General features: G+C 40.8%; 2 protein-coding genes across 4 annotated transcripts; one reads left to right on the forward strand and one right to left on the reverse strand.

Annotated features, from left to right (window-relative positions):
* Positions 1-3,311: 3,311 nt before the first annotated feature.
* On the reverse strand, positions 3,312-52,488 carry LOC131462898 (cGMP-inhibited 3',5'-cyclic phosphodiesterase 3A-like). Of its 2 annotated transcripts, XM_058634461.1 has the most exons (16): positions 51,110-52,488; positions 28,375-28,425; positions 22,497-22,742; positions 17,635-17,780; positions 17,431-17,546; positions 17,097-17,340; positions 16,915-16,991; positions 16,459-16,655; positions 15,438-15,578; positions 15,216-15,327; positions 13,971-14,078; positions 13,562-13,761; positions 12,731-12,934; positions 12,436-12,597; positions 9,205-9,484; positions 3,312-8,462 (listed from the first exon to the last, which is right to left on the reverse strand). In XM_058634461.1, exons 1-16 carry the CDS (start codon positions 52,037-52,039, stop codon positions 8,146-8,148), a joined length of 3,531 nt encoding a protein of 1,176 aa, XP_058490444.1. In that variant the 5' UTR covers positions 52,040-52,488; the 3' UTR covers positions 3,312-8,145. The 2 variants fall into 2 exon arrangements, with proteins under 2 accessions (XP_058490444.1, XP_058490445.1); XM_058634462.1 differs by lacking the exon at positions 28,375-28,425 and having other exon boundaries at positions 51,110-52,487.
* Positions 52,489-89,829: 37,341 nt separating this feature from the next.
* On the forward strand, positions 89,830-98,251 carry abhd15a (abhydrolase domain containing 15a). Of its 2 annotated transcripts, none has more exons than XM_058635047.1 (3): positions 89,830-90,792; positions 95,436-95,788; positions 96,871-98,251. In XM_058635047.1, exons 1-3 carry the CDS (start codon positions 90,247-90,249, stop codon positions 97,481-97,483), a joined length of 1,512 nt encoding a protein of 503 aa, XP_058491030.1. In that variant the 5' UTR covers positions 89,830-90,246; the 3' UTR covers positions 97,484-98,251. The 2 variants fall into 2 exon arrangements, with proteins under 2 accessions (XP_058491030.1, XP_058491029.1); XM_058635046.1 differs by having other exon boundaries at positions 89,832-90,792; positions 96,820-98,251.
* Positions 98,252-144,179: the final 45,928 nt, after the last annotated feature.

The raw sequence follows: 144,179 nt of genomic DNA on the forward strand, positions 1-144,179 counted from the left end.
TAAGTTGTTTTACTTTTCCCTGACCTTTATAAGCATTCTGCTTAGTCTGCACCATCAACAATGTTGGTTGTCCTGGAAATAATTGGATTGTTGTGGTTTTTATTGCTGGATATACAGTAAGAGCCTCCTGTTATGTCTGTAGCTTGTCTTTTGTCTTGGCAGGTATGGTTCCATATATTAGTAAATTTATATTTGTTGTTGTTTTAAAGCTCTGTAGCTTTTTTTTTTTATTATTATTTTTTGGGCTGATTTTGATTCCATGTCATACGTGGCTGCTGTAAAGTGTGTCTCCCAAAGGATGATGGTCATTTTTGTTTAAATCTTCTGTGTTGTGACCATGTGACTTTGGCCTGTAAATAACAACACCATGTGAGAATAAACATGGATTACAGGTTGTAATATGACAAGCTGACTACATTCATGTGTAGGTAGTCAATGTCCTCTCTGCTGTAGAAGTAATGACTACGTTCACTGTTATTTATTCAGGGGAAGCTGACTGAACACTGAGCTTTTTGGGGGCTAATTGGATATGCAAGGCAATCACAATATTAGTAGTAACAGTGACAGTGACAAAAAGGCAAAAACTGTAAAATAAAAAAAAAATTACAAATGAGTCTGCATAGCAAAATAAAATAGGATCAACTGTAAAACATTAAAAGTGAGTAAGTAAGTACACAGGTGTGTTTTGGATTACTATGTATATATTAGAATATATTAGAGTATTTTCAGCCCCAGTTTTGCTTTAGTGCTAGCAGCAAAAGGCTGCGAGGAGACTTGACACCAAATCCCTGGCTTTATTTTTAGCCGTGATAACAGCATGGCTCTATATTGGCATGGTAACATAGAGATTGTTAACATTATTAATGTGAGCGTAGTACCTGGTCATAGTAGCTCAAAGAGCCATTGTGCCTACATCCCCACAGAGCTGCATGGCTTTTTCAATAGTATACTTATCGTGTGTTTTTTAGATTTAGATTGTCTGTATGTTGTATTTTCATGTATGCATTTTACCTTCACATCTCGCCGCGCCTCCGTTGCCATGATACACAGGACTCACTGTGAATAGGAAGACCAATCAAAGTGCCTGTTTTCTGTTGGATATTAATGAATGACAGACAGATGGAGAGGAGGGCCTGACAGCAGGAGGAGGATTTTTACCTTATTTCCCCCTCATACAAATCGAGCAATCTTCATTAGTGGACTAATCAGTCGTTTCTCTGTCACGGCTTTGCACTGACTTGATGATAAAAATAAGGACGTCAAAATTAAAAGACGCGTTCCGTATTGAACAGAAATTGATACGTTTTTATTCACCAATTTCTAGGTGGTGAGTGGAGATCACGCATTCTTATTTTCCTCACAGGTCACAAGGTTAGGCCTAAGAAGGCAACAGGTTACTGAGAGAGAGAGAGAGGGAGGGAAGGCAATAAATAAAGGGGAAACAGTGGAGAGTGAAATAGGTGAAAGATGAGAGGAAGAGAACTTTAACAGTATGAACATTGTAAATATTCTACACCCATGGTTTTCAAACTGTGAGCTTCCTCTGGTGGTACGTGGAGAAGAATCCAAAATACTGTTCTGCTGTGTATACCAGGGTATGTGATCAGTGTGTTTAGAAAAATGAAACAAACATATTAAATAATAATTAGAGTCACCGTATCTCTCGCTCCACCTTAATCTAAATTCCCTATACCAGTGTGTGAAGTATGTGAGGAAGAGGAGGATGACGAGAGATAAAATGATCTTATTGGGGAACAAATCTGCCTCCTGTGAAAGTCTGTAGCTGACTTTGCTCGGCCTATTTACATCACTGTATTTTAACGTCGATAACGATAATAGTGTTACTTTGAGAGCTCAATATTTCCTTCCTATAAAAGGTTCGGGAACCACTCGTTTACACCGTGTCATAAAAAGGCACTGTTGTAAAGATTAAAAATGTTGATTTGTTCTTCTTTCCACTTGCCTTGTCCCCCAGCTGTCAACACATACTTGGCATTTACACAGTACACAGGAGAAAGGGACATCATCTCTTGATATGTAGCACAACCACTGGTGAAATCCATAGGCAGACGCACAATTGATTGCAAAGGATTTTCAAAGGAAAAGCGGTGAGAACAAGATTAGCAAGGGGATTACTGTGGATCTATAGTCGCTATAACATAGTTCCTTTTTTCAAAATCCTCTACAGATGAATTAAAAACACTTCAAATAATTATGTCAGAGCATGGATTGACTTTATCAATCCAAGTTTTAAAACATTGGCCACACTCACAAAACCTTTAGTGATATTATACATTTATGATATTCTAACATCCGCATTGTATCTACATGAAATGTGATGAAAAAGAACATTTTCAGTGTAGAAAACATGACCATGACCAATTATTATGTCATGTTATTTACTCACATGCACGCCCTCAGGCATGACAACACATCACTATATACAGTTTAAATCGAAATGATTGTTTGTCTGTTCTTTCAAAGCGAAGCTAGAAAGAAGTGCGGTTGTCTTGTGTGTAATGATGATGTAGTCACAGATTGAAAGGCAAACTGCACATCTGATATTTTTTAAGTACAATAAAAATACATGCAGTACTTTGTATCAGTGAAGATAATTTCTGAATGACGCTTATGACTTGTGTCCTTATCAAGTTATGGGGTTGCAGGGAGGAAAGAACTGACCAGTCATATGTTCTTTCTGTATTCTTCTTGCTTTACGCTGATATTATTAGTATCTGAAATGCTGGGTGACATAATGAGTTACCCATAATTTGCACCCACTGAGGATGTGTTTAAAAAGGTAGTGGATGCTGCTTTTTATTGACACTCACTGCTTTGGTGACACTGTGCAAAACAGCGTTGTCTTGCTGTGAGCTCGTTTTAATTAATTTTAACCACAATTAAAGCTGTATTTTAAAATATAAACAGCACAATTATTTTTTTTTAATTATTATTTGGGCTAGGGCTGCACGATAAATTGTTAAAAAAAAATCAAGATCTCCATTCACAACTACACGTGATCTCATTTTTTAAATGACAACGATTCTTCTGCATTTTATTAGGGGTTAGGGTTAGTGCGGGACAGAACATAGGAGAACGTGTGTGCTAAGGAGAAATAAATACAAAATGGATGGTGATGAAAACACAAGCCCAAGCTTGTGCCGAAAAAAGATTTACATTCCACTTTAAACAGTGATATGGAATTACAAAGAGTTTTCAGTTTTCCAGTGATTTTAAAATTGGTTGCAAATTACTAGTCAAATAATCCCTTTCTTGTTCGTGAAATGCCGAAATAAGACAAACACATGTGCAGCATTTATAAATCTTATTATTATTCAACAATATTCACATTACAACATAAACACTGCTCTTCTAGTGACAGGTTCTAATAGTCCCAATATATTGTATAGTTAGGTTGTAATACATTGTCAAGAGGCACTTCCAGTAAGTCTGGCAATAGAGGAGCTACAGTATTGTGTCTAAATTACAAAACAGTAAAAATAAATATTTTCTAAAAGTTTTTTGTTATAATATACTTTTGAATCTGTACAGTATATATTTTTTTTTTATACAAAGTCAAACAATATGCGGAAATAGAATGTCATATTCCACTTAAACAAAATACTGGTGAAACACAATTTCCCCATCCTGTAGGTATTGCTACATGTGTTAAGTGCAAGATACTGAAGAGATTAAAAGAAATGAGTCTGTAACGTGCCTGCTATAGTAGATAAAAACATACAAGCCTTGGAAAGAAATGTTTTTTTCTTTTTTTTTCTTTTTTCTCTTTTGGTTTTTCTTCATGAAAAACAAGAAAAGCGGATGAATATCGCATTCAAACAATGTATACATACATACACGTGTGTGTGTAAATGTTATGGCACTGACGCATAGCTCCCTTTTGAAGAATGGACGAAACAATAAACAATACAAAAAGAAAAGCAAATATTTTTGGTTTAAACCATCAAAAATGAATCTACAGGGACTTTTTAGTCTGAGAGCAGAGAGTTTGGTCAGTTTCGTTGTAGTGCTACTGCGGACTACTGACGCGACAGTGGAACAACAGAACGTGCAGATGTGGGAAAATCCATGAGCTCTGGTCTGTTGGATAAAAGTGTATTCATGTCCAGAACCTCTTTTGTGCAAATCACAAAAAAGTCAATCAAGCCGAGCAGCAACCCCGCTCGGTACAAGAAAACACTGATATTGACTCTAGATCCTGAACTTTTGTCGTTGTTTTTTTTGTGTGTGTGTGAAAGGAATGAAAAAGCATGCTCTGCAATCCAATGGCCAAAGTACCGATGATGACTAAGATAGAAAAGCAAACATGAAAGCATGACCCTCATGCCATGGTGTTTAACAATCGTGATCTCATTTACATTATAAGATGCATGTGTGTGGAATTAACAATATCTAATGAGTGAAGCTGTTGCAGCTGAATAACTCTCTCTTTACCTCACGTTTTCCTTCCAAGCACATAGGAGAGCCAACTATATGGTCACCTTCAGTTGTCATTATGTAAATATAAATTAATATAAACATTCTGGGGTAATAATAATAATAATAAATCATATATTCAGGAGATTGAGGAGATTATACTCAAAAACATCAGTATTTATTATTATACTCTATTTCTGCCAAATGGAAATATTTCCCCTGGTCCTTTTAAAATCTAATTGTATGGTCTTGTCTGCTAAATTATTGATGGAATACTTGAAATCTTTTGAATTTAAAACAAGCACATGGTAGAAGCTTTTCATACTCTACACTGCAATGTTATGATTGGTATTATTTCATCGTAAAAAGACCTGAAACCTGGACTAAAAGATCACGTTTCATACAACCAACTCAACGGTCCCTAAATAACTACACATGCAAGCTCTAATATTTTAGATTGTTTGTAAAAAAAAAAGAAAAGAAAAAGAAAAGTAGCAACCCAGAAGTTCTATCACAGCTTTGATTAGTCTCTTAATTTGCTGCACTGTGGAGTGCAAACGCGTCGTCACGAGGCAGAGCTGCGAACGGAGACCTTTGGCCAAACTCGACAACCCTTCAGCCCGAGCTTTGATTTCGCCAAGCTCGTATTAACGCAGGTAAAATAGAGCAGAATGGAATCTTTAAACATACAGGGACAGTCCACTTCATCCAGCTCAATAGTCTGCACATTAGTTTGCAGTTGAGGCGTCTTTATGCCGTATTTACAGTGCGTGAAGCTATTGGTTAAGCTATAAGTTATTTTTTCGAGTAACTGAAGTTCGGAAGATGTGTTTCTGTACAGAGCTCAATGAAATCCACTGACAATGACTGAAACTCCCAAGTTTACAGATCATTTTTCGCTGCTACATGTATGTCATGATAATGCAAAAAGGGGGGAGGCGACTGGAAGACATTTGGTCCAGGGAGAAACTTGTAAACTCACTGCTAATGCAACAAACACACTGTTGCCTTTTGTATTGGCAGGTAAGACATGTATTTTATCCGGGGGTCAGACATCACTTTGTGTTTTTCCTCTTTCCTGTTGCCTGGCAACGAGGCGTTTTTTTTTTTTATTATGGACTATGTTGCCCAAGGTTTTCCTGTCTAAATGGCATCAACACTGGAGGTAATTTAGCTTTTTAATAGCGTGTTAAGATGGATAACAATAAAGTTCCTTTGTCTGCAATAGCTCCCCGCAAAGTAAAACTAAATAAATAGACGACTTTCGACACCTCTTAAGAGGTCTCAAATTTAGCTGAAACATGAACAATGAGCTTGGGCTTTACACAGGCTTTCCTTTTCCTCAACACCCTGCAGCACCCTGTTGTACAGAGAATAAGCAGTCAAGGGCATTATGTTGCACAGTTTAGCCCTTCTTTGTACAATGGGCATTTTGATAATTGTGCAATGAATATAGCTGAGAATTTAGACCTTATTAAGAAAGCAAAGTTAAGAAATTGGGTCACAGTAAAACTTCAGCCAGTAAAAACACTATCAGCAAACAAGCTTGTTTAGATTTCGTGGTTGGTTTCTTTTACTATTCTGTGAGATGACGTTTCAGTCATCTTTCTTTTTGTTTACCGTTTCCCTTCCTGTTGATGCTGCTGCTGCTGCTGCTGTTTTCACTTCACTTTCTCAAGTGTTCATCCCTTCATCCAGGACCTTGCCTGACACTTTTGACTCATCTGGCTTCACACTCTCTGTCTCTGCTATTTTGTCTGAGGATGTTAACGAATGATTGGAAACCTCTCCGTGCACCTCAGACGCATCATTTGTCATCTCAGGAGAAATTCCTGAAAAGTTTTTGCGAAAATCCAGACCAGCTACAGTGCAAAAGCAAAAAATCTACGATTACAGCTACTTAAGTAAACGCGTCAAACAACTGCAGCCGCAGATACAGTACGACCACACTCTGCTCCGCCTTATTCACCTCCTCCATATTCTGCTCAACGTGCTGTGGAAAAAGACCAAGAGAACCTATGAGTCCACCTGTTGCCTTTCCCGATGTCAAATCAAATATAAGCTACTGTGCGGCATATCCATGCGGTACAACTTACCGACCGGAAAACAGAAAGCATCGCATTAACTTTAAAGTGTCGCATCAACACACACACACACAAACACAGTCTCACTCTTTTCCTCCCGTCACCACACATCCAGAGGTGCCACAAGTCTGCTGGCCTAAAGAAACTGTGTACAGTGTGGACGTCTCAATTTCTGCCTTTTTATAACTTGCTCTTGTTGAGGAGTGATTACACACGGCATACAACACATCACCGATTTTCAGGAGCATTTAAGGCTGTTTTTAGACGAGGCAGAGTCTATTGTTTTCGTGACGTCGTGGATGTCGGCGCAGTTTTCACCTGTGTGTGCACAGGGGCAGTTTCGATTGATTGTATCTGCGGACAGATTTTTGCCACCAGACGCAGCCACAGCGCGTACAGGAGAGGGGTGCGGTGTGACGCACGACCTGTGAGGTTTTTTGTCTTGAAGTAAATCCCCTCGGGGTGATTTGGAGCCGTGAGTCAGCTCCAGCCTGGGCCACTACGGCTTACTGGATTACTCACTCTCCGAAGCATTTGGCCTACATACCAGGTTAGAAATTATAAGGAATCCATTACAGTAAAGATCAGGTAAAACGTCCCAGGAAGTGACGTCAAATATGGACTCATACTCTGGGTCAATAACTCTGTGTATCTTGCAGTTACTTTTGTCACTCGCAAAGGGAACAACGTGTCTCGGGATGTCAAGTAAATCAACGGCGTCTCCAACTGCATACAAAGAACTAGAAGAAGGACAAGGACACTGTGGGTCCTATTTCCCCTTGCTGTGGGCGACTTGCCTCCTGAGTTGTGTACCTTGGAAACAGCATGTAGGTGTACTGGTCTGACTAAGTAACAAAAGCCAGGGAGAAATCATGCAACTTAGAACAAGCATTGTCTGACTGTTTTGATTGTTTTGAATGTTTTTTCCTTGAGCAAGAATAAAGGGGTTCTTTGTTTTGCTTCCCATCAATTCTGTGCATGGAATATTGTCTAGTGCAGCATTGTGTGTGTGTGTGTGTGTGTGTGTGTGTGTCTGCATACACAATGTATTTCAACTGGCTCTTTTTTTTTTTTTCCCTGTCTACCTTCTGAAGCTTTTCCCTGTGGCTTTCATCCCATTGTCCTTGAGGAGAAGGAGCTTGTTGCACATCCTCATCCTGATGGCTAAAGGCATGGGCTCCAATGAGCAGGGTAGGGGGCTCGTGACAGTGTATTACTAACGGTGGGCGTGAACGAGTGTATCAGCATGGTTGGCTCATAGTGCAGGATGAGCGGGCCTGGGTGAGGGCAACGCACCAGACCCCGACTAAAACAAACACTACACAACGAAAACAAAATCAGTCTCAATCACCCTCTTTCTTTTCAGACTCTTAGGCAATTCCTCTTTTGCTCAAATCACATCTTTGCTCTTGTCAGATGCACCAGACAGGCATACACCATCCCTGTTCTCAAACCCTGTTTTTTTTTTTTTTTTTTTTTTTAGGCACATGTTACCCATAACATCTTCTACAGTGTTGTGTCAAAGTGATGTGCTGGCTACCATATCGTCATAGTTACGTAAGAAACACACATTTTTAGACAATGTTCAGATTCCTGGTTTAAGAGGAGGCAAAAGTCCATAATATCACTCTGGCTCTTTTTCTCCTGGAGTCTCTAATTGTGGTAGGATTTCCTCTTCCTCAAGAGCTGGCACCTCTTTCCTTTCATCGAGGCCGTCGGTCAGCTCTTCCTCTTTGCTTGCTTGCTCCTCCTCCTCCTCGTGAATGGCTGTGATGGGAACAGTGGGGCTGCTGATGCACTTTGGGTCATCTTTCTGGACCTCCTCCTCCTCCTCCTCCTCCTCGGAAATCACTTTTTTCCACATCTCGTGGTTTTCCAAAAGATGCTGCATGATCTGGCAAAACACTTTCCTCCGTCTCACCTTTTCGTTTTCTTGTTGCTCTGTTAGACACAAAACCAACAGTTAGACAAAGCTCCTAATAAAGTCAATCACTTTGAAAGAATAGGAGGACTATTTCCATCTTTTTTTGCGCTAAAGTGTTAACAGTGGGTGTTTTTTTATATATCGGTTCATTTTTACTTCCCCTTCAAGTCTTCCAGTCTTAATGTGAATCAAAATAAACCATCTCTGGCCACGGCTGCATACTGTATATAAGGATATAAGCAATCGTGTAATTCTCAGGTAGAAAAGGAATAGAAAACATTTCCCAAAAGGTCAAACAGTTTCTTCAAAAGCCAATTCTGTATGTTGACATCCCTTCCAAATATTTCACAGCAGTAGATCCATTAATGTAAAATTGAAATTATGTCTAATAAAAGTGAGCGGAGACGTATGCCTGTAAGAGTAAAAACTATTGTAAACAACAGCAGAAAACTAGCAATACACAATTTGCTGCATTGGTCCTGTTGGCGTAACTGTTTGCAAAGATGGCGCACACCGTTTACATTCTGGGAATGAGGACCCGCCCCCTACAAGTGGGTCTATAAAGTGCAGATTTAGTGTTGCAGTTTCAAGCCCCATGTTGGTGCACATGGTGAATAAGGCAGAGGTGAAACAGGACATTATATGGTACACTACTTTGCCATGGCTTCACATGGGCTTGCACTGACTGACACATGCAAGTCAATATGATCTTGTGATATTATATTTTGTGCAACTTAAATAATTAAAAGGGTAACATACGGGAGGTGTCAGAACTTGTTGATACATCTTCATCTGCTGTATCTTCCCCTTCCTCTTCCTCTTCCTCTTCTATATCTTGTTCTTCCTTTGACTCTTCTGGCTTCATCTGTGTCTCTGGCGGCTCAACCCAGCGCCCCGGCATGAGGGCAGCAGAGTCGTAGGAGGAGCACAGGGGTCCTACTATGTGAGTGATGAATGACTCCTGGAGTTTGGCGAGCTGAGGAGCGGACCGGTCCATAAATGGGCTGATGGGAAGACCCAGGCTTGCTTCTTCATCACCCTGGAAGGAGCACAACAAAATGACTAAAATATAAAGGACCTGGAAAATAGGACATTTATATTACAGTGTTAAGAGAGAGATATTTTCCCCATATACTGCCCCGTATATTTGTCAAGGAAATAAGACGTACTATTGGTTTGAAGTGAAATCTGTAATTGACAAATGTTTTTCCTGGTGATAATAGCTGTCAACGTCATCAGTGACCGATAATAGATTTACTCACTGCACACATGATAAGTGCAAAATAGGTCAAACGCTGATCAGTCTTTTTCTTTGTCTTTTGTTGCTTGTTAAAAATGCAAAGTTACAAAAAGAACAAAACAACACACGGGCAGCTTCATTATTTACTGAATTGTTTGTCACGGTTACACAGCCTTTGCACTTGTGCATAGGATTTGGAACTCTTGACAACATGACGTGAGTAACAGTTTTCTCACGCAGAGACTGTCTGTATCACTGAGGATGTTCAGACTGAGATATACAGTGTGCCACCCCTCTCCCTCCCTCCCTCCCTCCCTTCAATGGCAAGCACAAAAAGTCCCAGACACACCGACTCTGAATACAGCCTCCTGAAAGTAGGTCAAGAAGACTACAAATAGAGAAAAACATCAATGGCCGATCTGCAGATATCAACCACACAAATAAGACGTTCCTGCAAGGATCTGCTACGGTGCTGTGCTTTGAGTCTGAGACTTTGTAACCACAAGGCCACTATTAACAAATTCTGGCAAAAGTTCTGACGTATTATTATCTTTTGTCAACAAAATGGACATTGGCTGTGTGTCACAACTGCAGGGATTGCACTCTGTACACGGGGTTTGTAATCATAAACCGTGCTGTTCCTTCCAAGTATCTTGCTATGATGATCCCATGTTTTAAACAGTCATTTATATTCTTTCTGGTATCATCTTCTTAGTGTCATAGTGTGCTTAAAAACGCACCCACTTGAAAACAGTGATATTATTTTTGTGTCGTTTTAGTTAGGTCATGTTTTTTCATTGTACTATGATGTCAGTGGCAGAACAGAGGTGCAACGGCTTCAATTGCTATGGCAACCATATAGCTAGACGCCGTCACCACACTGTGTGTGTGCGTGCGTTGACATTCCAAAGTTCTATCCTTGTGATTTTTCCTCTCCGTGACTGTACATCATTGTGTCAGCGTGTCATCAAGGACAACATATGATCTGTTTGGCTACAGAAAACATATTATACACCCACTCTCCCTCGTCAAAAACCCACCCACCCACCCACCCCCAACACTGCTTCTAGGACATACACATGTCAGCCTATAATTCTATGTTTCTGTGATTTGACACAGATCATAGAGAGAGGCCATCAGTGGCCTACATTTCACATGTTTTTTGTTGTTTTTTTTTTTGAAGAAACACTGGTCTGATTTTGAATGGTTACGGATGCACCTGCACTATGGTTTAAAAGTCTCAAATGTGTGCTAGTCAACGTGCATGTCGTGGTCATATCTATCTGGCTGATCAGATTCTATATTTATCAAGTGGAACTGACCAATTAGAGCCATTGTTGGTTAAGAGGAGGATTTGTTGCCAGGCATCTGTCAACAGTAGTTCCTGACAAATTCATGAGCTCGTCGGTAAGTGGTTTGTCTGATTCTGATTCTGTGTCTGACCTGCTGGAGGGTCATTGGTCTAGAAGCTACAGTCCTTCCTGTTCAGGAAGGTGAGCCAAAGAAAACTTTAAAAGGACATTTCTAATTTAGAATCAAATGTATGGTTTTGATGGAATATCTCTTTAAGTGCAAACACTTTCCAAAGTCTGTGCAAGTATCTGTGTTGCTTGTATATCATGAGCATCTCACCTGGTTTTGTAAGGCGTGTACCATCCATCTTTAACTTCTGTACAGTATTAGATGACGCTCTACTTGCTATTTTGCTGTTTTCATATTTCTGATCTATACTGTATGTCTGGCCATAAATTGCCCTTAATCCTTTCTGTGGTGAGGGTGTGCTTATTTGAGAGTGGCAAGCAGCTTGGAGGTCGGTGCTCTTTCATGTTGTTGTTGTTGAAGAAGCCTCGTTTTGTCTTCTGTTTCAGTTTGTTTTGCTCCCCTTTTCTTTTTCTTTGCACTTGCATATGAAATAATAGGGCTACGCAAGTATGCCCTGGCACTGTCCCACAAAATAAAAAGGAGTTCTGGGTCTATAGCCGCTATGGCCCATGAAAAAGGAACACATGCATGATCAGAGACAGTAATTGGTGATGTTTTTATGTCCACTATTTGCATTTGCTTCTGTGTTAAAACGGTAGAAATGAGAGTCAAGTATGTAGCGAGGCCGTGTGATCCATCTTTACACTTTCCTCTCCATTCCTCCATGAGGAAGGAGGTCTGTTACAGTGGTTTGCACACACGCACCACCTCCTTCCACCATGTTGACAGTCCCTCTTCCATGTTTTTAACCGTAGCTTTTACCTGGTCAGTTTCTACACGGATCGCGCTGTTCGTTATTTCAGTTGTCACTGCCTGTATTTCTTACTTAAGTGATTCAAAAGTGTCTCAGTGGCATCCGCATGTTTTTAGTCTTTATCTTCATTATGACTAATGTTTATTATATACTGTATGTGTGGATCAAATTATAGGCAAACTACACACATGCTTACTGGGCAATCGTTTTAGTTGTACATATAAATCTGACGTTTATGTGGGCTTTAAATTTACACATTTGCCATTTTCTTTTGAGTGGGTTTTTTCCACTCAAATACTATTTTGTCTACCTTTTTTATAGAAATTCATGTAGAAATACAGCTGAATTAGCACTTACTACAGGACTACTTGTATTAGACTGCATATGGTTTAGCCCGGTGGGTTTTAATCAATAGTTTATTGATTAAATTCTCATTGTGAGAACACTCCCACAGTTCGGATAAACTTAACCCTCATGAATGAAGCCCACATGCAAAAGACTTAGAAGGACGTACTTGTTCGTAGAACTCATTGACGATCCCTTCTGTCCACTGCAGGTGCAGCTCCTTGCACTTCAGCGGCCCGTTGACGTCAGCCAGCTTGATGCACATCTGACACACCAGCAAGCGGTCGTTCTCGTTGGTCCAATCAATTCCATTCACTCCTTCATCGCCCACCTGGAAGGACGCACACAGTCCGGTATGTATCACTCATTGCATAGAACATCCGACGGGGCGGGCTAGCAGAAAAGACCATAGCTGTGTGGTGGAGGCGTGAACACTAGGACGACGAGTGTGTGTGATACTTTACCTTTGCATTAAACTCTGTGAGGAAGTCAAAGTGCTTTTTGAGGTCGGTGGCCAGGATGGCTTCGATGACCAGAAAGCGGAAGCGCTTGAACTCCACGTGTTCAAGGTTTGTGAGGAAGTTGTACTCGGGCCGAGACATGAAGAGGTTCCAAGCTGCAGCTGCATGATGGTTTTCCAAGACCGAGCGATCATTGTATAGGAGAGCCTACGGTGGCAGAGGAGTGACTGAGGTTAACCTGCATGAATGTTGTTTTCCTGGAGAAGCCACAGGAGTTTAACAGGGCCTGAGCACGATGCTATTATTATTTATTGCATTTACATTCCAAATGCATAAAATATTGTCGTCTTTATTACTATTATTATTATATTATTACAATTGTACATCATAATACTATGCTATATAATCCATACATTTCAGTTTTCGCAAAGGATTGTAGAATAGTTTCATTGATAGTGAACAGATCTGAAATTCAGTTGTGCTGCTACTGTAGTTTGAGCTTATATCAGAGAACAAATGGGGTTTATTAACACGACAAATCATTTCATAACCAACATCAAGCTTGCTGCCTTGGTCAGTTAATGAACACCAAGCAGATTTCAAAGACGAGGTGAATACCTGGTCAGTTCATTAGATGACTTTGCATTAGGTTGGAGGGTCTTTTTTGGGGAAATCAGATGATAGCTTAGTTCGGTCATTTATTAGCACAGTGGAATAAAGTCTAAGCTTGCCTATTTACTCTTTGGTTGGTTGACTGGAGTTACAGTAGTGTCAAAAGTTTTGAATCGAATTTGATAACAAACAATCGGGTCAATCAGCGCTGTGTTTATTTACCTGTGGTGCACTGGTAGCTACTAAAAAGGCATTCGTCCGTCCAGGATGGTCGTAGTCGTGCATGGCAGCAGCTACATACAGAGCCATGAGCTCCAGGGCTGGGATGAGGCCACACAGGAAGCCATAGCCTTCTTCCTCCACTGGGTTCAACTTGGACACCAAGAAGCCTGTGGCACCGGGTCTAATGCCGTTCTCTGTGTCTGCAAGGAGAGAAGGAACACAAACTAATCCTGAGCCAAGGAAAAGATGCGGTTGGGTTTTATGGATTTGGTTTTGTGTCAAAACATTTTTGATGGAATCTAACAAATCAAAGGAAAGGTAGAGATTTAACTGCGCAAACTTAAGGCTCAGGTGTTTGATGTTGAAGTTTGGTCATGATTAAACTACTGTGTGTAGTAAAACTCCTCACCAGTGTGTATCCCGTTCTCAGTCAGCAGGGTTGGCAGGCCTGGCACAGGCTGAGTGGTGAGGAACCAGACAGCATGCAGCACGTCAGTGGCATGGATCCGATTGTGATCTGGAGAGTGTAAAATATGTATATGGTAATTCACAACACTGCAAGGCAGCATCAGGAGTAGTAAAACCCAGTGATATCTCATGGCGAGACTGCAGAGTGCAACAGACTGAAGACTCCTCTGCTCATCTCTCCCATCTATCTACCATGTGCATCAGGGTCCATCCATTTGTCTACATAGTAAGATCCCAATAAAAAACGAAACAAAAAGCATGTCCATTTGCTGCTGAAGAGACACGTCCGTTTAAAATGGTGGCCTCTGAATAACAAGCCCATTATCTTATATAAAAACACTTAATATAAGTCTATGGAACCCAAATAGTTTTTATGTCAAAGCTATTATCTATTATACAAACATATGCAAGGGTGATTTATTGACTTTATGTTATTAAACCCTTCAAATTGTGACGCACTGGACCTTTAAGGAGTTTAGACACTGATATTGACGCCAGTCCTGAAATTGCAATAATGATGTAAGAGAAGGATTTATTAGTTCAACTGAACAAGTGATATAAAGTTATTAATGTAAGGAAAAAACATTAGGAAACATAAAAACAAGAAGATAATAATAGCATGTATAAAATGTAAACAAGAGAATGTGAATCGGGAAAATCCACATATGATGCAGAAATAGCACATTGAGCAGGGACCGTTGTTCCTGTTTTCTTAGGAAGTCAACATGGCATGCTATGAAAAACTACACAACAAAGTGATTCATATTTTGAAAGTGGTTACTACAGCTGTAGTTAAAAAAAAAGAAAGAAGTAATTTTACGTATAATTTACAGATTTTGTCATTTAAAAAAAAACAAAAAAAAAACTACTACCAATAGTTCATGCCATGTTTAAATTCCTTTAATAAGTAACACCAGGCTTTTAAAGTGAAAACATATTAATAACACCTCAAACTACCTCTCATCTGGTCATGGAGATTATTTTCATATAAAAATACTAACATTTAAGCTTCAGGAAACTAGATATATCTGTAAAGCAGAGAGTGGACCTGTAAAGGAAAAGGTAGTGGTGCTGTGTTTCACTGATTGAGCAATACACCCACCTTGTGGCCGATAAAGGTAATGCTGAATATCGACGACTATGACTATTTCAAACAATTGAATAAACCTGGGAGTGTTCTACTCACAGGGGATGTCCCTATATCCGTTCTCCAAAGCATGGAAGTAGTTCATGAACTCCTGCACTGGAATCCTGAAGATCCCAAACAGACCTGTGTCCTCAAAGAGCCTATAAGAAACCTGGAACACATGAGGATATACAGTATTCATCATCATGAGGTTTATATTACATACACCTTATGTGTCAATAATTGAAAACACTCTATGGCAGTCTTGGTTTTACTGATTACCTGACTGAGGATGCAGCCTGTCTTGCTGTGAGTTTTCTCCGCTAGACTGAAAATGGGAAAGTTCCAGTTGTTGACTTGACTCATCAGAGGCTCCAGCCCTGGTATCGCTGTATTGTCTTGGGCCAAGACCGGCGGCTTGTCCTATCAGGAAGAATCAGGATTTACAGAGGAGTGGTCAGATAAAATAATGGCAAATGTGCAGCTTAAATGAAATAAATGTCATAATTTTAGCTTCTGACATCATTCCACAATGTGATTAAATGTGAATACACAGCAGCAGCCTCCCCAATTTCGTTGTGTTTTTACCCTGCATGACAAATAAAGGCTATTCTACACCACAGGTATTAATCTGACTGCCATACTATTGTCCTAATGTGATGAATAGTCAAATAGTGCTGTCCATGTGTCAGTGTACACTCATTAAATTGGAATTTTAATGTGTTTACAAGCACATAAAAAAAAAAAAACAACCTGTTAAAATGTTCTGATTTGCCCTAGATAACTGAAAAATGTCTTGTGATGCCGCGTTAAAGCCAGTTTTTATCTATTTAACCGTTTAACACCTAAGCCTCAAAATGTCCCTCTGGACTTTCATCTTTTTAACCATAAAAGCACCAGAAAATGTCCTGTGACTAAGTGCTTTTGCCCATTTTTCCAGAATTGCTTTCAATATCTGACAGTTACTTACAATTTACTGCCTGTTAAAATAGTATATTAACAATTTAAAATGAAGAAAAATGTTTTTATTGAGAAAAAAACACTATAGTTCATGTAGTACATGAACACCAGATTAAATTTGAGCAGTATAAAACATATTTAAAGTAACAACTCTCTCCTCTCTGGTGACAAAGATGCTGATTCGTCGGCTTCCTGCAACAGCGAGAGCGAAATGACCGTAATAACCACACGTTGGCTTTGACTTGACTATTGCGTAATGACGGTAATGCAAATTGCGCTTGTGCAAACGTGTCGTCTGTGATACGCTCGGTGTTAAAGAGTTAAATACTGTATATAAGTATACCTCTGGTGATGGCAGGAGCGGATGGAGAACCACGCCCTCTGCTGGATACTCCCTGCTCCCTTCCCTGGCTTCAGACAACTTCTTGCCACTTTCTCCCTCCTCTTCGTTCTGTGCAAAGTCACTGCTGTCACTGTGGTTGGTCTCGTAGGTGCTGTCGTAGGTGCTGTCATAGTCTGACGACGCCACCACGCGCTCATCTGTGGAAACGTTACACATTTTCGATTTGTGGATCTCACTGACATCAGCAACGGTCAGAATGGGTCAATCAGATTCATGTCTGGGAGCAAAATACAGTCGGTGGCAATTTTAAATCTCATAACTGACTGTATTTGTCAGGGACAGACGAACAGACAGTATGGCAGATGACATACATGATGTAGTACTGGAATGGCTGGTGTGTTTTACAGCTGAGGCAGATAGGAATAATATCCTGAGTACTAGTTCAGAATGGTTTACCTGGATGAGGTATTCTGTCTCCTTTGTCAACAGTCTCCACTCCGAGTTTTAGGCGGTTGTTGAACGGCCTGCCACAGCTGAGGGAGACACAGCAGAGAAACATTGACATGTACCAAACCCCTGACTCTCAGCAGGTTGACGTGAGAAAGCGGTGTTTTGTAGAGTGTGCCTGGATGTGTTACCTGCCACAGAGTGACGGAGGCTGCCAATGAGGCGTGGTGGAGCTTGGGGCGCTCTGGCTGTGAGTTAAGGCTCTGTGATGATTCTTGGGGGCCACAGAGACAGGGGCCTGCTCTGTTAGTGGCCCCGCTGGCTCAGGAATCTGCACTGAACACGTCTTTACTGTGGGACTGGAGACAGGTGTTCCCTGGACTGGAGGAGATGGGCACGGAGAGCCTGGAGGTGAAACGTTGGAAGGGGGGAAACCTGGAAAAAAGCATTTTTCCAGTTTTTAAATTTTTTTTAAAAACAAACTAAAACTTGAAAAACTTGATTGAGAATTGGCTTTGCACACACCTGGCCTTCCCAGTGGTTTGCTGTAGAGGTGGTTGAAGGTGACGGAGGCAGCACAGGAGGCGGACATGGAGCGGCTCTTTGAGATGGTCATCATCACTGAGTTGTTCCAGCATTCACTGTTTTCATGTAAGGAAACAGCCAGATGAATGAATCACTGTCATGCTGCTCTGTCACAGTTACTGAGGGTAATGACTCAAACATTACCTGTCTGGGGTGTGTTTGATGCTGGCTGTACGGTCTCGGCGTAAAGGACCTGGTTCAATGGTGGGCAGGCCTGTAGCTGAGGTGGTTGTCGTCCATGTTGATGAAATTCTCCTCAGCAACCCTGGAGGCAGACTCCGCCTTATACGCTGTAATGCAGATGCAAAAACCAGTGTTGTAATGTACTTTAGTACAACATTCACATATCTGTACTTCACTTCATTTATTATTTCTAGCAACTTTTACTTTAACTCCACTACACTTCCTCTAGCTATCTTTGTTACTCGTTACTACCGAATAAAATCAGAAGAAGAAGAGTTGGTAATGGTCTGTATTTATATAGAGCTGCTTTACCATTCACATGGGGTTAAGTGCCTTGCTCAAGGACACATATAGTGTAGCTGAGCCAGAAATTGAACCCACAACCTTCCAGCTGAAAGGCAACTCACCCTACCAGTGAGCCACCATGGCTTGATCCTAACAATTTTTTAATACTTTTACTTTTACGTCACACAATTTGACACTTAAGTACAGTAAAGGTCATATACTTTAAGACTTTAACTTAAGTAATATTATACAAAAGTGACTTCAAGTCAAGTAATTATAATAATGAAAGAAGAAATTAAATTGAAGGTTAATGGATAATATTATATATGATATTTAGATAAAGCCCTAGAGTCATTGTACAATTGACAGAACCGCAGGCTGAAGAATTAGAGATGTGTATTGTATGTACAGTATGTTATAAAGAACACAAATAGTCCAACCATTGATGTTTGCTTTCTTTGCATGTCTACATGGCTTTATATAGCCTGTGATGCAACGGAACAAACGTCATTGACATTTAATTGACAGTTCATGTGCAGATTTTTAAATGAATCCATCTCCACTCCCATTTAATCGTCGTTTCTCTTGATGATCCAAAGAAGACGCGATGTCATACTTGAGCAGTAGTATGTACATCTGACTCTTAGACATTTGAGATTTAGGTCTAAGTGAACAAATAGACTTTTTTTCTGAAGCAATGGCTGTGGCTCCATCAAAAAAAATAAAACCACTGAAATGAAAGGATTCCATATTTGTTGTTGTTTTTCTATAGCATAATGGAAGACAGAATGTTAAACAGAAAGGAGAAATGTTCACTTCCCCTTGGGTGTCTTGCAGTGGAGTAAAGTTTGTTGTAACGCGGCACTCTAAACTAATTTGTCAGCTTGAATCTCCATAAACTTGGTATGATTTTTCTCTCACTCTCTCTCTCTTACACACACACACACACACACTCTGGTTTGCATGACTTCAGAGGACATTGCATTGACTTACATTAATTTTCTGGAGACTTACTCTAACTTTAACCATAATTACTACTGGCCTAAACCTGACTCTAACCTTAGCCTAACCTTGAACTCAGCCTAATTTACGTTACGGGGACTAAATTTTTGTCCCCATAATATGACGGTGTAAACAGATTTCGGTCCCTACAACATAAGGAATATCAGGTACACACACACACACACACACACACACACAAACGGACATTTAACAAAGTAGAAGTAGAACACACAGAGCAGTGGAGGATCTAATTTCAGATACAGCAGAAAAAAAGTCCATCTTTCTTCATCTGTTTACAATACAGTCGAGCATTGCTGCTATGCAATGCTTTGTGGTTTGCGTCTCCTACAGTGAAGGAAATCAAATCTCAGAACACAGAGAGAGATGGAGAGAGAGAGGTGGTAATCAATCACTGTGAAGATCATGTCTGCTGAATCGGATTATTTTGTGCTAATGCAGTTTTAAGTGCAGACCTGAAACACTGTGCGGCATTATTATGCAACAATAAACTAGCTCACAAAAATAGAAATAGTCATGATGTTCACCGTGATGGATGACTGCACATTATGTCTGTTACTTTATTTCTATACTATAATGAATGGGATGAAACTGGTAATCGGCCCATGCCTAATCCAATCACTGAACGTACAGTAGAAGTAGTTCCGGCAGTAATATGAAATAAAATACTGTTAATCCATGCATCTGAAAGTGGTGGAATGTCTGGATGCTGCAATAAACTGGACAAATAGCCAGAGCAGCTTGATTTGAAAACGAGTAAGAGACACAAAAAGGAACCTCGCAAGAAATGACTGCTATTTCTGTCCTTGCTTCAAAGCCACACAACAGAACTGAAGAGTTTGAGCTGCTTCACCAGGTTTAACCCGTCGCCTCATGCGGACTCACAAATTGCCAATGAGCTGAGCTGCAGCGGCGTCTCATTGAGCTCCACTACATCTACATGGGCTGAGCGTTCAGGCAGCGTTAAGGCTGCTAGTCACTTTCCTGCTCTGCTGTTCTGCATTGCATCACACGCTTTATTTAGTTTCCTTGCCACCTTAAGTGCCTGCATGCATTTTGAAGCACCGGCCTTGTAAAACATTAAAAGCCCTCGGGAAGACTGTGTGTCATTGTTAGCCACATTAAAGCCTCATGCTATGCCAGCAGTAAAGGAAGGAATGAGGGTGATGCATGCAGGCAAGCAGAGTTGTACCTGTGTGTGTACTGTGTACTGTGTACAGTCTACAGTGTGTATATATACATATATATTTGAACACACACTGCACACACACACACGCACACAAAAACCGGAAAGTGTATTTGCGTACCACCTGGAGGTGGAGGAAAAAAAGGAAAAAAGAAAACCCTGTGTAGTTTATAATTATATCTTGTGAAGGGCAGATTCCATACTTGTTTAACGAAAGAGAATGGGATTATACCTTTATACCTAACTGTCATCTCAAATAAATGTATTTTATTTGTGTTCATTACCAAAGTTTTTATTTACAATAATCTCTTGAAATCTACGGGACCCCCTAGAGTCTGGGTTTAGAGCAGTGGTCTCAAAGTTGCGGCCCGTGGGCCACATGTGGCCCTCCAATCGATTTCATGTGGCCCTCCAAACAATATCAAGTTGTAACGAGTTAATTTTGCATCATAAATATGTTTTTTTTTTATATTATAATGAGCACTTTTATTTTGAAATGATCCAATCCAATCCAACTTTATTTGTGAAGCACTTCAAAACAAACAAACAGTGGACCAAAGTGATGTAGGGAATAATGAATTGAATAATGAATGAAAGTATAAAGACAGAAAAGCTCACACAAGGCAATGGAGTACATATAAAAACAGAATCAATACGGCATATTGATATATCATTTTGAGCTCTTATCGTCCACCACGACTGTTTTTTTTTACTTGACTGGCCCCCGACTGACCAGACGAGACACTCAGTGGCCCACAGGTCATTTGAGTTTGAGACCTCTGGTTTACAGCGAAACTTTTGCATTTGTTCGTTGTCTTTCCTTGCTGGCTTTGTCTGCGAAACAGAGCGTGATAATTTGTTAAAAAAACCTTAAAGCACATTTTAAAGAAAAACACTGGGATGCATTGGAATATGCTGAGTGCTTCATTCGGAGGGAACTCCAAGGCTCTGGAGGCCTGCATGGCTACAGATTTATGTATGCCAGATGCGTGGAGAAGGTCCACGCTGCACCCAGAGGGCACCAAAAGAAATTCTAGGTTATCCATGGCTACTCCATGCCCTTGTAATGTCAGTCAGTCAGTCAGTCATCATCTACCGCTTTATCCTCTGCCAGAGGGTCGCGGGGGGTGCTGTGCCAATCTCAGCTACATCGGGCGATAGGCGGGGTACACCCTGGACAGTTCGCCAGTCCATCGCAGGGCCACACACAGATAGAGACAAACAACCATTCACTCTCACACTCACTCCTATGGTCAATTTGGAGTGTCCAATTTACCTATCCCCACATTGCATGTTTTTGGACTGTGGGAGGAAGCCGGAGTACCCGGAGAGAACCCACGCACACACGGGGAGAACATGCAAACTCCATGCAGAAAGGCCCTTGTTCCAACCGGGGCTCGAACCCGGGTCTTCTCGCTGCAAGGCGAGAGTGCTAACCACTACACCACCGTGTGGCCCCCCCTTGTAATGTAGGCTAATGAAATAAGCTGCACTGCAAGGGAACGCAAAAAACACATAAGTTCGCTCTAGATGTTTCCCACCCTAACCCTAGAAGGGTTCTGTAGAAATCAACAGGGAAGAGTTGAGAGCTCTCTCTCCATCTCTCTCTCTCTCTCAGACTGAAGACTTCACTGGCTTTTTCTTTCTCTCTATAATTCAGCACAAACCTAGTAGAAGACAGAAGGACGAGCTGTGCTGGCACACACACAGGTGGCAGCAGAGCGTTTTGTGAACATACAGTCATAAACATATTGGTATTGTGAAGAGAAAGTCGAGCCAAATGCAACAGAGACGTAGCCGCGATGCACTTGCGACACATTCAGTGTTGATCAGGCCTTCAGAGCATCAAATCGCACTGGAATATTTTGAAGTCACAATGCTTGCCTGGTACACAAAAGGACCGCAGCACAAACGTGTGTGTGTGTGTGTGTGTGAAAAGCCTAACTTCTCTAATTTATGAAAACATTTTACTTCTGCTGATTGCGATGTTTGTGTCCTACTGTTAAGAGTCACTTAGTCACTTTTACACTTTAAAACATGTTGAGTTACGAAGCCCTTTGGACTCCAGAGGAGGCTCTGTGGAGCCTGACAGATTGTGTTGCTTGTGCGCTAAGACAACGGTCTCTCACGTTAGACAAAAAGTGGGTTTAGATGAGACCCTGCAGCTCTGTACGCTTAGTTTAAATAGCTAATAGTAAACTTAAAGTACTTCCAAACCTGTGACAATCAGGCCGGCTTTATAAGGCAGGAAAGGATGCATAACTCACATGGATAACTCTATGGATAACTCTAATCCGAAAAATAAGCGTCCTCCAGAAAGACAAACGTTTACCTTTGGGATGGCCACTCTCTCTGTCTTCTCAGGTCCCTCCTCAGAATCGGAGCAGGTGTGTGTGTCCGCAGGGACGCGAGGCCGATGGAGAGGCTGGAGGTTGATCTGCGTGCTGAGCAGGTTGTGGACGGCTTTCAGGGAGCTGCAGGTGTTGGGCGGCAGTGACGTGTCCGCCAGCAGGTCTGAGATCAAACCGTGGGCCTCGCCCATCACCGCGATGTCTACCACCACGCTGGTGCCCGAAGACTAGACGGGAGAAGGTAAGAGAAGGAGTTCATATGGGTTCATTATAAGTGACATCTCGGTGAGCAACTGTCACGTTATACTGAGGCGTGAATGAAGATGACGTGGTTGTCTTGTCTTTATGACAAATGAAATGAAACATCTTACGGTTGAAAATAAACCTCCACATCCACACATTGTGTTTACAAATGTGATCCCTTCCAAAAATAATACAGTCTCCTTGGTCTCACATAATTAAAGTTTTAGAGTCAGCAATTGCATTTTGTGAAAAAGTGAATGAATGAATGAATGAAAACTTAGTTTTTTTCACAACTAGGCGACTCATTGTTTGGACACTCTTTTAACTTTTGGGTTTGTATGTGAAATATATCAGAATCGGCATATTTCCTTATAATAGGTCTGGCAAATAAGTAAAAGTGTTTTAATATGCTGCAATCCGTGGCAGTTTATCTGTAACTAATGTAGGTTAATGAGGCTACCAGGAAGTGTGAATTTAGAGATAACATGCAGGGTTTTGTTTTTTTTTTAATCCTGTGACCGAGGGATTTGTTGAAGAGAAGGCACAATATCAGTTAAAAGAGTATTTTCCTTGGAATACTACAGGCCTGTTAACAAAAATAAGGTATTGGAAACTGGATAACTGGCATTTACAACACACAGCACATGGATAGTGAACTATGACCACAAACGAATAGTTTCAATGTGAAAAAAAAAAGGATATCGCTGTTGTCCCACTCTTGTCTATGACTGTAGTCTCAGTCATAAAAGACGAGCATGTTTAAAAGAATTTCAATGACAGTGACTGCTCCCTTAAAACTTAAAGCTTGACACATTTAAACACCAAACTGTCCGATTATTATTTGCTCTGGATTTTCTTGCTAGATATTGTTTGTTTGTTGATAGTAAAGCTGATGCAAAACACATGTCTCTGTAGAAATACAGAAACTATTTTTATAGCAGTGTTGACACTGGTGGGTATTTAATAGCAAAAAATAGCTACAATCATTTACAAAAACAACACAAGTAAGGCATTCAGGAAAGGAAAGATTAAACCATAACACAGTTGTTCTTCTCTCGGTTGTCTCCCTACTTCTACTTTCAGTTAGTTATCATGTTTTTCTCTACGTCACACACAGTTTGCCACTTTGACTGTGAGTTAGAAAAAAAAAGATACAGATGAGGGGGGCGACATAAAAGGTGACACGATGAGCAGGCCCTCTCTTCTGTATTCAAACAAAGTGACAGATGATTCTCATAATTTTCTTCCTCAAACAGATTGTACTATCTCTTCAAACATGTCAGGGCTCAGCGCTGTGATGTGATGAGTAAATGCATCAAGCTCATACAGGACGACAGTTTCCTGGAAGAGTGTACATGTGCACAAGAGCGAGTGTGCATGTGTCACCTCAACCTGAACAAAACCCATTAGACCACTCCAGAGCTTTATGACATCCTGCTATTGTGACATTTACCCATTACCTGGCAGTAATGGACTCTGTTCAGCTAATGTCAGGGAGAGACTGAGATAGAGGGAGCTTGTGTGTGTGTGTGTGTGTGTGTGTGTCCGTTGACTTTTCTCTGTTATAATGCTTTGCAGGTTTATTTTACTAAAAAAAAAATCAAAAAAAAAAATAAATCAATGGGTCTATGTTGTGTGTGTGCGTGCAACATACATAAGCATTTGAGCTGATGAAGTGCTACACAGTGACGTTGTATGGAGACACAGTGAAGAGAGGCGAGGGGAGGGAGAAGGTTATCGATTCCTCCCGGCGTAAAGGCCCACAGGAGACAGCAGGGGGAGCGACGGTCAATGAGTGAATCAACAGTGGGTACATGCAGATATGTGTACACACACACACACAAACACACACACAGGCAGGTAATCAGAATTGCCCCTTGGGACAAGTCTGTCAGGCTTTCAGGATAATACAGTACATGTTGCACACAGAACAATGACTCATAATAATGCAATGCACTGTAATAGAAGACAGTATTATACTGCGACAACACACACACACACACAGATAAGTCAAATAAGATCTGAAGCCATCAGTCAAGGTGCTTAGAATAGAACTACTGATCATGATCCCGATCCAGGCCACATTATCATCCGTGTTAAAAGGTAAACTGATATCCATTCAGACCAGGGCTAGGCATGCAAATGTGGAAAACAATATGAAATTTGACGTATCTACAGTAATGAACTGGAGTCAGTTCTGCGTCAACAAACAGAGACTTCCATGCTATTCATTCATGATTTGGTTTATGGTTTAAAAGTTGTAATGTCCAAGTCCACACACAAAAACTGGTCATTGCACCCGAGATGTATGTGAAGAAAGGCTGATTTCTGTCTCCATGTCTGAACTGTGCATCAGTGGGACTATTTATTCCCCTCGGCATACGTGTATGTTTACATTATCATCATGGGAATATACATGAATACAAAGCTCAAGTTCAAATCTAATGAACAAGTAAAAAAAACCCAACATTTGACTGCTCAAGTAGCGCTGAAGTGTAATGACATCGCCTTAAACCCCAAACACCTTTCTTTTTTCCCCCTTTTTCTTTTCTTATTTCCTCTCGCATTTCTGCCATTTCCTACTATTTCAATTCCCCCCCCTCCCCCCCAGCACTCTCCTGAGAGGCAGTTAGGAGATATGTAGGCAGATCAGGCAGAAAGGCAGATGGTGAAAGCAGAGAGAGAGAGAGATAAAGAGAGAGAGGGAGAGGGAGAGAGAGAGAGGGGGAGATGAAGCAAGAGAAAGCAAATGATAGATACTGTGTAAAAGAAGAGCCGCGTCCACAGGCAGGCCATGACCAGTCAAGTGAAAAAGCGAACCGCTCACTCAAGTAGGCCAGCTGAGCTTCTCCACAGTTTGCTCTGTGATGACTGTCAATGCACAGTATTCAGTGCTTATTATGTCTGTTCTGCAACACTGAGACTACAGTGGGAGGCTCTGATATGAAGAATGCCTTTACACCTCTCTCTCTTTCTCTCTCTCTCTCTCTCTCCCTCCCTCTCGCTGCTTTAAGAATTAATGCTGAAGCAGGAGTATCAAACCAAGCATGCCAGAAGCCAAGTTCATGTTCTGGATACAGGAGGATGACCGTAGAATTGCAAACAGTTGCGGGATAGCTTAGCAGAGTTCTCAAGCAATTAATCCTTAACAAAGGCATATATATTGATTTGTAAATAACATTTGGTAAAGTAGGTTTGCAGGCAGCATGAGCCGACAGTCCGTGTTTTCTGAGGCGGCCAGAATAACCACACGTGTTTGTTATCATGCAGTAAATCTCCTAAGTTGTTCGAGGTGATCCAAAATCAATGGGTAATGACGTTTAAGTTGTCCACACGCTGTTGACAGATGACAGATCTGTCTCTCTGCAGCGCTCGGCCCTGCAGACTCACAATGATGATGATGATGATGGTAGCAAATGTTTGAGCGGTGACTTCACGCCACCAATCTCTCCCATGTGAAAACTGACCTAGAAACTTTCATGTAGCGAGAGGCTTAATTTAGACATTGCATCACGTTGTCCTAATTAAACCGTCTCATCAGTACTGATTAAATGGCTTTTCCTCGTTTTCTGCACACACACACACACACACACACACACACAAGCGCAGCACATTTAACAGCATACACAAACTCAAAAGGAGAGAGACTCCAATTACACCAATACTGAACCTGATTACGAGGATATGTGTTGTCCTGATGGTGCCCCATGATACTTGCCGAGTGCCTCCTATGCATCATTCGTGTTTAGTTTGACCAGTCAAACCCCCCCCCCCCCCGATCTAAGAATCCTTTAAAAAACGGAAGCTTCAAGATCTCCCTTATCCTTCAAATGCCCAGTTCAAATGTCACAGTTCTCGGAGACTTAGTCCAAAGCAGCTGACATTTAAGTGACATATCCCACAAACACTTCCTCGCACTCTCCTCTCCTCTGCTGCTTCATGAACCTCCCTCTGTCCTTTCACCCGCCCCTGCCTCTGCATCAGCCGAGTGCAAATGTTCGCCGGTGGTTCAAGGATGAGGCGACCTGCGGCGCGGACAAATCGGTTGTATTGAAAATACCTGGTTGCCAGGATACCTTGGAACAAAGATCAAAGTGACTCGTCTATGGGCCATAAAATAGTTGTTTGGGGCTCTGTTAGACACAGTTATACTACACCCACTACTTGTCGAGTGTTTCCTGTGATAGCAGGTGATGCATGACAACCAAGCAGCGAGACCTGTGCGTTATCAGGAGAGGGCTTTGCACATCAGGAAACCCGAGGAAATCATATTGATTCATTAAATGTCCATTTGAAAATGGCAGGTTTGTTGTTGAAAATGGACGATTTAAATATTAAAGCTACAAAAAGAAAACGTGGACGAGAGTAAGTCAAAGACGGTCTGTAAAAGTAACAGTGACGTGAAGATTAACATTGAACATTTAAAGACAATGTCTTACATTCAAATCGTTTAAGCCCGTCAGCTCCACACAACCCTTTCTTTTTATTTTTGTTTTCCACGTCGTGACATTCCCACACTGCACACAGGAAGTGATTTGTTTACGTCAAAACAGACGACAGCAACATTGATAACACAACAGATGGCACTTCAGAATGATGCAGCATACAAATAAAGTCCAGTTGTTTCTGTTCACGAGGACCAAATAGAAGCAGAATAATGACATTGACGTAGAAAGAGGCACCGGAAATAACACATTGCAGCTTAAAGCCAAATAATTGCATGCTGTCTGATTAATTACTTTAATTACTCTAAAATAATCACATCAGCATTGACTGCTGACATAAATACTGCATCAAATCATACATTTACAGGGATTAAACACACGTTAACTATGCAAAACTGTCATTTTTCTTAAATTCATTCATATACATGAGCAAATTAGTTTGACACTACTCATATTAACATTTAATCAACTTACTCAATGGCAACCCATGGCCAAGTGGAAGGGAATTGTGCTTCTAACTGAAGGGTCACCAGTTTAAATTCCGGGACAGGTCAGGGGCGGGCAAGGTAGCCAACCACCATTGCTTCCAAGGCACAGATAAGAGCTTCCCACTGCTCCTTTACCCAGTGTGTGTGTGTGTTGTTCACTACTGGTGTGTAAAATGCAGAGGTCAGTTTCACTATCAGTAATCAAATTACACTAATCCTAATTCAAAGTTGCCTGACACTTTTGTTGTTGATGCAAACACCCAACATTAATACATTAGTGTATCAGAGATCACGACAAGCATCAAAACAGTACTGCACTAGTGTCACACTGACCCACAACGAAATGGCACGAGACAAAATCATAAGCAATGAGTACATTTATCAGCCAAACGGAGCAGAATGAATTCCTTATCAGTTAAAAAAAAAGGGGAAAATAAAATAAAACTGAATGAGTGAATGATGATTCCAACACATTGGCTCCAATAGTTAGACCTGTAAACGCATATGATTGTAACATGTGCGGTGAAGAAAAGACACCACACATAAACTCACAGTGTCATTTTTTTTGTAGTAATGTAAAGTTAAAAAAGCAGCTACAACATCCACACATGTATATGATTAATAAACATTACTTAAACAACAACCAATATTAAAATCCCCTTTTCCCTGCTGTCCACACTGACCTGGAATCTGCTCAGAATTCTCTTGTAGTTCCATTCTGGCTGGCACATTTTCTGAAAATAAGAACAAAAGCTACAGTCAGGGAATCTTCCCACTGTGCAACGATGTTGAGTTCTTTCTGAGGACAGAACCCTCTTCTCTCTCCTTCTGTCTCTCTTTTACGCTCCCCTCCCTGCATCCCTCGCTCCTTCAGCCCATCTAAAAATGAAATAAGAGCAGGTGCTGCTGATGAGGAAAAAAAACATCACCATAACTGCTGGAGGGCTGATCCACATATGGCTGCCCGCACCCTGCACCCACCGCCGTCCTCGAGCTCTCCACTTGCTGCAATGGTTTTTCCATCCATTTTTCTTCAATATGAGAAAAATATAATCCAGTTTCACGGCCAAACAATGGCATTCCATAAATATGGATGCTTTGTTTTAGGACGTTTTGTGACATATGCCGAAAGTAAAAATGTGAAGTTGTTTTTGTGTCATCACGATGCAGACCCGACATCCAGTGGACCATCACAGTCTTTGATTATCAAAAGACATGACGTGAAGGTCAAAATCCTACATTGTGTTGCTATTTTTTTGACTTAACTTAAGTTAATAATGGTGAATTCATTGTGATTGAAGAAAAACATCCATATTTCACGTGAGCGACTTGAAAATCCTGTCTCACTCACCCACCAGCATACAGTGCTTCTGATCTATTTCATAACGTGCCTATAGGGAGCTGAGTCTTTCCTCATGGCTTATTATTCATTCATTCATCATCTATGATTGTATTACATTATTTTTCACTAAAAATACAGTGCATGTATTCCGTGAGTATCTCTGAACACAGACCTAAGGCTACACCTGTTTAAAATGATGAGAGCACATTTTTTTCCAGTAATATTTTGCTGTAATATCGTGACAATAATTACAAGATAATCATGACGTAAACTTTTAAAATCCATCCCACGCCTACATGCGATCCCATGGACCTATTGCAATGATTTCAGTCAGTAACATTAATTGAGCAGGATGTTTTGTGTGCGAAATGAAATGGGTAGTTTAAGTAATGAATCGCTTAGTCTCGATTATTATTATTAATTACTAGTCCCGGAACCAGTGTGTATGTGGTTGTGAGTGCTGCGCCTGTGTGCTGCCCTCGCTGCCATAGTTCAAGGGCTGATGTCATAAAACGAGATGACCTGACAGCGCAACTGGAGATGACTTTGCATCTTGAATGGCAGTCGGAATAATCTGCCTAATACAGTGAGTTCCTGTTTAATGAGAGCCCCTTCAGAGTGGATGCCGAGGTTGTTTGGAAGAGTTGCTGTTGAATCACGCCGAGATCCTCCATCGCATAAATCATATATTGTATGTACTTCATTTTTAAAAATACATTGTTTTTGCCCGCAACGGTCGTGTCACAGTCGCTTCAATAAACAGTGAGGTCGCGGGGCTGCACACACACACACAGCTGCGGAAACCAGAGTTGAGAAAACCAAACGAGGCCCTTTTCTCTCTCCATCACTGTCGACGCACACTTTTCAGCTTCTCTCATTGCTGTCGTCCTCTGAGCTCCGCCGTCTCTTGATGACCTCCATTACGCTTCAAATGCACTTCTCATGTCAACTTTAAAGGACGCTGGGAAATCACAGAGGCCTAATGCACTTCTGAACCACATAATCTCTGATGGCGCCATCATTCACTGTTAAGTTGAGAGCTATTTATTTCACTCATGCAAATAGAGTATGAGGCAAGACACTGAGAGGTGAAATACAGTATCATTATAATGTGATCCTTTGGTAGACAAAGTTTTGAGCTTAAATATGCAAAGCAGAACTTGTGTGTCTGTGTGTGTGTGCGTGTGTGTGTGTGTGTGTATATATATATACTGTACATATATAAACATATGTGTATATATATATACATATGTGTGTATATATATATTTATGTATGTATATATATATTTATAAATGTATATTTTATGTATATATATATATATTTATAAATGTATATTTTATGTACATATATATATATTTATATATATACATATATATAAATTGTGTTTTGGATGCTTTCACCATCCCGTGCTAAAAAAAGGGTTCATTTTCATTTCCCTGCACACCTCTGCTTTTCACATGCATGCATAAACCCACTGCACACTGCAGGGGGAGCCCTTTTTGCTTACATGAACACTGCAAGTGTCAACGGTGTTATTGTGCAGTGCAGAACTTAAATTTGTTCACAGGGACAAGCCTCCGTGTGCAAAAGCAACACATTTAACAGGAGCACAGAAGTCAGCAGATAAATAAAATCCAGAGAAAAAAAAACTTTTATTCAAATTTACTGTGGGTATAAATGTAATTGTACAGAACGCTCACTTGTCTATTAACTTAGGAGACACCTTTAGTTACACCTGTTTCTCAGATGTTATTTCTAAAGATCTGCATCATCCATAGAAGAGCCCATATTGGTCGAGTGTAGCATGTCATTAGCGAGGATGCCGTTGTATTACTGTAAGCATTAGGCACATCCTGGGCATCATGCTGCATGCTCACAGTCTACATTGTGGTTCAACCACGGAAAGGAAAGTGGAGAGATGAAGAAATGTGGTGGCAGATGTACACGTGTTTACTTGACAGTACATGCAAAACCTTTTCTTGCAACTCCACAGCAACACACACACACACACACACACACACACACACGTGACACAAAAGAAAGATACAAGGGCAATGATGAAAATAATGTCACTGTAGAATATTTTCTGTCAGCTTCAGCTCATTTTACTTTGTATGTTTTGTCGTTTTGCCTTTGTTGTGTATTGACAAAATCCATTCCTACACATTACATCACGTCCTTTTAGGGCTGTCACCTTTTTTTCAAACATAAAGTTCGGACAAATGTATAATGCACCCGTAATTTGTTCAAATACATTCGAACATACACTCGTGCTGCACCGCTCCCCTAATACGCCACAAACGTCATAGTTTCCATTACTTTCATTTCTTTATTAGGTCTTTCTGCATGGAGTTTGCATGTTCTCCCCATGTGTGTGTGTGGGTATTCTCTGGGTTCTACGGTTTCCTCCCACACTCCAAAAACATGCAATATGGGGATTAGGTCAATTGGACACATAGGTGTGAGTGTGTGAGTGGGTGGTTTGTCTCTTTGTGTCCCTGTGATGGACTGGCAAACTGTCCAGGATGTGACCCCGCCTTCCACCCTATGTCAGCTAATTGGCACAGCATCTCCTCGCTACCCTCAGGTGGAGGATATGGATGGATGGTACTTTATTGAAGGTGCTGCTACTGATGTATTCATACAGCATAACATACATAACATTCATAACATACGGCAGTCAGTAGAGTAGGAAGGAAGAAACACTCCCTGAGTGGGAAGTCACTGACAACAGGAGGAAGAGCCAACAGCTAAAAAACACAAGTCTATCAACCTGATCGGGATCGAGTGTGAATTACTTTTTATTTACAATACTAACCGTGGATGAGAACACGCACTCAGAATGCACAGATCTCCCTGAAACACATGCATATTTCTGTGGCAGCTTACTGAGATTATTAGTTTATTACAGGGTATGTAGTGCACTTTGTCTTTCTGCATGAAAGCTGGGGGTGCTATCTACAGAGAGAAGAGTCTCCTTTATGTACTGTGGGCTATGTTGTCATTGTTACGCCCGCAGCTGACACTGTCATACGATATAGTACTAAGCAACCTTATGTGCGCCCTCTGCTGGATTCTAAGGGGTACTACTTAAATTGGCGCTCATGACATGCAGCCTACACTTCAAGCTTGAACTTTACATCCCACGATTCAAGTCATATAGAGTTTTGAATAAAAAGTGACAGTCCTACATCCTTTAGATGTTTGACTTGACACCATTTCATATAGGTCAGTCTACAGCGGAGGAAGCTGAGGAAGGTCTCATTTTTTTTAATGTCATAATATGATCTTTTCATTCATTGGCATTAAAACAAATTATTACTGCATGAATAATATAAAAATATATATATATATATACCCTTTTGTGTGTCACTGAGTTGTAATCGGGAGAATGGAGCCTCTTTTTCTTTGTCACTCTGCAGATGAGCATCTGTCCTTGCATTTGTGAGCAAGCAGAAACACTGTAACCTTATAATCACTCCAAGCAGAATGTTGGAGAGCAATGTTGAACTGAGGCTCAGTTACAAAGACTTAGAAGTAATCCAAAAAAAATCTACTTTCCTCATGACATTGTGACAGTACCTCGCGTTAGTTAAGGTTACACCATGTTGCTTAACGACACACAAAAAAAAAGGTTTGTTGGCTTAGGTGAAGAGACCTGATGGATTTGTGAGTCAGCACCTCACACACACACACACACACACACTCACAAATAACTGAGTGATGTGAGCGTGTAATAGGATCAATATGCAATCACTTGTGTGGTCTGGTTTCACAGTGCATTGACAGGAGCCCTGATATGCTGATTGGGAACAATTAGTGTCCATGAGCAGAGCTAACATGGTTTCGACTGATGATGACTTTATGTCTAAATGCATGTGTGAGTGTGTGTGTGTGTGTGTGTGTGTGTGTGTGTGTGTGTGTGTGTGTGTGTGTGTGTGTGTGTGTGTGTGTGTGTGTGTGTGTGTGTGTGTGTGTGTGTGTGTGTGGTGGGTGAGTCATCATCACTGTCAGGCCAAGGCGTTCCATATCTCTCTGTATCACACACACACACACATGCACACACGACTTGCCTAATCCATTTGGCATACCTGCTGTGCTGAGTGTGTAAATGTGTGCGAGACTCTTAGGGTCACAATTTGTTAGGTGTAGTAGTGTAGTGTAGCACTTTCAAATGACCACCTTTAACTGCCATACGATCACATCGAGTTCACCATTTTACAATTTGGTATTTCTAATGAGGTCTGCAGAGTATATTGAAAATGTGTAATCACTGTAATAGAAGCATGGATATTGGTTATTCTTATCAATCAGTTAATGTGACTATTTGTGAGTATATTAAAAAAGACACATGATTAAGAGACTGATGATCTCTTTATCCTCCTGGTCACATGGTGTAGCTGTACAACAGGATGTGCAAGTCATTGTAGGTTTACATTTGTATTCACTTTTAAACCTGTGGTGTTGTGCTGCAGGGTCACGATGCTTTCACTCAGCTCAGGTCAAAGTAAAGTTTCCATCAAAACACAACAGCAGTGTTTCAGATAATACCCAGTGGCTGTCGACTGGTGTCTTTTTGTCACTAAAACATTTTTAACATAAAAACATAAAAAAATTTTGTCTATTACAACCATATTACAAATTACAAATATTGTTTAGCCCTGTTTCCAATAAATGATTCCAAGCTTACTCTAAGGAAAAAAAGCTTCTCAGTTTGTGGAACCCATTTTTTAATATTCAGTCATTTTGCACACATGTGCGACATTACTGATCTGTGAAAAACATTTATATTGATATCCTGATGCGTATCCTCCGAGCAGCAGCGGACCACACTGAGCAATTATAGCTTATTCAAATATTTATCATTTTCATCCATAAATAAACGACCGTAGAGCAGCAATACCTGACATCACAAATATCACACGTATCCCAACTATCTCTGTATCTGCGTGCATTTGTCACGTCTCTCCGCCCACCCCCACTCTCTTCTGCCTCAGCTGGGATTTTGCAAGAACAGTTGCTGGTCAGTGGGGGATTGGGTCCATCAAAGGCTGAGTCGTGACAAGAGTATGCGAGTGTGTGTTTCACTGCACTTGTGTGTGCTTGTGCCTTAACATGTTTGTGTGTATGTGTATCATCATTTATTCATAACAGTAGCTTTTTCGCCTAAATGCAAAAAAATATATAAATCACAAGATGATTTTCCAGCTGTTATTCTTTTTTATCTTAGATTGCATACGTACTGTAGGCCACCATAGTAAGAGATTTCATTCATAATGACCCAACAATAAAAATCATTCCATGATGTATTTTGAGTTGGACATTCATATACAGTTGTAGGATATACACTAAGTTATAGAAGTTAAACAAGCTACTAAGAAAATACTATACAGTAGTGCAATGATAGACCAACACCAAAATAAGTAAATAACCTAGAGCCATTTCTCCCTTACTGAAAATCTACTGTGAGCAAAAGTGGTAAATATAGATTTCGACTGCTATTGTGTACACAAGGTACAGTTAGTCCCAAGATTAGATGCATTTTATGCAGGAAGAATGCAGCGAGACGGCACAGACGGACAAGACTTTCTCCCAAAAGCATTATTTTCAAGCAAGCCTCCTATTGTCATCCTGACACACTAGGTAAATGACACAGTTTGTGTGTGTGTGTGCAGGGTGGGGAACTTTATTATTATTATGACATTATTTTTCTCACTTTCCCAAGAAATTGAGGCAGTATGGAAAACAACAACAGCATAAACTTTTTTTTTTTCTTTTACAAAGTTCAAAATATGGTAAAAACTTATTTTTTTTATATAATTGCGGGCCTTAAGGCATGACAAAGTAACAGGAAAGATTTATTTTGGGGCTAATGCTGAAGTGAAGTGTTGAGATTGTGGTATAACTGCAGGATTCTTACACTGCCTCATTTACTGCAGGGCTTCTTACGCTCAAAATATTTCCACCAAGGTGCCATTGCTCTCTAGAGGAGACGGTAATTAATCATCAGCGATGTAAATGCATGGAGGTCACTTAATGCTTCATGTTAAAACCTGTACATAGTGAGATACATCACTTTGTGATCTGTGCCAAATTAAAAACAAACACATATTTACATTTTTACCTTTTTTAAACTAATCGAATTATTCGCGTGTGTGTGTTCCTATTGTTGTACCGTCTGAAAAGCTGTAGGAGATACAGCTTTTCATCCTGGTTCTCCCATCCCATCCCCTCAAAGGCTCCAAGGCTAAGTGGAGTGCTTTTCCCTCATGTTGTACCCATGTTAGGCCACTGACGCCAGCTTGTCATTCTCTACTCGTATTACTGCAAGAGAGCGTAGTGCGTCACAGCTCCCGCAACCCACTTCTCTCTGTCAGCCCTCTGCTCTGGCTGATTGACACTGACGTTGCCAGGCATTAGTATTTCTGGCGGAGTCCCATGGGGACAATGTGAGCGTCCAGACACTGGTCTTCCATTTGGAGACGCATGCATAATGACTTCCATCCCATTATTTTTTTTTGTCTCTCTCTTGCTTCTTCCATTTTTGCTCTTTCATGTTTTTTCCTCTGAAATCTTCCAGATGACACTTCTCCAACATTTCTCTTCAAGCAGCACTTTTAGCTGCACTTTTTGTTTATTTTGGTTTGAATTTCGTTTGTTTCATCCTCTCACAACGGAAGACAGAACAGCACCAAAAAAAAAGAAAGAAAAGGAAAATGCATCAAAGACAATTGCAACAAAAGGGCAGTCCAAACAAAACTTTATATGGAAAAAAACGAATAAATAAACGAAAAAAAATATGTCCGATTTTCAGGTGCCTCGCCTGGCAATAATGAATTATTAATGAATTAACTAATTATGAGATCCGGACCAGTTTTAAGAACCCGGTTCAGTGAGAGAGGGCTGTCAATATTATTAGGAGAGGTTATTGTCTAACCTTTATATCGACTCTATATAATAAATGTGAGTACTTTTTGTGGAAATACTGCACTGTGTGAACTTTAACAAGTACAAGTACGATCTTACCACGGCTTTAGTGATTCACACTCTGGCCCGATGTTTGTGTTCAAAGTTCCAAACTATTTACACCAGAATTCTTTGCAAGAAGAAAACTTGTATTATTTTTAGATTCAAGGGCAAAAATAAATATGGTTGTTTATCAGAGCAATTTCTCCACAGGGACTTCAGCCCAGACCTTCTAGTAGAGGCCTGTAAACACAGAGTATTTCTCTCCATTATTTAGTTTAACATATGACATCTGAGAGACCAGCGACTAAAAGAAAAGTAAATCTATAGAAAGAAAGTGGCTCTTCAGGGTAGACTTGTCTTCGGGCTAAACCAAAGACACTCAGCTTCATCCAATAATGTCTTTCTCATTGAATTCCATGTTGAATGAGATTGAAGCGAGAGAGAGAGACAGAGACAGAGACGGAGACAGAGAGACGGGGGTGATGGAAAAAAGTGGGAGGAGAACAGAGTCAGAGAAAGCAAATGAAAGAATCACAATGACATTAGCACAAGCTGCATCAAGCCTAAGAGAACGAAACGTGTGTGTGTGTGTGTGTGTGTCCGATCATGAGTAAGCGATCAAGAAAGGCAGAGATGGAAAGGGAGAGAGAGAGGCAGAGAGCAAGAGAGAGAGAGAGAGGGAGCAGTGCACACAGTGCTGCACACACAGCACAGCCTTGGGCTAACTCCTTCGTCTGCTCATCTTTGTGATGCTTTACCACTGCAGCTCACAGAGAAAACAGGCTGCCATTTATAGCATGGATCCAATTATCTCTGAATATTAAAACTTGACCTGAAATGGACTCGTTACCTGGTTCAACATGCCCCCCCCCCCCCCCCCCCCCCCCCCAAAAAAAAGAAGTCTTTGATACACATCAAGCACTGAAGCAAATGAATGTACGATGCAGTTAAATGCCACATTCATGTTCCCATTTTGTTAAATCTCGGACCAATTGACAATCTAAGTCATTTCAATGCGGCAACCGCGCCGCTGTGCATGTTTGTAAATGCAATGTAATCAGGCAAATTAGGCCACCGCGGTACACTACACAAGGCACGCTTGAGAGCAAAATGAGAAGTGGTTAAATTTTATTTTTCATGACTAATCTCATTACAAGCATCTGATCACGGTTGACTCGCACTCTACCTGCCTGGTGAATAAGGAGTTGTCGTAGCTGACATGATTAGCATCATAAAAAAAAAGAAAGAAGAAAACATGTTTGAACGAATGTCAAATGAAAGTCTTATAATTTGTGACAAGCTCTCTATGTGCGCTCTAATGATCCGTTCATTGTCATAGGGCAAAAGGCAGGGTACACCTTAAACAGGTCGCCAGTCCATGCCTCTGACCAGGTGGTCACTATCCATAGCACTGTGGAGAGCATTAACACACATTCAGCGGGTTTACATGCACGTTAAAAGTAAGTCTAGTAAGACAATCATTTGGTTTTTACTGTCATGCAAACACGTCAGTCCAACTAAAAGCGAGCTAGACTTAATCGGACTAACATACCTGGATACGCGATACATAGTCCGATTACTCCAGCATTATTACACTTAGTTGGAATAGAGTGGAACTTGGCGTTCTGTGCATGCACCAAAATGTCCTCCCCAGTCTTTGACTCGGAAGTAGAAGGAGACGATGTATAAACTGCAGTACTGTTGCCGGAAAAGAACAAACGACAAGATGGCGTCGGCGAGAGCAAAAGCTACCGAGAAGACCTGCAACATTTATGCGTCTTGTTCGCCGTTTGTTTTTCCGTGACGTACAGGTCAACAAGAAACTGATTCCACATGCACTAGCTTACAGAGAGATACAGCGCCACCTACAGAGGCGGAGTCAGACGTACCCGGCCAATAAATCCTTTTTCTCCTCCGCATGTATACTCAAACTTGGCAAGTTGTCCAATTGTCTGTCTTAGTCAGACTACGGCCTTAGCTCAACTAAGCTGTGCATGTAAACGTACTGACTGACCACTAGGGGAGGGGATTTTGTGTTATTTTTGTGTCACCTTGAGTCATATCATATTTGGCCTGATGTCAATATTCAAAACAATATTTTATTTTCATGTCCAAGGGGATGAAACACAGAGTTTTGATGAGTTGTGTTTTTGTGTTGCATTTCTTTTAATGATCTGACTCACGGAAAAGTAGATTGGACTGAGTCTTTGCCAAATAAGGACGTGAACCTGGAATATTCATATAAACGTGGTTCTCTTTAGTCCGTCCACTACGTCGCTGCCAAATCCGTGTATACTGCAGATTTTGAAAGTGAAATGGGCCACACATTTGTAGAGCTGAACCTGGTCTGGTTTCAGCGTGGCTGTGCTGGGATGATTGAGAATTCAGAGAAGGCAAATCAGGACTGGAGCCAGGCAGAGACACCAGCGCGCATGCACACACACACACACATCAGCAGTGTCTTACATAACACAGTGAGTGATGGCAGCTGAGGACATAATAAAACTGCCTTTGGCGTTTGTCCTGTGAAAGTTGGACAGGAAGGAAATCGGGTAAGTAGGGGAGAAAGGAGAGAAAGACAAGCAGATAAAAGTGACAAAAAAAGAGAGGGAAAGAAAGAGACGGTTTTTTGACAGCAGATGCCAGTAACCTGAAAATATTACACCAAATTAAAGCTGCACTCCAGTAAATTTCAACTAATATTGCAGCTTATATTTGAAAGACTATGATGCATTAAAGATGAAAAAAAAATCTACTTAAATACTTGAATGTGGCCTTTTCTACAGCCTATTTTGTCAATTCAATAAAAGGAAATCTAAAAAAAAAAGAAACACATGTAGCCTCACAGTATCTCTTCAAAGACAAATTGACATTTTTTAATCGTAAAAACAAACAAAGAAATGCTGATCAGAAACATTTCTTACATTTCTGCTGAGGTTAAAACAAGACATACTGGAGATAAGGAACAAAAACAGAAACCACCTTTCAAACGTTCCATCATAGTCACTTTCTCTTTGAATAAGCACTCGCTTGTTTTAACCGTGAGATATTGGATACATTAGATAAATATGACTTCATACCACGGGGATTTGATGTGAACTTCTCTATAAAAGGTTTAGCGATGTCCCAATTTCAGATATATTACTTTCCAATTTCTTACATCCCCAAATTTTGAGTTTTGGAGCAACACACGGTAGGAAAGGATTTTAGGCAATGAATTCTACAGTTGTACAAATAAATATCGCAGCGTACTGATGTAATGGCACCAAAACAATCAAACACACATTTAATATTGTGGGTCTGATCTTTTCTTTTAGGTTGTTGTTTTATTCTCGAAGATGAAAACATTTGGTCAAATTATACTAAAAATAAAATGAAAATGAAATTAAACTTTCAAGCTAATGTCAATCAAAAATGGCATCATATTTGAAAATTAGTTATTGATGTGTGATGAGATAAAATATTGTTATCCTCGGATACCGATACTGATACTGATACTGCTAAAATGGTTTTGCTGATTTCTATTTACATTTTTACAGTCTGTGCATCGTTAAATTACCTTTTTTTTTATTTTAAACTGAAATAATTTTAGCTCTCAGTGAAGCTGAGCAGAACAAAGCCTTAAAAAAAAACTAAACAACAAAAAAACAAAACAAAGCACAATGCATTTTTCTCTTCCAGATGAGACCACAAGTGAATTTATTGTCTCTTCACACAGACAACCCTTGGCAATTAACTGCTCGATGTACGTCATCAAAGTGTGTCTGCAGTGTGTGTGTGTGTGTGTGTGTCAGAGGGAGAGTGTGTGATGGGTATGTGTGCATTATGAGGGATAATGGAAGGGAAAAACACTCCCAGATGCATGTGATGCAATTATACCCTTGATTATCTGATTGGGTAATCTACAGGCAGGCTGGAAGCGTCCAAAAACAAACACACTATCGGCAGACTGTTGACCGAGTGTAAACCACTAACAAGGACACACACACACACACACACACCTGTATTTGAGCATGTGCTCAACGGTGCATGGAGACAGTGAACGCCAAACAATAAGACTGCGAGGAAAGCAGTGGTGCGTTTCCATTCATCACAAAAAAATGATTTATGTCTGATACACATAGTCATGCAACATGTCTCCACTGCTAGATTATAGAGCGACCGCTGCTGTGTCACATGATCATTACTGTAATATCAGTGTGCCGCTAATCATTATCAAGTTACAAGACGCCAAAAAAAAAAAAAAAAAAAACCTACAAACTATTGTGACTTGAACGCGTGCGGGCCACGTCGTCGTGACGTCACCGTGGACAACGGTGCACCAGCAGCGACGCTGATGCATTTGTGTGTGTTTGTGATGGAGAGAGAGAAGAGGGAGAACAAGAGAGAGTCATTGCTTGAGTGGGTCAGTGATCTAACCCACAATGACACTTCCACCCAGTCTGAATAGAGGTCCCACTTTATGAGGACACAGCACGTCTGGGAGCCTCACCAAGGTCAGGCTCTTTGTCTGTGTGTCTGTGTGTGTGTGTGTGTGTGTGTGTGTGTGTGTGTGTGTGTGTGTGTGTGGCCACACGTGTCTTTCTGTAATGCTTGTTATGCACACATAATTAATTTTAAAGAATACCCACCAAAGACATAGAAGGAGGAAATTAGTTTTGCCATGGCGACATTTGAGGGACAGCAACGCTAGATAGATAGATAGATAGATAGACAGATAGACAGATAGATAGACAGATAGATAGATATATAGATATATAGATAGATAGATAGATAGACAGACAGACAGACAGACAGATAGATAGATAGATAGATAGATTTTTACAGTATTTTATACAATGTTCTTCATGTTCTCAGTACAACACAAGAATATTTATGGATTTAAACACGACCATTTCCATCACCGTCCTGGAATAAACTGCTGTTCTTCATATTTATTTAAAATGCGTATTTTGTATATTCTTTTAAACTACCAGATTACCACATATGTTAGACTGTTCCATAATATCACCCCCAAAAGTTTTTATTTTAAAGTTGTCCTGACACAAACCTTTTAAAAAATTTCAAATTTTAGTGTCCCTCTTAAATGATATCCCCCCTTTGTCTCTCTGAAAACAACGTCTTTATTTTATTTGGAAGTAAATTATTTCTTGCTGTGAATATTATTTGCACTCTTTTAAACCGAATCAGATCCGGAGATTTCAGAGCTTGTATTGTTAAGACGAGTTCATTTGTGTGGTCTCTATAAATGAAGTCAGAATGAATGGTAATGATAATAATAATAATGGCAGTTACACTGTAGTGTTGTTTGGCAGTGTGTCAAATGGGGTATGTAAAGCTGCATGTCCACCAAGCACCACCAGCGCGGTTGATTTCAAAACAGTAATGCTTAGAGCAGTGAATCCTGATCCAGCTTTCATTTCCACCGCAGGGTGTGTAGGCCAGATGGTGATCGCGGCATCAGCTTGGTGAATAGCGTGACATCATACTACTACAGTATAGCCCGCCGATAGATTCATGTGGCACAGAACACACTGCTGTGTGCAGAAATTGTTCACACACAGTAAATACCATGACCTTGAATCGCTTCTGCATATATTTAAAACTTGAATCTGTCATTTATAAACACTAACAAATGTCTGTTACATTCAAACCATGAGTTTTGAGACTCTGCGATTCTCAGCGTAGGAGTGTTTAGATTTCATGTCTTCTAACCCTTCACCCGCCCCAGCGCCGCTGCTGTATACACACAAACGTTCCCTCAGTCAGGTCTGATTGTATTTTTGTCAGGATGCAGCATATAATTAATGTTATTAATATCATTTATGTTCCTGAGCATCAAATACACTGCAGCCTTAAATATTGTGTATTTTGAGTTTATTCCCCCCCCCCATTCCATTCCTGCGGTCGTCCGGAAGTAATGATTCTCTTCCAGCCAGTCACCAGCAGCCTGCCGTGTGTCTCTCTCCACCCCTAAGGTGCCAGACCACTGTGCTAGGTACCCTTCACAACTTGGCAACTGGAAGCAGGGCTTAAGTACTGTTTATAAATATTGCCTCTTGTCCTCTCTGAGTGAGTTCAGTGTTCAGTGAGACGGGACATTTTACACTTTGTGAAACGCGGGACCTACGCTGTTTGAGTTTCTTCGAAGCTAAAAGTGGCAACTGTCATGGCAATAAAATCAAGTTTTCATTTACTGATGAGACAGACAGACAGACAGACTGACTGACAGACGGATCGGCATATGGACAGGTCTAGACTGTGCTTGTCGATGCTGCCCAGGTTAACCACCCGCCCTTCCCCCCCCCGCCTCTCACCAGGCATATTTTGGAGCTAAAACACACCATTGAATCAAGTAACAAGGCAATCCTTGTCCAAGGCCACCAAACCTCATGTGGACAGCTCGCAGAGAAGTATGTGTGTGTGTTCTTGTATGGGTATCTTTGTGAGGACCAAAAAACTAGAACACTTTGGCTGGTCCTCACTTCCTGTCACCCCTTAAAGAGGTTTTTTGAAGGTTAAGACTTGGTTTTAGCCTTAGGGTTAGGCATTTAGTTGTGGTAGTGTGGTAGGGCTTATGTTTATCAGGGTCCTCACTTCGAATTCTGCGCGAACCTGTGTGTGTATGTGTGTGTCGTCTAGGTATTACTTATCTTGTGGGGCCCTAAGTCACTTTAAAGAGTCACATTATGGCGACCTTACTTTATGAAAATGGATAATAACTCATTACCTTTTAAGATGAAGACGATATGGTCTCCAGGAAATGAATGTGTGCTCAGTGAATGGCCTCTGAAGTCGTGGAGAAGTGTGTAGTTGTGTGTGTGTGTGCACAGTCGTGTCCAGCCCGGGTTAAGTTATTAGCTGCTGCCTTTTAGTAGGAAGCCATGGAGATCACACTCTCAGGCCTCTCTCTTCTCTTTTCTGTGGGAACATATGGCATAGAGCCACGTTCACATTATGTGGAGACAGACACACGCGGTCACACAAACCATATGCGATGTACACAAACGTTTGCGTCGACAGTGGGAGTCTGTGCGAGGCCTCGGACTCAGAGCTTCCGTGTGTTTAGATCAGCAGCAGAGCGCCCGAACACAGGGACCAGATAGTTGTCCTTTTACCATCAACACTTCTGCTGTGCTTGGCAGCAAATCTCCTCTCACTCCCCGTCTTATCCTCACCCTCCCCAGCCAATCTTTCAACACTCGCTGCCTCCCCTCCTCTCCCCTCCTCTCCCTCTCCTCTATGCCATGCAGTAGCTCCTTCATTAGGTCCCCTCTAGCTAGATTGCCCCTCCGTCTCTTTGGCTCTCACACACACTCACTCAGTCAACCGCATTTTAGCCGTCTGACTGCTGCTTGAGGCTGGGTGCAGCCTCCGCTCATGCAGCGATGGCGCTTTCTTCGCAGCTGCACCTCAGGCGACACAAACCTGGTTACTTAAACGTTCCGTGGTCAGTAGCACTGGACAAAAAGGGCGAAACTGTTGATCACTATAAAAAGTGTTCAGTCAATATTGGTATTTTTTTGCAATAAATGTCAGATAAGAAGATGAGTGAAACCAGTTAATTGTGGTTTGTAGACTTCTCCGTGGTCAGAAAACAACAAACACTTGCCAGACAGAGTAACATTTCACATATTTGAGGAAACATTCCCGGCAATTGTGTGTCATTGCAAAGTGCATAAATATTATATTGATGCACACTGAACCTTTGTTTTATTGATATTGGGGAAATGCATATCACCATTGCTTTGAGTTGCATACCGAGGTCATAAATGTCATATAAAGTCATAAAACATATGAAATTATAAAAAAGATTATTTTTTTTTTTTTTAAATGAGGTGTTATGTCATGTAAAATCCTGCAATATTCTCTGCTCTGAGACGCTGAGGGTGTGTGGGAGCCAAACACACTGGACTAGTGGACTGAAAACGTCAATTGAATTTTTTTATGGCACATCCGTTAAAAAACAATATATGCTCTCTCTCTCTCTCTTTCTCTTTCTCTTTCTGTAGCAGTGTTACCGTCAGCCTCACAGCAGGAGTCTGTTCTTCTTTCTCTTCTTCTTCTGTACTTCATTTCCTCGCCTTTAGGAATTTTAAATAAAGTGTCAGAGCCTTTCTGTGTAGTTGCATCGAGGTAACACACATTTTCAGGACAATGACATCTCCAAGAGCTAGTCAACCGAAGGCAGTCGTGTAGGAGCAGGTGCAGTTACTCACAAGTGAACAACAAACTGCTGTTTGAGGAGGAGCTAACTATGCTCACTATGGCTCCAGTGCATCATCGAGCCACGTTTTAGACACACCTCAAAATCCTCAACAGAAGACTGGAAAGAAACAGTTTTCATTCATTACTGCGCTATTGTTTACCTCACTGTTAATTTGTTCACATGTTCTCAGCCAACTGTTTCCACACATACATAATGTGTGAAGAGGACAAACTGTATTTGCTTTGCAGGGACTGAAACAAATACACACACACACACACACACACAGTACAGTAGCTCTCTTTGTAATTTGTTTGTGTGATGTGTGCAACAGTGAGGACTGTCTCTTGTGTTGCATGATATTTGCTTAAATTTAACACAACAAAAAACCAACGTGTTGATTGTACAGTTTTCTGTACAACATCAAGTAGTGACAACTTGAAGATGACTTACGGCGCTTTTCCACTACACAGTTCTAGCATGACTCGGCAGTGATGACGCTCCCTGCCAATCAGTGGCCAGCAATCTAACGCAGGTACTAAAAAAAGTATTAGGTACCAGGTACTCTCCCTAATGGAGAAGCAAAACAAAAAGAACTGTAGAACTGTAGAACTGTAAAGGGGAAATGTGCCATTAGTCCAGTAAAAAAAAAAAAAAACAGTAAAACAAACTGCATAAATAGATGTACACAAAAACTTAATGTGCTTTTAATGTGGCGGACTACGCTGTTGGTGTGGGGCCTTTGACCTAAAACTTCCTTTGAGCTCTGCTCATAATTAGTTTCCTCCTGTCACTCACTGCAGACCACAAAAACAAGGAAGTGGAAAGAAGTATCTCGGGGCAATCTCGTAAGTGTACAGTCATGCTTAACTTTAAAATATATATACAAATTTCTTACATTCTAACCACTGCACACATTGGCAATAAACGTGCAAATATAATGTGTGAATCTAAAACGTTAATTTACATGACTAAAAATGCATAAACTATCTGATTTGTAGGGATGCACGATATTATCAGCACAATATCAGTATCGGTCGATACTTTAAAGTGTACTTTAAAGTGTATTATTGGATATCGGCAAATACACTAAGATCCCCTGATATGATTTATGACTAAAACAGTAGGCTGACAAGGCTGCTACCACCTTGATTTATATTCTTGCTCCCTCTCCAACTATTACTTATTCTGCACAATGAGGAAAATGTATATCTTATTTCACAAATAATAAAAAAAAAATGTAATCCCAGGTTTTATATTGCATGTCAGCATATATTTTCCCCTTCCAATCGTTGTTAAAACCTCATCTGCTGACATATAAAACTGTATTCTCCAAAGGAGGCTATAATAAGCCTGATGCCACACGGAGTCAGATACTGTAACTCCGGCAAAGGGAACAGGTTGTGTGTCTCTCTGGGAATGAATGTGCGTCAATGAAAGAATGTGGGCCTTCCCTCAAATAGATTTCCGAGCACATGTTTCTGCTTTAAAATCTGCCTCCCTCCCTCCCTCCGTCCCTCCCCTCTGTCCCCAAACTCCCGCCCGACACTGATACTGTATATGATGATGAGATGGTGAATATGTTATGCAACACAATATTGCTTTATTCAAGCGTGACCTCTATTTCCAAATGACCACTTACATGAAAACTAGGTTACTTCACACAGCCACGGCTTTCTACTTTTACTTTCATAGACACGGTGAAACAAAGCAGCAGTGTGTGCACGACATGAATAATGTTGCTAACTTCTTCAACACGTTTTATTTATGGCCGTTGTTATCGTAGAGCGAATGCTCCCCTTTTTTTTTTTTTCAAAATTTCACACGTGACCCAGAAACCACCAGCAGAGGCCCGTTCCTCCAAAATCTCCATCCCACCGAGACCTTCACTGAAAAACAAACATCCTCCAACCAAGTCAAATTGACGTCAAAATCTCAGGCACTTTTATTACAGAGCATATTTTTAATTCTCGCTGTGTTTATTTATTTATTTATATATTAAAGTGTGGCAACATTTTACATTTCCGTGTTTCAGCCACATTCATGTTTGGTTTTTTTAGTGCATGAATTATTTTAGCAACATTTTTTATTTTTTTCGTAAAGCACTTGTTTTAGTAAGGTACAACATAAATAAAGTGCTTGGACTTGATGGTGAGGAAAACAACGCTAAAGAAATGTCTCGTATCTGCAATATGGTTCAAAATGATTACCTTAAAAATAATAAAGCAAAAACATACTGTATATAACAAAAATAAAGAATCATGGAGCCGAGCCAGCGATATTTTCCAGCCTCCAGTTGAGCAGAGTGTCTGTCTTGCCTCTGGCTTGGCAGACTGCACCAGCCTGCTTCATAAATACTGCACAACTGACGCTTGATGAAAAACCCCCACTTCGCTCAGGTACAACTGCACTCCAGAGAGCTTCTGTATCTACAGTCAGGATCATCTCTACATGCAAAACCCGGTGTGTTTGTGTCAGGGAAAGACTTTGGGAGAGAAAGACAATGTCATTAATGAGTTTGACTCTTTTGGTAAATGTCTTGTGATACATCATGCAAAAAGGGCACACATGTATAGTAAGTGTAAGTATTACAGTTATCGTTTTAAACAAACTAATAATTAATATGACTATAGTAGGGGCTGAACTATATATCGTAACTCTATCGCCATCGCAGGATCAATGTGCGTGATATACAGGTCGCAAAAACAACCGCAGCTTTCTTCGTTTCTGCCCAGTTCAGATATTTATGTTCGCATATTACAATATCGACATTTTAGTCATTTGTGGTAAATGTGGAGTTTATCATTAACAAGAACACATTGGAAAGTTATTGGGAAGTTACTACACTATCACAATCTAGTTTAAATGATACTCCTCTTAACTATCATCAATTCCTTTCACCCTGGCCTTTAAAATAAGAGCCACTGGCTTCGGCCACAACAACTTCCTGTATGAATCTTGTTCATTTAATTCTAGTTCATTTGTGTCTGTTTTTGTTATATGTATAATTTATCTTCATCTTATTCTGTACGTCACAAATGTGCAGCAATTTCATTTCTCCATGCTACTGTCTGATAGTGTTTTTACTTCTAATATAATAATCTCATTGTATTATACCATCACCAGTCAAAACTTCCAGTTTCACCAAGAAAGCATGAAAAATACAATGACCAACAAAATGTGATCTGCATCACAAGATGTGCTTCTTGCTCTTACATTTAGTTTAAAGCAGCAGCTGCAGCAGCTAACTGTTTTAGCACATGGGTTCTGACAAAGAATGGTATGTTTTTCAACCAATGTGACCCATGGGTTTCATTTTGGAGCCTCAAGTTTAGTATTTTGGCCAGTTTTGAAAACCAGAAGTAACTTAATAAATGATTTGAAAAGAGAGTTGAAGCCTGATTGAGAGCTCAACGACTGCCTGTCCACCTACACCAACAGTCATGGTGTACCTGCCCCAAAAATGTCATTTTATGTTACTAGAAATGGGGCCATAATGATGTTATAGACGTATAACAGACCATAACCCACTAAGGACTATGTTATCTTGTTTACTAATTATGTATTAGTTTATTAAAGTATGCTGTATACATTGTATATGTACTTACAAGCCCATGTTAAAAAAGCACAATAGATCCTGATCTCTGAAAACTCCTAAAGTATGTTGTTGGCACCTAAAGTACAATACTGTTTCTCCCATTTCTACGTTCTACTGACCGGGCCCACACATTACAACAGCAGTGCCACACGAGGACACACATCATTTTCTGTTCCAGACATGACAGGGTAGAAAGGCTAATGGAGCTGTTCTAATGGTTCAGATAGTCCAGTAACTCAGTGTTCCCTAGATACCGGTTAGCAATGAACAACCAGGCACTGAGAGTGTGACAGCTGATGTGAGATCAGCTTCACTTTCAAATCATTTGTGAGATGGAATGAAGTGTGATTCCAGATCAGGGCACTCAAACACCGAGATGTGCTCTGCTCCAATGGGGCCTTGCATTTCTCACTTTAACCCACACAGAATGAACACACAACATGCTTCAAATGGAAACAATCATTTCAGGCTTCTTCGTCATAAAAAGCTAAATCAGGAGAGAGGTTTACCAGGATTAGAAACACCCCTACACCACTACTTGTTACTGCTAGATGAAAGTTTAATTAGTTGTTTAATACATAGAAAATACACATTTCTAAAGCTAAAATGTGATATGTGGGTGCACACAAGGTAACCAACAGACGCATCACCCCACTGGGCAAGTCACTGCTGTGTAGCTGTACATACGTCTGAGATTTCACCCTTTCAACTAAAATTACACCACAAATCAAATGCAAATTTGAATGCGAATTGGCTGCCTCTTTAATTACTGCTACTACAATTCCCTTTTTCGGATAGATGTGACACAAACTCACCGTCTCACTGAGAATCCCCTCTCTACTGTACACTGCACATACAGTCGGCCTTGACACAATTGACGTCGCCAGACTGCCGGACACTGATTGGTCAGAGTGTCGTCACAGGAAGAGATGTCCGAGACAAGAATCAAGCCAAACAAAGCCCAACTGTAGATCACTTAACGATCCTAAAAACGTGGGTTAATCAACAACAGTTTGCAGGGAAATGTCTAAAATCTCAATATTTAACAGGGGAGTCTGGTGTATTTAGCGACAGCACTGCTGAAAGCCTGCAATCGCAGCCGTGCAGTGATGACTCCGCCCACATAGAGGAGGTACTATATTGTAATGGAAACACAACCTAAACCGTGCCCAGGTGGGGCAAGGCGAGACGAGCTGGGACCATAGGTGGAAAAGGGGCTTCACTTTCAGCAGAGGAGACATTCATTGATGGGATGATCAGTTTAACATACCACCTTATTTCAGTGGTCGGCCTCCTGGATCTACATAACAACGTATCCAAATAAGTTCATTGGGACATATTTGCTTTAAATTATCCTTGAAAAACATAGTTATAAAACATAGATAGTGTCCAGAATCGGCCTGGATTCCCTAGCGCAGAATTGAATGTGGATTTGTTTCACTTCAGTGAAAACATGGTGGAGAGCAGTGACAGCGCTTTGGAGGTTTTTAAGCCTGAGGTTTTTCAGGACTAAGTCTGCAGTGTGGTTTAAATTTTTTACTAAGAACAAAGAAAGTACCGCGGTTTGTCTGTTTAACTTGTTGATAACTTTAGCAACACAGTGAAAGCTTGACGCGACGTGAATCATTACACCTGCACATTTGTCCACACAAGGCTAAGATGATGACATGTGGACTCCATAATAATCCTGAACATTGTCACGCTTATCATTAATACATTTCAACGCGAGACCGTGTGTTCAGAAGCTGAAATCAATGCTATTCTGTAACGCCTGACTGATATATACAGTGGGTCATTATAAGCCGATATTTACATTGATATTTATGTGTATGTTAAGGAATATGAAGAAAACACTATAGGTATCAGTATTTTTTGACCGGTATCAACATCGCCCAAAAAAAAAAACAAGTAGCTATGACTGGGCTCTACTATTTTTGGATGTGTGTGAGTAATTAAAAAAAAAAAAAATGATGTGCTTCAAGCTCATTGAGCCAGTTTCCAGCCGAGAGCACATCCACTCCATTCATGGATTTATGGCCACATCCAGCTAATTATCGCAAGTCAGATTAAACGTCCCCAACACCCAATCAGAGCCAACAGTGTCCACCATGGACCTCACTGGGCCACATCGGAGGAAGGACAGAGAGACATACACTCACTGGTCACTTTATTAGGCACACTGGACACCCAACGCTTCTACTTCAGTGACATAAACATTACACACGTTTTAAATGTGTTTTAATGTCCTTTTTTCCTGGCTTCCTTGATTGTATCTAGGAGTTGTCGTCTTAAACTATTCTGGCCATTGTCCCCTGATCTCTGGCATTAACGAGGCATTTTCACAAAGAGATTTGCTGCTCACTGGATATTTTCCATATAGGTTTTTTTGGACTTTTTTCTGTAAACCCTAGATACGGTTGTACATGAACAACAAATACTCTGACCAGCCCTTCTGGCATCAACAACCATGTCACATTCAAAGTGTCTTAAATCACCTTTCTGGTCATGTGAATGTCATGTGAATGGCTGATGAGACATTTGCCTGAACAAACAGTTGAAATGTAAGGTATTACATTACATTACATGTCATTTAGCAGACGCTTTTATCCAAAGCGACTTACAATAAGTGCATTTAAACATTTGGGTATACCTAATAAAGTGGCCAACGGGTGTTTATACAATTCAGCCATGCTTCCCTTTCCATCGACTTTGCTGCAAAATGTTAATGTGATAACACACAACACAAGTTGAGGTTATTACAGGACACAGTTGTATCAAAGTTGCAGAACACGTGCTCCACACCACTGGCCAGCACCCTGATAAACAGGCTTTCAAAATATTTAGACGCGACATCACACCCCTGCACACTCAAAACACACGACTGCAAGCACACAACAACTCGGCATGCTAAGTGCACCTTCCATTTGCTTATCAGCAGCACAAACATAGCGGACAGCACGGCGGTGATGGCCAAATTAACAGCAGTGCAGAGTGATGGAAAACATCAGCGTTTGCGCGATAACAAAAAATAAAACAAAAAACACGTTGCATTACAGACCATTGTTGGGTCATAAGCTGTAGACACGGGCCTATAGCGCAAAACAACCCAAAGTGTAATTCTATAAAAAATGGAATAGCCACAGAGTCCCTATAACACCAACCGGCCCGTGCGTAAAACTGTCTCGCATGCCATCAGAGAAAAGGAGAGAAAAGCAAACGTGGTGCGGGCCTACAGTAGATGAAAGGTCAAAAACAAAACAGCCACTGTGCTCCACACACGTCTGAAGTTAGAAATGTCTTACCTGGTCCCGCGGAATGCACGGCAGCGAAGTCCTGCGGTGGGACTTGCTGTTGTTGTGACCAAGAGCCATCATCTCCGAGGCCGCTATGGAGCTGGACCTCCGTCTCCTTTTGAAGACAGGGATGTCCTCCTCCTTCGCCCCGGTCACAGAGCCACAGCACCCCGTCCCGCTGATCCCTGAGGCCGGCAGGAGCCGGTCAGCATACCGCGCAAGTAAAACCCCCAGCAGCCCCAGCAGGTAGGCCAGGTAGGGTCTCCAGCTGGCCCGGACTCTGCTCAGAGAGACGAGGGAGACGGACCTGATGACACTAATGAGGACCAGGATCGACACTCCCTGGCTCGGCCGGACGACCAGCAGAGCCCCGCTGCCCAGGCAGCCGAGGACTACCAGGGTTGCGGGGAGGGAGAGCAGCTGCTGCTCCTCGGCGCCGCGCAGGAGCGACTGCGCTGCGGTTTCGCCCAAGTTGCACACCGCCAAGAGGAAAAACGCGGTGCGGATGAGGATCCCGCAGCGAATCAGATACAGTCCGACCCAGAAGAAGGCACATACGAGAGTAAAAACTGGCGGGACGCAGTGACACGCAGTCAACAGCAGCTCCACAGCGCAGCCCGCTGCGAAATGAAGACGAGAGCCGGAGCCGCTGCTATTTCCGCTGCTGCTGCTGCTGCTGCTGTTGCTGCCTGCATCCCAGTCGACCAATCTGAGCAGCAGAGCGAGAATAACGGGGACGGAGGCAACGCAGAACGCAGACGACACTCTTCGGCAAGTCCATGTCACGGCGACTCTCTGCCACGACTGGCTGCTCCCTGCGTCCTGGTGCAACGGGCTGACACATGTCCTCACGTAGCCGTTGCGCTCCAATGCTGCCCGCGGATATTTTTCATGAGCGCTTCTTGATGAACCTCTGTTGCTGACTGACTCCAAGGCCATCGCCGTACCAGTCAGGCGGAAAACGAGCGCGGACCGTCCGGCAAAAAATAAGAAACTCTTGTGTGAGAGTCTATACCTGGTCACCTGGGGCAATAATACACGGTGTCATGTGCGCAGCTGACATATGAGGCTTGTCTGTCTACCAATCCAAACAACCAGAAGGCATGAGTATACTTTTTTTTTTTTTTTTTAAAAAAGTGGCGAGTTGTGTCCACAACTTTTCTTCTTTGTTTTGCTGCTCAGAACTTCCCCATCACAGTTGGTCCAATATTGATTGTCAACAAAATAACCAAAAACACATCTAGGTCACTACCTCGACTTGTCCACAAAGTCACTCACTCACGATCTCCCCTCCCACCAGACACTATCCCCCCCTTTTCTGTGCCGCTCCGGTGATTAAACTCCGTCACGTTTTAGCTCTGCCCGGTGCTTCAGTTCACTCTGCCCTGGATGTGGATGGATGCCATGTTTACACGAAGATTTCCTGCCTTGTGCTGGAAGATGGAGCAGCCGTGTTCACTGTTGTGCAACCTGCGATACATTTAACAGACACGCATGCTCTGTGTAAATATGACACATGCACCAAAATGTGATATGATCCTTGTACCGCACAACTTTAAACACTATCAGTCATCAGCCTGTAAGGTCACACAAAGGGGATGTGAATGGATTTGTTTCTAAGGCTTTTAAAGTTGCTTTCCTCTATCCAGGTGATATGCAACCATATGTCCATGGATGTACTGAAAATCATCCCCAAAACAAGTATTACAAATGAAAAGTGCACGCCATCAAATACAAAAAACAGGCAGAATTAAGCTCTTGTAATCACCTTGCCATCGTTTTTTCTGGATTAAAACCTCAAAAAATGACATCATCCCCTTCCTCTTGTGAGGCAGATTACATGGTAGAGGACAAGTAATCAGCGTTCACCTGTTTGTCCTACATTTCAGAGAGGATTTTAATGGAGGTGACAGTCGCACAGAGCCATTTTAACTCTTTCCTTCTGTCATGTTCAGTTAGTCAAATAGATCATTGAAAGTAAGAGTCAAAATTTCTGAAAAAAAAGGCTACATCTGCCAAAACATCTGTCTGATAGATTGGGTCCATTTTTTTTTTCTGTGCATCAGAAATGTATCACGTGTCATCATCATTCCACCCATTAGTAGTTTGAGTTATGATGTAACGCAACAACCATGTTTTATTACAGCTGGTGTTATACAACATGGGTCAGTGCAATCAGGACATCATTCTCATGTTACAGTCAATGCATCATAATAGACATGTGCCCAAGCCTTTATGGGGCCCTAAGCTGAATTTGATTTGGGGCCCCCCCCTCGGAGAAGCAGGCGCTTGACTATTATTGATATAAATGTAACACTATAAATTGCATAAAATGTATTGTTACGGTTTTAACACCGTACCAGTGTCACTCTTGTTGTTGGTTTGTTTTTTTTATCCTCGGAGGGTCATAAAATCCCAAAAGTGGCCTTGTATTCATTTGCACTAACATGTGTGGTGATAGTGGACTTTAATTACACAAGTAAACCAGTTTAATGGCTTTGGTTTTTAAAGACTTAGAACAAATGTGTGAACAAAAGCAGTCTCCATCCATCTAATTCCACTTTATCTTCCACCAGAGGGTCGCCAGGGGGTACTGTGCCAATCTCAGCTGACGTAGGCGATAGGCGGGGTACGCCCTGGACACATCACCAGCCCATTGCAGGGCCACATATAAAGACAAACAACCATTCACTCTCACATATGGTCAATATAGAGTGTCCAATTGACATAATCCCCATATTGCATGTTTTAGGACTGTTAGAAGAAGCGGAGAAAACCCACACACACTCGGGGAGAACATGCAAACTCCATGCAGAAAAACCCCTGTTCTGACGGGATCTCGAACCTGGGTCTTCTTGCTGCAAAGGCGAGAGTGCTAACCACTACACCAACTGTGCTGTGGCCCTCTACTGAAACATATCAATGTCGATTACGTCTTGAATGTTTGAATGTCAGTCAGCAACTCTGGAGCAAATCTGTGATGTGGTTCAGTATAGTGTATGTCAACCCACAGGTGCACTCAGATTTCCTGCCTGCGCTGTTTCCACCTTAGCATGGAGTCCCGTCATTGCTGTACATCACACTATGAACACAATATAAATCATATTGTGGCAAAGGTGGCCGTGATAATAGCATTCTATGCCCTTTGCCCTCAGAGACGTTGTCCAGACACACGCCTCCAGTTGTAATGAGGAGTGTGTGTGTGTGAGTGAGTGAGTGAGAGACTCTCATGGTTGTCCCTCATCAGGTTATCTATGGCTGCTTACACAAGCGCACTTGTACATCCTGACAGTGTACACTCGCTGTCATCATGTTTTATGTCCATGACGACTTAACTTCACAAAATGTTCCCACAGGCTCGTGTATGTAATGTGTCTGGAATATAAGAGGCTGTGTTAGATGTGCTGCACATGAGCGCTGTTGCTGTACAGTCTGAACCAGTGGTACACATTTTGTGATGTAGAACTGTCACCCACAGTGGGTCAGAACAAAGTTTTGAAGTTTTGAACTGTAGAGGCTAAAGAAGGGTTGCTCCTTGGCCCCGTATTAAAGCTGCAGCATGTGACTGTTGGTGATTGTATTGTTGTCGCTGTTATTATTCTGCCTGTTCCTCTTCTGTTTGGTCATCGTGAACAATACTGAGGTGGAAAGTTCATAGGCTGACCATGCTGCAATGGTTGAATTTGAACAAATTTGGTGTATTTTTCAACATCGTCTCCCCTGTAGTCCACATAGTTCATCCGTCATGTTGCATTAGGAAACATTCAAGAAAACCAGCTGGATATTATAGTAAATTTATTAGAGCTGATTGACATGATCATACAGATGCACATATAGGCATGGGTTTATCTTGTATATCCATACAGAGTATATGCAGTTGGGTCACAATATGTTCTGTTTTATTTATACAAAATAAAACTCACTAAGGAGCTTTCCCTAGTTTTTAGATAAACAATAAAAAGAAAGAAAAAAAACACTAGACGAAATGTCTCTAATACTCATTTTCAAAGTCTATATTATCTGTAAGGAAACAATGCAGTTAGTATCACGAAAGGAGGAATTTAATGCATGCCAAGTTTCATTGCTCTGGCATTGCTCCTTCTTAGTCAGCATGAACCCTCATAACTATCATGCTGCAACTCTAATCTGAATACTGGCTCAGTCAAGCATAACTATCAGACCTGACTGAGGGAACGTTTGTGTTCTCTGTTTGCTATCCTGCCAAGCAGAGAGAGTAATGTGGAGCTGATAGGCTGCCTCAGTGTCATATGAAGTAAATTTGACTATGGTTTGCACTGACATTTGTTAATATTTAAAAAGTTTGTCTGTTAGTCTGCATTCATGAGGTTTGCACAGAGACTCTCTTCTCTTCTCTTCTCTTCTCTTCTCTTCTCTTCTCTTCTCTTCTCTTCTCTTCTCTTCTCTTCTCTTCTCTTCTCTTCAGCTGTAGTCAACAAACGCACACACGCTCAAACGTATGCATGCACGTTACCGTATTGCAGCGTTTCACTGACACATCGCTGCGTTTTTTTATTTTGTGGCTGCAAGATTGTAAACCAACCCCCGAGCATGTCACTGCCTTTGGTTTCTGGCCAACTTATACACATAACACATGTGTACAGTTTTACAGCCTTGTGCTGCGGTATTTGTTCTTGAGCACACTTCTGCTTTTTAGACACCGCTGGATATATTTCTGTTGTCATAACCTTTTTGGATAATGGCACATAAAACTATCCATCATGTTCTGACACACGGAGAGACGTCATTGGCTATTTGTTTATGAGACCACAGACTGACTGTACTGTTAAAGGAGAACACAGGCTCTGCTGCCCTGTGTGTGCGCACGTACACACACTGTATGCACATATGTACGTGTGCCTCTGTGAATATGGGGTGCTGTGTCCCACGTCTGTGCAGCAACGACACGGGCGCTCTCCCCTCTGCCCTGCCGTGTTTTGCTAACCACCAGAAATGTAATTTGTACGTGCTGCTTTGACCCCTTCCATCTCAGAGGAGGAAACTCTCTTTGTGCGCCTACGGCACTTCACTGTTTCGGGTGCAGCAGGCACATGCCAACGTTGAGCGACGGGAGCCTTGTATTCCAAGGACAAATGACTCACTGCTGTAAACAATGCACACCAAATTGGTGATTCCCCACAGATGTCACTGAAAAACATGTGGACATATGAGCTCACAAGACTTGTGCTGCACCTTGAACAGGGAGTTTGTTTTTGCATGTGGGGGTAGGAAAATGGGAAAAAAAAATACACGCTGATCCTTAAGTGTATCTTCTGGTGCAAATTCCTCAGCTTTCTCAAAACAATTTAGTGGTTTTTATGAAAGGCAAAGGGCAGAAACAGTGATATCATAAGAAATAAGTCACAATTTGTATTTATTTATTTAAATATATTTTTTTTCAAGATCATTCATCTCGACTATTGTACTTAATAGTAATATTTTTCAATAAGCAGTAACATTTGTATTTATATTTTATACAACCCAACATCACAACACACAGTTATCTATCGTTAGACCCTCGCATCCAGTGAGGACGGAGAGAAGTGTCACATGTACAGAAAACGTCAAATTTTACAGACTGTAGTAAATCACAGAAACGTGAAACGTAGAAAATAGCCGGAATTGTAACAGAAGCTAAGAGAAGAGAGGTAGAATCCGCTAGTATTAATATTGATACCAATATCAATATTAATGAAGATGGCAAGAGCACAAGGCTGTGGGTGGCTCACATGCAGTCCGTCCCGGGGAAATGGAAAACAATGGCGCACGTTTTGCCAGATTGTGGTCTCATCGGAAGAGTTTGGCAACACAAGACGCCACCAGGCAGAACAAAACCACTGGCCACTCTGCAGGAGTGGAAGAGGACGGACCACAAAGAAAAAGAGTCAAGTAGAATTTAGAAATTGTAATCGTAATAGTCGGAGGAGTCTGAAACTGCATGGTTTTCTTTTCTTCTTTTCATGTGTGTGTGTGCAGTCTCATTATCTTTCCTTTACACCAGTCAGTCCCTGCTGGTCAAATTAGAAAGAGTCTCTTTACTGGGCACCACGATGTATTTGCGTCAGCAGAGTGATAAGCTGTCTGCTTACCCTTCAGGAATCCAGGGATAAAAAACAAAAAAAACAAAAAAAAAACAAAACCCTCTACTTCAAGACTGTGATAGTGGCCTGTGTGTGAGAGTGTGACGTGTGTGTTTACGTCACTTTTGAGCCGGTAGAAAGGCCTGGGAACGGGAAAAAGAAGTGACAGTCTTTGTAAAAGATAGACCACTTTTATTTTTGCTATTGCAAATATGGTACATTATATTTTTTACATGCATGTACAGTATGTAGGTTGAACATATGTACAGCGTGTGTGTGTGCCCGCAGTTCTTTTAGGATTACTGGTGAAAAAGAGAAGCAGGCTTAACTACGAGGCTTAACGCTCCCTTATCTGTATGTGTTGTACAGTGAGAAAAAGACAGAAGCCACTTTATTTGCAGATGTTTTCTTGTTCCTTTCACATCTGCCACCTCTGACTGACCCCCCCCCCCCCCCCCCCTCTCACTGTTTGTTTGTCCGGCGATCTACAAACCTCACACGTACACAAAGAGGGACTATTCATCCCACTGTGCTCTACAAATCCCAGCACAGACCTGGTGTTACTGCATCAGTGCTTTGAGATGAAGACATCCAAGGTGTGACTGCCTGTGGAAAATATCAATGCATTCAACAGAAACACCTGAATATTTGATATTTACATCATGTTTTTCTTTTATTTACCTTGTGTTTTATCCGCAAGACCAGAAAGCCAATTCAACACAATGACATTGGTGAACTGGTTTTAATTCAATTCATTCTGCTACAGGTGTCTTTAAAGGTTCAGTGCGTGCATTTGTTGTGTGTGCTCATGTGTACAAACGTATGACAGCTGTTTGAATTCTGCTCACAGAGAACAGAACGATTTGAGAGGAACCAAGTTCCTTGTGTTCCATGTAATTGGATGGAGCAGGACAGCGTCTGAGAGCGGGGTTGTCATTGCAAATAGAGTTGTTCTGATTCCGATACCAGTATCGGAAAAGCCTCCGATACTGCCAAAAATGCTGGTATCGGTATCGGCGAGTGCTGGAGTCCAGGCACCGATCCGATACCACGATACTGCACTATTTAAAGATTTAAATGCCTTTTTATTTTAGTACATAATGGCTGCACTTTAATTTGTATTTTAAAATTATTCCTATATTTATTTAAGTTGCTGTTGCACTACTGTTTTTTATACTGTTCTATTTAAAAATAAATATAAAAATAAATGGCTTCCATTTGCTGTATTCATTCATGTTTTACAAAGGGTTTAACCAGAGCAAGGCCTTACCACAATGATAATCATATCATAGTATCACACGCAGGCATAGTATGAATTTTTTTTTAAAACATTGGTATCGGTATCGGTACTCGGTATCGGCCGATACCGACAGCAGTATCGTATCGGAACATCTCAAATTGCAAACTGGATGAAACACACATTTACACACACACAAACACACAAATTGGCATCATAATAAGGAGCAATATGCGAGCGGCTGCTCATCGAGTTCCATTCATAACTTAATTAATAACGCATATTCACACAAGAGCAATACACCGCACCTAGTCTTCCATTAATATGTAAATGAAAGTTTTGCATTTGTGTGGTGCGTGTTCCTGAGAGGCCAAACAAACAAACAAAAAAAAATCTCAAATTTAGATAACGTGAGCACAAACCAGGCAAGAGAGGAGGAGGGACTTGGAAGTAGAACAGAACAGTATAATTCACGGGGGTTAATTTGTGTTTGTATGTCCTCCAGACAACAAGAGGCCCATCCAGTGTGAGTTGTTTGTTTGCTGTTGAACCCTATGCTAATGCACTATTTATGCCTATTTGCTTTTTAGAATAAATAATGCTTTTGTTGTTTGTCCTATTGTATAATATTTCACTGTCTGTCAGAAGCTGATAGAATAATTGTCAATATTCACCTTATTGTGAGTGTTTTTGTTTCGCAATAGTGTGTATATGTTGTAAATGACTGCAAAGCGTGCGTTTCTTTTATCAGTAACATGTCTTGGAAAGATCAAGTTCATTGATATTTGTATTTACGTGCCTCATTTCCACAGTCAAGGCCTATAACCTCTTTGATTTCCAGTGAGTTGCAAAGCTCCTCTCTTTCTGTATTGTGGTGTGGGATTTGCCTCCATAGATATTCTCGGGGGATAAAAACTAAAATCAGCCAAAAAGTTGTTCATCATCAAACTATGATTGTATGATTATATATATACTTTTTTCCAAATATCTTCTTAATTTCAATGGTCTGTCGTCTGATGCTGGTCATTCCTCTTCAGGAAATGTTTTTGTACGAGCATCAAACCTGAGGTCATTTCAAGCGCTGTGATCCTGATCGTGGATCGGCCAGCAGTGCGCAGAAATCAGTGGCGACGTGAAAAACGACATTACGGCATCAGCGGTCAAATGAAAGGCTTAAAAAGGTCACTGATTATGAATCATGTAACGAGATGATTCTGTACTGGGTATTTGACAGATGACCGGCTCTTGTGGATGTGTGATACTTTGCTATCACTGACATTATGGATCTGTCTATTTATAGTGAGCCGTCTGTGTCGCCAGCACAGTTTAAGACTTGGTAGGAGCTCATTTTGTTTCATAAAAGCCAAAAGAGCCATGCAAACCTTTGACCTGTCAGTATAAAGCTTCCAGTAGACTATGGCCTTGTCAGTATATTGACGTAAAAATGGTGAAGGGAACAAGTGCAAAGAGAAAGAGCCTGTGCATGGGTCCAGGGAAGTTAATGTAATTGTGCCAGGCTTGATTTGAATCAAACTCGCCTCGTCGTCTTGACCACCTTCTTTACACTAAGCCCAAGCACTAACACACACACACTTGGATCATTTGTGCCATTGTTCAACTCCTCTTAAATCCAATGCCCAATCCCCTCTGCACCACTGTGTTTTTGACCTAATAAGTGAATCAAGATGATGGTAATAATATATTCTTTAAAATGATGCTATCAACGAAGAAGACGTTTTAATAGAACTCATAAATACGTCTTCCGAGGACAATAAATCACATGCCTGCGGGCATTTCTCTGAAGCAACCCCCTGTCAGAGACCTTCAATGAAGATGTGCTTCCACAGACGTGGGGAGACACATGACACATGTGCAGCGTTGCATCTGCTTGAGCAACACCAGCACAGTAAATACGCAGCCAGTAACACACATGGAAGCGAACGCATGAGCAGTGAGAGAGAAATGAAGATGCGGCGTCGTTACAAAAAAACGCTCCTGCTCTGAGATCAGAAACAGCCGAGGGCACTGATGCTTAACGTCTGGCTCTCCATAATAATTATCTTTCCATAGAGCGACAGCGTGCCTCTGTCATTGTGAATGCATATGGTGTGAAGGAGGCTGTGTTTTTATGCCCAGACCTCACATCCACACAGAACCACTCCATTTCAAACAGCCCTGCCATACTGTGTGCTGCCCCTGGTTGAACTGTGGTCAGCGTGGACCAGTGGTCCGAGCCACTATCCATCTTTATTCATTATGATGCGGACCCTTTTCCTGAAATCCCCGTATGGCTGCACACAATGCTGCCTCAAAGTTATCTCTATGTATGCAGGGACTGCCTTTTTTTATTTTCTGCGACCATGTTTCTGGTGAAATAGCACTTAAATAACCGTACTTCTCTTATGACCTCCTATAACAACAAGGCATTTTTCTTTTCTCTTTTTCGGACCATTCTATGTAAACTCGAGAGATTCCCAGTAGATCAGCGTTTTTTGAAATTTTGAGACCAGCATGTTCGGCACATACCAGGCCAACCATTGAAAGTATCTTAAATAATTTTGGAATTTGAAGCCATTTGAAATGAAGGGGATGAACATTTCAATCTGGAAATGTACGGATAACATGCATTTTATTTCTAAAACTTGAACTATTACAATTACAAAACCATAAAGCTCAGCGGCCAGAAGGACTGACCAAACAGTCTTTCCAGGTTGGAATATTCTGGTCTCTTACTGCCGAATCATCACCACCAATGGTCACCACCACCATCCACTGATGGACAGTAGACTGACGTTGAAACAGAAACCATTCCTATTGCTCTAAGTGCAATGGTTAAAGTTCTTTATAATGATCTGCACTGGACAGTGACAATAACACTGCTGTCTGAATGCTGGATGTTTTTGTTCATTTAGTTTCCAGATAACAGAGTAAAAGTGGAAAAACAGACTTTTTTTCATGTCATCGTCCATGTTTGATGATGTCATTAGCCTTTTTCTGGAAACAAGCACTTACAGTATGTGTTATCCTAGTGCACGGGGATGCTGTCGCATTGATGAAAGTAAAGGCCAATAGCAAGTGTCATTACGGCTGTAAACATGCAACTAAACTGCATGAGTTGCCGCAGAGTTTTACAGTGAGTCAGCGAATGTGTAAGAAGTTCAAACCTCCCACAGTTGGAGAAAGTCTGAAAAGTATAGTAGCATGTGACCACTGCAAAGCCGCTCGCACCAAGTAAAAGCAAACATCTTTTGTAACAGCCCAATATGCCTGCGGGTTTCTTAAGCTCTGTCGCGGCGTTCTGTGAAGGTTTGTGGACATAAGCAGTAAACAAAAGGAGCTGTTGAGCCACTTAATGTGAAACAAGCTGCCTGACAACCTACGACACAAATGAACCAAGCGGTAACGCAACAACAAGCTCAACACTACTCCCGACAACCCCACTTGGCTCTTATAGTTCCACGTCCTTTTCTGCACCATGAGAAATAGCAGACATCTGACATCAGACGTCTCATGAGAAAGGAAAGCAGTCTCATCGTCTTTGCATTAGAGAAGTCAACGTAGTGTAAGTGTTCAATTATTTACTATGGCCCTAAAAGGATGGAGTGACCCTTGATATGAAGAAAAAAAAAAGTCTGAGACAAATACATTCACTAAATGAAGACAGGGAAAAAGCAAGAAAGTGGTGGAGGGTCATTAGGGAAATGCTGGCTCCATTTAGTCATCATCCTTATGGGCTTATAGCCCAGCGAGAGAGCCATTAATGGCCCATTGTACCAGTGTCACACTGGCTCACAGTGTGCACATGTACCCAGAAACACATGTAATTGGCCTTATTTATAAAGTCATAAACCCAGCAGTGGTCACCCAGTGAGGTGAGGAGAGAGATGTAATGGAAGGGAAGTATATATATATATATAAATATATATACACACACACAAAACAACAATACATCAATGTGTATTATAGTGAGTTTCCTTTGCTGTGGATGTGAACCATAAGGAAGCAGGGTCCTTTCTGTTTCTCCTCTCTCTGAGAGAATGTGGTAAAAACATACACACTGAGCAGTAAAGAAGTTGGTAACACAGCATGTTTTTTTTTTATTTTAATGTATAATTATGATTTATCAGCATTTTATGGTGAATATAGTGGCATGGCATGAAAAGACAATACTATATTTACAGTGTGCCTGTTTGGTGCGGCAGGTGGTGTACATTCTACACAACATAATAACAGTTGACACCATAACTAGGCGGTAAGAAAGAAAAATGACAGTGAACAAGAATACTGCAGCATCCAGTTCTCTCTCTCTCTCTCTCACACACACACACACACACACACACACACACACACACACACACATACAAACGCACAGGGCAACTCTACAATTTGGAAAGTAGGAGGTGAAGGTAGACACAAGGTTAAACATTGGGCTTGTGTCCAGAAAGTTGCTGCGCTGAATCCTCACAACAGCAGCAACAACAAAAAAAAAAAAACTACAGAAGACAAAGTAGATGAGCAACACTCCCCACTGGCACGATGGCACAGCACTGACTAAATGCTTAAAGAATGTGCCTTTCAATGAAAGTACAAAAGTGCACTCTCTGACCTCGGACAAATAAAGGTATTACATGTGAGGTCATTACCTCATATGTCTCTCCCTGTTTTTCCTTGCATACTTGCGTGCTTAAATTTTGCAATAATGCACAGAATTTGAAAGATGACACACAAGGAGGGAAAAATGTCAAGCCCTCTTACAATTATATGCACATTCTCAGCCTAACTGCCTAAAACTGAAAGTTGCTGCCACTGAAACTGGAAAAAAGCAATGCCCTAAACTTAAAGGAATACTTCACCGATTTGCATGTGGGTAAAGCATTGATTTTATTGTATTTTGTATGGGTTTGGTTTGCGTGTGTGCAGTTCTGACAAAACAGGGCTGTAGTTTCAGGACATGTATTTGTGCATTAGTGAAAAACTGTATTTTTTTTTTTTTTAATTTTCGCTTTTATTCCCTTCGGTCCCTCAGCTCTACACTATAATGCAACCAACCTAAAACACAATGGCTAGATGCTATATACGTTTACAGTAAGACGAGCTTAACTGGTAAACAAGTTACTGATCTGTGCATTATGCAACCTCGAGTATACTTTTGCACGTGTGCTGCACCAAACCATGTTTTGCTGTACAAACATCTGGGAATCAAAAATAGAGAGAATAGCACGAGACACAGCTGTAAAGGCTTTACTCCCCCACTCCTTTCCTGCCTCTCCCTGCTTTCTAGACTGTGTGTTTCTTATCGTCCCAACACCTTCCCATAGGAACTGCGGGCTCGCAACAACACCGAGTGGAAGGGATGGCGAGAAGGAAAGAAAGGAAGTAGATTAATGTATAGCGCAATCCCAGGGGTCGACTCATTTTTCTGTTACAATCACATCAGCTTGTGTAAATACATGCCCATGGAAAATGTTCTCATTTCCCAAACGCTTAAAAATAAAAAAAAAACGTTTCTTTTTTTAAGGACAATATCGAATGTGATGAGGCCTCTTCCTCGTTCACAGTGTACACAGATCAAACAAGTTTAGGCTGTTTCGTGTGTTTGCATTTGCATTTTGTTTTTTTAAAGTGAAAGCTGCAGTCATTTGTACAGCACACCAACAATGTGGGAATTTAGCTGGGCGGGTCAGACGGCCCCTCTGATTAGCCACATCCCGGCCTCACAAGTGTCCTTTGAGGGGAACGACTGGTTCACAGCAGTCGATCATGACATCGTAAATTTCCCACAATTCCCAGAGGTTGTGCTATTTTGTATTTATTCTCACTGCTGAGTCACACTGAGCCTATGGTGGTTTGTTGATCCCTTCCCATGAACGCTCGCCGCAAACACAACAACTGATAATGTTGTTATGGAACCTTGGATTTTTCCCCCCAAAAAGATGATCATTTGTAACATTGTTGCGGTCATGTAGATTTGTAACGGGTATGCTCAAATGCAGGCATTTCTGTCCAGCACCGCATTCAGATTAAATCACTTTTACTTTATTTATTTATTTTATTTTTATTTTATTTTATTTTATTTTATTTTATTTTATTTTATTTTATTTTATTTTATTTTATTTTATTTTATTTTATTTTATTTTATTTTATTTTACCTTTATTTAATCAGACAAGTCCATAAGAACAATTTCTTATTTACAATGGCGGCCTGTCAAAAGGGAAGGGAATGGAGGGCTGAAAACAAACAACATTTACCACACATTCACCACTGATATACAATCAAAGACATATTGAAGGCAACATATGACAACAAATATTAGCAGCTGACAATCAGTGGTGAAGGTATCTAGTGTGTCAGGAAACAGTTGCATGTGTCAGTCAAAATGTATAATGTATAATTGAGGTCCTAAAAAGGTGACTTGGGGATACATTTGTCCATGAATTTGAGTGTTATTTGGAGATTGTTAGACCAAGTGCAATATTTGTTTTGGCTACTTCCAACAGAAGTGAGAAGAACAGGTGTTGTAGACAACAACAATTGACAGACCAAGAAGATTTTTTGAATCAGTGGATATTATGGCGGGTGTAATTATGCAGTTGACAGAGGAATATAGAGGGCAGGGTTGTGTCTTGGAAAAGGCTTTTCTAACGAAACAGATCGCAGAGTGATGGAGAATATCAAGTTTATGAAGTGCACAGTTACATGCCGACCAGTTCATAACATCAGGTCCTGAATATCATGGGGAGTGTTGGTACATGCTCGTCATGTAGGAACACAGTAAACAACCATGTTTGAACGGAGCACGTGTAAACACAGGGTCTGGCATTTGCTGCGGTATTCAAATGCAACTGTTTTAGACTGGCAACCAAAACAGAGGCCCCAATAATAACAACACACGGGGAAGGATGTCAAGATATGGTTCACTCACTTCGTTTCCTGATATTTGTGTTCCTGACTCTTACTGTAAGAATATCACTAATAAATGATGATAAATGATTTAACGCTTTAACACCTAACCTGTTTATTTTATCATAAGTCATGCTAAAATGCTGTTTAAACAATTTAAAATAAAGAAATACACAAAGGTTTATTTAGAAAAACGCTGAAAAGGGCTACATTTGAAATTTAAACAGTATAAAACATATACTCTCAATGTTTCTTTGTCTCTCAATGTCCAAAAACAGACCAAAAAATGGAAACTATGTACAGGTGTTCTTCCCACTCCCACTACCGTAATAACCAGATGTTGTGTGCTAGTGCCAGTGTGTCGTCAGTGTGTGTTTGGATATCTGTACACAAAGATATCCAGTGCAGCATTTATATCTGAGTTTACTCACTGACAGTAGGGATTAACACACGAGTGGTTCCTGCATAATGACTTTAAAGTCATTACACATTGTCAGTAATGGAAACACGTCTCCATACGCGCCTCAGTCTGGGATCAATAAACTTTTACCATCACCAACTATTGATTCATCTCCGCCAGAAGTGTGTGGACACGTGCATTCATATTCATGACTCTTGTATGTAAACACGTTCATGCGTGCAGATTTGCATTGCATACAGGCTCGCATATGTACCAGGGGATCAGAGGTCATGAAGGTGAAACTGAACTCGTGTTAACAAACTGAATCTAATAATGCGTCGAATATAAGAGATTGTGTTGTACTTTCATAACTCAGCAGAGTCAAAATCTTCAATTCTGTTCCGCTCTATATCTAGATTTGTATAGTGGTATATCTGATATTATACTCTTCTTGAATAATGTGTTAATTGTTAAACACGTACACATAATGTGTGGGATTCTCATAAATATACAGTGAGAATAACAATTGGTTCCCTTTGATTTCATGTACTGTACTTACAATTATTATTTGACAATGACATAATGATTCTACGTACATTACACAATCGATGTATTTAGCATTATTAATAACACACGTATTAGTGTAAAAGTAGGTACGTGGTAAGTGCAGTATTAAATAGGATTTGATGTCAACGATGACATTTAAATATGAAGATTATAGATTCATTGACCATTAAAATTGTAGTATTCATTATAGTGTTTTTTTGTTGTTGTTAATTGACTATTCATGTGTATTTTCCCCTCGTTTGGATATCAGAAGCGTTCAAAGGGGAAAATGCACAATGTAAATATTCCTTTGTAAAACAAAGGACAGTCCTTTGCACAATATGCAAAAATAATTCCCTATGAATTTGAATATTATGGATCCGGGTACAGAGAAGACATTTTATGACCACACAGACTCTCATGCTGAGCAGCATCTGCTGTGGATGATTTTGTGTTTGTGAGAAATTAAACAAAAGCCTAAAGGTGGATTATAAAACAGAATGCGTACAGGGTGTATTACTGTATGCCGCCTCACACCGTCTGTCTATAGTCCACAGTGGAGAGCACCCTCATGCAGGCAATTCTCATCTCGTGCCAGCAATGATGTCAGAGGTGGCCCCATTTCTCTGCCTCTTATTGGTCCAGCGCGCAGTGACACAGCTCTCCTCTTTGACGTACAGTTAACAAATTCACGTCACTGTAGTAAGTGGTCTGATCCTCATCCACCTTCCCCCCCCATCACCCTCAACCCTCAACACACACACACACACACTTATTTTTCCTTTTTAGTCATTTGTTTGTGCCCTCTTATTCTTCTCTCCCACTGCAGCAAAATGAACAGCCATGTGCTGATTGGCTCAGAGAAAAGCAGCCAATAATGCATGAAGCTGTCGGACACAGGAATAGACTTCAGTACAACTGAATCCGTGTGCGTGCATGCGTGCGTGTGTGCATGCGTGTGTGTAGTGTGCATACGTCATACCTCATACCTCATTATCTGAGTGTATGCATGTGTGATTAAAGGATCTTTTTTTGGATCACACACATTTTTGGTTCAGAGTTGGATTTCTGCCTCTAGCAGGACATTCATTATTTACTTCACTGCAAAGGCAAAGCAGATCTTTATATTCATCCATATCTCATTCATTGTAATATACATATTATTATTATTATTTTAAAGGCAAATTGGGCAATGTAAAGCAAATATTATATATATATATATATATATATATATATATATATAAAATCTGTTGTAAGGATGCAATAATCCTCATATCATTTCATAAAAAAATGAATGAGACATGATCTCGTTGATTGTCCAGTGATTCCATGTCTGTATTTTTCAAGCTTAGTATATTGAAATCACCACCAGTGAGGTTAAGTTAACATATATGGTAAAAAAAAAAAAAAGTGTTTTATTTATTCTCCTTCAATATGCATTTTCTATAAAAAACAGTCACTGATCGGGTCTTGGTAGAAGCTACATTATACATGGTGTTGATTGGACAAGTTAAATCTTCTCTGGTCAGTAACACTGAACAGATAAACAGGTTATAAAGGCACATGGACAGAACTGGTAAGAATAGACTGTAACTGTGCACATTTGAAATGGAATACAAGCATGTAGGTCCTTAGAGAGGGACATGGTAGTGGTAGATGCTGGTTGTTTATGTTAAACTCCAAGAACTCCACTTCAGTCTTTCCTTGTGTCTCAAGAATGGATAAATTGTTCGGCTGACAAGCAGCTGGGGAGTCATGCTCTAATGCCACAGGACGTCCTAACAGTGTTGCCAATCAAATGAAGTTTTTTTTAAAAGGTCCAATGTATAAGAATTGGTGACATCTAATGGTGAGACCGAAGACTTGTTATTTAGTTATTTTGTGCATTGGAAACAATGCACAAGATGGTGGACTTTCTTAAAACATAACCCTTGCTTAAAATACATATAAAAATCAAATCCTAGGGCATAGAAAAACAAGCAAGTTTTATTTTGAAGCAATGATACACTTCTTGTGGGTAGTATGTGTATTTCTGCCAAAAAAAAAACCCTCATAAGCATTATAAACTGGTCATTTGTACCAAGCTGCTGAATTTTAGTGACCGATACTATCCAGTGATGCGTATATATATATATATATGTATATATATATATATATATATATAGATATATAGATAGATAGATATATATATACACACATTAATATATATATATATATATATATACTAATAATACTGGATAGTTGAAAAGTTGAAAAAAAATGACTTTAATGGAGATGCTGGTGCAGCGCGTGTGTTTGTGTGTATTCCTTATGTTGTGAGGACCTACATCTGTGCACACAGTCACATTATGGGGACATGTCTTCCTTATGGGGACACAAATGAAGTCCCCGTAATGTAAATTATTACATTTGAAGTTAGGTCAAGGTTAAGGTCAAGGTTAAGGTCAAGGTTAAGGTCAGGGTAATAATTAGGCCTCTAGAAAATGAATGTAAGTCAATGCAATGTCCTCTGAAGTCATGGAAACCAGTGTGCATGTGTGTGTGTGTGTGAATGTTGGGGCTTATACACAAGAGGAGCATTGCATGTTAGTCTGTTTTAGCAGTCATGCACGAGTACATATTTGCATGAGTGAATACACTAGGCTGCTGTCTATCCATGCAAATCCCTTATGGTGACATGTTTTGTATCGCTATTATTATTTGTTATTGAGACCAAATACTCTCATAATGTTCCGAGTTCACTCACAGTGGACGTGTTCCCATGTGGAGAAAATATAGACGTGGCACCTGCATGGTTTAACTGAACTGAAAGATGACCGAGTTTATTGCTTGAACTCTGTGCAGCAGCCGGCATCCAATTACGTACAGTATGTGTTTGAATGAAAGTTAGAGCTTGGTATCTTTTAAATGTGTTTCATAAGTGCTGTCTTTACAATGGTCTTCGGTGTTAATTAAAATCAGAGTCAAAGGCAAGGAGATAACACATTTACCACAAAGGCAGTAGTGAGTTCTACGTTTTGAGTCTCCCAGGATATTAGAAACAAAACTATAAAGTGCTTGAGACCGTATCTATGATGGTACCACTGGTGTAACTGGGTCATATTTCCTTTAACGGTCATATTTTTTGAATTTTGATTAAAAGCTAGATGTTTAAGAAATGGACGCGGATAATTGTTAAATAGGAATAATCAGTGGAAAATAGTAAAGAAGAATTAGAGGAAGAAAAAGGTGGAAAGAAGAGTGTACCCTGTGTGGGGGGAACATCGGTTGAATTACACGTGTGCTGCAATAAATCAGCATCATTCTGATGTCTGTTTGCTCCTTGTTAGTTGCTGTGTCAGCTTCATTAACAGTAATGAAAGACCCAGAGCTACTCACTGCTGGGAAATAAACAGATTATGCCCTCTAATGGCAAAAAGGTGTATCACTCACTAATAGCATTATAAAAAACGTAGTGTTAAGTACAATACAATTTAGAAAAAAAAAAGAAGATAAGGTCCTTGAGAATAGAAATTTAAGACGGGAAGTGTCTGTCTTATCAGATTTAGGGCTGTCTTTTAAATCTCTGGCTTCAGTCTGTGTGTCACCCAAGCATGCAGTGATATTTTCCCCGGGTCAGAGTACGGCTGACCTTAGAGAATGTCACTGCATTAATCTTTCACGATTCTCAAAGCACAAAGCCACTAAAATGACCACTTCAGCCTTTACGGCCGTTTCATTTGGAGGTATTTAACCGTGTCAAAAAGATCCTTGCATGTGTCCTTTTATGTTTTCTATTTCAATCATTGGCATACAAAATTATGTCGTATCTGTTTCATGCAGCTTACACATACCATGAAAGCATATAGCTGCAATGACAACATGCATCCACTAGATGGTAGTACAAGGCAAAACACATTGAACCATGTTTAGGACACTGTCCCTCTTAAAAATGTAAATAGTCACATAATGATGCACTGATCCTTCAGAACTGAAGAGTCTCCGTTTAATACTGCCTTTTTTTTTTACTATCACAAGTTCTTACAAATTGATCATATGATTATACTTAATCCTTTCATGATAACACCCAGCAGCTAACAGTAGAAAACCAGATCTGTTTATCTTGTATTTAAAAAGTAAACAAATTCAAAATAGACTGTGTACATGATTGTACAACTTGATAGAAAAGTGTGATTGTTGCGTTTGTTTTTTTGAATGTGGGTCTTTGTGTGTGTTCAGGATACCTTGTGATGGAATCGGTATCAGGCAATAGTTCCCAGGAGCTGATGAGTTTCTTTAGTCAACGAAAATGGTGAAAACAATACATTTATTATACTATTGCTATAATATATAAGGTATAATCCACATATAATCATGTAAATCTTGACAATGTAACTAGAATGTAATTACACATAATCTCAGCTGTAAACTGGGCTGAGTACTGAGTTGGGACCCAACCCTGTCTATTTACATCTCAACCCCTTACTTTCACGCGTTACTTTTTTTTTACATTTCTTAGACTAAACATATTTCACGGGTTCTTTTCTTCAGTGCTAAGCCAGAACTATTGTTCCAGAGCTAATGAGATGTGTTCCGTGACCTTTATACACTTCAGCCTATGCTGAATAGTAAATGAAACAACTGAGAGAGAAAAAGCGAGTGAGCGTTGATATTTGCAGTCACGTACTAATGGATATTGATGTTTTAAGGAGCCTCTTTGAGCAGCAAGACCTTAAAGAAACTGTTACACTGTTGTTATGGCAACAAATAGGCACTTGTTCAGTTTTTCCATTTCACGTAGTTAACTCAGTCTGTGTGCGTGTGTGTGTGTGTACTCACAGATCAATGTCGTAGACCTCAGTCTTACCCAAACCATACACAGCTGTTCAATGTCCAACACTAATACACAAATGGAAGTATTACAATCTCCTCAGTCACTCGCTCACACACACGCACACACACAGACACACACACTCTCTCTCACACACACACACACACACATTTTTGCTTCATTCATCCATTGTAAGGACCCTCATAGACGTACTGCATTCCCTAGCCCAGAGGTCTCAAATTTGCGGCCCATGGGCCATATGCGGCCCCCCCGATCAATTTAATGCGGCCCCCCACTTAATATCAAGTTTTCTTTCTTTATTTCTTTTTTTTGGCTGTTTTTTATTTAACTAATAGATTAGTTTGGCATTATAATATGCTTATTTTATGGATTATTTATCTATTTTACCATATCAAAAATAACACGTTTATTTTGAAATTCCGTGAAATATCATCATCAGTATTTTAATTTCAATATATTTTTCTCAAAACGTTGGACTTTTTTTTGTCACTTTCTGTCCCCATACTGACCAAACTAGACACTCAGTGGCCCCCCTGCCCTCGCCCCTTACCTTAACCATAACCATAGTCACTAAGTGCCTAACCTTTACCCTAACCCAGGTCTCTTTAAAGATGTGAGGCCAAAATGTCCTCACTCCATATGGTTTATAAGCCACAAATACATGGACACACAGGGTTTAGCACAGCTATGTTTTTAAGGAGACTGTGTTGACCTTCCATTTTGGTTGGACAGCCTAAACAAAGCCTTATCCCAAGCCTTAACCATCTCAACTGAATAAATAAACAAGCAAATAAAGTCAAATCTAGAATTAGCTTTTTTTATCGTAAAACAAATCCTCATTTACACACTCAGCTAAACAGCTTCTGGTTAAAATGATGTCATTCACAGATCAGTCTTTATTCCCTGGTCGACTGACGCTGTGGGAAATAACTGGTTTTCTTCTTGCGTCCTGTAATGTTCTAAAGACAACAACTAACAGTCAAGCTGTGAATGGAGGCTCGGGAAAGTGTATGATAAGGAAGGGTCAACTTAGGGTTTCAACAAATGGCATCTGTTATTCGTCGTAAACATTAGGTGACATCTCAGGGGGTCATAAACGTTGTTTCTTGTGTCTGTTGTTGTTTTACTTTGATGTTTCTGTATAAGTGGTGAAGCTTTTTGGAGGAAGGGGAGAGACCATTTTAGACCGTCCTTGGTGACAGTGTCTCTCCTCCATGCAGAAATCCATGCATGCAGTAAAGATATGATTTACTCAACACTGATGACTCAAGAATTTCTTTCACATTTTGGCGACGAGGATGGGATGGACGCTCCAATGCTCAGGGCCTGGGTTCTGACTGAAGGTTATTACTGGTAAGGAAAAATTCCGCTCCACAAAGGAGGACAGGAATTTGCTTGATGTCAGAAACGGGTGCTGACCAGCGGACGCTCCATCTATTTAAAAAGTGAGTACGGTGTTTTTTAAATCATTTTCAGGTAGACAGTTATAATTCCTTTGTGGTAGACTGTCGAGATATTCTATAATTCCTGTGTGGTTGAATATCGAGGTCCGGTGTAATTCCTTTGTGGTAACCGAGACCGTCTTCATATAATTCCTGTGTGGTTTTGAAGACTAGACACCTAGGTAGACAGTTGTAATTCCTCTGTGGTAGACTGTTGAGATATTCTATAATTCCTGTGTGGTTGAATATCGAGGTCCGGTGTAATTCCTTTGTGTTAACCGTGACCGTCTCCATATAATTCCTGTGTGGTTTGGAGACCGTCTTCATATAATTCCTGTGTGGTTTTGAAGACTAGACACCTAGGTAGATAGTTGTAATTCCTGTGTGGTAGGCTATCAAGATATTCTATAATTCCTGTGTGGTTGAATATCGAGGTCTGGTGTAATTCCTTTGTGGTAACCGAGACCGTCTCCATATAATTCCTGTGTGATTTGGAGACTAGCTTCATTTAATTCCTGTGTGGAATTGAAGCTCTGAATTAAAATAAAAAAAATAAATAAAAAAATAAATTCAGCCAATAAGTAACAACAGTAAGTTGAATATACGGTGCCAGATTTCGAAAGAAACTGTAAGACATGGTATTCTTCTAAGTGAAAATTGAGCATAGAAATTATAAAAAAGTTAAAGAGAAGAAGAGCAAATGTTAAAAAAAAAGGGAAAAGTGTTAAATTTAAGTTTCTTTTAAAGTCTACATATATTTTTACAATTGGGACTTAGTAAAATTTAAATTTGGACTATGTGTTGTCTTGTATTGTTTTGTGTTGTTCTGTGAGAAGAAGAGGACATTTTTTTTTAAGAAAAAAGGTGTTAAACCTAGGATTTATTTTAAAGTCAACATAAATTTAAAATTGGGACTGAGTAAAATTTTGAAATTTGGTTTATGTGTTGTCTTGTATTGTTTTGTGTTGTTTTATGTATGTGTGGACATAAGATCAGTTTTTAGAGCTTGTGTTGAAGAGGAAAAGCTATTTTTGACATGGGGTCATTGCAGGCTGTGAAGTTTGTTTGAGTTTTTTATTTCTTAGTTGAAGTTATTATAGCATGAGCGTTAGGCTATTAACATATTAAGTAAATAAAAAAGAGAAATGGGGTAAAAGTGTTGTTGGAGATGTTCCACTCTGGCACCATTTGACCGAGGAAGTGTTTCTTATAATCGGCACATTAAGTACTGATTGTTTGAAAAGGTGTAGGGTATTGTTAGAAGAGAGAAAGGAAAAGAAAGTAAAGAAGAAGGTGGCAAAAAGGAGGAAAGACAGAGACGTAGGGCCAGAGAAGTGAATCTGCCTCCTCCATATGTTCCCCCCCGTGTCTGCACCCCCACCTCCCTCAAAGTCAAACAGCAGGACAATCACCTACAGCTGAATCCCAAAAAGGACTCTGAAGGCGAGAAGGAGAAGAAGCCAAAGCTGTACCCTGATCTGTAAACCCTTCCAACATCTATGAGAAAAAACAAAGGGACTGATATTACGACTCAACCAGCTAACATTGCTTTTCCCAGACATGTCTCCTCTCCATTAGCAGCTTCTTTTGACTACTGGCTCTGGAGTCAAGGGGACAAAGGAAACGTGCACCAGATGCCTATGTTGACATTCCCAAATCCACAGCCACGGCCAACAGATGAAGACGAGGTAGAAGCTGTGTGTCGGAGGTGTTTTAACCTCAGATGGGCCAACATCCGACCGGCCAACTGGTCGACATCCCCAGCCATTGAATCAGTGCGGTTCAACGACATGATGGTCAACCTGGCTGAAACTGTGCGTGCTGCTTTCCCCTTAAGAGTGTGTTGGTCAGAGATCCACAACACAAAACAAAAGGAGGGTGAGTTAGCAGCTGACTACCGCACTCGTATGGAAACTGTTTTTGCAGCTCACTCTGGCATCGACGCAGAAAATGAGGCCTACGATCATCTTAGCCTCAAGGATTGTGTCATGACTACATGTGGTGGATGGGAAACTGGACAATAGCGAATATCTGGACACACGTTCTGCACGCTGAACGAAATAAGGTTTTACTTTCAACAGATCGTTAAATAAACAATTTGGTCCCTGGGATGAAATGATTGTTCATGTGTGTATCCCTGTGCTAATTGTGTTTTGTATAACTTTTTGTTGTTGTATTTTTTTGTGTGCACTCACTTGTATGCAAGCTTCTGTGTATAGGTGTATAGGGGGAGTACTTGGAGGTGACAGAACACCATTGTATGTGAAAGTACCTTGTGAACAAAGTAAGGATTGTGAATTGAATGTGTGTCACATTTCAGAATAGGCCTCAGGGAACCCATATAGTGAGATAATTCAGATGAAGAGATAGTATGAATAGAATTGTTTTGTTTTGATGTTTTGTTTTGTTTTGGGTTTTTTTTGGTGTTGTTTTATTTTTTTCTTGTTACGTACTGAGAATTAATAGTTAACCTATACTAATATGTTTGCCATGTGTAGTCATAGAAAGAGTTAGTTGATGAGACCATGTGATTTCCCAAATATATGTTGACACTTTGTGTCAAAAGGGAGGAATGTGGGAAATAACTGGTTTTCTTCTTGCGTCCTGTAATGTTCTAAAGACAACAACTAACAGTCAAGCTGTGAATGGAGGCTCGGGAAAGTGTATGATAAGGAAGGGTCAACTTAGGGTTTCAACAAATGGCATCTGTTATTCGTCGTAAACATTAGGTGACATCTCAGGGGGTCATAAACGTTGTTTCTTGTGTCTGTTGTTGTTTTACTTTGATGTTTCTGTATAAGTGGTGAAGCTTTTTGGAGGAAGGGGAGAGACCATTTTAGACCGTCCTTGGTGACAGTGTCTCTCCTCCATGCAGAAATCCATGCATGCAGTAAAGATATGATCTACTCAACACTGATGACTCAAGAATTTCTTTCACAACGCGCTCTCTTCATTCTCACACACCAAACACATTGTTTTCAAAACCATAATTGGTAAAACTCCATCTTATCTTCGCTCATTACTCAGAATCCATAACGCCAGTCGTATGAACTTCCTCTCACCCAAAGTCCGCACTACGTTTGGTCGCTCATCGTTTCCGTTTTCTGCTGCATATGACACTAAAACTCAGTTCATTCATTCCGCTTTCTTGTAATTCCGGGACTCTCTCACCTGTTCAACCATTTTTATTCGACATGTGACATGTGTGTTATGAAGTGTTTAATATTGTTTGTTTGTTGTTGATGTGTCTCTTCTTGTTGTTCATGTGCCCCCTCGCTGTGCTGCCTCTTGCCCAAGTCGTTGTTGTAGATGAAAATTGGTTCTCAACTGACCTGATTCAATAAAGGTAAAATAAATGAATAAATAAAACTCAATACCTAACACCGACCCTTAACCTAACGATGACGTGATCCTAATTCTAAACCTAACTCTTTAACTTTTAACACAAACAGCCCTGTGTTGTGTACCAGAATGTTAGCACCAGTCAAAATGTCCTCACACACACACACACACACAGACAAACACAGACACACCTACATCGATGGCAGTCTTCAGCCTTTTATTCGTCATAGCTGAAGCAGATGGCAAAGACTCTGGGAGTCAAATTGCATGTTTGGCTCCAGATGGGATCTTCCCTCCTCCCTTAAGTCCTTCAGTGCTGCGAACCTTGTCACACGGCTGCCTAGGGACTCTAATGAAGTTACACCCCCCCCCCCCCCCCCATTCAGGCTTTTACTGTAAAAGCTCCAGCAGCCACCTGATGGCAGGCCAAAGTGCTCCCTTATGCTCTTCCTCTGCCGTCTCCTGCCTCACTCATCAGCCTGTCATTTCACATCAGTCAGCAGATTCACTGTGTAAACAGCTTTTTGTCTTCGTTTTTAATCTTCTACCTTTTTGTTCTTCTACTTTGATTGTCCCTCTCTTCTTTACTTTTTGATCATGTTACTTAGACGTTCAGACTTTAGCTTTCAGAGGATGCATTAGGCTTTAATAGGCTGCTTTTTGTTCTTACCAGTGTCTAAATGGAAATGGAAACGTTTCCCATAAAAACCTGTCGAGCTGTTCTTGCATCTGTTTTTGTGGTGTTGGTTACGAGAGAATGTTTTATCTCTTCTTCTTTTTTTTTTTTATACATATTCGTCTTTCCTCTGCCATTATGTGGAGCGAGTGGAGCGCGTCTTTTGAAATGTTGATATACCGCAATGTCTTTTAGAACACGGCGCCATTACACCACATTTAAGTGCAATAGATATGTCTTTCACATTATTCTTCAACTCGGTGAACCCACACACACACACACACCTCAGCACAGAGTTGTTAATTCACAGCAGACACTTCAGACACTGTTAAATAAATTTCACCTATTCGAGCCTAGTCGCGAATATATTTAACATGGAAATGTGACAGAATTATCACGAGGAGCGAGATAAAATATGTATTTATTCATTCATTGGCAGCTTTCTCCTCAGCACCTAGTCTTTGGAAATAATGACTATGCAGCAATTCTTCAGTGTGCAAACATGTTGGAAATCTTTTATCTGCTGTGCTGTTGTGGCATTATGGATCACTTCATTTGTCGTAAAACAACAGTGTCTCCAAGTTGTCCCGTGTTGACGAGTCTAATGAGCCCTTCACGACCCCACCTGGAGAATTCGCTTCTAATATCGTTCTTTTGGAAGCTTTTCACAACTGTATATGTTTTATTTTCCATAATGAGCTCAGAAGACATTTCGTGAATACTCGTGTAAAGGAAAAGCCTGACGTCAGTGATGTGAGTCCATCACTTTTTCTTTTTCTTTTTTTTTTCTGCCTAATTACGGCACCCTTATCGTGTTGTTCAGAGATGCTGCAGCAGAGAGGATGTCTGGACCATTGACCACGGTGAATAGAGCTCTTAGTCAACTGCAGTCTCTTTCCCCTTCATTACCCTGAACTCTGTGACTCGAACAAACCCGAGGTTTGATTTCGCAGCATCGGACACTGAGTCTTGTCTTTGAATCACGCGAAAGACTAAATATTGGCCTTTTGTTAAAAAAAAATCAATCATTCAATTAATATATTATTGACTGATTGAGATAAAGAGCAACAGGAAACGTTTTCTTATCGTAGATCCCAGCCTGCCTTTGTGTCACTCTCACTTAGATCAGTGTGTGTCCCACTGAATGGTTAACAGAGCATAGCAATAATAATAATATTAATGGTATGTATGCAGGCTTTCAAGGTTAACCACTGCAACACGGTTGAATGAGAGGTATTTTTTGATGAAGATATATTACTTATTTGATACAAATACAGTAAACTCTGTGGGTGAAAGTGTGTTTGGATTCAAATTTGACAGTGGTAAAGAGTCCACCACTTTTACACACACACACACACACACGGAAGCGTGGGTGTACTGATTCATTTCCATATGTTGAGAAACAGGATCTCATTTGGCAACAGCAGTGCAGCACACAGCCGTTCCAAACAGTGTGAGAGGTGAAAGGAGGGAGAGTGTGTTATATTCTGGAAGAGCAATGATGGTGAACGTGTGAGCAAATGTGTGCATATGGAGTGTCCTGATCCATTACGCAAGCACATTCCACATTATTGTCACATACAGTCAGATGCACCATATGCACCCACCAAAAAAAAAAGGCTCATATATCAGAGGTTATTAGCACAGCTTATTAGCTATACCAGGAAAAAGTGTAAGTTTCAGTATTATTTTTATTCTTATTCTTATTAATGAACACCTGTTTCTGTCCTGCCTGCTTCCACATATTTGGAACAGAAGTGCATGAATATGAATATTTTTAGGAGGTGTCATTGTTGTGGTAATATGAGGTTTTTCCCAGGTATACATGTTTTAATTTGGATGAATGTTTTCTCTGTTTCCCCTGAGCTCTAGGTTTTTCTCTGGCTCTGTGTGTGTGTGTGTGTGTGTGTGTGTGTGTGTGTGTGTGTGTGTGTGTGTGTGTGTGTGTGTGTGTGTGTGTGTGTGTGAGAGAGAGAGAGAGACTGTTCCTGGCTTCATTGTCTAATTTGGATTCATTTGATCAAATGTCAGTCATTATGGAACATTGATGGATTTATAAAGAGGCGTAGTGCTATAAAATAAAATAATAATAAAAAAAAGAATTAATTATAGTATAGCTGTGGCTAAATTAAGATTGCCTTATGTGAAGCTGAAATTAGGACGTGCATTTGAATGTTATGGTTGTATTCATAATGTAATGTGTACTGTTATGCCTTCATTGTTATATATTTTGACTGGTTCTGTGGATATCCTATTAAAATAGATATGAATATTCACTCCATTCATCTCCATGGACCACTTCTTTCATATTTACTGCCTTATCTTAACTTCAAACTGTTGTAATGTTAAACAATGTAAAATAACCCGTATTCACTGGTCGATCAAAACACAATGTTAAATACACCTGAGCACCAAACCTGTTTTTACAGCGCGAGTGCCGTCCTTGTGTTGATGATATTTTCTTTTCATATGCAGAACACTTCAGTGTTCATAGCGTTGACCTTGATTTGCTTCCCTTTATGTTAGATCAAACTCTATCTAGAGTATTTGCTGTTTCACTGCGCTTCTGTTGAAGTCCTAATCGTGCCGCAGTGTAATTCATGATCTCTCTGTTTCAGTTTCCAGGTCAGAGGACTTAACATTGTTAATGTGTGAGGACTTTAACCTCAGTCCTTTTTCCACTCACATAAAAAACCCTGCTGTCATACTGTGTCCATCTCTCCATCTTTCTTTCCCGCTTTTCACACAATAAACCTTGTGTCATTTTCCATGCCAGCAAAGTGCAGGACTGCAGGACTGCTACTTTTGTGTGTTTACATCAGTGGTCTAAAACCCGTGGCCCGCGGGCCACATGTGGCATTTGTTATATGGGATCTATTTGTGTATGTTTTTTGTTTTTTTTGAGTGATAGATTCATTTTGAAGCATAAATACATTTTTATTGCGAACTCTATCATTTTTGTTTATTTATTAATTCATGAACCCTTTAACATGGAGTGTATCGCAGGCCAAAGATTTGCACAAGCGCACTTTGCTGTCGGAGAGATTCCAAAGGTTTCTGAAAGCTGAGAAGTTGCATTCAAAGCCTACATGTGGTTATTACGGTAATTTCGCTCAAACTGTTGCAGGAAGCTGGAGAATCAGGGTCTTTGTCACCAGAGAGGAGAGAGTTGGTAAACCTCTGTAAATAAGTTTCCATTTGTTTTGCACATTGAGAATGATTTATGCTGTTTCAAATTTCAAATCTTTGTTCATATACAACTACAGTGTTTTTTTTACTTGCAGTAAATTGTAAATAACTGCCAGATATTATTGTTATTCTGGAAATGTGGGCAAAAGCACTTACTCACAGGACATTTTCTGGCCTTTTCTGATTAAAATAAGCAACAAAAAGGACATGTTGAGGCTCAGGCATGAAAGGGTTGATGTTTATTTGCATGGGACGGTGCATAATAATGAACATACAATAAATTGTAGTAAATAAGTCTGATTTGGCATCATGCTAATCTCCATCCTTAGTCCCAGACATAGAACATAACAAACTAAAATAAAAACATGGAAATAAAAAACAGTGGAATACAATAAACAGTTAATGTTTAGGGCTCATGTTGCCCACCCTCACTGACTAAATGACTTTTTTTTTCCACTTGACCGCCCCCTACTGGCCAGACTCGATGCTCAGTGGCCCCAAAGTTATTTAAGTTTGAGACCCTTGCTCTACATTGTTTTATTGTGTTGTATAAGAAAGTAACTTGATCTCATCTCATGCACCCACATTTCTCAGTGCATGGGTTTGACAGTTTTTGTGCTGTGTTTACATACGGAAAGTGCGGTGCATGAGGTTCATATCTCTACTTCTCAGAAAGCGACAGTATTTACCCTCAGGAGTAAAATAAAACGTCTGGTTATCAGAATAAACTTTGAGCCACGCTGATATGTGTGATATCTGTGTTTATGCGTCGACAACGGGCAGAAGTTGTAATAGGCACCATGTGACCAAGTGATATAAACATTGCATCTGAGCTGTGTGTGTGTGTGTGTGTGTGTGTGTGTGAAATGGAGCAGAAGAGACACTTTCTGCATTGTACGAAATGTTCTTTCGCTGAGTCGACTTCGCTGAGTCGTTTCACACAAATCCCTGTGGGGAACTCTGACAGATGCTGCAATTTGCTGGCATGGATATTTTAAAAAAATCAGAGAGCTCGCTCACTTGTAACTGAAAGATTTGTTGGATGTGTCCTCGTTAATAAATCCCAAATCACGAAGCCGAATTCCACTGGGAAGATTCAGAGTGCTCTCAATTAATGTCTTCAGTGCCCCCTCATATTTATATTTATTCTCTCCACTGTCGGTGTGAATGCAGACAAAGCATTAGCAGACTGTTACTTTAAATGAGTCAGTAAGTGTTCACTCAGAAACACTCTCTTTATAATTAAATCATTTATTGCACCAAATGGAAATACGGTTAGACTTGGCGCTGATGGCTCTGCTCTTTAAATGCTCCTTGGCTATGCCAAGCAGCATGCTAAGCCAAACAGGGAGTGCAATGCTGGAACCCCCCCCATAGAAGACTGAGCCCAAGCAAGATATTGACTAATATATTCAACTTTTTAGCCTCTTTTTAGACTCTGATCTAGGTGGAGGCAGCAAAGCTTGCAGCAGCGGTGTGAGGCATCATTGGTGTAGCAAGAAATGTGTGAGGATGGTATCTTTTTTTAAATGGACTGCCTCTGTGTGAGAATGGCTCTGAGTGGAGCATGATCATAAGACTGCAGTGACCTAGTTTTCTAGTTCTAAGTCTTGTACTTACTTGTAATAAAAAGCATTGTTCTGGACAGTCAGCAAGGTACAACGACATTCATGAATGAGATACATCCCAGAGAGAGTTGCAGTCACAATTCTAGAAACAAGATGCAGAGCAGGAGTTGAAGGCTCCAATACCTGAGAGCACTAAAGCCATCATAGAATTTTTTTAAAATGAAGATATGGGGTCCAGATGTTCATGAACTGTCCCCTCTGAAGAATGAAGCAGACAGGTCTGGTATTCAAAGCGGAAACATTCCATGATTATCTTCTGCCAGTTTGTGTTAGTGGGGGGGGTTTGTCATGTATCCAGGACCAAAAGATGTTTTCCTTGCAGCGAAGAATATCATAGACTGTGGTGGATCTAGAAGCCGCAACAGCATCCACGCATATGCAAAGCAATACCAACAATTTTTCCTCATAGCTTACAAAATGTCAAGACAAAGACCAGATACAGTGAGTATAAGTACCTACTGAGAGTTTACTTTTACATATACTGTAGATATTTTCTTTTGCTTCCATATCCTGGTCCATTAATCCTCTTCAGTATTTATACCAAGTTCACTTTGGCATGTCTGCATTACATCCTGTGCATTTATCACATCAGTCTGGTTTAAAGCATCATAGTATGGATTTCCAGTAATGGGCCCAGGAGGAGGATTTCTTCCACTGTAGATGTTCAGTTTTATCAGTATTGAGAGTCTCGGACCTGAATACCTGGGGAGATCATATTTTTCTTGTGTGTTGTTGTGAGAATGACAAAAGGGATGTACCCTGAAGTAAGTCACACAACCTCTTTATCCTAGATGTTAATTCACACCTCCCTTCAAGCTTCAATTAATGAACCACACTTTTAATGTATTGCACAATTATAGGACTATTACTGCAATTGTTCCTAGATGATTTAAGATTCTTGGATGAGAAAAGGCCTAACAGAGAGTCTGAGGTCTGTGACTTTTCTATACTTAGCATCACAGAATTAGGATTCTCCTTGACCAGTTCTGCTATAAATCTTGAAAAGGATGCTCGCTGATGCCATCTGATGTTGGGGCGAGTCCGACTGCCCTTCAAGCAAGGAAGATGTAATTTTAGCCCAAGCTTTGTTTTTTTTCCGAATGAAGTCACTCAGCCAACCACCAAGCAGCTTCTGTACCTTCCTTGATAAGAGCAACAGGATCATCTGTTAGTGGTATTGTTTTTTGTGGTCAGATGCCGTGAGGCCATGTACATAATTATCCCTTTCAAAATGTTCTCCAACAAAGAAAAGCCTTTTTTTTTTCTTGCTCTGAATCTCCAGCCATAAATCAGGTCAACACTACAGGGTTTTTGTTTGCTCTTCCTTTGGCTGCAAAGTGGCCGTGGGCTTTTATTGTTGTTTTTCTTTATCACATCAGTGTTGGCATGGGATGGGCTCGTGCGGCTCCATTGTTGTCTGTAAAAGTCAATTTTGGACGTGCGTTTAGCCCTTCGTGCTGGGACTTCCTTCCTGCCATTCACTAGTGATGTCAATTGTGCTATTTCAAGAGTGCATCGTGGACGGTCACAAAATGAGCGTTTGGTGATGTACATTGCACTGGTGAAAGCTCTATCCAGACTGGATGTGCAGATGTTATAAAGCTCACAGAAAGGGAGGGAAAAAAACAAGACACAATTATACAAAAACATGACCCACTTTTCCCCATATAGCTTTTGGAAAATGTTTGAATAAAAGAGTGAAGTATCAGATCACAAATAACTACTATGAACCTCTTTGTTCCCGGCTCATACAGTATGTGGAACACATATACTGTTATCATGCCTTTTATTCACCTTCAGAGTCTGCCAACATGCTCTTATCTGGGCCCTGGGTTTGTTCAGGCTGCCATGATTAAGAAAGGACAAAAGGGGATTCATTGGTGTGACAGTCACAAGACAAATGTCATTTTCGAATTAGATTTTGGCGTCTTTATGTGGAACTCCAGGAGTGAAAGTCAAACATTATTAACAATCCATCCATCATAATTAGCGAGAGCAGAACCCACCGTAAAGAAGTTGCAGCATTTCGCTTGTTACCTACATCCTTTCATTTTGTAAATTGAATTTTTAAGTGTCCAATGACGTACAAATGTGGGATCCACACGAGCAGCTGTAACTAATCATTTCATTTCTGTCAAGGTTGTTCAGTGTGGACTTGAACACTGATCATTTCTATCTTAAAATAAAGCTGTAATTAAATGCACTGTCAGGGCCTGGAGCACTGGGGAGTGTTTGTTTTGTCCTGTGGGCAAACGTCTCCAGTTTTGAATTGATTAAGATGCAGATTCTCTGACTTGAATATTCAAACCACTGACATTAATTGTCGTCTGGCACTGCTAAGTTTAAGCAATATTTAACCAAAGTGACTGACTTTACATTGTGGTTTCATTCAACCGGCGCTGCTTTATGTTTTTGTTATTTTTGTATAAACGGCACACGGCACCATCAAAATCTGCAATTGGCTCAGCTCTGTAGCAAAAAGAGCGACCGTCCATGAGAAAGACAAACAAAGCAGCGTGGATTTTGTTAAGCGCCTGCACTATGACTGGATGTGATCCAATATAAACATATGGCATTGGTGTTCATCTCGTTAATTGCATTATGCTGCAGTGGCAAAGCTATGGTACTGTTTACTACTGTGAATATCATTCACTCAATGATATTCACTCAACCTTTGATTGTGTATTATTCAGCCCTGCATTATTGGAAATAACGATATTCAAAACATTTCACACCTGGGGAGGAAATGCAAATACGACGGTGTGCTGTGAATTTCCCCGTGCAAGATAGTGACACATCTCCATGGTAACCTACATATCTGGATGCCGAAATTTAAATTGCGTCTTCACAAATCCATACTCGGTATGAATGGTGCCACTGTCAGAGGTTCATATGAGCTTGATCACAGTAACATTAGAGAGTGTGATATGATCGATTGAAAAAACAAAACGTGCAAAGGGGAACCAACAGATGTGTAGCCTATGTGGACATCAGAATATTTATACAGTGTCAGTGTCATGGCGGTATTATATGATTAAACCAGCAGTTCTGTTTCCACTGACCAACATGTAAAAGTGAATGATGGCTGTATAGCTGATGAGGCTGTCCTCCGGGTCCATCAGAGAGCTACAGTATAGAGTCAGAAACTCAAAAAGAGAAAAAAAAACCCATGAGAAAGCAAAAAGTCTAAGAATCAGCCTCTGTAATCTCGTCCTCTCCCGACAAGGCACATTTAGTTATAATTGCTTGAACACTTGATGGATGAGTGTACACTGCAAACAGTTTTCTCTGTACTTTGTATTCGCAGCCAATCCCACTGCAGACTAATCCCACTGTCAACTGTTGAAGCAAAAAATAAACTTAAAAGTTTGCAGTATACTGTACACTCCAATAGGTGACAACATCCTGACCACAGTTCCCTGATAGATGACGATGACGAAATGAATTACAAGTTAGATATGTGCAGCTGAATGGAGGTCATAACAAATGAAATAGTGTTAATATTGAACCACCACCCGGTCAGAACAAGAGCCTTTCTGCATGGACTTTAAATGTCCCCCCCCATTTGCCTAATCCCCGTGCAGATTTGGGGATTAGGTAAATTGACTCTCTAAAATGGTTGTTTGTCTCTGTGTGGCCCTGTGATGGACTGGCGATCTGTGCAGGGTGAACCCTACGCTTCCCCCTATGTCAGCTGGGATTGGCACCAGCGACCCTGATGTGGAGGATGAAGTGGTAGAAGACGGATGTTTGGAGGATGTACCACATGTTTGTAAAATCATGTCATCAGTTTGTGTGATTGGCTAAGAATATGTGTCCAATACTTTGCTCTGCTTCTAAACTGGAACCCAACGTACATTGACTTGTTCTCCACTCACTGAAATAATGCTGAGCCAGGAGCCCCGGGAGATATTTGAAATGTTTCCACATCTGTGTTTCCACTTGTAGTCCCTGCCAAACAATAAAAAATAATATCAACACTAATATCAACACAATGAATATCTAATATATTTTTATTTAAATCGATGTAGACGGAGCATCGTCTTCGGTTATCTGATCCCCAGAAAAATAGGTTGCAGGTTGAAAAAGATCATTTCGAGCATTCAACCAAATCCAGATTCAAGAGTTAATTTCTGTTACACCCAATTTTTCTTTGACTTTCTGCCAAACAAGCAGTTGATTCCTAATCATTCATCCAAAGCCTGGATTCCACCTGAGAAATGATGCTTTTCTTTAGGGAGAACATTTAGCCACTCACAGGAAGTAAATGAAGAATCCGTGAAAATAAACAGCACACTGTTAACTGGATGGAAACACTGAATTAATGTATGACCAAGAAAGATGTGGATAATGTCGCAAGCTATAATTTCAGCTCCTGACTGGACAGTTATGACAGAGAATGCATTTATATTTATCAATATGGAGCTCAGATCATCATTAGATCTGTTGCTTTGACAGCATCTACATGATTGATGTTTTCTACGCTAAAGGAGAAAAGTTTGTTAAACCATTGAGGCTCCTTTCCTTACAATTTTGAAAAGTTGCCCCGCTCTTATAGCCGCCACTAAGACATTCATTTCACTCACTTCAGTAAAGCAGACAATACCGACGATGCCCACTGCTCAGCCTTTACCTTGATTGCTTAGCTTGATGTGTCCCTTCACACCTCACTGGGTTAAAAGTGAGCTGCACGTTTATACCTCTGCAGAAATGCAAATGTTATTGTCACAGGATGTAGAAATGGGACAGGAAGAGTGCTACTAAGGATGTGGTCAAGCACTGATGCGTACAGGAGAGTGAGATACGTCTTCATGTGACTTTAAAGGCGAAGGTGCAGTTCACTGGATTTTTTTTTTTATTTATTTATGTGGAGGAGAGTATTTATGCTTTATATATTCACATCCTCGCAGACTTAAGTGGACACATCTGTTTGATCATGGCTGTTGTGACACAGTCAACAATGGACCCACGTCATAGTCGAGGTTCAGAGGGAGGGCATGCAGTGCAACGCCACATGAAGAGTCGCTGATGTTTCGAAAAAACTAAAACCAGAGTAAACACGGATTCTGCACATGGTTTCGGTTACAGCGGTTGCTGGCGAGGTGGCTTGCTGTGACATTACATCCTCCTGTTATAAACTAGGTGGGATGTTGGGGGTGTTCCTTCACAGCAAGCTCCACGCAGACATCGGGTCTGAGATGTCGCTAAAGATGAATTATACAGTCGTCTGTGTGACGCAGCCGCGCACTCACTGTTTGGATGTTCGAGGTTGCAGCTGTGCCGTGGTGACGGGGCAGAAGGAGCTGAGGTCAAAGAGGAGGGGGAGGAAAGAAGGAGGGACAAATTAAGAAGTGCAATTGTGGTAACTGGTGAAAAGGTGAACGTTTTCGGTCTCCTTTTTCCTTTACAGAAAATCGTCCCGATTGACCATGGCTGGTTTGCATCCCAACAGAGGAGTCAATGAGAATAAGATTTAAAATGCTGAAATTAGATCTGCACATATAAACTATGAGTCATGAGACTGCACCAAATGCTCCCTGTCCTCCTCTGCCTGGATTCATAGCCATCCCTCTTCCACTCCTCTTTTCTCCTGTTTGCTCCTGTGCTGTTCCAGTAACTTAACTCTGGGATAAACTTTACTGAATTGTGATGATGGACACTTTAAACTGTTGTTTACTCTGAGGTTGGCAGCCAGGCTTCTTCATGCTAGTTGTGATAAAAAACAAATACAGTCATGAAACATTTTGGGGAATGTGGTTATTTCGCTGTCTTGTTTTGCTGTAGCACAAAAAAAAAATAACCTACGAATAATTTGACTAATGAGTGAAAACAAGTGAAAGTATGCTGCGTCTTTGTTGCAAAAGTAGATCAAGGTCCAGAACCGTCTGTCAAAAGAAGGGCACTTCATAAACAGTAAATGCCACAACAACATCATCAGGTTCAGATGTGCTGTGTTATAGCCGCGCTTTGAACAGCTCAGCTTTCTCCTGCTTGTAGCTTCTTATTGATCACACAGACATGAAATAGGGTATCATTGTTTTCATAACTCTTTCACAAAAAAAAATGACAAAATGTGTTTTTTTTCTGTTTCTTCTTTTATTCTGATAGTTACTCATTTCACCCCAGTACATTTCCTATTGTGTCAGCACGCCCAGTGAAACACTCCGGGCTGTGTGTCAAGTATAATTGTTTGTTTTGCAGATGGGTGTGTGTGTGTGTGTGTGTGTGTCTTAGTTTGTCATCTGGTCAATTAAATGGGTTAGGCCTTTATTCTTAGTCTTAGTCTTGCATATGTGGATGAATATAAACAAACCTGAATTGTGTCTTTTTCATTTAATACTGACACGGCATCATTCCTCCAAAACTCAGCTCTGTACAGATTTGATGTTGCATCTGTAAAAAAGAAATCCAGTGTGTAAGAATTGGTGACATCTGAAGAATTAGTGACGGCTTATTGCAACAAACAGCCAGAGGTGGAAGGTAATGAATTGCATTTACTCGCGTTACTGTTACTTTGTAATTTTACTTTTACTACATTTTACGCTACATTTTGAGTAAAAAAAAAAGTGTTATTTAAAAAGTAATACATTCATGCACCGGAAACTTTGGCAGTGAATGATGAGGACAGGTGAGTTGGTGTTCATTGAGGTCCCTGAGTGAGTGAGAAAGTTAAAGTGTTTATGCTCTTAGACAGATTTTGACTGATGCATAATGTGCTTACATATTTTATTTTGTCAGCACTTTAATCTGTAAAGTTTGCCTTTAATTAAAAACAATTCCTGTGAGATTTGTGTCCCCTTCACCTTTTTGCACGACACACGAAAAAATCCCAACCTTTGTTAAAAAAAGTAACTCAGTAACTTTTCCTCTAAGTACATTTTAAACAAGCAACTTTTCTACTTTAACTTGAGTACATTTTCAGACCAGTACTTTTACTTGTACTTAAGTAAAAATGTACTCAAAAATAGAGGTACTTTTACTTGAGTTGAATATTTCAATATACTCTTTCCACCTCTGCAAACAGCAACCTCCCCTTCCCAAGATGTGCAAGATGTCAGATGTCATGAGTACTATAAAAGTCTACTCTAAGGCTACAAAAATAAAAGAAAATAAAAAAGGTTTTGCACTCATACAAGAATACATATTGGTTACTTGGTCAATTCCTGCCAATGAACCCTCCTAAATCTCACACACTGGACCTTTAAATGAAATACTGATATTTGAGAAACCAACATTTTAGCCCCCCCACCCCCATCCTCTGCATGCCTTTTACAGTTGTCAATAAACACAGAGCATGAGGGTCAAGGTTCTTTGAGTGCATGTTTGGACAAAAACTGTGACATTTTGCTGTGGCCTTTCACACACTGGTTGCCTGGATCGTGGCCTCCTGAGATGCTGTAACAGCCTCAGCTCTGCTCTCTGCTCCCACACTTCAAGTTGATTTGTTGACATGTTTTTTTCCCCGTCCTCCTCTCATCAATGCAAAATGTGTTGCATGCTAAATTGTTTCTCGATAGTCTCATCTAACCATAACTCCAACAGTGTGTTGTTATGAGTTCTCGCAGACTTTCCCCCTCCAGTGAAGTGCAGATATTGTTATTGTTTCTCTCTCTCGAATGTCTCTCATTATCAATGTTTGGAACAGCATCTGAGTAAATTAACATAAAGCAACATGTGTCTCTCCAGTCTCCGCTGCACCAGCTGTAAGCGGTTCTGAAGTGTCTTTGAGATGATACCACACATCCTTCAAGCCTTTCATCTGTCTTGAGTCTACTTGTTGGCTTGGCATCTTCCATTTTTGCCATTCTTGTTATATGTTCCACTGACGGCTGCTCAGGAATGGTGTGAAATGAAATATTGGAACAAAACACAGTGATCTACTGTCTTGTCGTCTTCCATTTGGGCTTGTTGTCTCACATGTAGTGCACACATTTCCAGCGGGATGTGGTGCTTTGTTATCCTGCCATCTGTTCAGAGACTGTCTAAAACAATATGCCTCTGAAATACAGCTGGCAGAGCTCTCGTTGCAGGGAATTCACGTCCTTGCACGTGGAGTGGCTCTGGACAGCTGTGGACTGCTGAATCTCTGAATAAAGTATAGAATAATGGAATGCAAAACTTTTAATTTTTTAATAAAAAAAACAATTTATTTAGTAGAAATGTTCTTCTTTGGTGTTTTATGGCATTTGGGAGCCATCATTTTACATCACTGCATTATTTATTGCAAGGAAAGGAATGTTCACTTCTATGTTAATGCGCATTTCTCTACAAGTGCCTCTGGTGTGTGTGACAAAGAGAGTGAGAGAGAGAGAGGGAGGGGGGGCGGATTTTGCGATGATTGTAACAGAGTTTATGTAATATTTTAAAGACTATATAGGAGCATCGCGTACGCCCATAGCACCTGCTCATTCAGACTGGGGATGGACGAGGTGGGAGGCGTTTCCATCTATAGCTGCTGCTTCTCTCTCTCTCACACACACACACACACATCACTTTTGGCCCCGCGGAGCAGTGATTGAGCACCGGTTGAGCGCAGTCGTCAACCCGGTCACTGGAAAAAAAAGAAAAAAAAAGCTAAATTGCCCTTCTTTTTTTTTTAAGAAATGGAAACATGACGTCGGTGTTTTGGTGAAACGGAAACGCTGCGGTCGCGTTATTCACTGAGACCGACGAGGACCGCGCGTCTTTTGGCACCGGAGGTGTCGAGCGCTAAAACTTGCTGAGCCGAGAGCTGAGGAAATCCACCGAGACACCAACTAACACGCTGCAGGACTCAGCGTGTCTCCGTTCACTGTTTTAATGTAAGTTTTGGGGAGTGCGCCTACGTGCTTATTTTGCGCCTTTTCAACTGCACCAATGCTGGGATGGCTCGTGGCTCTGTGCGTTGTGATCCTGGCGGTGCTGATCTGGCCGGGCAAGTGTTTTGGCACCGAGGGTTCACCTGCTGTGCTTCGGAGACTCGGGATTCCACAGCAGGCGGCGAAGGGGAAGAGGTGCGTCTCATCGGACCGAGAGCTGAGCGACGGTGTCCATCGTCACGCGGCCTGTGTGGGCGCTGTGAGCGGCGAGGAAACGCACACCGTGGCGCTCATCTGCAAACCGTCCGCGCTGGCCAACTATCTGTTCAAACACTGCAGGACTTTCGGTAATTACTCGCCGTGTGGCGGCTGGACGTGGCGCGCCAGCGCCTTTCTCCAGAGTGTGTACCAGGCGTGCTGGCCGTACGACAGTCCGATCCAGTTTGTGCGGGACAACCTGCAGCTGAGCGACGACGGACTGGTGGCCTTGGACTGGGCAGTGCCATCCTACCAGAGACGGCGCAGGACCTCCAGTCACTCCACGAGTCCCATTCTTCTCATCATCCCAAACTCATTTGGGAAAATCACGAGGAATGTTTTACAGGTAATGCACGCGCCCTTTCTGCATCCTCAGTGATAACCTGTGAGTGACACACACTCCAATACACCAATATAACAAACGTTCACTACACTCACTGTATGAAAGTGTTGTTTTTCTTTGTGTAACAGGTATTTTTGCAATTTTCTGCCCCCCAAATAGTTTAAAAGTTGAAGAAACAAGTTCATTTTGGCTTTATTCAGAAGTTGTTATTGCAGTAACATGGACTGATTTGAGCTTGTTTTATTGGGAAACCTTTTACCCATACGGTATCACTCAGCCCTTTAATATGCCCATACTGTCAAATACAGCAACATGATGAAAAAGAAAGGTCCTAATAATGTCCTCACTCGTCATATCATAAGCCCAACACAAGTAGCAACTGGACTTTTCCTTTGAAGACGTTTCACTTCTCATCCAAAAGGCTTCTGCACTTCTGAAGGACTGAAGTGACTCGACGTGTTCTAGACAACAGAGACCTGGATGAATGAGAATCTACAGCGACATCCCTGCTGCTTTGTCATCAACTGAAGGAAAAACGTCACTGTAGCAACTGTAGTGTTTGCAGATGGTGAGCAAAAAGACAGCGACTACGTTTATAATTCATAAGAAAATCGGAGAACACGCACAGAAACTCCATCGCCGAAACAGATGTAAGTCTTCGAAACATTCAAGGGAGACTTGAAGGGAGATTCCACTGCAAAGCAACAAAGGTAATCACTGGAGTTACAAGCATGACAAACTCAGGCTGGAGAGAAAAAAAAGAGCCGAGCGGTTCCAAAGAGCAGATGTGAAGGCAGTGCCAGTCTTTTCAACTGCTCTTTCCAAACGCTGACTGATTACAAAGCATCGCTTGACTCGAGGGGCCATTGGCAGTGCAGCTACTTCAATGCCTGCTGGCTCTCACATTACTCTGGGCACCTGGCGCTGTGCAAGCCCATTTCATTTCACAGTGTTCACCACGCGGCGTACTGTCAGCTCCATGTCAGAAATAACAAGTCTGCTGCAAGTGGTCACTCGAAAATGTGTCCGACATTAATCTAGAGAGCGAGTAACTCTTTGTGCTAACAGAGAAGAGGAGGAAAGGTGTGTGTGTGTGTGCGTGGGGGGGGGGGAACAACAATGAGATATACAGAGTGAGTGTTGTAATACCCAGATTTACCAAGAGAGAACAAAGCAAAAATGATGGAGAAACGCAGATAACTCTGTGCTTCTTTCTGGGCCATTTTCACTGTAGAGAGTATATATGATGTCGTCAGCCCATTATACTTTATTTAGAGTGCTTCTGTCACTGGTGATATTCAGTGTGTGTGTGTGTGTGTGTGTGTGTGTGTGTGTACCGGAAAGACTGAAACCAAAAAGAGGTCATATTAGCACGGGCAGGCACACAGACATATTCTCACACTTGCTTTTTGTCCATTTGCTTCTCTTTTATTCAGGCTGACCTGATTTACACCCATTTACATACACATCGTGCAAAAATGTGTGTTTAATCGCTTTAAATTATGAGGTCACTACATTGGAGTGACAATTTCAATCGTGTGATTTCTGTTAGGTCCTCCTTTATTCGCTGAATCTGTTTCCACTGCATGCATTCTATAAAAGTATTATTATTATTATTATTATGATTGTTAATAATAATACCTTTTAATACTATAATACTATACTAATAATAGTAATACTTTCCTTTTCCACCTCCTCAAGCGTTCGGACGTTTATTTGACGTTTACTGATTGTTTTTCAGATTTGCTGTGTTTCCACACATACAGGTACCTTATTTTGGAGGCGTGTAACGACTTGGATCAGTGAGCCTTATTCTATTCAGCGATGTGTGATCCATGTTTATATTATAACATGTGCTGGAAGGCCATAAATGTTCACATAAACATCCAGCGAGTTCACACAGATGGATTTTCTGAGCAGTTTAACCACATTTGTGTTTCATGTGCTTGTGTTTTGTGCAGCTTCAATTTGGCACAGACTTGTTTTTTTGCGTAATTTATGATACAACGCGTGTTTAATTTAATCCGTTCTTTTCACGTGCTGATTTTATGAGAGGACAACGTTGGGAATTCCATTTATTCCTTGTGCTGTGGAATGGGAAAGTGGGATCACACGGTGACAGTTCTTACATTTAGAGTCTTGGACAGATCAGTGAGGGAGGGCATTGTAGTTATTCAAGTAATTGAACATGCCGTCCCCATATATTAAAAGAAGACGTACAAATGTGTTTTACTACCTTGTTTTCTCTCTGTATATCACAATTTAGCAGCATTTCAATCTATGACTCATAGGAGAGGATTTATTTCTTGGCTAAAACATTACGGTAAACATAAAGCTAAAACAGGCTCTGCCTTGAAAAATACCAGGGTCAATTATTTACCTACTTTTCCACTGTGCATTTCAAACTGAATACATTTCCAACAAAAGACAACCTTCCGTATTATTTTTCGACAGCGGCTGCCTTGCTCTTGCGCGTTCTTAACCCGGGGTAGAAAAATCAATGTCTGGCACTTGTCACGGGCTATTGAGGAGTATTTAGATAAAGCATTGACAAGAATAGAAGAGGGTAGAGCATTGAGATGCTCAGTTGCCGTCTAAAGGCTCTTAATCGAATCACTTCCTCTATTTAATTTGATTTGTGGCAAAATGCCGTGATGAAGCTGCTGGAGTTTGTCGACGTCAGTGCTGGTCTCACAGAAATGGACCGCGCATCATTCACCGTGATTAAGTAGTGGTGAACTTGAGGTGTTCTCTGTGTGTGTGTGTGTGTGTGTGTATGTATTGGCTTATCTAATGAGATAAGTCTGATATACAAGGCCTCACACTGGGAGCAGTGTACAGCCGATAACATCTGTTTAATAATGAACCAAATGGTAGAACAGATGCAGGCAGTATCTCTCTACCCTTGTTTTCTTTATACTTTCATTTCACGCGTCACCCTCATTCTGTCTGTGAGTATTTAGAACGCAGGGCTGTTGCTGATGTGACATTTACTCGACACACAAACCAGAGCAACCAGACTCACCTCAGTTTATCCTCAGTACAACGTTCATCCTCCGGCTTTAAAGTGGATTTCCTATGGAGAAATATCTCATAATCTCAGTCAGTATCTGGACGTTAAACGGAGCGATACTTTACGTCCTCCTCACGTGTTCGCCGTTGAGAGACGTTACGGGAAAACGTATCAAATTCTTTATATCTTTCCTGTCGCTGCCTTGTTGTGTGTCACGTATACGGAGTAAATCCTCCTCTTTATAATGACAAAGATAGAGTGGCAAAAATACCACTGCAGCCTTCTTGAGCTGGTAAATATTTGATGCAGTGATGCTGCGGCTCTTCCTGCAGGCTGTTGGTATTTCTTGCAGATCTAAAAACACAATGGAACTCATTTACAGTTTCAGTTTCTTCTGCACATAGGTTTCCTTGCCCCCTTTTTTTCCGTTTCATAAATGTTTGAATGAGAAAAACATGTATATATTCAGTTATTTAATTCAGAGCCGACACTGGATTATTTTCCCTTTCTTCTCCGCGTTGGATCCTTTTGATTTATACATAAAACTGCCGTTTTCTGTAGCCCTTTCACATTTATTTTCTTCAGCTTATTTACTTTTGAGCTCGTGTCTGATAAGAATCATCACCAGGATTGAGAGTTAATGTTATATGTTTACAGTAAAGTGACACTGCAAGCCACAAAAAAACATAAAATGACTGTTTTGTGTAAACATCAAAGAAAAGAAAGAAACAGGCACGACAAAAGAAGCCTTGGCTCCCTGAAATATTTAAATGTGTTTAATTAACAGATTCAGAGATGTCTGATTCATTAAAATAGCTTGTGAGGGTAAAGTATAAAGTCATATTCTCTCCACATAATTTAAACCACAGTCAAACAGGTTTTATATGCTGAATGAGTTTATATGTGTTTTATTCAGCACCAGTGACTCCATCATCCAAATGTCTCATCTTGTCACCTTCATTTCAGAACGCTAAATAATGATTATAATAGTCACAGTATTCAAAATAAAGTTCCCTGGCAATAACAGCGATGAGGGATTTTGTGCCGCTGATGAAAGGGAAGCCTTTCTGCCAGAGACATGAGAACACACACAGGTTTCCACACTCGAGTGCTTTGTTCTCATCCCGCGCCAGGTCTGTTCGCAGTCCATTTTCGGGGGAAAGCTGCACAGCGTAGGTGGAGACTTTAAAGCTTTTTGGGCCAAAGCTCAGCCCAAATAATGATGTTGTGCTTAATCCTTGGCTTCACCACCTTTCTTTTTCGTCTTAATTGATGAAATACTAAAACGTCTGGGCACTGCTGCCTTACAGCAAAAGACCCGGTCCAACTGAGGATGGAGTTTGCATGTTTTCTCTCCCCGTGTGCACATGTGTTCTCTCCAGTTACTCCAATTTCCTTCCCCAGGTTCATTTTGGACACTCTAAACTGAACTATGTGAGAGTGAACCCTGTCTGTCCAAGTGTACCCCACCTTTAACCCTGTGTCAGCTGCGATTGGCTCCAGCAGCCCCGTGACCCTCATGTGGAGGAGAAAGTAGTAGACGAAGCATGACTGAATTTTCTCTCCCTGGCTTCCAACGCACAGCAGTTGAAGAATAAAAGTTTTTTTTTCTGTCTCCTGTCTGTCTCCACAGTTGTGTGAGACAGCCCTGTCCCACGGCTACCTGCCGGCCGTCTTCAACCGCCGCAGTCACAACAACACCCCGCTCACCACTGTCAAACTGCAGCAGTTCGGGGACCCCGCGGATCTGCGCGAGGCCGTGCGCTACATTCGCCACAGGCAACCCGCGGGGAGACTGTACGCAGTGAGCGAGAGCACGGGGTCCGGCCTTCTCCTGTCTTACCTCGGGGAGTGCGGCTCGTCGAGTTACGTGACGGCGGCTGTGTGCCTGTCTCCCGTGTTCCGCTGCCAGAGCTGGTTTGAGACTGGCTTGTGCTGGCCCCTTCAGTGGGCCTTAGTGCTCTACCAGAAGATGTGTCTCAGCAGGTAAGAACAGAAGCACGAGGCTACTTCCTTACTCTGTTTTAGTTTTATTAAGACATGCCGTCCATACTACGTCACGTGTTAAACTCTGCAACTATGGAAACAGTTACTCAAATTCCCTACCTTATTGTTAGCTATACTTTCTAAAACTAAACAAACATCTACAGAGAGAGAGAGAATCAGCCTCCCTGAATAGTCAAGTGCTGATAACATTTGTGCTGTAGCTGAAAACAGTTTTATCTGATAATGCAGTTTCAGTCGACTCGTGAAAAAAAAAATGATGAAAAACACTGAACTGTGAAGGCAATTCTTCATTGGATTGAGGATGTAGATATTTTTACTGCTTGGTTCGTATTTCCCTCGCTTGGGTCATCGTGTCTGTTTTGTGATAACGTTGTGTTCGTTGTCACCACAGCAGAGTCTGACAGACACAAATAACAAGCTGTCAACTATTATAAATCACCCTTTAGGCCCGGCAACAGTCAACTGTGGCTCACTCATGAGAACAGTGTATGTGCACAGCTGACACAAAGGTTATTTGAAAGTTAGACCAAGACAATTCTTTGTCTTTTATTGGGGAAGAATCACCTAATCCAAATGGGTTAGGGTTAAGGAGAGATTGAGAGGATCAACAACTCCTTCTCTTACTTGCTTTTACTTTTATCCCAATGTCTTCAAGATGAAAAGAAGTTTCATGAAGAGGTCTTAGACAGGTCTCACCTCAAACAAGAATGCGGTCAAAGGGAGATTTAAGTGAAAACAGATTCAACTACCCATGAACCATTCATTGGACAGGCACAGACAAATAAGACAACATGTCATGTTACTATAGCAACAGATGGCCTCCTCAATTCATTGATTCTGAGAAGCATCGTGACCCACATGAGGCTTCTAGAATCAATGCCAATCGGGAATGAAAGACCCATTCACCATCCTGCAGCTCTTCAGAATTGATTCACTGGTTTTGATTGTCTTATTGTCCACTTGTGTGTCTGTGTGGTGCAAATGTGTGTGTATGCGGTTGACGTGCGTAGGTACAGGACGGTGCTGGCTGAGACCTTACAGGCTGATGCTGCGTTTTCTAGTTGTTCCTTGCATGGCCTGGAGGAGGCGCTGTTCTGTCAGACTGGACATGCGGGCGCTGCACCAGCAGTGGCAACAGGGACCAGCAGCAGCAGCAGCAACACCTCAGCTACCTGGGATGCTTATTGGGAACGCAATGAACCCTTGAGGGACGTGGACGAGGTGGCAATTCCTGTCCTGAGTGTTTGCGCTCAGGACGACCCGATCCGCGGTGACACTCAGTCCACCATTCCCCTGGAACTCTTCGAGACCAACCCACATTTTTTTCTCCTCCTGACTGACCGTGGAGGTCACTGTGGTTTCTCCACCCAGTCTGAGCAGAGTGCTGCCGGTGCACCCGGCGCCGCTGCTTCTGCAGCACTGCCGTACAGTGCGACGGGGCACTGCGCGACCAACTGGAGTCACAGAGCTGTGCTGGAATTCTTCAGGGCGACCACAGACTTCTTCGCTGCCGAGGAGAGAGCAAAGCAGCTCGCCGCCAGGAGGAGGGGGCTGGGAGGAGGTGCGGGGGGCCGGTTTTTCCGACACCGCAGTGTTAGCACATGTAAAAGAGTGCCGGCATGTTCCCATAATATCCATGCCATTTATAACTGGCAGCGGTCCTACACGCGATAAGGGAGCTTAATGGAAGTAAATGGACTGACGGACAAGGATATCAGTCACGCAGGTCGTTCTCCGCCTGTGTGACACACAAGTACAAAGTCTTACGATAACCGCGAGTAGAAAAGGGATATTGTAAAAAATACGGGGATGATTAAGTGCTTTTAAGTGAGCCATAAAACACAAGGACTGAAACAACACTTTTCTAGTCCTTCGTGACCTCACGAAGCTCTTTGACACTACAGTTTTGCCATTGACACCGGTCACTCACACATTCATATTTTCTGTCCCACATCTTTCACACCCATTAACGAGCAACGTGAGATTAAGTGTCTGAGCTGGGACTTGTACCCACAACGGTCCAGTGGAAAGACGACTCACTCCATCACTGAACCACCGTCGCCCCCAGATTCCATCACAGGTTGGAACTTTTTTGGACGTTTAGTGTAGTATCTGACTGTTCTTCTTTTCTCTTTAAAAGCACTGAAAGCTGGTTTAGAAAGGAATAAGTCAAATCCATTGAAACATTTCAAATTTATTTGAGCTTAATGTCAAATGAGCTTTACTATCTCTTAAAGGTAGGGCTGGAGATCCTGGAGAAACTGTTAGAGCAGGATACATTTTGAATTCAGACTTCTCTCCGAAGCTGTGTCTCCAGAGCAAAGGATCCACGAGCGCTGCGCAGCATCGGTGACTTTTCTCTGTGACGCAAATCTTTTTGGATACTTTTGGATTGAAAAGGTAATGATGAAAAAAAAAAAAAAACAACAACAAATAACAAAGTTAACCGGTCGAGTAGAAACAGAGCCACCATGGCATCACTTTCTGAGCTTTCAGTCAAACGCAGCAGGATGTTCACTCTGGTCTTGGATCTCTCTGCGTTGGCCTTTTTCTTGGAAGTAGCTTTTTCATTTTTGAGACAGTGCGTTAATTATTTGGTTACAATCGGATTTTAATACAGTAAAAAAAAAAAATGCTCCAGAAAACGATCTCCCACCCCGACTTTAAGTGCAGTGTTGGTAGTAAGTTTATGGGGGTTTTTTTTATAGTTGAATGTCTTCTTCTTAAAAGGTCTGAGTTTCCTAGAATAGATTAACTTATTTATTATTCCAATCCAGTCTGTGTCGGGAGGTGATGGTAGTTTACTGAGCTGAGTGACTGGAAGCATTCTGGGAGTTTTAGTGTGTCATTATTGAAACTCTGTGCTCTAAGGTTTCCCTGCTCAGGATGAGCGGTGGTGAAACAATTTTTATTATTTGCCGTTTCTGTGTGAAACATGTCTCCCTTCCTCAATCATGTTGCTGTTTTGGGTTTGTTCTTGTGCATAACTGTAATGAATTACACATGAACGGTTATTTCAAAACTACAAAGATATTAATTTGGTGCTCATAAAAATAAACTTTAAACAGGTTAAAGAGAACAGGAAAAACTACAAAGCTGTGTTTTTCCCTCTGTTATTTTATGAAGTTGCTACTGTAAAAAAATATGGACATTATGACGGGATTCAAATAAAATGAAATAAAATCAAGTTGCCAAATATGGGGTTTACACTTTGTATAGACAAGATGTCCTGAAAAATAACACGGAGAGCTTTTTTTGTGGTCCTAATAAATAGGTGTTATAGACAGTGTTCATTATATACTCAAAAATCAGGAGTATCATGAGTATTATTTGCTATAAACTTTATCAAAAGAGCGTGTGTCTATTACAATGTATTCCAGAGTTTCCAATCGATTTAGTCCACACCACTCACAATAGCTTGTTCAATAATATAACAACCCGTTTCAACAACACTGTTTTGTTCTCTTTGTTGCAGCCAAATATACTTTAACATCATATCCAACAAATATGACGTATATCTGTGATGCCGTGATAGGAAAATGTGATGATAGGGAAAAAGAAATTGTAGAAAAGGCTGAGAAATATTAAAGGCTACATCAGGCAGTCCATAGGAAAAGAGGATAACACAATATGTCTTGTTTTGTTGTTGTCGTTAAAGCCTGTAATTTCTGACCAAACGTAGAAAATGGTTGCCTTTAAATAAACACTGGCTTCAATTTGCCTTAGGCAAATGAAGACATGAAGATTGAATTGCCCTTTCCCACTTTCCCTATTCAATCGAGATGCAATAGCCTGCCTCTGTGATCAGGGACTGATTTCATTAAAATGATTGATTTTTAATCAACAAAGGACCCGACATCCCCATCACTGCAATTATACTAAATTGTAGCTTCTCTAAATTGACACACTTTACTGGGGATTTGTTTAGGTGTAGAATCCTGGAGGCATTAAAAGGTGAAAATGGTGAGAGGTTGATTCAAATCAAACATTTACTGGAGGAAAATCTTAATTTGGGGCGTGAGGTCAACAGACAAGATAATGTGTTGACAATAGAAGTAAAAATTGTTTCTCCCAAGTTTTTTAGACTGTAAATCGCCGTCGTGATGTCACCAATTAAAGCGACGCAATGGAGGTTGAAGCTGGAGCAGGTCTGCATTGCCGTCTGGTTTCAGGTCTGTGCCACAGAAAGAACTACAACATAGTACTTTACAGCATATGTCACACAGCCCCCTCTCCTCCCCCTTCCTTCCCTCGCTCGCTTGTGAAAGGTGAAATCATTCACTGAGTGCACGCCATGCAGAGGCAGCACAAAAACCCCAGAGGGTTACGGAGAGAGATATAAGAGGCTGCACAAGGGGGGGGATAATATTAGTATGAGTTTCACTTGCTGACGTTTGCTTTTGCAAACTGACCTGGTTCTGTTACCATTGGATGAGTAAGTGTAAATAAGTTTGCTCCTTATCTACTGTATATATAGTGTGTTTGAGCTTGCTGTGTGTCAGGCCGTGTTACTGAAGTTTAGTCCTCTCTTGTCCATCTTGTTCATAAATCAAGTGAATCAAACAATGAGCAGTAGGTTATGTGAGCCGCGTTAAAAGAATGAATGTCATCATATTTGTATGAAATGCTGTAACATAGACTACGCTACCTGTGTCTGAAGACACGAATGTTTGCACAATAGAAATCCTGTTTCACCAGTATAGTCGGCTTGACAACAAATGTACGGAAGCGCATTGCATTCATTTGAAAAATTAATCATTTATTTTTTTGTTCGTTTTTCTACGTAATTCTTTTTCTGTTTTTTTGGAGCAATTTTTTTTCAATTACCGAGATATTTCAAACTCTCTATCTATCGTACCGGGTGAATTAAGGTAAGGCTAAATCCAGCTCTCAATAAAGGAATGAATGCGTTTATTTAGTTTCAAATGCTCTCTAAACTGAAATAATTCAGTAATGCACCTTAATCCACAAATATTTCACGACAGGTGCGGCAAGCAATACCATTAACCAACTGTGGGGGGAGCACAAGAGCAAATTCAGAGAAAATAGCTTTCACTGTTAGCTTCTTTGAACCGGCCAGCGAATTTTCGGAACCTGAAAAGCTGGTTCTCAGCTGGAACCAAAAAATAGTGGTTCTTCTTCCTCGAGAACTGTGACATCATCAGTAGGCGTGTCCTATTCTCGGTTGTGGAGAAGGAGATTTTGCCCGTTTTGTGTTTACTCCCGCCTGAGTGGCCTAGAGTAAAGCCCCTCCCACTTCGGTTCCTCTTAAACTGGTGTGAACAAAGCACCAAGGCTCTGAGGCTCCAGAGCCAGAACTGTGTCAGTCTGAAAGCACTATGTGTGTCAGTTCAACACACTCAGGACACACACTGTTATAACCTCACTGGTCTGGCATAACTATTATCTTAGCTCATTGAAGTTTATGTTCATTTATGATCAGATGTTGCCCCAGCAGCAGGAGTTACACAGATGCACTTTAAAGAAAAAAAAAAAGCTTTAAAACGTAGTAAACAGGACTTAAGCATCATTAACTGGATGAAGTGTAAAGTTGTGTATGTGTGTGGCTGTTTTTGTGCTGCTGAAGTAACTTCCTGGCGTGTCCTCTGGCTGCCTAGCAACCTCACAGTAACACCGAGCACCAAGAAGAGGTTCCTGCTCAGCCAAGAAATAGCCCGACACACAACAAACCCATAAAACCATAATATGTGCTTTCACACGCTGGCCTTTGTCCAAATCAAACACATGATGTGGTATACGTTCAGTGAGCAGGAAGGTGTCGGTGGATCACTCTTCTTTTCTGTTTCCAGTCTTTATTCTCATCACATGTAAGTGGTATCAATATTGTCCTAAAATGCATTTGTGAGGGCCAGTGTTAAATTTAATACGGTGTCCCCTACACTTAGAGAGTCTATCCTGTTTTCCACCGTAAAACTTCTACTCCCAAAACACTCTTGCCAGCAGCGTAAGAACATTACTGCTCTGTTAACAGGAACCGCTAAAGAACACACCACAGTGATTCAGCTGGCGCGCGGTTGCTTTTACTTCTCCATTTCACCGAAAATACTTGGAATGCCTCACAGATATTTAGCCGAGGAGGTATTACGTTATCAGTCTCTTCAAGAGCCAAGACAACTAAATGTGACGTGAGACAACCGAGCAACAGACGGGCCAACTACAATACGGAGCAGATGTTTAGCACTGGGTCGCTGTCAGTGTGATTGTATTGGATTAAGGTGATGATCAGGCTTTTCTCTGGAGGTACACTTGTAGGAGTGGTGTTTATAGTAAAGAACCCTTTTGTGTATCTGGTGTTTACATGTGGGCTAAACCTGAATAAAACACCAGAGATAGTGTAGCAGAGGTTCCTTCCCCCCCACTTTGTAACTTAAACCTAAGCAAACGCCTTTGGTATGTGACTTTGGTCCAGTTTTAGTTTGTGTAACATGACGGTTTTTGGCATCAAATCTCAGAATATAAATGTCTTGTTGCCCTTTGCATCAGGAGGGAGATGAAACGGGACTAAAATAGTAACATTCGACGTTAGAAGTCCCTCTTTGTTTCTTTATATAAGAAACACAGTTAAGGTCACGCACTAAAATGATCCAGTCAGTTATTCAGAAATCACAGTGTTTATCAGATAATGGTCATTGTGAGTAAACGTGTGTGATTTTCAGTTAAAGCAAAGCAACACACAATTTACACATGGGTTTTTACTTTATTACTTCTGAGTGTCCTTGGAATCTGTCTGTTTTCCATTTTGTGTTTCATAAGAGCAATTATGAAAAATAAAAATAAAAACCCCACACCCCAAAACTGCTGGAAATATTTAGAGGGAAAATACTACTTGGATCATGGGCACCATCTTGTGGACGTTTGAGGGAATTTGCTTAGTCTTTCTATTCACTAATTGTAAGCAGCTGGGCGGGTACTGTAAGTGTTAATAACTGCTGTCCACAGGTGCAACATCTGCCTTCCTTCGCTTTTCATTCTTTTTCTGTTCATGCAGCGATAAGTGATAGTCACTTTGTCATCATTACAGCTAAATTGAAGTGTGTTTAACCCATTTATTAAATGTTTTCATGCTGTTTCTTACAGGTCAATGAGTGGGCATTTGATCGCACAGTGACATCAATTTAAATTAATGTTTTTTTTTGTTTTTTTTTTAATGCGGTATAGATTGTAGCACGATAAGGACAACAAGAAACTATTTCAGTGTTTTGGGTTTCAGAGGGCACCAATCCTTGACTCATTTAGCAATAATTTAATGTGTGCAAATAAATGTTAGAAAAAACAATTTTGCTCCTCACATTATAAAACATTTGTATACAAAGGACAAGTTGTTAAATATCCCTAGAAGTTTCTTGACACTTGATTGCAAGCCATTACCATCACACCAACACATATTAACACATTACAGATCAATCTAAATATAGTGGCCTTTTTCTTTAGACTCCACTAACACTTTAATCTCATTTTAATATATATAGTATTCTATTTATTTATTTATTAAGCACATGATTTGACAAACACATTTACCCACTGCAGCTTTTATAAACATAACTTAGGTTTCTTTTTGTTTTTGTTGTCGTTAAATGATGCCCTTTTCAACCTTACCTATTTGCCCATCTTGTCATCCTACGTTGCCATGGGAACCTCCTCCTCCTCCACCTCTTCTCCCGCAGCAGACAGCAGATGGCGGTATCAACACAGGTTTCTGTCCGGAACGTTCCAAACTCTGATTTCCTGGGGGGGGTGGGGTGGGGTTTGGGGGGTGGGAGACTCTCCTGTCACAGACACAATGACGCAGCTATCTCTGCTTTTGGCTTGGAAACTGTCTGTATATTTAGCACCTCATTTAAAATTAGAGCTCAGCACATGGGGAATAAATTTAGCCGGCAGTTTAAATAGATATCTGCTGAGTCATGCAAAATTAGACTCGGCACACTGTACAGTATTGGCCATGAAGACCACGCAGATGTAAGAGTAGAACTTTCTGACCAAGCTTTTAATTCGTCGCATGTTCAGAACCGATCCTCGTTTCTCGTACATCTGTCAAAAGGTCACGGCCTGTCACATGTCTCTCCACGGTGAAGAATGCCAACAAGCTGAGCGCTTTTCTGGCAAACCGATTAGTTCTAGCTTGCTTGCATTGACACGGGCCACATAATGAAATTGATTGTGAGCAGATAATATGCATACAGTTAGAACTGTTTACACTCCACAATGGAGACACAAGGAGCAAATTTGCCACAGCAGAGGAGGAGGAGGATTTTCTTTCTGAGGGGTAAAACTATGTCTCTCAGATGTTTGTTGTTATATATATTTGTATTAATATTGTTGGCAAACGGCTTAAAATAACGGCATTAATATTTCTTTTATCAATATCAATGAGGAGTAAATCCTGTGCTTTCTGCGTATGGGAATATAGAATAGAATAGAGACTGGAATAGATATAGTAGCACTGTATCATGTTTGCATGGGTAATGGAACCTCGTCAAAAGAAAAGGAAAAAAAAAACACACACACAGTACAAACTTAAACTAAATGTATGTGACAGGAAATAATCCCTTTGCTTCTGCCCACAAAATGAATAAATAATGAATGATCGATGACAGTGAGGCACACGTGCCAGAGACTGACCCGCATTTCTAAAAATGACAACTGGGTCACGATTTGTCAAACATGGCAGAGATACGCCACCTTACAGCAACATAAAAGTATCAGGCTAATACATAAAACAAAAAGAAGAAAACGACACTAGACGGCTTGATAATTGATACTTGTACAACAAAAGTAATGAATACAGTTTTCAGTGAATTCAGCATTGTTTTATGTGAGGGTGTGACGTCCAGGTGTGAAGCCGGACAGAGCCGCAAGCTTTCAGCCTCAGTAGATTAAATGTTAATCCAAGCGAATCAACTGGTTAATTCTAAGGTCATCAGAAAGTAGGAGGGACCCGGTTCTCCGCCAGTGCTGGCTAAGACGGAGCGAATGTTTGATTTATCTGCACGGCCTTCAGAATATACACTTCAACTGGCTCGCGTCATGCTTCATGTACTATATTTGACGACTGTATTTTATCGTTTTACAGACTTTATGTGGTCGTGGGGTTTGTAGGCGCCATAACATACAAAGCACTGTAATATAGTCTATATTATCTATTTATGTGTTTAACACAAAATAGTTTTTACTCTTTTAATTAAACATGTGTTTCCCTCTAAAGAACATATGCTCTGCCACAGGCAGTTAAAAAAAAAAAGAAACGTTTTCCTGATACAAGTGACCACAAGCCACTGTAATTATTCCTTTAAAGGTATTCAGATGAAAACCAGTCCAGAAACCATTATCCATGCTACAAAATCAAGGTTGGGAATCATGGAAATGCTATGAAAATGCTGCCTGTTAACCTCAGTTTAAAAACAAGTATTTGAAAAATGCCAAACAATTATTGAAGCATCTGTAAAGGTCATTCAGCAAGCCTGATTCCTGAGCCCTTCGTTTTTTTTTGTCATTTACACCACTGGTGACGGAAGAGTATCTCGGACTCAGGCTGCAAATATGTGTGGCTAACCTGCAGCGCATTCCTCAGCTGTCACATTACAGCATGGGTTATACTGGGTGTGGTGAAGAGCAGTGCAGCTCTTTCGCTCGGCGTCTTTACTGCTAGGCCTGAAACGGACGAGAGAAAGGACACAAGCTGTGAGGGTGAGACCGACACGCAGAGAGAGACAGAGGTTGTTTGTTAGCACGGACGGGTCTGGGAGTGTGCGTGTGTGTGTGTGTGTGTGTATCTGGGTTTGTGCATGTTGCATGTGCATGCATGTCCTTTCCCCCCCTTGTACGATTCGAGGTTTGCTGGTAGGTAACCACCTCTCCTTCAGGCAAAATTGGAGTCGGCTAACACGGGAGGACGTAATGCAATGTGACAGTTAGCCCGGTCTGCCCAACTGTCTTTGCACACACAGTCTAAAGCGCCCAGGCAACTACAACTCGAGCATCTCTCAAGATAACACAGCAAGAGGAGAATCCTCTGCGAGCCTGCTCAACCGCGATCACTTCAGAGGAATTTAATGCCGGCCTCTCGTGACGTATACAAAATTGCATTGGTGAAACGACTGTCATGTGCAATCACTGATACTGTCGTGCTGAAAATGTACACTTAAAAAGAGCTGAACCGAACAATGTCATTACTGTGTATGTGTGTGGCCTTAACTCCAGCTTTAAATGCAAATTGGAACTTTGCTGTTCAAACAGGAAATACGCTGTGAGCTGTTGTTCTACGAACTAACTCTACAGGGGAAGACAATTAGGATTTAAAGATGGTTTGAGGAACAAATTATATTTAGCAGCTGCAATTGCAATTTGATTTGCAACACAGTTTCACAATCAATATTCAGTGTGTAGTAGCTTTAAAATGTTCGCATCACCACGTGACTACGCGTGTTTCCTATTGCAAGGATGAGAACTCGGAGATATTGTTCCCAGAATGTATGCATGCACTGCTTGTAAATGTGATTTTTAAAAATTTGAAGATGTGCATGAAACGTCATTCTGATTTTCTCCCATTTGTATTCTCGCTCTCTCTCGCTCTCTGCCTGTAACGTTCTCCTGGTTCTTCTCTCCCTCCTTGTACAACCTGTGCAGGCTTGTGAAAGAAAGTGTGATGTACTGTATGACAGCGCAGCAGTGGATAAGGGTCAGAGAGCGGCAGGTGGGCGACCAGGATCCCAGCGGGGATCATCTTTCCTCCTCATCTGCAGCACACCAGCCTGGTACAGTAAGACGGTACGCTGTGATTTACACTCCGGAGAACCGTCTCATTTTGTGTCTCCTTGAATGCAGACAGGCAGAAAAAAAAAACACACCCGTGTCTTCCAGAGCAGCAGTGAGGGCAGGCCCTTTGTCACAGACAACCAGTTTGTTCTTGTTCCGCTGTGTTTTACAGTACAGGCTTACATAAGCAAACATCCTAAGAGCAGCTGTTTTCAAAATGGACGCCAGGACGCATTCTTTTTCCACAATCACACACACAGCGCACGTTGGCATGCTGCCTCGCGACGAAGCAAACACACGCATCCTCCTCTCTGACAACGTCGAAAGTCATCATATCAGTGTGTGATAGCAAAGGCGTCACCGGAGGATGTCCCCTTGCCCTTGGTGCCTGTCTGGGCTACGCGGCTCTGAAGAGGGCCACAGATGGGGACTGAAGAGGAGAGAAAACAGAGACGAGGGAGTGAGGAAGGACTAAGGCAGAAAGGGAAAAAAGGAATGTGGGAGACAACATGGGAAATGGAAGTGGAAAGAGTGAGACAGAGAGGCTTTTCAGAGGAAAGGGGAGTGAGGAGAAACACATGCAAGGACAAGACTGAAATATAAGAGGTTGTACTGAAATATAGCAAAGTTGGACCAAAAATGTTGGATAGACGGGAGACATAAGAGGAGTATGAGTGAGAGCAAATCTCCCTGGAACTACACCAGCCATTTTCCTCACTTCCTCCACTTATGTGTTTGATCACAGTCCATTTGGCTGTCCTGCTGCACACCCAAACACCCACTACTACACCCACACAACCTGGTGGTGGTGGTGGTGGTGGTGGCATTCTTCCCATCATTCTCCTCTGCCCCCATTCTTTCATTCCTTGCATTCCTCTTTCTCTGCCAGGTTTCCACTTTCCTTTCACGCTGGAAGAAAAGTGAAATACCCTTAAGATGTCACCGTTTTTGAATCTGAATTCATGTGCATATACTGTACAGAGAGTTTAAGGAGCGCTAAATGTATTTCATTGTATGCCCTCAAGGACAAAATGGAGACATTTTCGAACGAGCATGAGCTGTGACAGGATGGCGAGACGTCTGAAAGGCCATGAGAGAAACTCTTACATTTTTTCACAAAAGTTCACAAAATGTCCTCGATCGAAGTTGAGTCATGCTGCAGAGAGTTTTCATACGGCCATTCTAAACCCTGATTTGAATGATAAAAGAATGGGATTAAATTACAGAACTGGTTTAAATCAGATAAAAAAAACCCCACTCCTTTAAAAGAGCTTTATTATCAGTTGTTTTCAGTATTGTCATTATTATTATTAGGGACAAGCCGTCAATAAATACTTTATAATGATAAAAGAACCTGTGATTCTTGTTGGTACATCATGTTCAAACTACTGAATTATTGTCTATTTATAGAAGCAGCAGGAAGCATGCCTCTGATGAGTCACTGCTACTTCCTTAAGAACTAACTTCAGGCCCAGTGCAATGAACATTCCTCTAATTACTCACACACTGCACCCGAGCCGACGACTGAGAGTAGAAATAAATACTCAATTTATTGGGCAGAGAATTAAAGTCACAGTACGTCTTTTTGTATCGCTTAATGGAGAATGTTCAAGTCAATTTTTCCCTCGGGATGAGTCACGATTAGAGAAGATGTGCCACTCAGTGTCTGGGTTGTAACGTGATTGTCAGATATACATTAACACAAGGTTCAGTCGCACTTCTGCAGAGGAACTCTTATATAGGACGTGTGTGTGGTTACTTAATCGGCTTACTGTAATGCAAAGTCAGACAGGTTAATGATGCAGGAAACTGGGATGGAGTTCCCCTCCAGCTCAGTCTCTGGGAACATCATAGACATTGTGTGTGTGTGTGTGTGTTGCCTAAACACATAGATACAGTATCATCTCCCTTCTCCACTGTAGGTACAAAACAAGGTTGTGTTGTGTATAGAAATACTAGTTCTGTCGTTCCAGCTACAAACACCTTGAATGCAACCGAAGAAAACTGAGCAAACAACAGCCGATTTTGAACATTTTAACGTGTCATCAATTCGGATTACATAGGTCCAAATACTGTACATATTAGTCGGGTTATCTAGAGACTCTTTAATTGACCACAGGTGTGAGTGTGAATGTCAGTGAACGGCATCTCCTGTTTTTCAGTCTGTGATTGGCTGGCGACCAATCCAGAGAGTTCCTGCCTTTTCATCAGTGTCTTAAAGGATAAGCGGGATGGATGATGGATGGATGTATTCTATAAATATTATCATACTCTTCAGTAGGGCCGCATGCTGTTGGGGGAAAAATAGTGCAATGTTTCTAACATTGTAATATTTAAAAAAATTTTTTTTAGCATTCTTTATTGGGGAGCGATTTCACAGGCAACAACACAACAGTGCAACAAGACTTCCTGTCACAACTGAACAAAGACTTGGACCCATTTGCACGACTCTGGAGACTACGGAGCCCCTAAAGGGACATGGCGGAAAAATAAAAACGTGCAGAAGATACTTTCTGGTGCTCACGAGATACTTTCTCGTGCACACCAGAAAGTATCTTGTGCGCACTGGGAGACTATCCACTGCATTTCGGTTTGTGCTTCTGTCCAGGAGTTAGTTCGGCTATATTTTAATTAACCTGGGACTTCATTATAAGGACATTGACGCTCTACTAGCAAGTCTTCACAGTCATGTTGTGTCTGAAAGACATTTTCACACAGAAACACAAACCGAAATGCAGTGGATGATCTCCTAGACACGAGATACTTTCTGGTGCTCACAAGAAAGCATCTCGTGCGCACCAGAAAGTATCTTCACGAGAAACATTTCATTTAAATTTTTTCCCCTGTGTCCCTTTAGGGGCTCCGTAGGGGACAAAGTAAAAACTAAACAATCTTTTATTTTGAAAATGCAACAAAATTACCCTCTTTCGAGGGACAAACTACTAGCAAAACTAGGGCTTGAGCAAACAAAAGTACAAAACCTGACGAGACGATGGCACTGGGGTTACACTGGTCAACAAGAGAAGACGAACTGACAACAGACAAAGGGAGAGGCAGACCATATACAGTATACACACATGGTAATGGGGAAACAATCAGGGCGGGAAAAACACAAGGAGAAGTTACCTGAAACGAGAAGAGAGTAAATATCTTAATTGCGATAACATGATGGAATATTGTGTTTTAATTTTAAGCTCGTGCTACTGAACAGTTGTTTTTTTCCACACTTTCTGACCATACTAGACACTCATTGGCCCCCAGGTCATTTGAGTTTGACACCCCCGGCATAAACCCTTAAGAAAGTGCATTAAAACGTCCAGGAGGTTTTTCTATTTTTCCCCATACAGCTAACATTGTTCAATTGCAGCATAGCCATCTACCCACCACCCCGCGCTGCAAATCGCTAATGCATCCCACAGCAGTCTGTGATCTGACTGCACAAAGAGATCTAGTATCAATACTCCATCAAACTCACAGTAAATGGAAGAAATGTAGATGTTCTGGGAGTGGCAATGGTGACGTAATTATCAAACTGTTGTTACTGAGAAAAACATTACATTACAGCTGTTTGAATGAACGTTTCTGTTCAAGAATAAAACCACCTGTCCGGAATACCACAACACTGAATGCATAGAGGAAAAAAAAAAACTACCAGTTATCTATCGTTTGGTGTGGGAGCATGTCCATGCCTGTCACGAGGCCTGGCCTGCCCAAGTCTGGATCTGACTGCCTACATGGCTGCTTTACTGGGGAGGGGGGTGAAAGAGGTTTGGCCAGATGGAGGGAAGAAGAGAAGTATAGAGTAAGGGAAGTAGGGGAGGGAGGGAGGGCTCGCGGGATGAAGGGAAAATGTAGGTCAACACACAGTCAAAGCCCTGTCACATGTTCCAGTCAGCTGGAATCTGGCCTCCAGTCCAAACCAGAATGTTATGTAAGAGGTTATTGATCCGTATGTCGGAAAAAAAAACCTAGTGCCAGTCGAGGCTGGAAATGAGTGTGAAATTTTAAGTCGAGGGGGGAAATTTAGACGGTATCAATATTTGACCCTGTCGTGTGGAAAAAGGAAGGAGAAAGGAAGATGCCAGAATGTGGCTGTCATCAGATGATGTCATCGCCTTCTTCTTGTTCTGCCCTCCAGTTTCCAACTCTTACATTCCATAACCCTCACCTGTAGGTTCGATTCCCGGCAGCATGTGAATACACTGTAGTGTCAAACAGCTTTGACTGGGCGTCAAGACTAGAGCTAGTGCTATATAAATACAAACCATTTACCTTCTAATTTGGTTTATAAATAACATTGTTATTTAAAAATGGAGGTTTGGAATTAGACTGTCTGAGGATAATGTGTTCCTTTTCCACCACCAAGGCCAGTCATATCAGTGAGCAGGCCTTGGCGCAGCCTCCGGCAACCAAGATAAACCTTGTGGAAACGCTGCTTCACAGAAATTCGGCCCACAACTGCCGTGGACTCCTCACACTCACATGCTGAAAGGTCGGAGTTCCCTGTGTGCTGTGGAGGACAGAGGGTAATGAATAGAAGAATGTTGTAACAGGAGACCAAAGTACCACTTGACACCTCAGAAGTCATCCACACAGTTCAGAGATCAATGTCAAACGACTCTTCATAAAAATCTATATCTTCATTCTGTATTTAATCGTGAACACATGCTACATGAATGAGAACTCATGCTGCACGTGGACCACAGTAAAACAATGAGGAAGACAAATTAGGTGATTGCTTAAAATGGTTCAGAATTCAAGTGAGAATGTTTCCTGGAACAAACAGACTCAACGTTGAGTGGTGACACAGACAAAGGGCAGCAGTCACAGTTCAGTGACTGCAGTAGAGTACACACACACAGAGAGAGAGATCTTTGGACAAATACAGTGGGGACAGACAATTTGGCAAATATTCACCTTGAAATGTTGATAAAAAAGGAAATTGTGACGTGTGAATATTGATTTTAACAATGTTTTAGTTGAAAACTCCAACTTTTTTTAATTTCACATTAAGCTCACCTTAGCCCCAGGTGTCAAACACTCTCATTTGCCTAAATTTGCTTTGCAGATTTAACAGAATGTACAAAACCCATGTTGGTTCAACCTCACTCAGACATCCATTTTTTATCTGTAGTTTTACTGGCATGTAGTTGTGGTCTGTGTCTTTAAGCGCCCCTATGTGTATGCACACACACACACACACACACACACATATATGTATATATATATATATAGTCATGTCAAAGACATGTGCTGTACTATGCTGAGTGTTGCAGGCGTGCCCAGAACCATACTCAGGGGAATACTTCCCTTATGGCCTCATGGAACTTTCCACTGTGCTACAGTATAAAGAGGAAGAAGAAACCGTGTCTGGCCATATCATAATGTGGGTCATTCAATCTATAACAGAGCTGACAAAGCAAACTATCACTATCAACTCAATCTTTGCACCACTGTTGGAGAAAGACATACACGAAAGCGGAGAATGGAACAGATTTTTAAAAATGCAATCTTTAGAGCGATGTTCTCCAGAGAATAACTTAAAATACAAATGAGGTCAAAACCAAAATGACTAATTATCACGACATACAGTAGAGACCATTCATAGTAACCATTAGTGCATGTGTACCAAACTAAAACAACCCTGCCCCTGAAGCCTCATTCAGTATAGCGACAAAAAAACCCTCCGTGTATGAGGAAATTGATATGATGGACAGAGTTTACACATCTGCTGTTAGCACACGTGCACACACGTTTTTATTTAAAGAATTCAATTGATTTTAGTCTTGCAGAATTTGTGGACGCTATAAATACCATGTTGTGGTAGGCTATGCATGACCGAGTGCCACGTTGATCATCACTACATGACAGGGTAATTACTGCCTGTTCAAAACACGTTCAACTCAACATTTTATTCATTGTCAGTGAAATGTTATAACAATAGAGCGTATTTGTCACCACATCAGGAAATACAGGCCCACAAATTCACACACCTAGGTGAAACTAATGCGACGTCAACACACCAGCTCTGTAATCCCTCCACCCTCCATCGGAATCATAATGTTCCATTTCTAATGAGCATAGAATAATCAAATCGTTGTTAAATAATTAATGACTCATTGAAACACTGTCCTTGAAAACGTTGATGAAGTTCCCTTAAAACTTAGACGGTTATAACATGGACAGGATTTTATAGTGGGAATAATTTCCTACAAGGTAAATATTTCTATAACTGTGAAAATATTATTACACACGACACAATGAGCAAGGTGCCAAATAACATTAGATGAGCCATTATTTAACACACTGTGTTACCATAGGAGCAGCAATGGAAAAACGACTTGCTCTGCCTGTTAATAATCCCAGTATAAAATGTTTGGGTGTGGTTTCGCCGTTACTGTGCTATAAACCCAGCAGTCAAGAATGCGTTTGCGTATGTGACTGATCATTTCCAATTTGTGAAACCTTAGCCGTGCTACATGATCTTGGAGGTGGAGCTTGCTTACTGACAACAGTTTAGGAGGGTTCATTGGCAGAAATTGAACTACATCTGATTGTTAGCCTTCAAAATGTACGTGAGACGAGGCCCTTCCAAAGCGGAAACTTACTATGCTAACTAAGAAGAAAAGCATCCTTTTTGGTCTGCAATGACCACCGTAGTTCCCTGACATGCTTGGGAAAGGGAGGGGTGAGTGAGTAGAGTGAGTCCGCTGTTTGTTACAGTCTGCAGTGTCACCATTAGTCAGTATGAGCTGCTGATGAATTTTTTTTTTGCTGTTGCGTATCGGCTTCTTCTGTTATTTTCTAGACACTGTGAAGAAGAGCGGTGAGGTGCCAAACCATTCCATTCTTCAGTACCCTTGGGGTACCAGAGTAATGATATGGTATGGTACAGGAGGAAGTCAGCTGATTTGGCGACAGAAAAGCATCACTCCACAGTCTATTCTCACAGATTAACGTCTTGTTGTCTGTTGTGTCATGTTTGATGTCGTATCTCGCTGACACGGCCATCAGGCACAGCGCACACCCCGCCTACCAAGTAAAGGTACTGTTCTCAGTCGGAACTCAAGCCTGACCCAGGGGTTTACCGTTCCAAACCGTACCACACTGTACCAAACCGAACTGTACCTTGATGGAAACACCACTCCCTACCGCATTATCTGGGTGTCTTAGTACGACTTTTACATCTTTTTAACATCATTTTAAAAGTGCCAAATAATCCGATTGACAAAGTTTTCATGTACATATAATGTTGACCTTTAATGTTCCTCTGTTTAAGATTTCACATATTTGTAACGATATTATGATCCCTCAGTAAACAACTCACTGCTAAGAGAATCTGCTGTGAAAACGCTTATTAAAGCTTTGTGTGTTTACTAAGGTAACATTGAATAATAACACAGCCGAAACAAATGTTCCAGTGACTTAGGCAGCATCCCAAGTGAAAAAAAGACAATGGGTGTGGCCCTCTCTCGGCCTGTGCTCTGCCTTTACTAACAACCCTGCGGAACAACCTGGGCCACATACTTTCATGATCTGCACTACAGCGAGGGAGTCAACACTTGGCCTGATTTTGGAGGTGCATTTTTCAGCTTCCTTTGGAAAGCTGCACACTGGCACGCTGGCCCTTTAAATCACTGCAAAGTGTCATCTCACACGCACCCAACTTTGCTGAGTCACTGGGTTCAGACTGCTTTTGTAACCTCCACCCAGCAGGGCTTCTCATTGGCTTCGGCCTCCTCGCTGCACTACACATGGTTGGCTGCCAGCACTACTAATCAGTTTCATTTTGTCAGAAGTATTTCTTAAAGTGACAGGGGTGTTCCCCTAACTCCCCCTCACTCCCCTGACACTGATTTCTAGGTCTGGGAGGACCAGGCCTCAGAGGCCCATACTTTATTTACTTGAATTTTGGAATGAGAGGATGGATTGGGGAGAGTTTAAGGAGACGGCCTCAGTCATGTGGTGTTTCAACGGTCACGGCAGAGTATTATATGTGTGTGTGTGTGAGAGGTTTCACATCTGTTTTAGACACCAGATGTTTATGACCAGTGAAGTGGAGTTTGTGAAAGCAAATATAGACAATAATAATATATAGAAATACATGACACTGTTTATCAACTTGAGCAGAAGCTGTCTGTATATCTTGTTTGCCACTACATTGGATTTGCTGTGAACAGATTACATCCATAACCATATACAGTCTGTTACTGATACGTATAGATGCAGATTTTTAGCAACATGAGCAGGGAACGCAATCCCAGTAGTACAGCCAGTTTGTTCTAGAATAACATATCTCATCAGCTATTGCTCAAAGTCCCATTTGATTTTGCCATGTCATTCATGTCCACCTGCAGATAAACTTCAGCAAACTCAGAACTTTTTTTTTTATAGCTGCTTCAAGGAATACGTCACTAATTTGCATTTAGCTTTGCGTTACTAGAATAGCAGCAGTATTCTTCGAGAAACATCTTCCTTCTTTGTCTTGCCCTCCAAATGGCAAAGTGACACAAATCACTTGGTAAGACGGGGGTGTGGCCTATGACTGTGCATTCTGGGAGTTGTTGTCGTTCATCTACAAGAGCCAAAAAGACATTGTCTGCGTTTCTCAGGCCAAGAAATCACTTGATTCAAACATTATTTCACATTTGACCCCGTTTTTATAAACCCTCATCTTTCCAGTGGTTAAATATGTAAGATTAATATTTTTTTTAGAAAAGTAACTACAAACTGCATTTAGCTCACAGCTTCAGCAGTTCAGTGAAACAGTGAAATACATACTACCCATATAATAACTCACCTAAAAAAAAGTCTCCTAACTTCTGCAAACTCTTCACGCCTGAAGTGTTCCTTCAGGGACCATAACACATTGATCCCACAGCCAGATTCTGGTTCTGCTGATATTCTCTGTCAGTTTTGAACCCTCTGACTCTTATCTTCAGGCTCTCAGTTTCATTTCCGGGAGTCAGTCTCTTTCACTGGAAAGCAGAATGTCCCCTCACCTGTTGTGAGGTTTGCAATGTGTTCTTTCTGTTCAGGTTTGGAGAGCACCTGACTTGAATAGTTTCCAGATTGCTCATTACCTGGCAGAGGTGCAGATGGCTTCTTGGAATCTATTTTAAATAGGGATTTCCTGAGAGCACTGAAGTGAAACAAACAAAGATTGGCGATAAAGAAATAGCAGAAAATAGGGGAACATATTTAGAAACCAGAACAGAAATGCATGGCTCTTATCAACAAGTTGTACCGCCGAAACATATATATATATATGTATGACACTTCTATGCTGAGGTCCAATAACACTAACTACACAAAATAGTACACTTTGTATTGCATGGTGCTAGTGCATAGTATTTTTTAGTTTTATGTGACACATGATCATAATTCTACACGGGTGTGCAGTGGTTAGCAGTAAAACTTCACAGCAGGAAGGGTTTTTAGTTTGAATCACAGGGACTTTCTCTGCATGCATCCTCGGCGTTTGCATGGGTTTTTCTCTGAAAACTCACACTTCCTCCCACAGTTCAAGACTGGCACATTGTGTGGAGCTTAGTTGACCGCACGTGTGAAAATGAATGGTAGTTTGTCTCTGTATGTTGAAAACCTGTCCATGGCTATGCCTCTCACTCAGTGTCAGCTGGGATTGGATTAGTCATCATAAAGCGTTACATTCACTTAAAACCAACCAGTACATTTCTTTAATAAAATTAAAAGTCCTGAAACACATTTTATTCTCAACATTTTTGACTTTACAAACTTGAACTGTATGTATACCTACAGACACAATGCATTTTAATCATGAACTTTGAGTAACTCAGTTCTGATTCACCTTCCATGGTGTGCGACATTTACTCACTTAGTCACTTTTACCATTACGACCTGTGATAAACTCATGCAAACACTCATGGAAGCACATTGCCTGTGATACAGCTTGTATTCGGACAAGAGTGTCACTCAAACTCAACTCGCTTGCAGTTCTATGAGTTCTGTTGCAGTGATACTGTATGTGCGTGTGTGAGAAGGCACCGACTTTGAGATGTGAAGTTAATGATACATCCTGCCCTGTCAAGGGGTGGGGGGGGGTGGGGGGGACAGTTGCAGTCTGGTCCTCCAGGAAACAGCCACCTGACAATGCGGGTAGAGACCATACAAGAACACTGAGGCGAGGAGGAAGGATTGGTTTCCTGAACGATGAGTGCCTGTGGCGCAATCCTGTCCAGCTTTGTGAATGCATCGACATAAATTGAGTCACAGAATAAAAGCTGTGTCACTGTGCTGAGGAGGCATTGTGTTACTGCCAACGACCTGTCAACGGAGGGGTTGACAGGTTGTGGTGTTTTATCTGCGTAACGTCAGTGCTCTGTAACACAGCCAAAAATTATAAACATTTACAGCTTGTGTGCGAATGCTCCTAAAAGCCAAATGACACACCTGTGCGTTCACACCACATGTGCACAAGCAAGTACACCCACGACTGATCCTCAAAAACCCTGCCAATATTGAACTCCACACCTGTGCAAAAAGGTGAACATAAGCCCACGTCATAAAAAAAGACATTGAAAAACATTGACTCAAGATTGGGCCGTCTCATACATGCACTGCAGTGGCTTTGGAGGACTTCAGGTATCGTCAATTATGCATTGTCACTCTCTAAGATGCACTGCTCTGCTGTTTTCAGGAACAAATCTGCAGTTCATGTCTTCAATCCGCACTCAAATCCTCAAACACTGTTGCTCTTCCCCGAACAGTAGCTTGGCTAATCTTCTCATTATGTAAATGACATCATGTGCGTTTTCCATGTCACCTTGAGTCCTGCTTCCACAGCTGGCACACAAATGTTTGATTTTTTTTTCTTCCCTCCCTTGTGAAAGGGAAAATGCAGCACTATCCATTCTCTTTTCCAAATGTGGGATTGTAGTGACTTCAGCAAGCAAGCCTCCAATTGAGGTTTCCGTCCATGAGAAGCGCAATCACTTATTTGGTAGTAGAACTCGATTCTTACTCCGCTCCAAACCACAGGAATGCTGTGTTTGCTTAAAAAAAAGATGCCTAACCATGAATGCTAAAAAACACCCAAAAATGATCAAGAGTTTTGGTTGTTTAGGCTTCATTTTGGGTTCAACATGGGGATTTTTGAGGAGGCCAAGGATAGTAAATGTAGAAGAGGAGTGTGGTGGGAGGAGTGTGTGTCTGCCAGGCTGTTTTGTGTCCCTGAGCTCAAAGGTCTGTAAATTTAAGTTCATTTTTGGGGAGATGTTTTTAGGGACAGAAGTGCAATGAGTGAAAATTAAAAACCATCTTGGTTTGTTTTAGAAAGTACTATAACATCAGAAATCCTCTGGCATTTTTTAAAAGTATCACACAATTTGCATTTGCTTCCTATTCTGCAGCTGCATATTGAATTTTTAATGTCACCCTAAAATGTTATTTTTTTCTTATCATAGCAATACATAATATATGATTTACTATGCTCTTTCCACCCTTTGTTTTTGACCTACTGTGTAACTGTTGACATGGAACTTCAGCAATGTTTTCATCGAGAGCTACAGAGCAGTTTGGAAGTGTAAACCCAGATGGCAATAGCCACGTCAGCTACATCAATAGCTCGATATCCTACCAGCCCATCACGTTGTCAGTCTGCTGAATGATCCGACAGTACATTACATGCATTACCACAAAGAGGGGATTTCAAAGGCTGCTTGTGTTTCTCTTCAGAAGTTGATACTCACCGGTGTTTATAGGGTTGAAAGATTCAACATTTTCAAATCCAAACAATGCAATTTCCCTTTGTTTTTCTATCTTCCAGGGGTCTCAAACTCAAATGACGTGGGGGCCACATGAGCTTCATGACAGGCTAGGAGGGGCCAGCCAAGAGAAAAAACATTTTTCTGTAGGGGTGAGCTATATTAGCAATTTGTGACAAAATTTGACATAATTTAAAAACAAAAGGTGTTTTGTTTTGATACATAACACTATATAAAAACATATTTATCATGCAAAATGTATCTATAAGTATCAAAACCAAACATTTAAGTCCTTTGAAGGCCCTTCGGCTGTGAGTTTGATAAACACTGTTCTAGGCCAAATAAAAATGTGTTAGGTACATGTTGGAAACAGTTCACATCTTTACGTTCTCATCCTTGAAATAAAGTAGTATAAAATGCTAGTTTTTTATGTGTTAATGCTCCATTGTTGGTTTAAATCTATGCCACTGTAAATGTAAACATGTATATTGCAAACCTAACCTTAATCGACATACTTTATACTTCTGAACGAAAGAAGAAATTAAGAAATTTTAAAATGCAGTTTTCAATAAATTGTCTACTCTATATATTGTTTGTCTCTTGCTCCTGGTTCTTCTTTTTACATTTTGAAGCTCTACCTTCAACCGGGTTAATACCTTTTTTTTTTTTTTTACATTTTTTCCCCAAGTATCAAGATTTCGTGAATGTGAGAGAAATTGACATTAGACATTTTACCTAGAATTGTTCAGCTGTAGTTTAATGTGACCTGTTATTGTTCTGCACTCCAACAGAAAGGTACTGTATGTGACTATGGAGTGCCAAAAAAAACAAAAAAAAACAAAATACAAAACACCAAAGCTCACCTGTTATGACTCTTACGAAATAATACAATAATCATTCTGTGTTAGGAATAAATGATGTAACCCTGTGAAGCAGATTTATGATTTTGGCCACAGTGAAACTTGGATGTGATAACAAAGCAAACAAATGACTTGTTGATTGATTCCCACGTGTCACTTCATTGACTGAGGACCATGTCATTACATAGACTAGCACACATTTAAAACCTTTAATTGCTTGGCCTTATTTTGTCATTTCATTTTCGTTTGCTCTTTAAAAGTTCCCAACACTTCACACGTAATTCTTCCTAACACCTAACAGGTCAGAGGATGAAACACCTCCCATGGGCGGATGTAATGCCATTGGTCATCATTTCTAAAACCCGCCCTATTTCTCACCAACATCCGCACGCGCATTGGTCCACGCGCCTGCTCATTTTGCGCGTAAACAGCAGGCGTCAGCGGCGAGTTTCCCGGCTCGTGTCTGATTGGTCAGTTGTATATTTTGACGTCACGGCCCTGCCAGCTGATCGGAGTGAGAAGCCGGTTTGAAGAGAGGAGTTGGACCGGAGAGGGAGATAGAGGAGAGCCGAGGAGCAGCGAGCGGCGCGGGGTGGGAGCGGCCAACCGGATACTCAGACTGGAGCGTTTTCATTTGTGTTTCTCGCTCTCGGTTCAAAACGCTTTCTGGGTAAAGACTCGAGGCGAGTGTGTAGTCAGGGTGAACTTGAGCTGTGCGTGTCGTCGAAGCCTTTGGAAGTGTCAGGGGGGGGGAAATGATTGAGAGTTAAGGTGTGGCAGAGCGTCTGTGTCAGTGCTTCTACACTGACACACCGACTGTTTCTCCTCCACACTGACCACAGTCGAGCAACGGAGACTCTTTTCTTAACCAGTGTGTGGCTTTTAAAGGTCCTCTTCAGCCATTTTCATTAAGGGGAAAATATTACATAACAAATGTATTGCCATCTTGACGTGCGCATCTTTTGTCTTCGCGTCAGCTTCGGCGAATTAGATGATTAGACTGTGATTATTCAAGTGCAGTAGTTGTTCTTCTTCGCTTTGCTTGCATAAGTGTGTGAAATGTAACGGACGTGGCAACTTTACAGTAGCCAGCTCTGCTAAATGCCACGGGCAAACTGGGCGTGAACACAGCCTAATAATAATAATCCCCCTTTTCTGCCCTTAAAACGCGGCTCAAATTGCCCGGACCTGGCACAGCGTGAAATCCGTGACAAGTGCTTCTCCGCGGAGCTGGTGTGGATCCATCTGGACAAAAGTAAGTGCGAGTGTCGAACACGTTTTTGCAAACTTTTTTTCCGTGTCATTCAAAGGCCTCGGAATAAGACGAGCTCTCACGACAAGTCGGCACCTTTTTTTTTTTTTTCTTTTTTTTAAATGACAGTGGAAATTCAGCGTAAAGTGAAGTAACGCAGTGATACGGGACTGACGGCGGTGACGATCGAGGCCTGTGTGTAAGAAAAAAAATCAGTAGAGTCTGCATTTGTCTGTGATTCAGCGAGAATGTGATGGGGAGGGTGTGTCGTTTCGCCAGGCGAGCGTTTGGGCGTTGATTGAATCTAAATCCAGCAGAGAGAAGGAGAGGAAGCAGCAGCAGCAGCAGCAGCAAAGAGTTGATGTCTACATTAGTATCAGCAGAGCAGTGTGTCAAACAACACCGACGAGTCGTTCCGTGGAGATGCGACGCGATTTTATAATTGGGAGGACGCGCAGGATGTGACCCTTTGCAGCCTAATTAAGATAAGCTTAAAGTCCAGAGGAAAGCAGATACATTCCTAAAGGCCCCACCCTATCGTAGCGCAACATGGATGTGGAGAGTTGCCCCCTCCTCCGCCTCCTCCTCCTCCTCCTCCTCCTCATCGTCCTCTTCCTCCTTCTCCCTCTCTGCGTCATTAATTTCCCCTTTCAAGTCTGTCTGATGCTGTTTTCCTTCCTCAGAATCTCCAGGTGCCTACATTTGATCTTCTTGTCTTTTAATCTTTAAAGTTTAGGTCCATGCCGTCAGGATCTACTGCCGGGAAGTTTCCATGAGCGGAGGTAAGGGCTGCATTTCAGTCAAACCACAACTATTCATGTGACATTTTCTACTTGGTATAGTTTGAAAAGTTCTATATTTTCATTTACGTGTTGATTCCGATTGCTTGTGCCCCCCTCCCCTCCCCCCCTCCCTTTTTATGGTACTGACACGGTGGTTGTTGCACTGTTCTTATCAACCTGTTGCAAGTTTAGACCGTCTGTGTACTCAATCACTCCCCCACCACCCTATTTCCACTGAGTTCCACTGGCAGAGATTATGTAATCTGTAATTCAGCGCTCAGTGCTGTCAAACCTTTGCTTATGCAAGCTCAGTTAAAACATTTCCACATTAACGGTGCCCACGAGTTAACTTTTGACAGCTTAACACCACATAGGCCCCAAAGCTCATATTCTTTGGTTTTAAAAAAAACAAAAACCTGAATTGAGGCTGGTGATATTTCAGTGATTAGCAAGCAGTGCCTTTCCCCACCTGCAGTCCATCTTTGTCAGCGAAATGACAGCTAAGACCCTGTCGTCTGTGATCTTTGCAAGTCATGAACGCCCTTAATGGAAAGCTTTACTTGGTGCAAACAACCCCGTTTAGCAGATGTCATTTTTTCCAGACTCTAGTTCTAGAAGGACTCAGTGGAGGTTTTCTTATTTGGTTGCAAATGTAGCGATGCCTTTTTTTTTCTTTTTTTTTTTTTCCACTCCTGATATTTCGTCAATGAATCTGTAAGGCTGGACATACGCTGGATAATACTTGATATAGATTCATCGGGTGCACTTCCCACTTCCCCCACTGCCATTGGGTGCCCAGCCCGTTGTAATTAATTGCTCTGGACAGTGAATTATACATGACGCTGCAGGCAGGTCAGTGTCTGGGCCACTGGACACATCTGGATTATCAGGATGCTTCTGTGTCCAGAATTGTTTTTTTTTTGTTAATGAGAATTAGCCTCGGTTCAATTCCGGCATATACCACACCCACATTCCATGCAGGAAGCGCTGTGTCGGAGCTAGTTTTTCGCATTTATAGTGTTATGATAATGTGTTTATGAGAAGTCATTGACTTTGCCTACAATGGCCCATTGTGTATATTAAAGGGCTGGTGTGCAAGTGTACAGGATTTTAGCCGCATGTAATCGGCTACAGGTTAGAAGTGCACATCGATGACATGTTTCTTTTATGTAAAGACGGATCAGAAGCTGCCGCCTCCGTCGCCACATTCTTGCAGTTCAATGGTAATCCCTGTAAATATGCGGAGAACTCACTGACTTTATGAATCCTCAATTTGAAAAAAAGAAAAGATAAAGCCCTTATTCACTACCAAACTCTACTGCCTTACGTAGCACTCCATATGATTAAGAAGTTACTCGTCTCTGTCCTCTCTCTCTCTACTTCCTTCCCTTCACATTTCTTTTTTTAGTAAGTGTTTGCTTTGTCTGCTCTCTGATTGTTTTGCCACGTTGGATTAACCTGTGTGTGTGTGTGTGTGTGTGTGTCATTGGTTAGGAGGCACGGTAGTTACCTCTGCGTGGCTAGATGTGATTAATACAGCTGTTCAGCAGTGACGTCCATCGTGCCACTCCCCAGACTCAGGCACACACAGAAAGGGCATGTAAGAAGTGAGACAGATTTAAATCTCGTCCCCGTGTCCTCTGATCTCGAGTCAAATGTCAAGTTCTGAAAGTCATTTCTTGAGGGCATATAAACACATTTGTCTGTGTGCGATTTTTATTTTTTTTTGTTACTTAATTAACATATACAGGGAGACATGGAACAATTTTACATAATTGTCAGTGACACTCATTCTATCCAGACAATATAAAAATGGATCACTTGATGAGTCACCCTTCCTCCACTATCTTACGCTTGTGAATGACTCGCTCATGAATTGATTCACTGTAACTGAGCATGAATGAACATTGACTGTTATCGATGGTCAATCAGAGAGGGGAGGATCTGCGGTGGAAATGCGGTAGCTGCAGTGAGGTTGCACATTTCCATGGCCACACCCAGACAGCATCATGTGCAGTTACTTTGACTTGCTTAGGCTAATATGTAACAAGCTTTCTTGATGAGACCGGCATTTTCTTTAATATTTGAAAGTATAGAGTTTGTAAGTGAGTGGGAAGTGTGTGTCTGCATCTTATGCTGTGCACAGGTGTGTGTGTGTGTGTGTGTGTGTAGCATCCTCAGATAGAGAGACAAATGTGCACATGCTGTGATTACATGTGTGCACATGCACAGGACAAGGGTGAGCGGTGTGTGTGTGTGTGTGTGTGTGCTGCACTGGCAAAGTCCGGGATTCATTTATGTACAAGTGCTTAGCGTGGAGAGAAGTCATCACCACACCTGAGCCGTGCTGTGTGGGATTCACCCGACCAGCAACACACTCATCTGGACAACACATGTCAGACTACATGTGTCTGTCTGCTGAAAAACTAACATCAAATGACGTTGTTTTATCAGTTAAAGGTGGGACTAATAAGTGAACTCAGACAGGTTTGGTAGAGTAGTGCTGGCCTCTTGTAACTTTCTGGTAAGTTTCCGCATGGACTTGCCAGGTTTAGTTTTTCACACTATTCTGTTGGTGACCTAATTACAGACCAAGGTCTATTGTGGCCTGTAGAATACGAACACACACACACACATTGTACAAAGATGGCGATAAAGCAAGTAGCCTGAGGGGACAGATATACAGCAGCCTGTATGCAAAGAGAAAAGCTAATGATTTTAAGTGTTGAGTTTTCATGGGTTAGGCTAAGTATGGTCTGGCCATATACAAGCGCAGGCTGAGCCACACTAAACCAGTGTTAAGATAATTTTAGGCTGAAGCAATGCTGTAGCAGTGGCGGTGGGCCTCTCAGCAGACCGGCTGGAATGTGGACCATATGTAGCAGGCATTCCAGGAATGTCACTGAGTCTCACTGAACTGACCAACCTAAAGACACAGAGGAAAGCAGGGCAGGATAAGGAGGAGCAAAGAGGGATAAAAAAAAATAAAGAATAAATGAAAATAGAGCTGGGGTGATGATATTGAAGGACGAAGGAGAACGTGGAAGGTGAAGGAGAGATAAAGGGAAGATGAAATCTCTGCAGGAGAGGCTCAATAAAGTGTACAAGAAATGAGAGTGGGGAACGTGGGAGAGAAGTGATGGGTGGAGGCGAAGGACAGGCTCAAAGGAGATTTAGTACTAAAGACGGGTTGATGCTGTATAAATATGTTCCCCAAATATGTTTTTGAAAATGCGACAAATCATCAGGTTGAAGTTGGTATGATCCATATTTTTTTTCATATCACTGCATTTTACTGTTATGTTTGCCATTGATTCTTTATCAGTGCTCTGATTTAAGAATTTGCTTCAGCCAGAGCAGAAACAATTCAACTCAAATCCCAACATACCCTATGGCACTGTACATAGTAAGGCAAAAACCTTTACAATATTATAGAGAGCAGAGAGCACTAGGCTAACAAGTGGTCGACTGACAAATAAATCTGCAAAAACTAAATGTATTTTAAATTGAACTTCACTGGAGTATGAGTTATTAGTTTAACAAAACAAAACGGGGAAATAATTTGAACTCTGTCTCTCATGACAAATGTTTTGGCAAATCATAAATGAATATATTCATAATGAAACCTCTCTGCCCTACACATCATTTAGTTTTTGTGTTTAAGTTTTGAAATTAACAACCAGAAAAAAGAAGTCTGAAAATAACCAAATTTAAAGTATTGAGTATTGGTTTGTGTGTCCGTAATTGTATGGTCGTACATGCTCCATAAGACTTAAAAATGTTGGACACTTAATGACTTAATATCATAGCAAATGCACCTGGTAAATAATGTATAATAAAGGATATTGAATACTCCTCCTTGCTGATAGCTAAATCAAGAGTTAAATGGTGAGGAGGTGTCATACCACACCGTTCTTCCAGCTCATTAACTCAGGCTGAACGTTCTTTCTCAGCTCTGTTGGTTTAGTTCTCTGTGGTCTCATCGGGGTACAGCTGCGGCCAGAGCAGCAGGAAACGCGCACACACACACACACACACACACCATTCACACACTTATGCAAACTTAGTTTTTTCCATGGTAATGCCCTCTGTACACACTTACACACCCTGAGTGTGTGTCTGTGGTGAATTATCAGTTTTTCACTGACCAACAAAAATGTCATTAACTTATCACTTTAAACTTTTGCGTAAAATGACATGGTCACTTTTTTTTAACGTGTGCTGATAACCATCCGGAGATGACTAAAGGCTGAGGAGAGATGGAGTGAAAGATGGCAGTTACAGGGAAGTCGACCTTGTATGGTTGGTTGATATATTACTATTAAATAATAATTGAACTAGCCCTTTAAAAAAAAAAATGTTTGGCTTTTTCCTTTGATCTTCTTCAGCCATTCTTTCCGTAGAGTTAAAAAATATCCTGAAAACGGTGCATCCACTATGGAGCCACACAAGCATTCATTTTGAGCAGTCTCCTAATGAATTTAAGTTCAAAATTAATTCTCCTTTTTGCTCTGTTTTTGGTCTCCACCTTCTCCTGGGGGTGGGGGGGGGGGGATATGCGGCTCTTCAGCTGCTAATTGCCCCCACTGTGTTTGTCACTCACGCTCCGCCTGCTGCTTGGAGTGTGAAGAGGGTGTACAGATGACTTATTTATTTTTGACTTCCTTGGCGATTAGTCAACCAGTGGTTTATATTTTTTAAAAAGAAAAAAAAAACTCCCACATTAAGAAAATGACACCAATGATCTATGTTTCAGCTCGCTGTCTCTTTTGACTGGTCAGGAGAAGGGATGACACAGGAGGTTCTCTGGATTTGCACCACACATGCGCAGCTACCACTCCATGTTAATTTGCTCTGGGGGTCATTTTACTGTCTTTTAGCATTCTAACTCCAGTAAACTGCCAGTGAGAAGAGGGGGGAGTATGATGAGGATCTATATACAGGGAGGAAGAGAGATGGAGGGAGGGTGAATTCATGTGGACTACAGCGCCATTTACCCAGAGCAAGAGAAGGACACAAACAGATACATAGAAAGACACAATGTTCTCTTTGACTCCCTTCTTCCCAGTGGTAGGAAGAGATGACAGCCGGAGGAAGCACACAAATCTTTTCTTTATGCTGGGCCCCTTTACCCAGCGTTCACACCCGTACTTCCACCCCTCTGTTCCTGTTGCTCACTGTCTCGGGAGGATCTTGCTCTCCCTCCTGTTCAGTTCTGTTTCATAAAGGATGATTAGATCGCTCGTATGAGTACGCATGCACACGCACGTCAGCGAGTGCCCTTTGCATCAGTAACACGCACGTATGCAGATGCCGAGTCATGCTGCGTCACGCTTCTATCTTCATGTGGTGGGAACACCAGGACCAGGATGTCAGCGTCTTGCTTTATGATATCACTGACGCAAATCGCAGCTCCCTACACACACACACACATACACTGATGCCATACTCTTCCCATGCATTCTTTCTCCCAGATGCTCAGTGTAAAATCCTGTTAGACACTGCAAGAATTAACTAGAGGGCCCATTTCCTTTTCCTCTTTCCCACCTGCTGAGATCACATCACTCCTTCCTTAAGCAAATGGCACCATGCACTCGAAGGAAATACGAACATTAACGAGCTCGGCTCTGTTGATCAAAGGCGGCTGCAAAACTCCACATCTGTGTGAATGACTATGTACAATAATTGCTATCAGGTTGTTTTAGCTGGAACGTGTATTTTTGGAGGAAAAGTACCTTGTTAAGATACAACGGCGAGCACACATGTAGCTGAGTCACTAATTTATACCGTGTTTGGTGGGCCCCACCCTCACGGCTGTCTTTATGTGCATCCCTCTCCCTCCTTCACCCCAACCCTCCAGCTTCAGCCCCCTTAAATTAGAGGAAACCTTCTTTTAAATGCACTTTGGGATATTACTGAATGTTTCCTGCCCAGGGAACTGCTGTACCGTACCAGGCAAATTTTGAGGAAAGCCAATCTTGGTTTCATCTGAGTCATTCACATACAAATGCACAGCAGCCGCGTGCGCGTAGATGGAGGTTACACAATGCAAATGCACAGTGCTCATGGGCATGCGTTTGTGTCAAGTGACATTTAATAATTTGCATTCAGCGTGTTGAGAGAACAAGCTGTTCGTGCTTCTTTGAAATAGGGTGTGGACTCATCCCCCCTCCCCCCCCCCATCCGGCCCCTCCCCTTTCTCTTTCCTGATGACATTATTCCCATTTACGGAAACACACCCATTCACAGTGGTCGGTTCCACTTACTTTCAGCAGCTTTCGGGGACTAATGATGATCTCTGCCACTTCTGCCATGTTTGCATGTGTTTTCTTGTTTGTGTGTCTGTATGTGTCTCCTGAAATTCATTCCCTTTCAGCTCACTAATCCCATTCAAGACTGTAGGAGGAAGACTCTGGCAAATATAGTATATTGATTCACCCCTGAAAGCAATCTGTCACAGGCCTATAAATATGATTATAGTGTTTGGAGGTTCACGGATGATGAAGTGCAGGCCAGTGAAAATTGGAACAATGACACACCGGGCACCTATGTGTGCATGCATGTACTGTGTATCCATGGATGGACAAAGGGGAATGCATACATATACTGTAGACGCTTCACAATTATCTCTGTACTAATTAGTTATTTTCATGTTGTCCACTGACTGATACTCTTCCAAGAGCACAGGAACGTGCAAAGAACACAGATTCGCGAGCACTGCCCAGCGTCGGTAACCTTCGGTATTTTTCGGCGACGTTAACTTTTTTTGGATACTTGTTCAAATGACAACGAAAAACAAAAATAATCTAAAAGGTTACAAGTTAGCATACCGCTCTACTAGAAACAGAGTCACCATGCAGCCTTTTCTGGGCTTTCTTGCCAGTGTTCAAACGCAGCACCGATGTTCACCCTGGTCTTGGCAGTAGCTTTCCCAAAAAACGTCTTTCGTTTGCGACCGACACCTGTTGTTAGCACCTTTTCTGCCGTAACGTTGCTGCAATTGTCTCGTTGGATTAAGGTCTGGCGTTGTCTTCTGATGCGTGATTAGTGCACAAAGTGGGGTACGCGCATGGGGGGGGGGAATGGTAGTTTGATTGATGCGCCACGATCCAATTCATTCGTTCGGGCCGTTCAATATGATTGGATGGTGTTTTTACAGGCCTGTCCGTTCCACCTTGGTATGATATGATAGGTAGTTGTTGCTGTTGTTTAATTAATAACCCTGGCGTGTGACAAAAGCCTTCTCTGACAAAACTAGCATTAGCTGTTCTCCAAGCTCACAGCTTTCAAAGGGAAATGTTTTTGATTACTGCAATGGTGGCTGGAGGAGGATGCTTGTGAAATAGATATTGGCAAAGCCTTTTTGAGGAGAGATAAGAGACTCGCCAGAATATGGTGCAAAGCCGCTCCTTCCCTAACAACACAGCAACCACATATGTAAGATAAACCTGCTTCTGTGAAAAAAAAAAAAAGAAAAGGTTTACTTAACTTAAGTGTTAGCCCTACACTTACAGAGAGCAAGAAATCTGGCTGTGATCTGTGTGTGGAGTGTTCACATTTGCTTTTTGCTGTCTCATGTTGCAGCAGAAACACTGAGCTTCTATTATCATTTTTTTCCACATCACACAGAAACTGTACAGACTGAGACTGTTTTTATTTGTTTTTTTTGCATTTGATCTTGGATAAGAAATGGCATTCTTTGAATGATTCACGGGGCTTCCCATTTTTTTGTGTTGGCCAAGTCATTCCATGCAGGCCCTCGGGGAGATGTGGATATTGGCAAACATTCATAGATTGAATCCATTATCCCTCCGATGTGTTTTTTGTTTTTTTTCTCCACATTTTTTTTTCGGGTCATACTTAAGCAATTAAATTTCCACCAAATTTGTGGTGAAAATAATGGTTTGTAACAATTCATGGCTGCCCACCAAAATGTGTTGCACGTGGGAATGGATAAGGGTGTCTCCCAAACCCAAGGAGGAGTGGTCTGTGTCTAAAGTCACATCACTTTTCATTTGAAAATTATTGACCCTTGGCTATTTCACCGAGGTGCAATCACACATTAACCTCATCATCATCCCCCAAACCACTAAACACCTGATTTTTAATCAACATTACAGTTTGTGTTCCAGAGGTTTGATTTTGAAGCTTAACAAATTGCCCGTCTGTCTCCGAAGCTAAACATTTGAATTGCAAACATACATTATACAAGATGTTTGCTTGTGTACCTAAGTGTGATGTCTTGGATTGAGAACAGGAGGCCCTGTTCTCCATGACTCCGGGCATCGGTGCCAGCAGTGCTCCAATCACTCGTACACATGTGCACTTTCTGCTTCTTAAGTGTTGGTGTGTTTTTGTGTTTGTGCGCTTACACACTCTGAGAAGCCATTTTCAGCCTGTTGCTTAGGCTGGCTGTAATTGTCCTGGGAATCATCGGCTCCGTGTAATAAATCACTCCTCTGGTACACTGTGTTCTCCACTCTGGGATGGCTGCTGTGTGCATGTAGTGTGCATGGTTAGCATATTGTGAGCAGAGAAACGACAACACAAAAGGAATAATAGGGATTTATTATTACATTTACAGCACGGGAAACGGCAGCTCTCACAACACCCTTTTTTTTTTTTTGGTGGGTCATACGGTTGTTTTGTTTGTTCGTTTGTTCCTTTATTTGTTTTGCACTTTCGATTGCTCATCATTGTTTCTTTTCATTTCTCCTTCGACCCATACACATAAAGCCTGTGGCACTATGTGTATGGGTTGGCAATACATCTGTCCATCCTCCGCTTCTTGAATGTGACATCTCACATTTCCAATTTGGCACAAACGTTCATTTGGACACTTAACGATGATGATCGAGGCCACTGTGACCTCACACACCTGTATGTCTTATGAAAGAGTTATCTTAAGAATGGTCTTGAACATTAAACTATTTAAATCAACACAACGCGCGCTATAAGAGTCAGATGGATTTGAAACACTGAGTTCTTCATTGCACGCTGAGCTGAACTGGCTAGTTACTAGAGACTGCTGAATTGCCAGGAGTCCTGTTCTGTCATCCTGTGTCATATTAGGGATATTACATGGTCACTAGCTTGCATTCATTCTCTGACCTTGTCAGTGTTTGCTGTTCTTTTTTTCAACATCCAGTTCTCTCTTCCCTACTATTGGTTTACCTTTCTTTCCATCCTTATGTGAAACTGCCTTCATCGTGCCAGTTTAAATACAGTCCGTCAGACACTAAGAAGAAACTAATCTTTTCTCTGTTAACAAATGCTGGTGGAGCTCTCAGGTGCCGTCTTACAAATTTGCTCAATGGAAACAAAAGCGAAGCCTTTGCCCTGGATCTCATCTCCAACATTACACACCCACAATGGATCCCTCTGAATTTGGTACAAGATCAAGGCCCACAACCCATTCAGATTTCCCTCACTCTAGTCTCAGTGGAAGGACTGTGTGCGTGTGTGTGCGCGCGCACGCAGTCCAGAGCTTTCCACTGTTGCTCAGAGCAGCATGGGGTTCGTCGAGTTTCTAGGGGTTGCTGGGTTCGCGGAGCTGCTGAGAGCTGGTTTGCCCAAAGTCCTGTCCTTGAACTGTGAAAGAAAATGCTGCTAGGGAAAGACTTTTCAGACTGACTGACTGCAATAGTTGAAGCCTGTCCAGCTGAATGGGATCCAGGCAAGACAAATCCTGAGCTACTAGTAAGTATTACACAGTAGTGGCCTGAAAGGGGATGTTAAAATGGTACATCATACGAAGGGTTTTCTCGTAACTTTTAATCTCTAAAGCTTGATTAGCGGCTTTAGCAAGTGGCTAAACTTTCACAACTACTTCCCAGCAAAGAGGATCATGGTCCACATTGGCCTAGTGTTGTTGCTCATAAGGGTTTCATTCTTCAAACATTTATTTAACTGGCATTCATTGCAACAAAAGTTTGTCAGGTTTTCTCTGGGGGGGGGGGAGGGTGAAATAGCAAAATGCTGAAAATGTTGGTGAAGCCGTCACACACCCAAGGGAGTGGATGTGTCTGTAGCCTACTGCAAGGAAAAATACCTCTTTCAGGCCTGTACAGCTGTTGTAAACTGAACTGCCCCACAGGACAAGAGCTGTTTTCTATCAGGAGTTACAGGCTGTAACCAGAGGCCAAGCCGTCCAGCGAGCAAACACTTCTGCATTCAATTAGAGCTAAAGCGGAGACGATGCTAGAACAGTAGGCTGGCATGTCTTATGCAGGCTACCTACTCGCCCCGTGCACACGCGTGCAGCTTGTAGTTGATGCATGCGTGCACATTTAACGGCTTTGCAAACCACAGTATTCACAAATAAGGACGAAAGAATGTAATAAAGTTTTCCTTTGCTTGTATCTCTTTCTCTCTCTGCTTCTCCTCCCCTCTCTCCCACAACAAGCTCCCCTTAAAGCCAGCACTGAAAGAAGAGTGTGTGTGTGTGTGTTCCTGCTCAAGTGGCGACTACCCTGCCAATATTCGACGGCAGCGTGGGAGCAGTAATGGTTGCTATCGTGGCTGCAATTATTATTATTTTTTTTAAATTTCATATTTTTACATTTTACGTTCTAAATCATACTTTGCCGGTGACTTTGAGACGGTGAGAACTAAAAGGGGAAAAAGCGTTACAGAACAAATCAAAGCTTCAATAATGACTTCACTGATTGTATTTCCACAGGTTGTCTGTGTGTGTGTGTGTGATGGGGCTGAGGTGTTCATTGGCTGACCTACAGCAGTTCTTCACTGGCAAGCTTTATGTCCTCATCTACCAACTAAAGCTGCCAGCTGAAGAACTGTTGTGGTCGGCTCTTTCCTGTACCGAAGACTCCGTCCATCGCCGGGAGTGACACGAAGATAATGACGGAATAGCAAATTCAGCCTCTGGCCACGCGGCATAAAATAACAAGCGCAGAACCTCACTGTCACTTATACGGCACGTTCATGTGTTCACATTCGCACCATGACACCTGCTGTATCATGTAACAAAAGTATTGCATCATGGAACCTATCTTGCTCATTTGGGTTATTTATTTTTTTTTTTTTATTGCGGCTGCCATTGTTTTTAAAGGTATGTTATAACAAGGTTTTGGCACAACTGTGAGTTTCAGCTGGCTTGCATCATCCACAGAACTGCAGTGGCCTATAGTGAAACATCAGCAGTCAAAACTGTTTCCCTGTTTCAGCTCGTCATTAAAACTGTAAAAGAAAACAGTTTAAATTGATTTTTTTGTATGAAAGGAATTTAGTTTGATATCACTTTAAGCGTGTTTACAAACAATTTAAACCAAAATAGTCAAGTCACATGTAGTTTTATGACACGTTCAGGAACAAAAGAATGCAAATCGAAATTGTCATTGAATAATAAAATGAATTACTAGTGAAGACAGTGGCTAGTATGTTCTCTGTTTATGTATTTACTTGTGTGTTCAATAAATCCAGAGAGACCCCCAAAACAAATAGCATAAAAAAAAGAAACAAATGAACAGACAGCTGCAGTCTGCTGTCATCACCACGCTTCTGCTTTTATTCCTCCGTGCAGTGAAAGACAAAGGACACTTCTCCTGCATAACAGCCCCCCCCCCCCCCCCCCCCCATATAGACACAGACTGACAGACATCTTGGCTGTGACCCTCGACTCTCATAAACCAAACTTCAAGAGAGAGGGCAATGCCCCGAGCAGGATATGAGCACAAACCTGTCCCTTTAAAAGCTGCCAGCCAAGCCAGAGTCAAACATAGGGAGGGAATGTTCTGGGGCCTTAACAAAACCAGATGCCCCAGCTTATGCTCCCTTTGCACACATGCTCTCAGCTGCCTTCTCTCACTCCTTTTAGCTCATTCTCAACACTGCAGATGGAACCAATGAGTGGACAGGCTCTCTTCTCCACTCCCTCTGAAATACACCATCTTCTTTATTAGCTACCTGCAATGTGGTCTTAGTCCTCTGTGTCCCAATCGCCTTATCCTCGTGTCTGCTCCTTGTGTCCTTATGCTTGGCAGACCTTTCCATCAACCCCCATCCACCCACCAATCCTCCCACAGTCCTGTGACAGACACTGGCACACGTACAAACGTGGTTAAAAAGCAACATGGGATTATTCCACTCTCACTCCTGTACATCCTCTTTAAAGCAGCACTGCCAGTACCTTGCATTAATGCACCATCGCAGTGCAATGCAAGCGTCAGGCCTTGACCTGTGTGTTGTGTCAATCTGTTTTAGGTCAGTGCCTGTCTGATCCATTCCCTGGGAACCGGCCTGTGAGTGCATTAAAAGATTGTGGAAGGAAGAATGCATGAGGCGTGTGGAGAGGAACGTTGAGTAAAATGAATCCACGTTACCCACCCAACAGGATGTGATTATTGTGCTTTTGACTCGCATGCACATGCACGCACTCACATTTTCAGTGTTCTCGTCTTCCTCCATCCAGATATGCTACACCAGCGCCACTGTGACCTGTACCTGTGCCCTTTACGGCTGTTGTGCCAGCTTTGCAGGTTGAGGAAGCAGAACCCGCAGCATCCCAGGAGAGAACAGAGAGGAGCATGGGCAAGGAGCAAGGTCAAATAAAAGACAAAAGTTGTTTGTAATATATTGTTTGTTTTTTTTGGAAGTACTGTACTTTGTTACGTTTTAAATCACATTCATTACTGAGTAAAAAAACGTACCGGAAACTTTGGCAATGAATGATGAGGACATCATTTTGTCAGCACTTTAACTTGAAAGGTTTACCTTTAATTAAAAACAATTCATATGAGATTTGTGTCCCCTTGTCCTTTTTGCACGACACAAGAAAGAACCCCAGCCTTGGTCAAAAAGTAACTAAGTAACTTTTACTCTGAGTACATTTTAAACAAGCTACTTTTTTACTTTAACTTGAGTACATTTTTTCCACCGCTGCAAATATTAACATTAACATTCAGTATGTGACTGTATAGATGTTTGCTTGTTAAGCAGTAAACCACAGCATGTTGCTGCTCTAGGCTTATTGACTTAACTTACACACTTCCTGTGGGAGACGTATATTATACTGCCAGTGAGGAACATAAGCAATAATCTTCTTAAGGTGTGATGTCAGCAGTAATAACATGCCTTACTCAAGCAATTTACTGTAAATGAAGATGAGATAGTGACAATAGTAGTGCTGCACTATAATTTTTTCATAAGTTTTTATTATTATTATTATTATTATTATTATTGTTCACTTCTGCAACAGCGTTCTCCGTTTAGTGGTGATTTTGATTTTCATGTGACTTAATTTAGATGCCACAGTAAGCTACAGTACAATGTTTGTTCATATAATGCTTCATTTTAAAAAAAGCTGAAGTGGGAAAAAGTATTTTGTCCATTTATTGAGGAGCAGATATTTTACATTTTTCTTTCTTTAATCAATATCATATTCTGCTGAGAACGTCAGGAGGTTAGGTTCAAGTGTTGCAATGGTGGGGCTGCTTTAACTCAGTAAAACAAACATCCAGGAGTAAATAGAGAGAAAAACAAGTTGTTTTTATATAAAATGCTAATTTTAGTGTTTTACAAAGCCATAACTTCTAGACGTCAGTGTTGAAAATTGTCCGAGGTCATTTTGGTTTAAATTTTTAGACCAATTTGCTTGGACAAACATGACTCACTGATGCAGGTTTTCCTCCAACGGCTTTGGTCGCCACAGTGCCCTTTGGAATATACACGACCAGTCACATCTTTGAAATTAGAGTATAAACATGAGGTCACTGACACTGTCCTCGGAAAGTCAGAGAAACTTCCTACTCTCCGAGTAGATAAAATGTGTAGATTGTGGAGATAGTATTTCAGGATGTATAAGAAACTGCTCTAATGTCTCTTATATATTATTTATTTCATGGTAGTGCTAATGGACGAGGCGCGCATATCCTACTGTTGCGCCTGTGCAAGTGAGTGCACGTGTCATTCTGCATGCGTACAAGAATGATTAAATTGCAAGTGGGCAGTTGTGAGCCTGACATGGTTCCCTGGTGTAGCGTCTGCAATTTAGACCTTGTTAACTGCTCAGTCAAAGCAGGAGGAGTCTCCAAGGCCAGGTCTGAAGAGGTTTACAAACCTCTCCTAAATTCTTCCCTGTAGGTGAAATCATGTGAAAGCTGCTTAGGCAGATTATCCCTGCCTCGATGGCAGCTGGCAGAGATCCTTGGGAGTGCACCTGACTCAATACTGGTGGTGACGCAACAACAGCATGTGGCACAGTGTGCTCCCTCAATCCCCCATGACCTTTAGCCACAGAGGGAGAAGTGTGTCTTGTGGCTTTGAACACAGAGAGACAAAAATCTAATGCATCATTTCTCATATATCTTTTTTGGAAAAAATGAAAATAAACCATGATAAAGAGAAAGTTGCGAATGTATAGGCAAACATGTTGAAGGGAATTCTGTTTTAGAGCAAGTGTTTGTGTCTGTTTGACTGAATATGCAACTGTGATATCCCATAATTCTTTTTTTTCTTCCATGTAATGATGTGTGAATGTATTAAACATGAAAGTTAATATAGTTCTCTTGCTGTGAACTTGTCAGCTGGACTTGCCATGTTGACAGGTATAAAAAAACATTGTTGTATGTGTAAATCCAGCTGAACCGTATTTTGTAATGTGGTCTGTAATGTGATATAATTGATTTATTCCTGGCAGCTTCGTTGTGACATTCAAAGCTTTTCTCACATGTGCTTGATTTGTCAGGCAGTGGCGGTTAGAAAAAAGGGGATTCAAAGTGTCATTTTAATGAAGTGTGGGCAGACGTAAAGGAATCCTCTCCCAGCAAATGTATTTTAATGAGATCTCAGGTTGAACATCACCTCATAAAAACACAATGTGCTGAAAACACACAAGTTTCATTACATTTATGGGAGTACATGAAGTTTCACATCTTTGCCAGGTACAATAAGGAGGAGAAACATCAGTGGCAGTAGTTTACTGTAAACTATTGTTTTCTTTTCAGCTGATGCCGAGGTAAACTGTTCTCCAACAACAATATCTGCAGCCGTCACACTGTCTGGACAACAGCTGGAAACTTTGATTTAAACACCAGGAAATATACATATATATATATTTATATATATATATATATATATATATATATGAATATTTTCTGCTGTGAATCCCAACAGAGAAATGTGAAGTGGTCTGGCAAGTGAGAGACGCAATAAAAAGGATGTAACTGTGTAAAGATTTTTAGAGGCTTTCTCTGCTTTTATTGTTGTTTTATTTAGTCAGTTTCATGATGCATAAAGCTGCCAGGAACGCAAAATCAAAGAATGGCACATGCATTCAAAATATATAAATCCTTACTGAATGTTATTATAGAACAGTTATTGTTGTCAAAAAAAAACTTTTACATAAATACGGAAGAAAGAAAACAGTAATTAAGCAAATTGACATGTTAATATTAACGTGTACAGATGCCTTAGGGAATCAACTGCTATGAAAAATAGTATTCATTTAATTATTGTATATAGATATAAAGGTATTACATATGAAAGTCCTTCTTCGACGTTTGTTATGATCATCTTGTCCCTACGATAGAAATAAAGTTACATTATTAATGAATACAGTGTCTAGAGAGGATTCTCTGTCTCTCTGGGTAGAAAATAAGTGGATTAATAAGGGCATTCATTAACTCGATAGTACAAATCTGTGAAATACACAATCATGTCAGCAGGTTGCTCATGAGAGTTGAAGAGTAATTGTGAAAATGTCAGTGGCTGAAATGTGGTGAGGTCTGGTTTGTCTCATGCTGTCGTGCTTCACAGTTGCACAGTCTGGTTCTGAATGTGGAAGATTTATCACTGTGGTTGTCTGCTTGTCTCATCAAGCTGTTTTATGTGCTGCTGCCCTGCTTTGATAAATGGGTAATGAATTATGCAATTTATTGGGACAGTCAATAACTTTCTTTGTGGATTTTTGTCATATTTCATTGTACAATGGCAGATGGGAGAAAAAACAGGGACGGTTGAATACATCACCTGAATCTCTGTAAAAAAAAAAAAAAGCAAAAAGGTTCCATATTTATATTCGATTATTATATTATGGCTGCCATTGACTGCTATAGAACGGAAGTATTAGGGCCACATGTAAAAAGATTCTTTGGAAAGTTACTTTTCTTTGTTTTAATGGTTTTTTACACGTGGCTCTTTCGTAGGAATTTGATTAGTAATTTGTAATGGAGAACACTAAGCAGCACACAAATGTTTAACTTTTAATCCTGCATTTCTCATAGGTCATATTTCTAATGCTAAATCAAAATGGCTGGCAGCCAATGAGTTAAGTGTCTTTTTTCTCATGAATATGGAAATCCTAACCGGAAGAGTATTAGGGCCACAAAAGTAAAACAAATTCCGACTTTTTTTTTCTGAGAATTCTGCCTTCAATCTCAGAATTCTACTTATTTTCTCAGAATTCGGACCTTAATCTCAGAATTCTACTTTATTCTCAGAATTCTGGCTTTAATCTCAGAATTCGACTTTTTTCTCAGAACTCTGACCTTAATCTCAGAATTCCAACTTCAATCTCAGAATTCTACTTATTTTCTCAGAATTCGGAAATTTAATCTCAGAATTTTGACTTTAATCTGAGAATCTTTTTTTCTCAGAATTCTGACTTCAATCACAGAATTCATTTATTTATTTTTCTTAGTTTCAATAGTTTTTTATACATGTGGCTCTTTCGTAGGAATTTGATTAGTAAGTGGAAAACATTAAGCAGCACACAAATGTTTAAATTTTAATCCTGCATTTCTCATAGGTCAGACATTAAAATGACATTAAATGTGTCAGAAAAAGTTTAAAGTTTGATTTACAATCAATGTACTGTGCAAGCAGGGATTGAGAGATTATTGTAGGCTACACAAAAACTCACTACAGTGCTGAAGCCAGAAAGCATGCTGTCTCACAGGGGCCCGATCCATGATGTGTTCCACACACTGCAGCAGATACTTGGCTGACACTGAGCTCCCGAAATAGATGTTAGGTCCAGATAGGTGGGCTGAGAGGGGAAGAGACAGAAAGTGGGAAACAAAGTAAGAGTGGGATGGAGGATAGTGTAACAAAGGGACAGATGAGTGGTTTTATATGTCTGCAATCTGCTGCCTCTACACTGTACTCCTATTACACCGTGTGTGTGTGCGTGCATGCACTTGTTACCTCTTTAAGACTTTTTCCGGCACATATATACAGGACAAGTAGTCCTCATGGGGACCTAAACCTAGTCCTAATGAGGCAGAACCTCATTTCTGAGGAACTGGATAAATTTAGGGCTACACTTTGAATTGTGGTTAGGTTAATATTAGGATTAAGCATTAATTTGCTATGGTGAGGGACACTTTATTTAGACTGTCCAAATGAATAGGAGTCAATGTAGTGTCTGTGTGTGTGTGTGTGTGTGTGTGTGTGCCTGTCTGGTCAGTCTGGTGATGCTCCTCAGTGAAGGCCCATTACATAATAGTTTGGAAAGTCTAAGCTGTAGTCGTCAGATTGTTGTGATGGGCAGACAGACAGGCACACACAAAGAGAGAGACACGTGTGACATGTTCCTCTCGTTAATGAAGCCGAACACAGAGGCCCATACATGTCTATGTGCAGAAGTGGGCCAAAGAGAGTGAAGGCTTACTCAACAGAGTTATAAATAACTAGATGGCCTGGACCTTAAGACGGTTTTGTCTGGGTGGAGGGCTCTCGGAGTTCAATGTAACCTGACAACTTAATCCCTTGTGAAAAAAAAAAGAGAGAGACAGGAAGAGGAAGAGTGGTGAACGTGGGCCTGGATTTCTAAGCTACTGTTGCTTATTAGCACTAAGAGTAGGACGACAAACTCTCGCTCGCTTTTTGGATACAGTTCAGCTTGTGATGCACATGTGGATACAGTGGTCATAAACACACACACACACACACACACAGTCCTCTGCTTCTGTACACGTCTACCACATGATACTGTAAACTATAGTCACGTTATTGGATTAAAGAAATAGTTTGACATTTTGAGGAAAACATATTTCCTTTCATGCTGAGAATTAGATACTCGGATAAATATCACCATGGAGTCGCTGCTTGTCTGGTAACCATTGTGGCTAAATTCATGAAGTAACTGTGCTTAGCTAAGATATCACTACAATGACAAATCTATATGCCCTCTATAAAAAAGATTTTGTACGACATACTATACTATGACATTTTTGAGTGGTTTTGAACGACATACTCTCTTTAGTATGACTTTTGGAGTCTTTTTGAACGACATACTATAGTGCGACTTTTTTGAGTGGATTTGGACAACATACTAGTAGGACCTTTGGAGTCTTTTTGGACGACATACTATAGTATGACTTTTTTGGGGTGATTTTGGACAAAAACTCTAGTATGACTTTTTTGAGTGATTATAGACGACATACTATAGTATGATTTTTTTGATTGATATTGGATAACATATATACTATGACTTTTTTGGGTGATTTTGGACAACATGTATAATATGACTTTTTTGAGTAATTTTGGACAACATACTTATAGTATAACCTTTTTAGGTGATTTTGGACGACATACTATACTATGACTTTTTAGGTGATTTTGGACGACATACTATACTATGACTTTTTTGACTGATTTTGGACGACATACTATACTATCTTTTTTGACTGATTTTGGACGACATACTATACTATGACTTTTTTGACTGATTTTGGACGACATACTATACTATGACTTTTTGGACTGATTTTGGACGAAATACTATACTATGACATTTTTGACTGATTTTGGACGACATACTATACTATGACTTTTTTGACTGATTTTGGACGACATACTATACTATGACATTTTTGACTGATTTTGGACGACATACTATACTATGACTTTTTTGACTGATTTTGGACGACATACTATACTATGATATATTTGACATATTTTGGACAACATACTATACTATGACCTTTTTTTGACTGATTTTGGACGACATACTATACTATGACTTTTTTGACTGATTTTGGATAACATACTATACTATGACTTTTTTGACTGATTTTGGACGACATACTATACTATGACATTTTTGACAGATGTAGGACGACATAATGTACTATGACATTATTGTCAGATTTTGGACGACATACTATACTATGACATTTTTAGGTGATTTTGGACGACATACTATACTATGACTTTTTTGACTGATTTTGGACGACATACTATACTATGATATATTTGACATATTTTGGACAACATACTATACTATGACTTTTTTGACTGATTTTGGACGACATACTATATACTATGACATTTTTGTCAGATTTTGGACGACATACTATACTATGACTTTTTTGACTGATTTTGGACAACATACTATACTATGACATATTTGACATATTTTGGACAACATACTATACTATGACTTTTTTGACTGATTTTGGACGACATACTATACTATGACTTTTTTGACTGATTTTGGACGACATACTATACTATGACATTTTTGACAGATTTTGGACTACATACTATACTATGTCTTTTTTGACAGGTTTTTTGACGACATACTATACTATGACATTTTTGTCAGATTTTGGACGACATACTATACTATGTCTTTTTTGACAGGTTTTTTGACGACATACTATACTATGACATTTTTGTCAGATTTTGGACGACATACTATACTATGACTTTTTTGACTGATTTTGGACGACATACTATACTATGACTTTTTGGACTGATTTTGGACGACATACTATACTATGACATTTTTGACTGATTTTGGACGACATACTATACTATGACTTTTTTGACTGATTTTGGACGACATACTATACTATGACTTTTTTGACTGATTTTGGACGACATACTATACTATGACGTTTTTGACTGATTTTGGACGACATACTATACTATGACTTTTTTGACTGATTTTGGACGACATACTATACTATGACGTTTTTGACTGATTTTGGACGACATACTATACTATGACTTTTTTGACTGATTTTGGACGACATACTATACTGTGACTTTTTTGACTGATTTTGGACGACATACTATACTATGACATTTTTGACAGATTTTGGACGACATACTATACTATGACATTTTTGACTGATTTTGGACGACATACTATACTATGACATTTTTGTCAGATTTTGCACGACATACTATACTATGACATTTTTGACAGATTTTGGACGACATACTATACTATGACTTTTTTGACTGATTTTGGAGGACATACTATATACTATGACATTTTTGTCCGATTTTGGATGACATACTATACTATGACTTTTTTGACAGATTTTGGACGACATACTATACTATGATATTATAAGTGATTTGTGGACATGTAGATACTCAGTTGGCTCAGTGGTTTGTGTTACTCCTGTTCAAAACCAACCCTTAAGGAACACTGGTTCAAATCCCATCATGGACAGATAACAAAAACAATTTTGGTTCATTTCGGACTACACACCATACTATCACTTTTATGACAGATTTCGGACGACATACTATACTATGACTTTTTTGACTGAGTTTGGACGACATACGATACTATGACATTTGTCAGATTTTGGACGACATACTATACTATGACATTTGTGTCAGATTTTGGACGACATACTATACTATGACTTTTTTGACTGATTTTGGACGACAAACTATACTATGACATTTTTGACAGATTTTGGAAAACATACTATACTCTGACATTTTTGACTGATTTTGGACGACATACTATACTCTGACATTTTTGACTGATTTTGGACGACATACTATACTATGACTTTTTTGACTGATTTTGGACGACATACTATACTATGACTTTTTTGACTGATTTTGGACGACATACTATACTATGACTTTTTTTACTGATTTTGGACGACATACTATACTATGACCTTTTTGACAGATTTTGGACGACATACTTTACTATGACATTTTTGTCAGATTTTGGACGACATACTATACTATGACATATTTGACATATTTTGGACAGCATACTATACTATGACTTTTTTGACTGATTTTGGACGACATACTATACTATGACTTTTTTGACTGATTTTGGACGACATACTATACTATGACTTTTTTGACTGATTTTGGACGACATACTATACTATGACATTTTTGACAGATTTTGGACGACATACTATACAATGACATTTTTGACTGATTTTTGACAACATACTATACTATGACATATTTGACATATTTTGGACAGCATACTATACTATGACTTTTTTGACTGATTTTGGACGACATACTATACTATGACTTTTTTGACTGATTTTGGACGAAATACTATACTATGACTTTTTTGACTGATTTTGGACGACATACTATACTATGACATTTTTGACAGATTTTGGACGACATACTATACAATGACATTTTTGACTGATTTTGGACAACATACTATACTATGACTTTTTTGACTGATTTTGGACGACATACTATACTATGACATTTTTGTCAGATTTTGGACGACATACTATATACTATGACATTTTTGTCAGATTTTGGACGACATACTATACTATGACTTTTTTGACTGATTTTGGACAACATACTATACTATGACATATTTGACATATTTTGGACAACATACTATACTATGATATATTTGACATATTTTGGACAACATACTATACTATGACTTTTTTGACTGATTTTGGACGACATACTATACTATGACATTTTTGTCAGATTTTGGACGACATACTATACTATGACTTTTTTGACTGATTTTGGACAACATACTATACTATGACATATTTGACATATTTTGGACAACATACTATACTATGACTTTTTTGACTGATTTTGGACGACATACTATACTATGACTTTTTTGACTGATTTTGGACGACATACTATACTATGACATTTTTGACAGATTTTGGACTACATACTATACTATGTCTTTTTTGACAGGTTTTTTGACGACATACTATACTATGACATTTTTGTCAGATTTTGGACGACATACTATACTATGTCTTTTTTGACAGGTTTTTTGACGACATACTATACTATGACATTTTTGTCAGATTTTGGACGACATACTATACTATGACATTTTTGACTGATTTTGGACGACATACTATACTATGACTTTTTTGACAGATTTTGGACGACATACTATACTATGACCTTTTTGACAGATTTTGGACAACATACTATACTATGTCTTTTTTGACAGGTTTTTTGACGACATACTATACTATGACATTTTTGTCAGATTTTGGACGACATACTATACTATGACTTTTTTGACTGATTTTGGACGACATACTATACTATGACTTTTTTGACTGATTTTGGACGACATACTATACTATGACATTTTTGACTGATTTTGGACGACATACTATACTATGACTTTTTTGACAGATTTTGGACGACATACTATACTATGACTTTTTTTTACTGATTTTGGACGACATACTATACTATGACCTTTTTGACAGATTTTGGACGACATACTATACTATGATATATTTGACATATTTTGGACAACATACTATACTATGACCTTTTTTTGACTGATTTTGGACGACATACTATACTATGACTTTTTTGACTGATTTTGGACGACATACTATACTATGACTTTTTTGACTGATTTTGGACAACATACTATACTATGACTTTTTTGACTGATTTTGGACAACATACTATACTACGACTTTTTTGACAGATTTTGGACGACATACTATACTATGACTTTTTTTACTGATTTTGGACGACATACTATACTATGACCTTTTTGACAGATTTTGGACAACATACTATACTATGTCTTTTTTGACAGGTTTTTTGACGACATACTATACTATGACATTTTTGTCAGATTTTGGACGACATACTATACTATGACTTTTTTGACTGATTTTGGATAACATACTATACTATGACTTTTTTGACTGATTTTGGACGACATACTATACTATGACA

This window comes from Solea solea, chromosome 7 (genome assembly GCF_958295425.1).
Source record: "Solea solea chromosome 7, fSolSol10.1, whole genome shotgun sequence".
Classification (NCBI taxonomy): domain Eukaryota; kingdom Metazoa; phylum Chordata; class Actinopteri; order Pleuronectiformes; family Soleidae; genus Solea; species Solea solea.

Bases quoted from the DNA above. Each gene is read 5' to 3' on its own strand.
- LOC131462898 (XM_058634461.1), bottom strand. From the start codon at position 52,039: ATGGCCTTGGAGTCAGTCAGCAACAGAGGTTCATCAAGAAGCGCTCAT. The intron at 28,426-51,109 runs GTAAGACATTTC...TCTTATTTTCAG, and splicing joins CGTGCATTCCGCGGGACCAG to AAAATGTGCCAGCCAGAATG. The intron at 17,781-22,496 runs GTAAACGTTTGT...TCTGCATTACAG, and splicing joins AGAGAGTGGCCATCCCAAAG to CGTATAAGGCGGAGTCTGCC.
- abhd15a (XM_058635046.1), top strand. From the start codon at position 90,247: ATGCTGGGATGGCTCGTGGCTCTGTGCGTTGTGATCCTGGCGGTGCTG. The intron at 90,793-95,435 runs GTAATGCACGCG...CTGTCTCCACAG, and splicing joins TCACGAGGAATGTTTTACAG to TTGTGTGAGACAGCCCTGTC. The intron at 95,789-96,819 runs GTAAGAACAGAA...TGACGTGCGTAG, and splicing joins CAGAAGATGTGTCTCAGCAG to GTACAGGACGGTGCTGGCTG.